This window comes from Aethalodelphis obliquidens, unplaced genomic scaffold (genome assembly GCF_003676395.1).
Source record: "Aethalodelphis obliquidens isolate GAN/ISIS:26980383/991018 unplaced genomic scaffold, ASM367639v1 scaffold30, whole genome shotgun sequence".
NCBI classification, from domain to species: domain Eukaryota; kingdom Metazoa; phylum Chordata; class Mammalia; order Artiodactyla; family Delphinidae; genus Aethalodelphis; species Aethalodelphis obliquidens.
Window position 1 is genome coordinate 20,771,751 of NW_020837974.1, and position 118,453 is coordinate 20,890,203.

At 44.6% G+C, this 118,453-nt stretch overlaps 1 protein-coding gene across 1 annotated transcript; it reads right to left on the reverse strand.

Moving 5' to 3' along the window:
* Nucleotides 1–6,988: 6,988 nt before the first annotated feature.
* HS3ST2 (heparan sulfate-glucosamine 3-sulfotransferase 2) lies at nucleotides 6,989–99,980 on the reverse strand. Its single transcript, XM_027125493.1, has 2 exons — nucleotides 99,091–99,980; nucleotides 6,989–8,367 (listed from the first exon to the last, which is right to left on the reverse strand). The coding sequence occupies exons 1-2, from the start codon at nucleotides 99,573–99,575 to the stop codon at nucleotides 7,749–7,751; spliced, it is 1,104 nt and encodes a 367-aa protein (XP_026981294.1). The 5' UTR covers nucleotides 99,576–99,980; the 3' UTR covers nucleotides 6,989–7,748.
* Between the last annotated feature and the right edge of the window lie 18,473 nt (nucleotides 99,981–118,453).

A 118,453-nucleotide genomic window follows, 5' to 3' on the forward strand; every position in this document is an offset into this window, starting at 1 on the left:
TTTCTTTCTTTCTTTCTTTCTTTCTTTCTTTCTTTCTTTCTTTCTTTTCTTTTCTTTTCTTTTCTTTCTTTTTCTCCAAAATGATAAAAGCAACATGTTCTCCTTATTTATTTATCAGGAAGCCAATTTTATCAAGAGCCAAGTTCATTGTTGAAGTGCGAGGGGCCCCTTGGGGCATCTGTTTATCCACCTGAATTCGTTCTTCAGCTCTCCAGTGCTGGGCAATGGGAGGTGGGGGAGATGAAGAGATTACGTATGTCTCCCATAGAAGGCATCCAAGCTGACTAGTGGCCCATCTTATCCTGGAAAAAGAGCGGACATCCATTTCTGCCCTTAGTATTGGGTAGGCAGGTGTGGGGTACACCCTGAATTTGTGGAAAGACTGAGAGTAGCCCTGGAACTGGGATGTGGTGTAGATGGGCCCAGGGTCCAATCCAGTGAACAGAATTTAGCCCAGTGCCCTTAATCCTTGTTCCCAGTTGCCCCAACCTAGAAAAACACACTCCTGGGCATTTTGGGCTGGCATGTAACACTCTTCTCCAAAGGATGAATTCCTCCTCATCCTTTAGGACACGGCCCCACTGTCACTTCTGCCAGGAAAGTTCCCATTCTCTTCCCTGTAGCCCTCATCACCAAGTTTCAGTTTATTACATTATAGAGTAATTGTTTGTTTATGTGACTCTCATTCTCATTAGTCTGAGAGCTTTGTGAGGGGAACAGGAACAAAGGTTCACACAATTGTGTATCCTCCGTGTCCGGCTAGTCAGCCTAAATTGTTCAGGAAATATATGCAGAACGAATGAAATCCCATTGATTCCTATATTTTTTGTATTTCATCTAGTAGTTTCTTCACCAAATTTGAGGACCAGACCTCCTAACTTCCTTCTCATTCCTGGGAGATGTAATGTCATTGCACCTGCAGTGTCTGATAAACAAGCTGAGCTTTATGCAATAGGTGGTGAGATTTGTAATAAGGGGAAGGAACTCCCCGTCCTTTTTCATGAAGTCCTCACTGACTGTGTTATGTTTCCTCCTTTATATCACACTCCCCCCTGCATTTGCTCCAATTATTGCCCTGGACTTATTTGCTCACATCTCTCTTGTGTGAGTTACTCCAGGGCAGTGTCCATACTGCAGCAATTAAGGGTGTGGCCTTGACACATATATACAATGGAATATTACTCAGCCAGAAAAAGAAATAAAATTGAGTTATTTGTAGTGAGGTGGATGGACCTAGAGTCTGTCATGCAGAGTTAAGTAAGTTAGAAAGAGAAAAACAAATACCGTATGCTCACACATATACATAGAGTCTAAAAAAATGGTACTGATGAACCTAGGGGCAGAGCAGGAATAAAGACGCAGACGTAGAGAATGGACTTGAGGACATAGGGAGGGGGAAGGGAAAGCTGGGACTAATTGAGAGAGTGGCATGGACATATATACACTACCAGATGTAAAATAGCTAGCTAGTGGGAAGCAGCTGCATCGCATGGGGAGATCAACTTGGTGTTTTGTGACCACCTAGAGGGGTGGGATAGGGAGGGTGGGAGGGAGACGCAAGAGGGAGGGGATATGGGGATATATGTATACGTATAGTTGATTCACCTTGTTATACAGCAGAAACTAACACACCATTGTAAAGCAATTATACTCCAATAAAGAGGTTAAAAAAGGGGGAGGGGGTGTGACCTTGAGAGGAACGCCTGGTCTGGATCCTGGCTCTGCTACTTGTGTGAACTTGATTTCTCCACTTGTTTCAGCCTCTGTTTCCTCACCTCAAAAATAGGGGTAATATCAATGACCACTTTTGAATGTGATTCTCAACTCCACACGGATTAACTTGTCTAATCCTCATAAAGCCACTATGATGTTGGCACTGTTACTAGCACCGCTGTTTTACAGATGAGGAAACTGAGGCACAGAGAGCATAAAATAACTGGCCCAAGATCCCAGAGTCAGAACTCAGGCAGCCCATGTTCGTAGCCACCACACCCATCTGCCCTGTGTTCACTGGACTTTGAAATAGGACTTGCTTTGTAGGGTTGATAAGATATGGAAAGCCCAGCAGCCGACACAGAAAAAGCATTCAACAAAGGTTGTCTGTTGTGACCTCCATACTCTCCTTTTGCAAACACTCAGTAAACGTTGACTAGTTTTGAGTGTTAATAAGTGTGTATGAGGATATAGGAAAGAGACAGACACACACATACGAGAAGACACAAACCCACACGTAAGCATGCATCCTCAGACACGTGTGCACAGACCAGAGGGACTGAATGTGGAGTGTGGGGAGCCACTACTCATCACGACACCAGTGGGGATGGAGGAGCGCCTCAAAGACAGGGCAGGAAGCTGGGAGGACAGAAAGCATCCTGGATGTCTCAGTGCTACTTTCAGGTGCATTCAGGGCCAGGGAATCTCAGTGAATGGGAGGAATGGCCGTCAGGACTGCCACGCGTGATGGTGCCGTCTGTGCCCTACACAAAGATGTCAGCTGGGAGTGGCAGGGGGCGTGGAGGCTGATGTCCAACCTGCACTCTGTTTGCTATAGTGTGTCCCCCAAAGGCTGTGTGCGTACCAAAGGGGCACCCTTTCTATTTATCCGCCAAGAGGGAGTGCCTTTTCCTAACCCTCACAATGGTGCTGTATAGGCTAATAATGGCAGTAAAGACCCCAAGAGACCTAAGAGATCCCAGGCAGAAGGTAGAGCTATGGACAGCATCCTTTCTTGGGGTAAGCAGTGGGGTTATGCGTTCAGGGTACAGAGCCCCAGTAGTTCATTCATTTACTCACATAATAATTAAGTACCTACTGTACCCTGGGCACTGTGCTGAGGAAGATGGACATGGTCTCTTCTTTCCTGGAGCTTCCAGACCCAGGGGGGAGAAAGGTATCAACCAGTAAACTCACATATAATGCCAGATAGCAGTAAGTCCATAATGGAAGGAAAACAGAATCACAAGACTGAGAATGACAGGGGGAAGGGAGGACAACTCTAGGTAGATATTTGAGCTGAGAACTGGACGATGAGAAGGAGCCAGCCATACTATCTCGAGGATCAGCTCTTTAGGAAGAATAAACTGCTTTTGGAGTTCAGGGTAAGATCAGAGTAGTAGGTATGGCAAACGGTCAGAACCAAAGAAAACCTAGAAGAAGACTGGACCCAGGGTCTAGGCCAGCAGGAGCAGAACACTGGGACAATTTTGGCCTGGGGGCAATAAGGACACCAGGGAATTCACCACCCAAACTGGGGCCCTGCTGAGTGTGGAAGGGGCAGTGTCAATAATTTCTCCAGGACATCAGCTATACACTGGATCTGTCCTGGGAAAACCAGGGTGAATGATCACGCTACGCTGGGCGTAATGGGTATTGAGTTTATTGGGCCGAAATCTTTGCAGCTCATCAGTTTAGAGTCAGCCACTTGCTCCTGGGTTGTGAGAGTAACTTAATTCCTAGGCACATTGGAAGAGATAGGATGGAGGAAACTGCTACGAGCTTGGTTCTATTAGAGCTGCGGTGTATCTAAGCTGACAGGAGTGGTAGATTCCACTGCCAGGAACCAAATAAGTGAAAATAAAGGGAATACAAGTGAGCACCTACTATGTGTCAGGCGCATACTTTCTCACCTAAGACTCACAACAAACCCCTTATCATAGGTACAATTTCTGTCCCAGTTTACTAAGGATAAAACTAGCTCTAAGAAGTTGACAGTCTGACCAAGATCATATAGGTAGGAAAGAGCAGAGGTAGGATTCAAACTCAGACCTACTGGGCTCCCCATGATATATTGTCTTTAGACAGAGGCAGGGAAAGCAAGGCTGACACAGGTGTAGGCACCTTCGGATAGGCTCAGAGAAACACACTTACAGAGCGACACTCAGACGCAAGAGATCCAGACGCAGCTGGAAGCTTTGATGCGTGGATAGGGTTCTGTGCCCCGTACAGCTAGGTGTCCCCCAATATCTGCTCTCCCCTGCTTCTATAGAAGACCCCAGTTTTAGCCGAGCCCTGTGCCACCAAAATGACAGATTATATTTCCCTACTCCCCTCGCATCTAAGAGTTCTACCCAAGGTGATGAGAGCGAAAATAGTACCACTATCCTCGCACAAGCTTAGGGGGCACTGTTCACAACACGAGGAACATGTGAGTAAAAAGGATGTTGCAGCCTTGACTGGCAGAGGTTTGTTCTGCCCATGCTCCCTTTTGCTCTCAGGACACTGAATATTTGAAAGGAAAGCGGCCAGACCATATATGACAACAGAGCTCTGACCCATACCCCTGGAGAAACTGGCCTGGAATGGTCAGGACCTGCTCGATGACTGCCAGCTGTCCTACTTTTATGTCCCTGCTTCTAACTGAGGACCCACCAGAGAAAGTCAAGTATGCCCATAAAACACTCACATAGGATGCCCGCTTCTAGTTAGCCCTCCTCCAGCTTCGCGGAGCCAATAACCACCTTCAGGGCACACCTGAAGGGTCAGGAGGCTCTGCGTGTTCTCTTTCGGGCGATCACTGATTTCTACACTCCCTGCTGGTGAGTGTGGAATGAGCCATCGTGAACTGTGAGCTCCAGGATGGAAGGAACCTGATTCTCCGGTAGTTTGGAATCACCGTGCACCCTGGACTGTGAGTGAGAGAGGAAAACGATTCACACACACACACACACACACACACACACACTCAGGCCCGGAGGAGGCTTTTTTGTCTCGGATTGAATAGTCAGACCTCATCTATTTAAACCACACTAATTTGGAACTTGTGCAAGTTTGCCCTTGGGCAGGCTGGGAGAAAGGGTACTTTTGCACTGGATTAAAAATCAGAGGTTGCTGAGCAGACTCACGTATACACCTGATTTCACTCGTTTAGGATTTTTAAGGTACTTTAGCGTCTTTCATTTGCATACGATGATTGATATGCTAATTACAATAGACTCAGACCTATTTATTAATACTTAGAGGCTACTTAGTCTGGGAGGTCTGTGAATACTGATAATGCAAGGGAATAAAGCTGCATTAATTCTAACCGGATTCTCCCTCATCAGGATAAACAACCGAATTTCACTGACTCTTTCTTGGGTTTTTCCTTTGTGTCCCAATGTAATGCCATCACCCTCTGGATACAGCCTCGGCCACGGTGTGGCCCAGGATCACAGGACACCAAATACTTCTGGATGGGGAATTTATAAGGGCAATTCATTAATGTCCACATACAACTCATCCTTCTTCTGATCACCAGAGATTCAGGGCTCAGCTTCTGGGTGGTAGCAGCTCCCATTGGCCTCTGTGTCCATTCTCCATGCCCATGGGGGATGCCCAGAGGGGGCAGGCTCCCAGAACTGGATTCTTGGTACCATGTTCTCAGTCATTGGATCTCCTAAGATGCTTGGGGTGGAAAGATGGGCTAAGACCCAGAGCTAATATCTTATGTTTATAAGTCTTGTAATTCAGACTCTTATTTTCAGGAAGCTTCCATGATGCCTGACAAAGGCAAAGTGGCCCCTGGAGGTTCAGCAATCCTTCCCAGCTGCCTGTGTGTCCTATGGAGCTACGTGGGAAGTGTCCCAGAAGTGCAGTTCCATGGGACATTCCTGTCCATGCCACCAGACCTCCAACATCCATCCACACACTCATTCATCCATCAAACACTTGCTGTGTGCCTACGACATGCCAGCAAGATACAACCTTGACTCTTAGGGAGTTCACAGTCTATGGTCAAGACAGGCATTTACACAAATGATACTCTAGTGAGATAAAAGCTGGAACTGAGATGCATACAAACTACCAAGTGCAGAAGAGTGAGCGGATAACTCAGCTTGGTTGGGGAAGGTTTCACAAATATCAAGGCAGCGACAGCTGAGTGAAGTCTTACAGGAGCAGGGGTTTCCATTAGCTGGAGACACATGGGGGAAAGCATTCCAAGCAAGGCATGGAGACAGAAAAGGATCAAGAAAAGACACGTAGTTCTGTAAGGCTGGGTGAGGGAGGAGACGTGGCTAATCCCCAAACCGACATTGGGGTTGTCTTGGGCACCACGCTGGAGGATTCGGACTTCATTCTGAGGCCATGGTACACACTCAAAGCAGGGCTGTGAACGCAAATGCCTACAGGGTCAGGCAGATGGTGAGGGGGGCCAGGTGGGAACTGAAAAACCGAGGAGGGCAGGTCCCATCCAAAGGTGACAGCCATTGTCGCCATGCTGGAGCACAGGCTCAGTGTGGCCAAGTCTCTATGTCATACTGACTGAAGTAAGTCAGACAGAGAAAGACATATCATATGATATCGCTTATATGTGGAATCTAAAAAACTAGCACAAATGAACGTTTTTACAAAACAGGAATAGAGTCACAGATGTAGAAAACAAATTTATGGTGAGCAGGGGGGAGGGGAGGAGGGATAAATTGGGAGATTGGGATTGACATATACACACTACTATGTATAAAATAAATTAACTAATAAGGACCTACTGTATAGCCCAGGGAACTCTACTCAATCCTCTGTAATGACCTATACGGGAAAAGAATGTAAACAGAGTGGCTATATGTATACGTATAACTGATTCACTTTACTGTACAGCAGAAACTCACACAACAATGTAAATCAACTATACTCTAATAAAAATTTTAAAAATAGAAGCTGGAAATCCATATTTTTATATGAACACTCCCAAGTTTCAAATGTTGGAAATTATTTCAAAACATCATGCTGGCCAAGCAGAAACTTGTCTGATGTCCTATCAGCCTCTGGTTTGGCTTCACTTCAGATGTAAAGCTTAAACAGAGAGCTGACACCGTCAGACTATGTTTCAGAAAGAGGATGTCCCACTGACCTCCCCAGGCTTTGCCAGCAAGAACCTCTTCTTCTCCCTCCTCCACCCCCTTGCTTCTTCCCTCGCTGCCCTCCCAGACCATCCCCAGCACAGCCCCATCTTGCTTGGAGGAGCTGGGTGAATGCGCCGTGCTCCAGGCCTGACAGAGAAAGCCCAGCCACGAGGACACGAGAGAGCCGTATTTATTTCACATGGACAAGCGTGATTCTGTCGCATGCTGAACATGAAAGCTCGCGTGAGGAAAGTACCCGTAACAGCAGAATTATGTGCCTTTGCCCACAGGGAGCAGGGAGAGTCACAGAGCGGTTTTCAAAGACGGTTCAAGCAGAGTTGAGACCACAGGCTTTGAACTCACTGGTTTATTTCATCAGCAAAGGGTCTGTCTCCTAGGAGTGGCCAGGGGGACACTTCCAGCTCTGTAATCTCGCCACGAGCTGCTAAGGTCAGGAGGACGAGGCTGGTCCCCCATCCATCACCCAGGGTGGCTCGGAGACTTAAGCTGAGAGGGGAGGTACATGCCGCTCGAAATTAACAAACCCACTCCGGGGTGGACGGTGACAGGGACAGATTGCTGTGTTCATAGCAACAGACCATCATCCCTTATAATATGTATCATAATTGGAAGACGCACTCCCACTCTTCCTAAAGCAATTTCCCAAGGCCTCTTAAGGGCTGAAGGAAAACCATTCAGAATTGACCGGACACATCAGAAGCAGATCAGCTTTGCATGGACAGACTGGAGGGCTAGTGTCAGGGACCCCCCTGGTCTCTTGGCCTTAGCTGGGCTCCTGGGTTCCAGGATGATGAAATCCGAGATGGGAACAGGGGTTGGAGCCTGGGTTCCCTGGGGGAAGAGGGTCAAGGGCTCTCAGGGCAAACCTCGCGGAAGAGACAAGTGGAAGAGCCCTGGCATCTCGATGGCTCACTCCCACCTGAAGTCCTGCCCAACAGTTTCATAAAATTTAATATTATAAGGTCTATAAAATTCCCGGAGCTGGTCTATCACTTCCGGATCGATCTGTACATGAGTTCTGCCTTTCGATTTGCCCAGGCATCGAGGCAGGAGGCTCGATTCTGTTTTTTTCAAGCAAGGGAATCCTTTGGTCTTGTTGAAGTAGAAGTGCTTGTCCGTGATGAGCCTCTTAATGCCCAGGAAGTCCTGGACCCGCCCCATCTCGCCGGCTGGGTCAGTGATGAGCCGCTCGCCGCTGACGAAGTGGATCTGGGCCAGCGGGAAGTAGCGCAGCCAGCTCTCCAGGTGCAGCGCGTACATGCCTATGCGGATGGCGTTCCAGGACACATCCACCAGGCCCAGGGTGCGGTTGCGGAAGGAGAGGCCCTCGAAGGTGGGGATGTCCGGCTTCTTGGAGAGCGTCTGCGTGTAATCGGAGATGGCGCGGGTCACGGGGTTCCGCACGACCACTATCAGCTTGGTGTCTCGGGACATGTTGAATATCCGGCGAGGGGCCTCTTGAGTGACGAAATAGCTGGGGGTCTTCTCCAGCGTGATCTGGCTCTCGAGGGTCCGGGGCATCAGGCTCCTGCGGGGCAGAAACGCACATTATCAGCCGGGGCTCTGTTGGGGGCCTGGAGATCACTTCCTTCCGCCCAGCTCCCTAGTGAAGCACCCGCCCCCTCACCAACGGGACATTTCAGGCTCACCTGCTCTCATCTGATGAAGAACCCACTTTAACTCTTGTTGACTTTGTTTTTTAGGTCTTTAACAGTTTGCTTTAAGACAAGAACCAACCTAAATGTCCATCAGTGTGAAATAAATAAATTGATGGAATAGCCGATTAATAGAGTTCGGTAGAGCTGCGTGTACTCTTATGGAATGATTTCCAAGATTTAGTGCTTAAATGAAAAAAAGCAAGATACAACTTGTTTATCTCAGGAAAGATACCAAGAAACCAATCAAAGTAATTGCTTCTGGGGAGGGGACTTGAATGGGAGCAGAGCCAGGAGGTCGGGGATAAATGAGAATTAGTTTTTATTGCGTAATGTTTTACGCTGCTTGAAATTTTTATTGTGTTTATTACACATTAAAAAAATACAAAGGAAGCCACCGAATATTGTCTGGCAAAAGATACTTCTCTAAATATATTAAGAAAATCTTTTGGGGGGAGGAAAGGCATGCTTTGTAGGAATAACATGTGTTTTAGAAATGAGTTCTGATGTCTTTCCCTCCTTGGTATAAGACTGAAGAAGCTCAGAACTGCAGGCTGGTTGGGACCTCAGTCGGAAGCCCTAATTGCAACCTCTTGCTCCCTTACTTTTTAATTTCCTGGTTTGCTTAAGGTTTAAGGGAGGATGGTGGGACACGCTGATGTCTCCTTCTCAGGTGTGTCTCTTTCAGGCCCTTGTGAAGGAGAACACCTCTGGCTCCCAGTCGCTACAGTTTTCTTAAATAAAATAAAAATTTTGTTTTTATTTTTGGCTGCATTGGGTCTTCGTTGCTGGGCGCGGGCTTTGTCTAGTTGCGGTGCGCGGGCTTCTGATTGCGGTGGCTTCTCTTGTTGCAGAGCACGGGCTCTAGGTGCACGGACTTCAGTAGTTGTGGCTCGCAGGCTCTAGAGCACAGGCTTAGAGCACAGGCTCAGTAGTTGCGGTGCGCGGGCTTAGTTGCTCTGCGACATGTGGGATCTTCCCGAACCAGGGATCAAACCCGCGTCCCCTGCATTGGCAGGTGGATTCTTAACCACTGCGCCACCAGGGAAGTCTGCTACTTCTTTCTGAAGGTTGTGTTTTACCCTTAACCAGTTTTTCTTAATCCTGGCTGTTCATTAGATCACCCAAGAAAGTTAAAAAAAAAACCCACAAATGTCGAGCCGCATCCTAGACCAACTGATTAAAAATATTTGGGGGTGGGTTCCTTTCTGAAGCTCCTCAGATGATTCTAATGTGAAGGTACGGGTGAGAACCACCAACACAGCATCCTTCCCCCACTCTTAACACTACAGCTTCCCAACGCCCACAGAATGCATCTTCACAGTCCTCTGGAATAGAGGCGCCTGGTACCTGGTCTTCTTCATCCCAGCCCCTATCGTCATCTCTCTTCAGTAATCTGGTCTTACAGTTCTTTGACCAAATATCTCCTTTTTCTCTTCCTTTTAGCAACTCTTTCTCATGGCCATACCATAGGTCTTGTCCTCGGAATTGCCCTAATTCTGAAAAGATTCACACTGAAGTTCCACTCTAGGACGATGTTGTGGGTTGAATGGTGATCCTCCACCCAGAACCTATGAATGTGACCTTATTTGGAAAAAGAGTCTTTGCAGATGGAAGTACGTTAAGGATCTCAAGATGAGGTCATCCTGGATTCGGGTTCCTTGTAAGGAATATCCTTAGAAAAGAAGAGAAGGAGAGAAGAGATACACAGAGAGGGAGGCAATGTGATGATGAAGACAGAGCATGTAGTGATATGTCTACAAGCGAAGAAATGACAAGCACAGTCGGCAGCCACCAGAAGCCAGGAGAGGAGCACGGAGCAGATTCTTCCTCAGAGCCTCCGGGAGGAACCAACCCTGCTGACAGTTTGGTTTCAGAATTCTGGCCTCTAAAACTGTGAAGGAATAAATCTCCATTGTTTTAAGACATCCATTTTGTGGTCATTTGTTATGGCGGCCACAGGATACACACACAAACTACAACCTTCTTTCTTTCTACCTTTACCACGGTTTCGGATTCATTGTATTGATACCCGATCTTCAGATTCATCTGTGATATTCTTGATTTCACTTTCTTCTAAACCTTCTCTGGACCCAGTGAACAATCATTTCAATAGCATCATCTTCACATCTAACCCTAACCCTAACCCTAACCACCATCGCCATCATCATCAACATTAATTTCTTTGTAATGCTTGCTCTTCCAATCTCTAATAATGCGTCTTGCCAGCTTTTCATCCTTTCTAATTCCGTCTTTGTGTCGTCAAACAGCAGTAGAGAAAATTGCTGATCCGGACAGAGGATTGCTTCTCCTTTATATATTTATTAATTCTAGCTTAAGTTGAGCCCTCAACACTGCTCAATAATCTTTTATGTTTGTCTTTACAGAGCCCCCATCATTCCTCATAGTAAGTGTTCCAAATTCTCACCATAAACTCTCAACCATACTCCACCACCCTAACACACAACTAGTCTCCCACTACTCTAGAAAAGGATAAGCTGCCACCCCTCCACTCCTTCAGTCTTCCTCTCCTTCACCTTGAAAGTGACTATTATCCATCCTGAACCCCTCCCACTAATCTCAGAAGACAAGGTAGGCAAGGGCTCACCTGCCCACCTGTGCTGTCAGATCCCTTCCCCTACTGCCTTCCCTGCAAATCTACCCATTATCCCCTTGAATCTTCAAATTCTCTTTGCAGCTGATAAGCTGATACGACTGATAATTTGCTTCTAGGCCCAGAGTCTATAATGCACCCTCATGGCTTGAAACTTTGAGAGTATTTATTAATACTGAGAAGGCCATTTTCTAAGTTGGATATCATTCTTGGCAAATAATCACAGGTGTACTTGAATAGAATTCTTTGGTTGGATTTTCTTAGACATCTGCCTGTAATATTTTACGACCTTGGCATACATTGTAATGAGGGTTTGGCCTTTATGACAAGAGTAGATGAAATAACATATATGTGACAGTGCATTTAAACTTAAGGACTTTCCAAACTTCATGGGGGTTATTGATATCAGCACACAAAAAGTTGACCTGATAAGCCATGAAACAGATTTCTTCACAATATCCTTTTTTAAAAAAGAGTTATTTATTATTTAATTATTTATTTAATTTATTTTTGGCCGCGTCAGGTCTTAGTTGCAGCATGCAGGATCTTCACTGAGGCATGCGGGATCTTTTGTTGCGGTGCGCAGGCTTCTCTCTAGTTGTGGCACGCGGGCTTCTCTCTAGTTGTGGTGCACAGGGCACATGGGCTCTGTAGTTGTGGCACACAGGCTTAGTTGCCCCATGGCATGTGGGATCTTAGTTCCCTGACCAGGGGTCGAACCCAAGTGCCCTGAATTGTAAGGCAGGTTCTTTACCACTGGACCATTAAGGAAGTCCCTCTTTGCAACATCCTTTAATACGTTAAAGAACATCCAAGAGAGGAATTGAAGGTGCAGCATTTCCAAAGCTTATGTGACCAAGGAGCTGTGAACTTTTGCCAGGAGCACCAATTGACACACCTTTTTGTTACCAGTTTGGGAAATTCTGACCAATTCCAGTGATCTTCATTCCCCCAGCTGTGCACTGAAGTGAAGTTCCACCCTTCTAATTCCTAATTGGCATATCAGCTACAAAACCAAATTACAGATACTAAGGAAGATACAAACACCAGACTGTAAATAACATGACACCAAGGTCATCACATCGTGAGTCAAACGTGTACTCCAATCTATCCCACCAGAGTACACCCCTATATATTTATTTCTCATTCGGTCACTGGAATAGAGCACAGGAGGCCTGTGGGATGATAATGTACAAGGAGACCATCTGGACACACACCTCCCTGCTCTGTGGTGGGAAGGGGCCATTAGGCTTTTCCATAAGGCTCATTTTTCCTCCTCATGTCATTGTTCAAATTTTGCTGATTTGTTTCCAGCTGCTAACAAACAGCTGAACTTTTCTCTCACCCTGTAACCCTTTTAAGCTTCGGCGTCCTTTTCTGTGTAGCTCTGCAAAAATTACTGAAAGAATGGTCTAGCACTCGTCATTTGGACTTACCTCCCATCTGTTATTTTAACCTGCTAAGCAACAATTTCTACCACATCTGGTAGCAGCTCCCAGATTTTTTTAAGGAACCACCACTCCTGCTTTAGATAAAATCTTAGCAGCCCAAGAGGAGGGTGCAGGACTGAAGTTAGGCTAATTAGTGCCAACTGTGTCATAAAGACAAAAATGTATCATAAAGACTGAAAGTGGACTGAATCTTCCAACCAGACACAGGAGCAGGGAAGAGCCTCCCTATCGGTTTCTTTTACCAAATCCCTTCAGCTCTCTGGGTTCTTGCCCTTTCTGAGACCTGCTTTTCCCACTCTCCTCTGTATTCTGTGAGTTACTGCACATCCTTCTAATTTGTTTGTTTCTGGACTACTTTAAGTTAGAGTCCGTTTCTGTAGTTTGCAACCCAAGAACTCCAACGTGTCATACACAACTTGGCTTCCTCTCTGTGGAAGCTACGCTCACCCCTACTTGATTATAAACTCCATGAGGGAGGGCAGGTGCACCTTATTTGCATCTACATCTGCAAAGTCTTCCACAGCCATGGCACAAGTAAAGTCTCCAGCAATATGTCTGAGGTTACACGAAGCCAAGAACCTAATCCAGTTATGCAATGAAGCCCTCATCCTTTTTCACATTCTCAACTCTCTCCAAACCACCGGGAACCTTCCCAGGAGTCTATCTCCCACTTTTCTTACTCTATATCATCTTCCTGGATGACCTCATGCCTTCCCCAGCCATTAGCACTGCCCAGGAGCTGTCGACTCCTCACAAGCCTGTAACTGCAGCTCCAACTTTCCCACACTAGGGACTGGAACGTCCAACTGTCTGTGGAGTGGACACCTCATCTCAACAACTGAACTCCCCATTTTCCTTCCAAGCTTACTTCTCTCTTTTGCCTGTTTGTGTAGGTGATATCACTGTGAATCCAGTCACAAGGCAGAAAAACGTCAGAGTCATTTTTGACCCCTTCTCACATCTAATGTCTGTCGTTCTTGTAAGTTCTCAAGTTTCCCCCTCCCCCTCCCCCAGCACTCACACACCACAGATTTTTCTCTGACCTCCATGCTTCTACTCTCGTCTCCCTTTCAATTTATTCTGCAGTCTGTGTCCACCAGGGAACTCCTTCTCAAGCAAATCCAATCTTGTCAACCATCAGTTATTCTTTTGAAGAAAGCCCACATTCCTTGACCTGGTACTCAAGGCTGCTGCCTACCTTTCCAGAATTTATCTCCTGCCACCTCCTGGCAATCTGATGCTCATACTATGCTGGACACAAAATCCACTCCCCAAACACATCCTGCTCTTTCATATGTTTTGCACTTGCTGAGTTTTTTTTTTTTTTTTTTTTTTTTAAGACTCTTGATCATCTCTCTTGTCTCTTTCACCCTGGTAAATGTCTACTCATCTTTCCAAGTCCAAAGGAAAGTCATATCCTCTGTGAACCCTTTCTTGTAATTTCTTGGCACTTCCTGCATCCAACTACTAAGACCTCACCCCATTGTGTAGAATTTACTAGGTATCCATCCATTTATTTCCACAGGTCATCAGCATCTTGGGTGTGTTTCTCGTTCGTTTTTGCCTTCCTAGCACAATACCTGGCATGGCATAGGTGCTCAATAAATTGATCAAAGATCCAGTATCAAAGGTAGGTGCCTATTCAGAGGTTACCTCGAGTCCTCAGAAGTTACCGGTGTTTACCTTATGAAGCTTGGCCTTTTCTTGGCATTCTGTCCTTGGGCAGAGGAAGGTTCCAGCAGATAGTCCTGGGGCGAGGGGATCGCTGTGCCATTTTAAAAACTTCATCATGGCCACATGTGCTCAGGCTCACAGGCTGAGGGGAATCCAAGCTCTGCTTCAATCAAAACCTCCCAATAGGGCTTCCCTGGAGGCGCAGCGGTTGAGAGTCCGCCTGCCGATGCAGGGGACGCGGGTTCGTGCCCCGGTCCGGGAGGATCCCACATGCCGCGGAGCGGCTGGGCCCGTGAGCCATGGCCGCTGAGCCTGCGCGTCCGGAGCCTGTGCTCCACAACGGGAGAGGCCACAACAGTGAGAGGCCCGTGTACCGCCAAAAAAAAAACACCTCCCGATATATGAAGGTAAAATGAGATTGAAAGGAACACATCTTGTGCCATTTCTGTTTTGCCATCTGCACTCTGTCCTTTGCCCAAGGCCCCCTCTAATGTTGAAAGAGGACAGGGCTGTGGTCATCTGTAGTGTGGCTGGGAGAGGAGGAGTCGGGGAAGTCAAGCTGGACTCTGGGACCACCTGGAGGGCTTTGGAAATATGTAAATAACCCCACACCAGACTAATTAAATAAGAATCTCTGGGTGGGCACGGAGACCTCGGTACCTGCAACTTTAAAGCTCCTCAGATGATCCCAGTGGGCCCCCCCAGGGCTAAGAACCATGGCTGGGGGCTGCGTGTTCCTTTAGCCGCATAGCCTTCAATATGGTAGCCCAGGAGTATCACCTGGGGGTGCGCCTTAAAGAGTCCCAGGACATTCAGCTTCAGTGGGTTTGGGGTACAGCCCAGGAGCCTACATTTTTAACAAGCCCCCTGCCCCAGGACTCACGATCAGAGAAGCTTGGGAAGCACAGCCTTAATAAAAGGCACCCTCATAAGTAACACGATGGCGCTCATTACTACCTGAGATGTTATATATTTATCTGACGGATGTCTCTGCCCACCCCTGCCCCGAGCCATGGACTGGAAGTTCCAGAAGGAGAGTGTTGGTGTGTGTCTTGTTCATGGCTGTGCTCTCAGCACCTAGGAGATGGCTGGCACTTAGTAGGGGCGCAGTCAATATTTGCTGAAGAGAAAAAATAGAAAGGCAAGGTTTTGGTTCCCAAGTCTGGGAACAACGAGGAAGAAGCATATTTGTGTATGCCGGTGGAGATGTGTGCACGAAAGTCCGTATTTTATCTTCTCCCTAATCACAGACTTCTGCGGCCCTTACCGAAAAAGACACACACACACAAAATCCAAACACTCACTTGTCAGCTTGAGGCTCTCTGGAAATGGCATTTTCTGACCCACCCAGTGGGACAGAGACAGCTTCTGTGTCTCCACTGTCCACAGAGGGATGTGCTGTGCGGGGCCTCTGAGCAGGGCCGGTACACCCCTGATTATCACTGATAGGGTTCTCTGGAAGATTTCATTTCCTGCTCAATCTGTACACTCTGTGTATGTGTTCTGAAAGGCCTGGCTGCCTGGGGGACTTCAGTGATGTATTAGCTCCTAGCTGGGCAAGCAGGCTCCTTGAAAAAAAATAATTGCAGTCTCCAGAGGGATAATTAGGAGGGAAAGAGGAGGGGAAAGGCTTTCTTGCAAGAAACTCGTTCTTAACACTAAACCTAGAGGGGTGGGATAGGGAGGGTGGGAGGGAGACGCAAGAGGTAGGAGATACGGGGATATATGTATACTTATAGCTGATTCACTTTGTTATACAGCAGAAACTAACACACCATTGTAAAGCAATTACACTCCAATAAAGATGTTAAAACAAAACAAAACTAAACTAAACTAAACCTGCTAAACCTGCTCACCCGCTACGTGCTGGCTGAGCGCAGGCACAGCCTGTGTAGCGTAGCTCACAGCCACTGTGAGCGTAGAAATGAGGCCCCTCTAGCATCGTGGCAACTCCTCCTTCCAAGTCCACAGCCCCACATCCTTACGTTGATGTGACACAGGAGGAAACTGCTGAGTCCCAGCCTGAAACCCATCAATAATTCTTCACTGCTCACAGGATAAAGGCTTAAACAGGATTCATGTGGCTCATCTTGATCCGGCCCACAGCCACCCTGGGCTCTGGCCAGACTGGACTATTCAGGGTTCTCCCCCGAAACTGCATTTTTCATGCTAAGGGACCTCTGACATGTTTTGCCCTCTGGGGGAAGGCTCTGTAGCCTATCAGGCAGAATTTCTTCATCTCTCAGCTCTTAGCTCATCATCACCTCCACCAGGGAGCCTTCCCTGATTGTGCCCTTATTATTTCCCCCTTCCCAGGAGTTAGGCAATTTGTTACCCTTGTGATTCCATGGTAGTCACTACAGACACATCCCATTTTTTACACATTATCTGCATCTGTCATCACCCTAGAGTGTTAGGGGATCACCACTGTCACATCTCTATCAACAGGGCCTGTCCTGTGCTTGGTATGCATTCATGTATTCATTGGACAAGGATTTATCGAGCACCTGCTGTATGCCAGGATACAAAGACAGGCATGGTGTAGTCTCTGTCCTCAAGGAGTTAACAGTCTTGTAAACCCCAGGGGTAAGGGGGTTCCCTTTTCTCAGTGTAAGGGGCTGCACTGAACTTGGCTTCCCACTAGGGCTGGTGGCTTCCTCCTCTGCCAGGAGGGGCCATGCCCGAACCCAGTCTCTGACAGTCATCAAGGCCCCCAGGGGCAGGAGAGCTGGCTTTCCCAGATAACTTCTGTACACAGCTGGCCCCTCAGCCCAGCCTGCCTGGTGTCCTAGTAGTTTGATTGTCCCCCCAGCTGACAAGGCTGTTCTCACCCCTGCCCTATAAGAAGGGAAGTTGATGTAGGTGTCGGGGCAGAGTCCCTTCGCTGGAGCATAAACCCACAGCTGGTCCAGGCTCTGGTATGTCCCTCAGGGTGATGGTGAGAAGACAGAGTAACCCCTTGCCTGCCTCTTCTAGTGCAAGTTTCCCCAGTGACGCTTACTCATTTTCTGTTTCTGAGTTTTATTATTTATTTGTTTATCTTATTGTTGGCTGTGTCGGGTCTTAGTTGCGGCATGCAGGATCTTTTGTTGTGGCATGCGGGCTCTTCGTTGCACGGCTCGAGTTTCTCTCTAGTTGTGGCATGCAGGCTCTGTAGTTTGTGGCACGCAGGCTCTGTAGTTGAAGGGCGCGAGTTCAGTAGTTGTGGTGCGTGGGCTTAGTTGCCCTACAGCATATGGGATTGTAGTTCCCTGACCAGGGGTCGAACCCGCGTCCCCTGTATTGTAAGGCGGATTCTTTATCACTGGACCACCAGGGAAGTCCCCCCAGTGACACTTATTCTTTCACCCATACTTTGTGCATTATGGAATTTGTCTTGAGTCCTGCCATGTGACCAATGGAGACAAGAAAGGGATCCTCCTGGGCTTCCCTGGTGGCGCAGTGGTTGAGAGTCTGCCTGCCGATGCAGGGGACACGGGTTCGTGCCCTGGTCCGGGAAGATCCCACATGCCGTGGAGTGGTTGGGCCCGTGAGCCATGGCCACTGAGCCTGCGTGTCCAGAGCCTGTGCTCCGCAACCAGAGAGGCCACAACAGTGAGAGGCCCGCGTACCGCCAAAAAAAAAAGAAAAGAAAGAAAGAAATGGATCCTCCTTGCCTGATATATCCTAGAGATGTTCGGAGGGCAGTGGGCTACTTTAGCAGCTGGTTGTGAGTATAGGATTTGGAATCAAAGAGACCTGAGTTAGAGTTCTGCCACTTGCTAATCAGAAGAAATGGGCACATGGCTTATTTCACTTCGCATGATGTCCTGTGGGTTCATCCACATTGTCACAAATGGCAGGCGTTCCTTCCTTTTTTATGGCTGGGTGAAATAAGCCAAGCACAGAAAGACAGATATCAATACTACATGATTTCACTTAGAGGTGGAATCTGTATGTCGAACTCATAGAACCAGAGAGTAGAATGGTGGTTGCCAGGGGCTGGGGTGTGGGGTGGGGAAATGGGGAGACGTTGGAAAAAGGGTACAAACTTTCAGTTATAAGATGATTAAGTTCTGGGGATCTAATGCATAGCCTGGTCACTACAGTTAACAATACTGTGTTGTATACTTGAAATCTGTTACAAGGGTGGGTCTAAAGTGTTCTCACCACACACATACAAAAATGGTAACTATGTGAGGTGATAGATACGTTAATTAACCTGACTGTGAACATCATTTCACAATGTAAACGTATATTAAATCATTATGGTGCATACACACAGCATACATCAGCCATCACATAGTCTGCTACAGACTGAATGTTTGTGTTCCCCCCATCCCCAGCCCAAATTCATACGCTGATGCCCTAACTCCCAGTGTGATGGTATTTGGAGGTGGGGCCTGTGGGAGTAATTAGGACCTGAGCGTGGAGGCCTTAGTGCCCTTATAAGAAGAGACATGGGAGAGATGATCTCTCCCTCTCTGCCACGTGAGGACACAGTAAGAAGGCATCCGTCCATAAACCAGGAAGTGAGTCCTCACTGGGAACCAAATCGGCTGGCACCTTGATCTTGGACTTCCAACCTCCAGGCTGTGAGAAATAGCTTTCTGTCATTGAAGCTCCGTGGTCTATGGCATTTTTGTTATAGCAGCCGGAGCTGATCGAGCCGGGGTCATTGATGCCTTCGATGTGACCGAGGGCCAGATGCGGTTCTCAGCTCTGTGTATGAACCACCGCCCTCAGCCTTCACATTAACTTCCGGCACTCTCACTATTCCTGTTTATGGGCTGAGGAATCTGGGACACAGGGAACTAAAGTCAGTCACCAAAGCGATGCAGCAAGTTGCAAAATCTGGATTCAAGCAAGTGTGACTCTAACACTAGAAGAAAACATGAGAATATAAAATTAATCTTGGCACAAGGACAGCCTTTCTAAGCATGAGACAAAACTCATGGAGGAAAAGACTGAAAAGTTAGATACATAAAAAATGGAAGTCTTTGGGATGGAAAAATACCATAAATAAAATAAAGGGAAAATGACTCCCTGGAAAAATATTTGCAGATATAAGATAGGGAAACAAAGGATGATTTCATATATTTTTAATATCTATATACGTGTTTATATGTTTTATATATTTTTTCAAAGTTCTTGCAAATTAATAAGAAAAAGAGCCAGTTGGTAGAATAAAGGAACACAGGCTGTGAAAAGTTAATAGCAAAAGAGCTACCGATGGGAAATAAATACATGAAGAGACACTCCATCTCTCTTAAAATTAAAGAAATGCAAATTAAAACTAAGATGAGATCATATTGTTCACCTATAAGACTGGAAAATATACTTTAAAAAATTATAACCGTTATTGCTGGCAAGAGCGTGTAGCACTAAGTACTTGCCAATATTGGAGGGAGTGTAAATCAATGCATCTTTAGGAAGACAATTAGATATTATCTACCCAAATGAAAAATACACATAACCTTTAACCCAGCAATTCCACTTCTGGAAATTTAGTTGTGCAAGTGTGTAAAGACCTGTGTGCAAGAATGTTTGTTGCAGTATTTGTGGCAGAGATGGGGAGGTATCCACCAAAGATCCCTGCCCCTCACTCCATAGTGTAGCTCTGTCTCTAGAGGGCGGTGGCCCAGCCAGGGACTACATTTCCCAGCACCCCCTGCATCCAGGTGGGGCCCTGTGACTGGTTCTGTGTGTTACCTCCAGACCCAGGTGCTTACAAAGTAGGTGTGTCCTTTTCATTTTCTTTTCCATCTACTAGCTAAATGCAGAGAACTCTGAGGCCCTAGAAGGTCCAAAATGTAGAAGGGGCATGAAGACCCCTTATAACTGGGAAAACAACCCCCTTGGACTACCATGAGCAAGACATACACTTTTCTCTTGGCGTTTGTTACAGCAGCTGGCATTGACCTAATGACTGAAACACTGTAGCGGAAAGAGACCAGAACAACCTACATGTCTTTTGGTAAGAAGCTGGTTAAATAAAGACAGACAATAGCTTATTTTGTGGCTGTTAAAAAAATAAGCTGGTTCTATAGATATTGACACAAAAAGGAGTCCAAGATGTATTCTTAAGTGAAAAAAAAAGCAAGATGCAGAACAGCGAGTTCAATATGCACCTATTTACATACAAAATATACGCACAGATGCCAGTGTGGATATGCATATACCATCTCTAGAAAGATACACAGTAAATTGTTAGCAGTGATCACCTTGGGGGACCTGGATGGCCCGTGGTATAGGATGGGCTTTTTTTCCACCTTTATCTTTCTGCACTCATTGGATTTCTTTTCCTTTGCCATGAGCATGCATTGTTTGTAGTTTAAAAAAAACCTAGCTAATAAAAAGCTATGTTAAAAAATCTCCATTGATATTGTTTAGGGAGAAGATAGCCTGCATGGAAACAGTTTTGAGGAGTGAGGGGGAGGAAATGTGTCTGGAGGAGCTGGGGTGTGGGTGAGAAGCAAAGATATGGAAGGCTGGGAATTCACAGCTCTGCTCTCCAGAATCTTGGCTCGGAAAGGAGGAAGGGTGACCGTGGGCGTTGAATGAATGGATTTTGCTGCTGCACGTAGAGTTCTGATAAGTTTCCGGGCAACTGGACCTCAGTTTCTCAGGTGCCATCAGGCTAGTCTGGCCTGACCATGGTCACACTAGCAGGGCACCTTCTGTGGGTAACTCTGGGTCTCTCACCTTCTCTCACTGTCTGGGCTTAGCTCCTTCCCCACACCAAGCCTACCCTCCCTTTTCCCCGGGAGTGGGTCCCTTAAGTCAGCCCTTCTCACACTTGGAGGCACATTTGTATCACCTGGGGGTCTTGTGGAACGGCAGATTCTGATTCTATAAGTCTAGGGAGGGGGCCGAGATTCTGCATTTCTAACAGGCTCTGCAGTGAGGCTGACAGGCTGGTCCATGGCCCACAGGTTGAGTAGCCAGGTCCTGGCCAGCCTGGCATGAATTGCACAGTCAGTGAAATGTTTATGCACTAAATGGAATTGGCTAATGGATATTGGATGACGAACTGCAGATGATGTGAATTCAGAAAACCCAGATTGGAGGCCCAGCTTTTCCATTTCCTGGCCTTGTGACTTTCATAGTAGTTTCCTCAGCGCAACAGGTGGATGATGAGAAGGTGGGCTTCCCCTGGCTGCTGTGAGGTCTAAGCTGTATGAACACATGAGGGGCCTATGTAAGCCATAAAGCACTGTACCCAGCCATGAATGGATTCCTCTTTCTCTACTTAATTTTCCCGCTTTCGTTTAAGTCTTTTCTTTTTTTTTGTTCTTTCATTTATTCAGTTATTTTTAAAAATTGAGATATAAAAGACATATAACATTATATTAGTTTCAGGTGTACAATGTAATGATTCAACATACATATATATTGTGAAATCATCACCATTATAAGTCTAGTGGACCTCCATCACCACACAGACTTACACACAGAGTTACCTTTTTTCCTCGCGATGAGAACTTGTTAGAGCTACTGTCTTAGCAGCTTCCGCATATGCTATAGAGTATTACTAACTATAGTTACTGTGCCGTAGTGCTTGTCTTTCTCATTTTCAAAAAGCCAATCATCTGTCCCTTCATGCTCTCCTGCTACAGCCCTATCTAAGCTCCATTTCTTCCCAAAGTTCATGAAATAAAGCTCAATGGTTCTGGGCTTCCCTGGTGGCGCAGTGGTTGGAAGTCTGCCTGCCGATGCAGGGGCCACGGGTTCGTGCCCCGGTCCGGGAAGATCCCACATGCCGCGGAGCAGCTGGGCCCGTGAGCCATGGCCGCTAAGCCTGCGCCTCCAGAGCCTGTGCTCCGCGGCGGGAGAGGTCACGGCAGGGAGAGCCCCCCGCCCAAAAAAAAAAAAAAAAAAAAAAAAAGCTCAATGGTTCTACTTTCTCACCTCACATTCATCCTCAACTTGTCACATCTGCCTCCTTCCTCCTCACCCCCTTAAAGCAGCTCTCTCTGAGCACATCCATAAATGCCGGTGCCATTCTGTCCTGGCGTTGTTTTAACTTTCTGTGGCATCTGAGGCATTAGCCCACTCCCTGCTTCTAGAGGAATATGCTCTTTCTTGGCTTTGAGAACACAAGGTCTTGGTTTCCTTTTTACCCCTCTTACCAGTCCTTCTCCATACGTATTTCAGTTATTTTTCCCGCACTTACCACTTATCTCTTTATGTCTCACTTAATGGCCCCACCATCCACCAGTTGCCCCAGCAACACTCACATCTAATCTATAACCAAATCCAACTGGTAACCTCTCACCCAGTCTCTTCTGACATTGGTCCCTGCCAGCTTAGGACCCATCACAGCATCCTCGTTCATGGTCGGAGCTCGAGGAGCAGCTCAGCATCTTTCTCTAGGTAGACTCTGCTTGCCAGCCTCCATTCGGAGCCAGCTTGCTCCACCAAGTGGCCCCAACCAAGGCTACCAGGGGTGGTACCAAGGGGTGGCTTAGGGGACCTTCATCCTCCTTGCAGTCTCCTGAAATCAATCTAAGTGAAAACAGATGGAGGGGAAGAAGCGAAAGTGCTGCTGGAGAACGTCTGAAACTGGCAGGATGGCTGCATTACAAATACCTTATTCTTGACACAAAGGGGGCCTCAGCACAGCCAGCAAATTCCACCACGTTCCTCTGGCCAACTCACTCTCCCATTCTGCGCAATGACTATCTCAGACCTTTTCCATTCTCTGCAAATGATCAGAGCCAGCCCTTTTCTGTCCCTCTCAGCAGATGAGCTCGCACCGTGGAGAATAGAGAAACTGTTAGCATGAAACATCTTCATGAGCCTGCTGCCAAACACATAAATTTTTCCACACTGACCAGCCGAGGACGGAGATGGTCAACCCGGTGGCCTTCGGATGCTAGTCCCCCAGGCCTGTGCATCTCCACCTCCCTTCACCTCCCAGTGTTCCCTGCCTGCAGTGTCCACGGAGGCCCACCTTCCACCTGTGCCTGGATCCATGCTAAGGACCTGTCAGTCCCCACCAAATCTGAATGCATCCCAGGTATCTGCAAGTACCCCAGCCAAAGACTGGATGAATCAGTGCGTTCATCTTATTTTTTAATACCAAGCTTTACAATGTCACACTCCAGAGTCCCTATGGCTACTAAATTTTGCAGGGTTGAGCTCCACAAGCCTGCCCCCACTTCCTGCAGCATAACAGTGCCCCCTAGTGGGAGGTGATCCAACTGCAGCTGGTGGCGGCAACACCTCCTGCCTGGTCCTCCACAATTCCGTCGCTTCCCTGGGAGACGTTAGCCACCATCAGGAGTTCTTTCCATTTTGTCTCCCGAAGAGGCAGGTGTATCAGAATACACGAAGCCCAGTGGTTGCAAAGGTGAGCAGGGCTTGGCTTTCTGATCATGCTGGGAGTAAGGAGAGCAGTGCTGTTGAGCAAAACACTGGGGAGTCAGCTGCTCAGATATCATCCAGGCCAAAGCTGCATGTATGGTTACTGAGTCAACAGCACTTCTACAGGGTCCAAGTCTCACCCAAACTGTGCAAATCTGGATTCTTGTCCAGGCTGTGGTGTGGAATTGTCCAGCTCTGCATTTCAGTTCTGGAAGGCATTCAGGACACCTTGCAAGATGAGATAGCAGACACTCTCAGATCCTTCAGTCCTACCCTTTCCTGCCTCCAGGGCTTTTCTGCTCTTTCTGCCTAGAACACTCTCCCCTGACTCTTCCATGGCTCAGTCCTTCTCATCCTCAGGTCTCCGTTCAAATGTCACCACTCTCAAATGTCACTCTCTAAACCCCATGGTTTATTTCCCTCCTCGCACTGAGCACAACCTGTAAATCTCTTGCATATCTGTTTGTTTATCTATTGCCTTTCCCCCAGTTAGTCTGCAAACCCCATCAGGAAAGGATGCTGTCTTCCTTGCTGAGTGTGGAGTCTCAGTCCTTGTCACTGGGCCACACCACCACAGGCAGTCAAAAAAGCATATGACTCATGCTGGTCAAATGAATAACAGGGGAAGAATCAAAGGCAAGAAGATCTGGGCACCTTGAGAAAATGCAGCAGCCTGAGCTCTTTAGAAAGGGTTTCCCAAAGTGCAGTCACATATAATCTCTGGTGTGCAAGTGATTCATGGATGAAAGTTACATTTTTTTTAAAACAGTTTTGTGTTTATTTTAATGCGTTTTAGAAAATTAGAACTAGAAGATCGTCTATATTTAACAGATTTTACTGCTTAGGATGAGGCTTAAATATTCAGTGAGCATAGGAAATGTGACTTGATCTAAAGACAAATACTAAGTAAATAGTACAAATGGTACGTGAATATGGAGAAAAGGTGATCCTTATAATGACGCAAACTTGGGAACCTCTGGCTCAAAACAATGTTAGTTTGGCCAAAGGAAATCCAAGCCAGAGTAATGTAGACATAGACTCATTCAACAGATAATTATTGAGTACCTACTGTTTACCAGCCATTGCTGGTGCCGAGGCCATGGCTCTAAGTAAAACAGACGTAGCAATTGCCCTCATGGAGCTTCTGGTCTGGTGGAGGACGTAATGAACAAAAAATAAGCAAATATATAATTACAATTTGGGGTGGAAGAAAAGAAGAGCAGGTGTAACGAGGGAATTGAGGGGTCGAAGAAACCCCAGAGGGGACATTTGAGCAGAAGTTCAGGAGATGAGTACCGGCTTGGATGAAAAGACCATACGGTGAAATGAGAAAAACAATAGGGTAAGACAAAACAGGTATGGATGAGGTAAGACGGTACTGTAGAGAATCTAAAAATGCACTAGCAAACTACACTGACAGAAATCGAGAGTGGAACTAGCAACGTAGAAAATAAAAATCAGAGCAAACTTGGGCCTGATCTTGGGCTTCTCAAGTAAAGAGCCACAAGATTGAACTGTTGGGAGAAAAGATGACATGGAAGACAGAGTAGTCGTAGGCAACGAATAGTTTGCGATGTTACTGAAGAGGAAACCTGAAACAAATTGGACAGAGCTATTGGCAAAGATTTCATTAAATAGACACTTCCAGAGATAAAAGATGGCAATGTGGGCAGATCAAAAGGCCAGAGTAGTCCAAACAAAATAAAACTTACATCAGTGAACCCATCCATCCATCCATCATCTATCTATACAAACATGCGTCAGGTCAAACATTTAACCTTATACGTAAAATGCAAACATTTTGTAAGTATTATATATACCCAGGATGGATAAAGCAAACAAAACAGTTTTTCTACAAATTCAAGCCAGACAAGGACTTTGTAGCAGCAGTAAATGCTAGAAAACACAAATCATCATTCATAGAGTTTTGCAGAAAAAAGAATTGTTACTTCCAATACTTAGTAGTTAGACAATTTGCCTGTGAAGCCAAAAGAAAAGCACTATAAGATAAGCTTGAAAAGCATTCCACCTCATTCTTCGAAAAGTTTTCTGAAGATAAAAGCAGTGACCTGAGTGATGGTGTGAAGGAACTGGGGAAAGGGAAGTTGAATATAAAAAGATAGTGACTGGGATTGAACTCAGCACAGAGTCTAAAGAATTAATACATTTAGCTCTTAATATCAATAGTTTTCTTTAAAAATTAGATGTAAAAAGTAATAATTTATACCCCAATACAGGTGAAAACATTAATAATTTCATCAATCAAATTCAAGATCCCAGGGTAAATTAACACACACTGAGAAATTGGCAATAGAGGACGAGGGGGAGGGAAGGGGCAGAGGGAAAGCACAGGAGATCCTTTACCAGAAGGTCCCTCCTACTCATTTGCTCTATTAGAGAAAAATACAGTGAAGAATTAAAAACAGGACATGCATCCTTCAAAACACTGGAAAATAGAAAAGCAAAGTAAATGCAGCTCCTATAACAAAAGAGACAGGAAAGGAAAGCAAGGAAAAAAGAGCCAAAATTGTAGAGCAAGATGACAGAAGTGCAGAAGTAGGATTGACTGTGTTAATATTCAAAATCGCTGGAAATAGGCTAAACCCCATAATTAAAAAAAATGACAACAATAAAAGTTTCTCATTCTCACATAAAACCTAGTCAGTCATATTTGTGTTCATAAAACCACCCAGAACACAGGGGTGGAAACATTTTATATGAAGATGGAGGGGTTCAGATGCAGCAGGAAAATGCCAGTCTAAAGAAAGCTAGAGTCACATTCTTAACACCAGAAAAAGTAGAATCCAACGCAAAAGACATTAAATGAGACAAAGGGCATCATTTAATATTGATAAAGGGCCCAATTCATGGTAGTGCGTTCATATAACGTGGGGGAATCACGGTGTTCATCTCTCTTCCTTCTCTGGTCACCACTAAGTTGATAATGAATGGATAAAAGGTATAAAGTCAAAATATCAAGAGAATGGGTGAAGAGTTGGTGGCAGACAAGGAAGAGAGACTTACTTTTGGAAGAAGGGAGGCTGACTTATGAGGGGTATTGGTCTTGGAAAAGAAAGCTGAAACTTAAGTGGCTGCAGAGAGGAGGGGGTGTCACTATTGAGAAGAAAGTGGAATCTTCCAATAGCTCTGGAATCGGAGGCACCAGGGACCCTGGTGGGGTGAGAGGACAGAAGCACAGTCAGTGTTACAGGTCTCTAGCACGAGCAGCTGGACCTACAGAGCTTCCCCCAGCCCTACAGCCGGGCTGGAGCCACTTTTCCTAGTAGGGCAGTGATGGGGAGATTATCTTGTGGCGCTATTAAAACAGGCAGCCCCCAGACACTGGCCAAGGTGAAGAGGGGGGCGAGACACCTGCCAGAATGCTGGCAGGCAGCTTATCTACCTCAAGCTGACAAGTGAAAGATCCCTCTTGAGAGAAACTGACCAGTCAAGATTTCAAGTAATATCTACCAAAGCACAATTTATTAAGAGAAAAGCTGCCACATCCCATTGAGATCCATATCATTGCATGTAATACAGAATCATAACTCAGTGCAGAAATAGGTCAAAAGGAAAAATGATCCTCTCAACTGATTCTGAAAAGGCACTTAGTAAATTCAACATCCATCACTAATAAAGAAAAAAATTACCTTAAGAAACCAGGAAGGCTGCATCTTTAACGTGAAAAAGAATATCCATCTCAAACCCACAGGGACTTGTATATTGAAGGATGAAATAGTGCCAGTAGCTAACTTAAAAAAAAAGTTCTTATTGAAGTATAGTTGATTTACAATGTTGTGTTAATTTCTGCAAAGTGACTCAGTTATACACACATACATATATGTATTCTTTTTCATATTCTTTTCCATTATGGCTTATCACAGGATATTGAATATAGCTCCCTGTGCTATACAATAGGACCTTGCTGCTTATCCATCCTATATATAATAGTTTGCATCTGCTAATCCCAAACTCCCAATCCTTCCCTCCCCCATCCTCTTCCCCCTTGGCAACCACAAGTCTGTTCTCTTCAGTAGCTTACTTTTATTGAGAGCCGCGTGGCAGGCATGGTTCTAAGTATTTTCATATCTATTATCTCATTTAAATCTCACCACAATATCACTAGGTAGGTATTTGTATTCACATAAGGAAATTTGGTGCAGAGGAATAATCTGCCAAAGACCCAATGTACTAATTGGTGAAGCCAGGATGTAAACCCAAGGGTTTTGATTCTAGTTGTATGTGCTGTAACCTCCAGGCTATGAGCCTCGTTAAAGTCAGGCAAGACAAAGATGCCTGCTAACACAATTGATATTTAAGATTGTTCCATATTGTATAGACAGTTCAATTAAAACTTTAATAAATGGAGAGATGGGAAATCATAATATTAGAAAGACATCTATACTTCTCAAATTAATCTATAAATCAAATATAATACCAATCCAAATCCCAAGAGGATTTTAAAAATTGAATTTGACATTACATTTATAAAGTTTCTTTTGGATGAATAAATTAAAAATAAGAGCCAATGCATTGTGTTAGAAGGAAGAATCATGGGAAGGAAGCTACAGTGTCACACAATATATATTATAAAGCTGTAGTAATTAAAACAGTGTGGTTCTGGCTCAGAAACAGGCAAATGGATTTATAGAAAAGAATACAAAATCAGAAATAAGCACAGCTACATAAAAAACACATGATAAAGGTAGTATTTCAAGTCAGTTGGGAAATTACACATTATTGGGACTTTTTTGGGACAGTTAGGTGATTAAGCTGGGGAAAATGTAGTCAGATTTCCTCATTTACATCTATACCAATATTAATTCAAATTGAATGAAACATTTCAATGTTAAAAAGAAAACAATGGGGTAAGAGATTAAAATATCAGTAAATATGTATATATTCTTGAGAATTGGGAAGGCTTTATAACCATGATATCAAAGAAGAAAGAAAGAAAGAAGTTAAAAGCTAAAGTTTTGGGGAATTCCTTGGTGGTCCAGTGGTTAGGACTCAGGGATCTCACTGCTGGGACCCCGGGTTCGATCCCTGGTTGGGGAACTAATATCCCACAAGCCGCGAGGTGAGGCCAAAAAAAAAAAGTTAAAGTTTTGGAAGACAAAAAAAGTAACCATAAGGGAAAATACAATGCAAAAAAGTAAATGGTGTTCCAGATATGGTAGACAAATATTTAGTATCTTTACTAAAGTTTTTATAAATCAATAAGAAAGACACCCCAACAGAAAACTGAGGAAAAGACATAAACGATTCCTGAAAGAAGATATAAAACTGGCAAAATATTAAAATTCATTAGATATCAAAGAAATACAAATTCAATCCAAATAAGATAGCATTTTGACCTATCACAAAGTTATTATTTGGTGTTATCCATGGTGCATAGAAATATGCACTCTCATACAATGCTAGGTTTGCAAATAAGTTGAAAGTAGTAGATGCAAACTATTACATATAGAATGGATAACCAACAAGGTCCTACTGTATAGCACAGGGAGCTGTATTCAATATCCTGGGATAAACCATAATGGAAAAGAATATAAAAAAGAATGTATATATGTGTATAACGGAGTCACTTTGCTGTACAGCAGAAATTAACACAACATTGTAAATAAACTACACTTCAAAAAACAATTTAAAGGAAGGTTCTTGTTAGAATTTAGCCTGTTGAAATGTTAAGATATTTGTATAAAGATGTGTTATAAGGGTGCTCAACACAGTATTCTTTATTAAAAGTGGTGAACTAACAGAAACAACCTAAATACACACAATACTATAATGATTAAATGATGGTATGTATATGCATTTTGAGAAATGCTAAGCTGTGATTATAAATAACTTTTCAGAAAATGTTTAAGATACGGGAAAATGCTGGTATTAAACTGGTAGTTTGAAAAAAAGAAGTTAGAAAATACCATATTACGCATGATAACTGGTCTTCTGTGTGTGTGTGTGTGTGTGTGTGTGTGTGTGTGTTTGGATATCAAAAGCAAGGACACAGTTACCCCTGGATATTCTGGTCTCCTCTACTTCTCCCAACTATGTATAAAAATATACGACCTGCTGTTCTTGATGACTTTTCCTGAAAGATGTGTAGATAGAACAGACTGTTCTTCATTTGATATTTATACAAAATCCTTCCCAGTTTTGCTCCCAAAGCATTTATAAATTCTAAATAGGAAACTTCAGTACAGAGATATGGTCCATTTCAGCCAAACAACTTATAACCACAACTTCAAAGAAAAGAATGAAGTGTACATGCATAGTTATATTGGATGCTACGTAAGAGCACGGTAGAGTGGGCCTCTGGGAAGGGAAACCAGGAGACTAATGGCTGGGAGGAAACTCCATTTTCATTACACATCCTTTGTGTATCCTTTGGCTTTTTTGTCAAGTGCATTTTTTCTTCAAATGAAGAATGCAGAAGGGGAAAAAATACAGGCATTGGAGCCAGACATGTCTAAGTTTGAGTCTCTGTTTTGCCACTTATTTGTGTACAGCCTTGGGCAAGTAACTGTCCTCTCTCTGAGCCTCAGTATCCCCAATAAAGGGTAGAAAATAAACCTTACTCTGCAGGATTGTGGAAAGGATTGGAGGTGATGCATGGAAATCTCCCCATGTGTTGGCTGGTGCATAGTAGGCGCTTGTTAGCTGTGGCTATTATGATTAATCTTGTACCTGCCTGAGACTGTAGGCAGAGCTGAAGCAGAATGTAATTATCCATGTTGGAACAAAGCCAGGATACCTGAACCTTGCAAAACATGCTGTTGAATGTTCAATCAAGATATGTAAGTACACACAGCCACAGAACATACCCAGTGCTTTCCCCCAGGGTTCAAGAAGTAAAATGCATTTCACCATGGTACATCTGCTCGTTTTTTAAAATTCCACAACTAATTAACCAGAATCCTCATCAGCCATCTCCATGTGGATTAACTAAACATGTCAACAAACCCTGGCCCTTTTCTGTTAAACACAGGCAATTTCTTCTCCCCACCAGTGGTTCCAGCAAGATGCTGACTGCAGGGGGAGTTGAACTGCAAAGTCTAACCTTCATTTAACCCACTGTAAGGCATTTCTCATGCAGTAGGTCAGTTTGATAGCTCCTCAACATTAGGAAGGCACAATATCTTAGTGGTTAAACCTACAGTCCCTGGAGTTGGTCTGACATGGCTTTTAATTCTGCTTGATCACCTCTTAACTGACAAATCATGGGTAAGTTATTTAACCTCTGTAAACCTCAGTTTTTTCCATCTGTTAAATGGGGCCAATTATGGTGCCTACCTCATAGGATTCTTGTAATAATTAAGGGTGAAGATGGATGAGCATTAAAGGTATTTTGCACAATGTCTGGTGCTAGGCAAGTCCTCAAAAAATGATAACAAAACAAAGATATATGTGCTTTTGCATTAGAAGATTCCAGGGAAGGATCATGTCCTCATGCAGGCAATGGGGAAGTCACCTACTGCAGAAAGATGTATGTAGCTGAGCTCTCTTTAAGGAGCCCTGGAATGACCAGAAAAAGCAGTCACAGAGAACATGCACATTGTCCTCTGTGTTAAGTTTATAAATAATTTGCTTATCAAATATCCTAAAAAGGAAAATGCGAGGAAAACAGTTTAAAAGTATGATTGCATCATGGTCAAAAACATTTCATTGGTTTTCAAAGAAAAAAAAAAAAAAGCAATGCTCCTTTAAGAAGAAAATCCTTTTAGAAAAACCCAAAGTCTGGTTATTACTGTGATTATCTAATTGTATCTCTCATATGTCAACATTTTTCAAGGGGTGGGATGTCATGTAAATGTAACTAATTATTATTTAATTCCAACCACTTATGTGAAAAGTACTTTTCTGATTAGCAAGGCGGTCAAAGGAGAGATGTCAGAATTTTTTTTTCTCTTTCTGATTGTACAAGATTGTTGTGGAGGAGACGTGGATTTGTCCTTATTATATCAAGAACCTTGACATGGAAGAAGGTAGTCACCATTTAAATGCTATATCTTGAATCAAACCTAAGAATAGCTATTGTGGCGGTCCCACCCCCTGCGCCCAGAATGGAGCCTGCGTTTCCACAGAGCTGGAACTCCTGGCTCAGGGTCTCTTCCCTCCACTGTCACTGAACTGCCCCAGAGCCCAAGGGGAGGGCGGCCTCACTGAGGCTGCCGGCTCTGGATGGGCCTCAGCAGCTGAAGCTGCAACAGTCCTGGGGACCGTGGGACAGCCGTGTGGATGACAGGCTCTTGGTGCTCCAGCCAGGCATCAGGGTTATGCCTCTGAGGTGGGAGAGCCAAGTTCAGGACACTGGTCCACAAGAAACCTCCCCGCTCCACGTAATATCAAATGGCGAAAATCTCCCAGAGATCTCCATCTCAACGCCAAGACCCAGCTCCATTCAACGACCAGCAAGCTACAGTGCTGGACACCCTATGCCAAACAACTAGTAAGACAGGAACACAACCCCACCCATTAACAGAGAGGCTGCCTAAAATCATAAACAGGCCACAGACACCCCAAAACACACCACCAGACGTGGACCTGGCCATCAGAAAGACAAGATCCAGCCTCATCCACCAGAACACAGGCACTAGTGCCCTCCACCAGGAAGCCTACACATCCCACTGAACCAACCTTAGCCACTGGGGACAAACACCAAAAACAATGGGAACTACAAACATGCAGCCTGCAAAAAGGAGACCACAAACACAGAAAGTTAAGCAAAATGAGAAGACAGAGAAACACACAGCAGATGAAGGAGCAAGATAAAAACCCACCAGACCTAACAAATGCAGAAGAAATAGACACTCTACCTGAAAAAGAATTCAGAATAATGATAGTAAAGATGATCCAAAATCTTGGAAACAGAATGGAGAAAATACAAGAAACGTTTAACAAGGACCGAGAAGAACTAAAGGGCAAACAAACAGTGATGAACAACACAATAAATGAAATTAAAAATTCTCTAGAAGGGATCAATAGCAGAATAACTGAGGCAGAAGAACGGGTAAGTGACCTGGAAGATAAGATAGTGGAAAAAACTACTGCAGAGCAGAATAAAGAAAAAAGAATGAAAAGAATTGAGGACAGTCTCAGAGACCTCGGGGACAACATTAAATACACCAACATTCGAATTATAGGGGTCCCAGAAAAAGAAGAGAAAAAGAAAGGGACTGAGAAAATATTTGAAGAGATTATAGTTGAAAACTTCCCTAATATGGGAAAGGAAATAGTTAATCAAGTCCAGGAAGCACAGAGAGTCCCATACAGGATAAATCCAAGGAGAAACACACCAAGACACATATTAATCAAACTATCAAAAATTAAATACAAAGAAAAAAAAAAAAAACAAAAGCAGCAAGGGAAGAACAACAAATAACACACAAGGGAATCCCCATAAGGTTAACAGCTGATCTTTCAGCAGAAACTCTGCAAGCCAGGAGGGAGTGGCAGGACATATTTAAAGTGATGAAGGAGAAAAACCTACAAGCAAGATTACTCTACCCAGCAAGGATCTCATTCAGATTTCACGGAGAAATTAAAACCTTTACAGACAAGCAAAAGCTAAGAGAATTCAGCACCACCAAACCAGCTTTACAACAAATGCTAAAGGAACTTCTCTAGTCAGGAAACACAAGAGAGGGAAAAGACCTACAATAACAAACCCAAATTAGTTAAGAAAATGGTAATAGGAGCATGCATATCAATGACTACCTTAAATGTAAATGGATTAAATGCTCCAAACAAAAAATATAGACTGGCTGAATGGATACAAAAACAAGACCCATATGTATGCTGTCTACAAGAGACCCACTTCAGACCTAGAGACACAACAGACTGAAAGTAAGGGGATGGAAAAGGATATTCCATGCAAATGGAAATCAAAAGAAAGCTGGAGTAGCAATTCTTTTTTCAGACAAAATAGACTTTTAAACAAAGACTATTACAAGAGACAAAGAAGGACACTACATAATGATCAAGGGATCAATCCAAGAAGAAGATATAACAATTGTAAATATTTATGCACCCAACATAGGAGCACCTCAATACATAAGGCAAATGCTAAGAGCCATAAATGGGGAAATCGACAGTAACACAATCATAGTAGGGGACATTAACACCCCACTTTCACCAATGGACAGATCATCCAAAATGATAATATATAAGGAAACACAAGCTTTAAATGATACATTAAACAAGATGGACTTAATTGATATTTCTAGGATATTCCATCCAAAAACAACACAAAACAGTTTCTTCTCAAGTGCTCATGGAACATTCTCCAGGATAGATCATATCTTGGGTCACAAATCAAGCCTTGGTAAATTTAAGAAAATTGAAATCATATCAAATATCTTTTCTGACCACAACGCTATGAGACTAGATATCAATTACAGGGGAAAAAATCTGTAAAAAATAAAAACACATGGAGGCTAAATAATACACTACTTAATAACCAAGAGATCACTGAAGGAATTAAAGTGGAAATCAAAAAATACCTAGAAACAAATGACAATGAAAACACGACGACCCAAAACCTATGGGATGCAGCAGAAGCAGTTCTAAGAGGGAAGTTTATAGCAATACAATCGTACCTCAAGAAACAAGAAACATCTCAAATAAACAACCTAACCTTACACCTAAAGAAATTAGAGAAAGAAGAAAAAAAAAACTCCAAAGTTAGCAGAAGGAAAGAAATCATAAAGATCAGATCAGAAATAAATGGAAAAAAATGAAGGAAACAATAGCAAAGATTGATAAAACTAAAAGCTTGTCCTTTGAGAAGATAAACGAAATTGATAAGCCATTAGCCAGAGTCATCAAGAAACAAAGAGAGAAAACTCAAATCAATAGAATTAGAAATGAAAAAGGAGAAGTAACAACTGACACTGCAGAAATACAAAGGATCATGAGAGATTACTACAAGCAAGTATATGCCAATAAAATGGACAATTTGGAAGAAATGGACAAATTCTTAGAAAAGCACAACCTTCCAAGACTGAACCAGGAAGAAATAGAAAATATAAACAGACCAATCACAAGCACTGAAATTGAGACTGTGATTTAAAATCTTACAACAAACAAAAGCCCAGGACCAGATGGCTTCATAGGCAAATTTTATCAAACATTTAGAGAAGAGCTAACACCAATCCTTCTCAAACTCTTCCAAAATATAGCAGAGGGAGGAACAGTCCCAAACTCATTCTATGAGGCCACCAACACCCTGATACCAAAACCAGACAAAGATGTCACAAAGAAAGAAAACTACAGGCCAATATCACTGATGAACATAGATGCAAAAATCCTCAACAAAATACTAGCAAACAGAATCCAACAGCACATTAAAAGGATCATACACCATGATCAAGTCGGCTTTATCCCAGGAATGAAAGCATTCTTCAATATACGCAAATCAATCAATGTGATATACCATATTAACAAATTGAAGGAGAAAAACCATATGATCATCTCAATAGATGCAGAGAAAGCTTTTGACAAAATTCAACACCCATTTATGATAAAAACCCTCCAGAAAGTAGTAGGCATAGAGGGAACTTTCATCAACGTAATAAAGGCCATATAGGACAAACGCACAGCCAACATCGTTCTCAATGGTGAAAAACTGAAATCATTTCCACTAAGATCAGGAACAAGACAAGGTTGCCCACTCTCACCACTATTATTCAGCACAGTTTTGGAAGTTTTAGCCACAGCCATCAGAGAAGAAAAAGAAATAAATGGAATCCAAATCGGAAAAGAAGTAGTAAAGCTGCCACTGTTTGCAGATGACATGATACTATACATAGAGAATCCTAAGGATGCTACCAGAAAACTACTAGAGCTAATCAATGAATTTGGTAAAGTATCAGGATACAAAAGTAATGCACAGAAATCTCTTGCATTCCTATACACTAATGATGAAAAATCTGAAAGTGAAATTAAGAAAACACTCCCATTTACCATTGCAACAAAAAGAATAAAATATCTAGGAATAAACCTGCCTAAGGAGACAAAAGACCTGTATGCAGAAAACTATAAGACACTGATGAAAAAAATTAAAGATGATACAAACAGATGGAGAGATATACCATGTTCTTGGATTGGAAGAATCAACATTGTGAAAATGACTCTACTACTCAAAGCAATCGACAGATTCAATGCAATCCCTATCAAACTACCACTGGCATTTTTCACAGAACTAGAACAAAAAATTTCACAATTTGTATGGAAATGCAAAAGGCCCTGAATATCCAAAGCAATCTTGAGAAAGAAAAATGGAGCTGGAGGAATCAGGCTCCCTGACATCAGACTATACTACAAAGCTACAGTAATAAAACCGTATGGTACTGGCACGAAAACAGAAATATAGATCACTGGAACAGGATAAAAAGCCCAGAGATAAACCCACACACATAGGGTCACCTTATCTTTGATAAAGGAGGCAAGAATATACAATGGAGAAAAGACAGCCTCTTCAGTAAGTGGTGCTGGGAAAACTGGACAGCTACATGTAAAAGAATGAAATTAGAACACTCCCTAACACCATACACAAAAGTAAACTCAAAATGGATTAAAGACCTAAATGTAAGGCCAGACACCATCAAACTCTTAGAGGAAAACAGAGGCAGAACACTCTATGACAGAAATCTCAGCAAGATCCTTTTTAACCCACCTCCTAGAGAAATGGAAAAAAAAACAAAAATAAACAAATGGGACCTAATGAAACTTAAAAGCTTTTGCACACCAAAGGAAACCATAAACAAGACTAAAAGAGAACCCTCAGAATGGGAGAAAATATTTGCAAATGAAGCAACTGACAGAGGATCAATCTCCAAAATTTACAAGCAGCTCATGCAGCTTAATAACAAAAAACAAACAACTCAATCCAAAAATGGGCAGAAGACCTAAATAGACATTTCTCCAAAGAAGATACACAGATTGCCAAGAAACACATGAAAGAATGCTTAACAGCATTAATCATTAGAGAAATGCAAATCAAAGCTACAATGACATATCATCTCACACCTGTCAGAATGGCCATCATCAAAAAATCTACAAACAATAAATGCTGGAGAGGGTGTGGAGAAAAGGGAACCCTCTTGCACTGTTGGTGGGAATGTAAATTGATACAGCCATTATGGAGAACAGTGTGGAGGTTCCTTAAAAATCTAAAATTAGAACTACCATACGACCCAGCAATGCCACTACTGGGCATATACCCTGAGAAAACCATAATTCAAAGAGTCATGTACCAAGATGTCCATTGCAGCTCTATGTACAATAGCCAGGACATAGAAGCAACCTAAGTGTCCATCGACAGATGAATGGATACAGAAGATGTGGCACATATATACAATGGAATATTACTCAGCCATAAAAAGAAACGAAATTGAGTTATTTGTAGTGAGGTGGATGGACCTAGAGACTGTCATACAGAGTGAAGTAAGTCAGAAAGAGAAAAACAAATACCATACGCTAACACATATATATGGAATCTAAAAAAAAAAAAAAGAGGTCATGAAGAACCTAGGGGCAGGACAGGAATAAAGACACAGACCTACTAGAGAATGGACTTGAGGATATGGGGATGGGGAAGGGTAAGCTGGGACAAAGTGAGAGAGTGGCATGGACATATATACACTACCAAATGTAAAATAGATAGCTAGTGGGAAGCAGCCGCATAGCACAGGGAGATCAGCTCGGTGCTTTGTGAACACCTAGAGGGGTGGGATAGGGAGGGTAGGAGGGAGGGAGACGCAAGAGGAAAGAGATATGGGAACATATGTATATGTATAACTGATTCACTTTGTTATAAAGCAGAAACCAACACACCATTGTAAAGCAATTATACGCCAATAAAGATGTTAAAATAAAAATAATAGCCATTGCTCCAAAGGCAGTTCTTTAGTCTGTTTTATTTTTAAAGAAATATTTTTGTCAAAAGTCCATTATATCCCAGAACAATATTATAGGTAATACCCCAAATCTCAGGTCTTATCCCACCTCCTAGTTGTGGTGAAAACCTGCTGAATGTGTCAAACATGACTCCACAAGGAAATGATTTCAGTGCAGTGAAAGCTCTGGCCTGAGTTCTGATCCAGTCTCCACCACTTACACTGAACAAGTCACTTCAACTCTGAGTCACTTTCTACACATATGAAAGGGAGAAAGTGATACATTTCTACAATGGAGAATTTCAACTATAACACTAATGTTAACTGTCAACTTGACTGGGCTAAGAGATGCCCAGAGAGCTCGTAAAACATGATTTCTTGATGTGTCTGGGAGCTTGTTTCTGGAGGAGATTAGCGTTTGAATCAATAGACTCAGCTGAGAGAGTGGCCCTCTCTTTACTCCCAGCGTACGAGGGCATCATCCCATCCACTGAGGGCCCGGCTGGAACGAAAAGGCGAGGAAGGGCGAATTCAGTCTCTTCTGGAGCTGGACGCCCATCTTTTCCTGACTTTGGATTCGGGGCTTCTGGTTCTCAGACCTTCGGTCTCAGGCTGGGATTTACACCATCGGCCCCCCTGGTTCTTAGGCCTTCAGACTCGGACTGAATTCCACCACCTTCTCTGTCCTCCGGCTTGCAGACAGCAGATGGTGGGACTTCTCAGACTCTGTAACCACGTGAGACAATTCCTATAATAAATCTCCTTTTATATATAATCTATATATGTCTTATTGGTTCTGTTTCTCTGGAGAACCCTGGCTGATACAGTCTCTCACAGAGTTCCTGTGAGGGCTAAAGAAAGCGTACATAACGTGGTAGCACAGTTCCCCGCACGTGATCCGTGGAAGGATTTGAGGGAGCAAGGTCACCGGCTGCAGGGCTGGGAAGAGCGAGCAGAAGACTGAACACAGAATGAAAGGTCTGAGGTGGCCACGGAAGGATGGAGAGAGGGGGCCTCAAGGCTCACACACAAATCACTCAGAAGTGCTCGGAGCTCTGATGAAGTGTAGGATCCATAATTCAACAGTAGCATCAAGGCCACAGTAACATCTTTCAAATGTGAGGTGTAATCCAGCGAAGGAGAGTGGAGCAAATGTCTCCTTGGCTTCTCGAATTTGTTTTTTTGATTTTGCTTTTTAAAAAAAAATCTATGGGGCTTCCCTGGTGGCGCAGTCGTTGAGAGTCCGCCTGCCGATGAAGGGGACGTGGGTTCGTGCCCCGGTCCGGGAAGATCCCACATGCCGCGGAGCGGCTAGGCCCGTGAGCCATGGCTGCTGAGCCTGTGCGTCTGGAGCCTGTGCTCCGCAACGGGAGAGGCCACAGCAGTGAGAGGCCCGCGTACTGTAAAAAAAAACCACAAAAAACTATGAAGCAGAGGTCACTTTCTGGGCAGCATAAAAGTACCTGCATCAGGCCCACGACCTAAAGTTGTACAAACAGTCTCCTGCCGCAAGGTGTTCCAGCCGAGGGAGAAATGGGGTAGAATCCAGTCACCCTCAGGTTTACTAAGTTTCTCCCATGCATCTGGTTTACTGGTAGTGATGACTTCGTCTACTTTTCAGGAGGCTGGTGGTGACCCTGGGCTTCATACAAGGAGTCCTCTTTACCAAGGTTTGGGGCCAATGTGGCTCCTCAAAGGCAGGCCATCCAGGCCCCATGTCCAAGGGAGTGATGTGAACCTACCCTTAACTTACAGCTCCCCTCCCCAAGTTGTATTTTCCCGGAAAGGTTTTCCCATCAGTATCAGAGAGAGGGAGAGAGAAGAGCTATATTTCAGTTTGTTTATTGCTCTAAAGCATCTGTTACTTTGCTATGTTTTGCAGGGAAACTTGGCATCTCATATTCATAAACTGGGCTGCTTTGGGTTTAATTGTGTAAATAACTCAAGCTATAAACTGGGATCTGTGGTGGTCTGGAAAGATTTTCGACAGAGAAGCAAGTGAACCTCCAGGGTTACTTTCCTGAGAATATAATCACGTGTTAACTGCACCCCTGTAATTGATGCAAATGTAGCTCTCGGTCTTGGGTGTGAGGGAGCCTGGAGCCCCACATGAGAGAACAGCTGACTTCTGATGACCCGACCCTGGGAGAGAGCCAGGCTGGGCCAGAGGTAGTCTATTGAAATCTCTGAGTCCCCTGCTTTTGGCAACCAGACGGTATTGACCCCAAGACTGTGGACCAGACCTTCCACTTGGTGTTGTACCCAAGACCTCATCTCTTCCAGATACACCATGGTTAGGTCAGTGCTGTTCTTCTAGGGAAGGGTCCCCACTGTATCCCCAGTAGAGCAGCATCTCCGGTAAAAATCTAGAACAAAATGGAATCTACAGGGACATACAATGAGGCCACTCTGGTAGGAAGTGACATTGGAGGGCAAGAGCCCCAAGTTCAAATGTTCTGTTCTTTCTGGGGTTTTCTTGGCTTCTCTCAATTCCCTCTTCAGAGACTGTGGACTGGGTTGGCCTCTGGATTCTCCTGTATTTGAGGTTTAGGAAAACAAGGGTGGGAAGGCTTTCTTCCTCCAAGCTACCTCTCACAGATCCTTAAGTTAAAGAGGCAAAACTGGGGGAAGGGGGTTGGTACTGTGGTTGTGTGTTTTCATATAAGAGTGAAGAACACCACAGTCTAGGTCTGAAGATGTATCTGGCAAAAAGGAATAACAATCAACGTAGATGTCTAGATGGAATCAGATCCTGCCTAATTGTTCACAGGGGATAAAGCTGACAGTAGATATTTTTCCCCCCTCCATTTTACAGATGGAAAAACTGAGGTTAGGGAAGTTACCCAAGGTCATCCAGCTAGAAAGTGGTGGAGGTTTGAACTCAGCTCTGTCTGACCCAGCGCCTGCCCTGGAGGGTGACACTGCAGGACCTGGCATCCAGGGAGGAGATACAAGATATGAAGCCCCTTCTATTACAGAGTCCTGGGCCAATGGGCCAGGGAGACTCCTGCCAACACTTGTATCCTCTCCGAGAAGCATCATGAATGAAGCTTCTTCATTTCCTTCTATCTTGGCAGGAGCTCCAATTTGGAGTCAGATTAACCTGGATTTGAAGCTCAGCTCAACCTTTTCCTAGTATGTTCTCAGGCAAGGAAACCCCTCTGTTCCTCAGGTTTGTTATCTATAGAATGGAGACAATAATAGTAATACTTCAGAGGATTGTTGCTGCAAGGATTAAATGAGATAATACGAGATAGATCACGTGAAGTCCTTAGAATGGTCCCTGACATGTAATAAGCACTTTGTAAGTGTTAGATGTCAGAATTAATTAATTACATGGTGATATTTGGGCCAAGCAAGGCTCAGCTTCTTTCCTGACCCTGTGTTTCTCCCTCTTCCTCTGTTTCTGTGACTTGCCTAGAAATGGAGCCCTTATCCCACCTGGGGCAGGTCCTACCTGTTCTGGTTTCAGGAGACAGGTCTGGAAACCACCCTCTGGCTTTTCTCAAAAGAGGGTGAGGCAGATCCAGAACCTCTCTGTGGCTGGCTGGTGGGGTGCCCCAACTTTTCCTGCAGGCTGGCCCAAAGTCAGGTTCAGGGGGTGGTGGGAACTTGTGGAATGCCTACTTTTGGTCTTGTGTTCAAGATGCATTCTCCAATCTAGCTTCATTTCCACCTACAACTATTTCTTAAATTTCGTTTAGAATCAGGAAGTGAAGAGGGGTGTGATTAATTGCTAACCTCAAACCTCAACAGAAGGGAAGTATACAGTTCAACTACCATCTAATATTTTATCCTTAAGCCAAAAAAAAGGAAAAACCCAGTTAAATGGTTATTCCAGCCATTCTAGTGAGTTCTCAAGATAGCTCACTTCATTTTTTTTTTTGATTGTGCTAATGATGACACCATGAACTTCCCCTCCATCATCCACAGCACAGGCAGGCCTCCCGTCAACGACTCTTCTGTGGAGCAGCTCTGCAAACACTTCTATCTTAGAACTCTCTGGTCCTGGCAAAAGTGCTCCTTTTCCTTCAACTCTTGCCCATCGGACCAGGTTTCTTTGGTTTCCTCTGGCCTCTCCGATGTATCTGGCTCCCTCTTAAAGGGTATGAAGACCCCTCTGCATTGCTGGGCTGATGATCTGGGCAACACTTGCCTGACACAGGGAGCCTGGAGAGCATTCCCTGGGCTGCTTCTGTCACTTTCTCTCATCCCGTGACTCTCAGAGAAGGAAGCACAAACGGTCAACATATTTGGAAACTGGCGTCTGTTTGCAGTTTATAATGTTCTGCAAGTGCTATAAAGTGACCTGAATTTGCCCCAAATGGAGCATATGGTTGGCGGGATTGTTGCTACGGTCTGGGAATCTTAATGGAGCTGAGTTCACCTCCCTTACTGATCCCCAAGACTCTTCTTGGAAATCCCACATATGCTATTTTTTAAGTGAAATGAGAAATAAAGATTTTCATATGAAAGTTCTCAATTATAAAATTTTGGCGTGTGTTTTTAAACAACATCAACAGCCACTAAAAACATGATTAGGTCCAAATCAAATACGTTCCGTGACACTACAGCCTACTGGCTGCCAGTTTGCAAGCTCTGTGACTTAGGCCACTGGCATGTTCTTGCTTTTACCAGATGTTTATTAAGGACCAAGTAAATGCCAAGAACTTGAGATGATGTGGGGAGAAGAGAAGCAAGCAAAGGACCCACAGTTCTTGCTATTGCAGGTCTTGCAAATAAGTAAATTAAGGCAAGAACCTAAGGCATCACTTTCTGAGATGCTATGACGTGTCTTCTCCAGCTTCCCAAGGTCACTGGAACCTTCCTGTCCTCATTTTGGTGAGCAGTGAGGATTCTGCCATGGAAGTCAGCTGCCCCTATGGTAACCTTTGTTTCTACTCCTGTGGGCTTCCTGCAAGCTCTGCTTTCTTTCAACTTGGTTTGATTTGATACTTTCCATTCTGACATGGCTGGACATGCATTCTGGTACCCTCTTTAGAACATGGAGGGGGCTGGTAACTGAGGGACACAGAGGAAAGGGGTAGAGATAGTGCAAGAGCAGTGCCTGAGAGCAGCCCTTAGAGCCTGCAGTGTTCATGTGGATCCCGCCGTATATCCCCTCCTGACAGCACTGATGTCTGTACTGCCCACCAAGAGGTAGAGCATCAGGGAAGGAAGGGAACCAGAACTGCACTGAGCACCTGTTGATGCGACGAGATAATCAGGAGCGCTCACGTTTGCCCCTCCCAACAGCCCTAAGGGAAACTCACGTTGCCCCTCCCAACATGTCCCCCAGGGACATGCTTTATTATTCCTACCTTGCAGATAAGTAAAGTGAATGTAGATGAGGTAAATTCTTTCCCAAGATCACAGAATTAGTAGATGGCAGAGCTAGGATTTGACAGAGGTGTATCCCTTGGTTGCAAGTGCCAGAAACTCAGCTCAAACAATGAGAGAATTTATTGCTGCACACACTTTGGAACCCCAGTGATTCATCTAGTCTCAGGGGTATCCAGATCTAGGGGCTCAAATGTGTCACTGGGGCTCTCTGTCTCCATCACTTGGCTCTGCTGTCCTTGGTATGCTGGCTTCATGTTGCAGACCGTTCCTTCCATGTGACTGGCAAAGATGTCCATTGGCACAGCTTGAGGTCCCAGAGAAAGAGAGACTTACTTCTACCGGAGTCCATATATCATATCTTAGGGAAGTTCTGACTGGCTCAGTTTGAGTCACATGCCATCCCTGAACAAATCACAATGGCCAAGGGATAGAGTTCCCTGATTGGCCAGCCTAGGTCATGTGCCCACCTCCGTGAACAGGGTGCAGTCTATATACTCCTCATCCAGGACCACATGGCACAAAGGAGGTTCCCCAAAGTGAAATCAAGGTCTACTACCAGCCAAAGAGGGGAATGGACGCTGGGGGAGCAAAACCAATAGATGTTGTCTACACTTTCTGATATCAAAACTTTTCCCACACCTTTATTGGAAAGAAGACAGATCGAGATAGGATAGGAGACAGTAAATTTGAGCCTTTCTGCATTCATTTGATTACTCTTTAATATCTAGGTTGGCAGAATGTCCTTAAATAATTTGGGGCTCTATGCCGTCTGGAGCTTTGTGGGGCTAGGGTGTTCTTTGTTCTCTCTCACCCTGACCCACCCAGTCCGCGGCTGGCAATCAGGGGCTCTCTCCCGGACCAACGCCCCCTGACTCCTGCCTGGGAACCTTGGCCATGGGAGATCCCCAGGCGTTTGTGGTAGAAGAAGGAAGTGGCTGCCTTACCCACTCTGGGAGCCCAGGGACAGATTTCAGACTCAAACATATTTGCAGAAAGGATTCGGCGGTGGAGTTGCTACCTCCAGATTAATTTACACTCCAGTGGCCCCCAGAGAGGCTGACAGACTGATGGATGGTGATGCCTGCTGGGTGTGCAACCACATTAATGCTGCCACAAGCTCAGATCATTAGCTCCAAGGTCCTCGCCACACCTTGGACACAGCTAATCTCATGTAAAATGGAGCCAGCTCCTAGGGCCATGTGCACTCAATGGCAGATCCCTGGGGTGGAAACCCAGCTGGGCTACCAACACTGCAGAGGGTGCTCCAACCGCCCCTACCCCCCACCTCCATCCATCATCTGCTTTCATCCTTCCAAGGACATGGTGCGGGACGCGTAGGACGCCTGTTAAGAACATCCTCCGCGCGAGGAGCTCAATTACCTGCCCGTGGGGAGCTCAGTAACAGTTCCGAGGATAGAACCCTCCAAGTCACAGTCTCACCCTGCAGGGGATTAAGCAGAGGAAGGCTCCTAAGTCTATGAGACGCTGAACCTCTTGGTGGATTCTGTTGGAATCCAAAGAAATAATCAGTCAAACTGGTTATTTGCTCAGAAAGCAGAATCCGAGTGTGTAGCCAGAGCCCAGGTACCCTGCATAGGTGGTCCTGGCACTGGCTGATGAAGGCTGGTGCTCAGCTCGTGAGAACAGAGCACACAATGGCTGACCGAATTTTTCACATATTCCCCCCAAAGACTGTGGCAGGAATATATAGATAGGGCTTTGGGTAAGCGCCAGGAGACCTTCTGCAACCTCCCCCTTCCTTCTGTGACTCCATCACCCACCACTTCCCCCCTCCTCACTCCAGTCCAGCTTCACTGGCCATTTTGCAGTTGAACACGCAAAATGAACACTCCCACCTCAGGGCCTTTGCACGTGCCGTTCTCTGCATGGAAAGCTCTTCCCTCAGAGCTCTACGCCTCCCTCACCTTTTTCAAGTCTGTACTCAATGCGCCTTCTGGAGGACGACATCCCTGACCACCCTACTTAAAGTTGCAACACCCCTCCCCCAGCACTCCTTGCCCTCATGTCTTGATTTATTTTTCTCTGCCTCACTTACCACTTCCTAATATACTCTATAATCTACTTATTTCTGTTGTTTGGATCATGTTATGCCCCTGCTTAATATCTTTCAGCGGTTCTCCATGTCTTACGGGTCTCCCATAAGGGTGGGTGATTTGGTTGGTCCTGGGGCTCAGCATTTATTAACATTGAATCATAGACCAAAAAGTTTAACCTTTCCACTCTCTCCTGCTTAGTCAAGGACAAAGTCTCAGTCGGTGTTAGCGTGTCTCTAACATGTTATTCTCCATTTTTAACGAAGAGAGATCAGTTCTCATGCTCTGAGCTTTCAGCAGGCGACAGTGTCTAATCAGAATTGAAGAATATCATTTTGTGTTTGTTGTATTTACTTCTTTGACAAAAGATACCAGTTTTTCATTTACCAGTGATAAAAAGTTTACTTTCTAAATAATTTAAGTAGAAAGCCCAAGTACCTGATATGAAGAAAATCATGAAGGGGCTACACGAATGACACAAGTTTAAGAAATCGTTATGTATACAACAGATTCAAAATATCCTTCAATGGTGCACTCAGCCTTTCACGACCTGGCACGTGGTGCAGTCTCTTAGGTACTCTCCTCATGCACCTTGACTCTGGAAATACAGGAGGATTTACGATTCCCCTGGCATTTTTTGCAGTTTCACACATCTGTGCCCAGAATGGGCATCCCAGCATTACCTTCTGGGTGAAACCCTGCTCATGCATCAGAAGTCAGCATCACCATCACCACCTCTGAGAAGCCCCTTGCAATCTCTCTATGCAAGACAGAATTCATCCTTTGCTTCTCTCTGCTGCCTGTCTACCGTGTTTATACCTGTATTGTTGCATGAATTACACGGCACTTGTTTAGACAACGGTTCCTTGAGAGCAGAGACTGCCCTATGCCTCTTGTATCTACTGTGTGGAGTGGCTCGCACACATCAGATGCTCAATAACTGTTGAGTGAAGCACTGTATCTCATGGACACTGCAGGACAATCTGATTGCCTGGCACTTTGGGGTCAGGGATGAGTCTAGAATGAAATCCAAACTGAACCTGGCCTGCACCATCCTCAGGGTAAGTCAGGACCTTGGGGTTCCCTCAGATTCCTCTCCTCTATCCGAGTGAGACTCTCCCAGCCCAGCACAAAAGGACATGCATCCTCCCCTGTACACCGAGTCACCTGGCCAACTGGGTATGTCAGAAGGACCTCCATTTCCCTGCCCACTTAGAACCATGTGGAAAGTCTTCAGCTAGAATAACACTCCTGGTCTCTCTCGCTACCCTGCAGTCACTTCTCACATTGCCCTGATTAGCTGGTGAGTTTGGAAGAAGTAACAAACCATGCTGTGGTCAGCAACCCTCCCAGAGCCCTGCCAGAAGCAGCTATCCCCCCAAAAGGCAGTGCCCACTCCTCTGGTCCATCGACGCTGAGGGACAGCGCTGGGGGATGCCCAAAGTCCCAGCTCTGCTGTGACCAGGTGTGAGTCTAACTCAGCAGGGCCATCGGCAGGCACTTTGGACCACATTCTCAGCCACCTTCATCAGTGACAGAGCTGACCTTTTTTTTTTTTTTTTTTGCAGTATGCGGGCCTCTCACCGTTGTGGCCTCTCCTGTTGCAGAGCACAGGCTCCAGACGCGCAGGCTCAGCGGCCATGGCTCACGGGCCCAGCCGCTCCACGGCATGTGGGATCCTCCCGGACCGGGTTATGAACCCGCATCCCCTGCATCGGCAGCAGACTCCCAACCACTGTGCCACCAGGGAAGCCCAGAGCTGACCATTTGATCGCCATTTGTCTGACTCTTGACAACTGGTCCTGAACTTGGGAAGGGAAGAGAGGAATGCAATCTCACGTGTTGCCCTCCTCTCCGCCCCAACTTTCAACAGGGTATAAAGTCTTGGAAGTCTATAGAGGCTAGAAGTCACAGGTTCAGGCAGAGGACCTGGGCTTGAGTTGTCAGGGAATCTATAGTCAAGACCCAACTGGGGGTGCTCTTGGAAGACTGCCCCACAGAGGCTGTATTTTACCCCCAACATACACCTACACTCATGCCAAGGCCCCAGGGTCCAAGTCCCTTCAGAGGGATCTGATTTGTGTGAGAACCCCACCACGGCAAGAGCCCATCCTTCTGGGTTCACTCATCCCCCTTTTCTGCTTTCATCCTCTGAGCCCACAATTCCAACCACTCCTCCCCGTCTTTGGCATCCAGGTGTAGCCAGTTAAGGGCATGGGCCCCAGGGTCAGACAGACAGGCTAGGGCTTGATCATCATCCTTTCCACTTACCACTGGCTGGGCCAGTACAGTGATGGCATCTCCTGGGGTCTCAGTTTGCCCTTATTTAAATAGTGATAACAATAATAGCACCTGCAGGGTACATGCCCAGTATGGTACCTGGCACACAGCAAATGTTCTGTCAATGTTGGCTGCCGTTATGATGGTCCCACTAGGGCCTGTTTCTGCAGCCTTGGCCCCCGACACCCTTTCCTGTTCGTGTCTGGTATTGACCTTCCTACTTTAGCCACAGGTAAGAGTCCTGCCCACTGCATCCATCCAGCCCTAGGGGAGCCGCACAGGGGGATGTAGCCCATGTTGCCTCCCCACAGGGTACAAGGATCAGGCAGGTCCCAGATTGTCCAGATACAGGCAAAGTTCTGGGGTGTAAACCCTGCTGAGTATCTTCTGAGTGCCTGAGGGGCTCAGAACACTAGTCCCCTTTAGTTCTAGTGGCCTAAGGATGTAGGACCCAGGGATCTCAGGAGAACCAGGAGAGCTTTCATTAGTCCAGCTGCTTCAGCTTCCTGGGGCCTGTGGGTACAGCAGGTCTCAGTGCTCTTCCCGACTGTGACAGGTTCCAGCCCCAGCAGCTGCCTCTGCCAGTTCTCAGCAGTGACGTTCACAGTGAATAATGCCTTTTCCCAGACAGCATATGGCTTTGGTAGAGTTTGGTATTCAAAAGGCACAAACTCACGGTCGCATGGGTCCGCCGCCCAAGCTACTCTGGCCAAGTCAGGCCACGCAGGGCAGCAGGGGTTGGGGGACTTGAATGAGTATCACCGTGAACCAGGCTTGAGGGGAGCAGAGTACCGGCCCCGCTGGAAGGCTGGCTGGTGCGTCCGCCAAGGAACAAATTCCCCGCAAGTCCAAGAATGTGGAAACTGGAAGTAAGGGAGGAATACTCCCTTTCTAGATTTTCCACTTGTTAGAAGTCAAGGGAGTAGTTTTCCAAGGAGGCTCACAGTCATGGTTTGCAAAAATGGTAACAATTCCCCTTCCTGTACGAACCCCCTTCGGTAGAGCCCTCCCACAATGACTTTAAACTTGGCCACGTGACTTCCTTTGGCCAATAGGATAGCAGCAAATGTGAAACATGCAGAAACGTGAAAATTGCTGTTGCATCGAGGCTTGCCCTCCTGCTGCTCCTGGAACCCCATGGCCACCACTGAGAGCTCCCAGGCTCACCTGCTGGGGGATGGGAGACTGTGTGGAGGTGGGGCTCCCATCATCTCAGGCATCCTGGACCAAGACACTGTCTACCAGGCAGCCCGGCCACTAGCTGGCCACAGATGCACGAGGGAGTCCAGTCAAGTTCAGGTGAGCCTGGCCCAGACCGGAAGAACTGTTCAGGTGAGCCCAGGCCAAATTGCCAAACTGCAGAGTTGTTGAGCTTAATAAATGGCTGTTAAGTCACGAGTACTTTGTTACGCAACAAAAGCAAACGGAAACACATGGATTTTGTGTTGTCAGAGATCACCAGAGTAGACACAGCTTAATCCAGCTAGACTCTGACATACCTGTTTAGAACATCCCAGGGTGGCAATTTATAGAGATTTAAAGAAAAAGGGAGTGATTATGAATTCAAAGTGACCTGTATCAGAAAGAAAAAGCCATCTCCCAGTGCTTCCTCCCTTCCCAGTCTAGTTTATCTGTCCCCCAAAAGTTTTAGGCGGATGTAAGTTGAAATAAGGGAAAATGGTCCAAGAAACTTGCCGTTAAAGTAAGATAAGACTTAATGGACATTTAAATGCCTACCATGTGCCAGGCTTTGAACTTGATGTCTTAAACATTCTCGGTTTCATTCGCCCCCGCTTAACCTACGAGATAGATTCTGCTTCCGCAGGTTCTGAAGCCCAGGCTCAGAAAAGAGGCGTTGTTTTCCCCGGGAGTGGAGGAGCCAGGGTTTGAAATCTGCTCTGCTAATTCAAACTTCAGGTATTTTCATGTTACCACAGGATTCCTATTCCAGCGAACTCCTGTTGACCGCTGCTTATGTGCCAGGTCCTTTTCTGAGTGCTTTCCATAAAGAATTTAATCCTCAACTCTAAACCAATGGGGTAGGAACTGTTGTTACCATCACGGAACAGATGAGGAAACTGAGGCATGGACAGCTTAAGAAACGTGTGCATGGTCACACATCTGATGAGTGGTCGATTTGACACCAGGCCTTCTGCCTCACGGGCTTATTTTAGCCAGATTGTTCCATATTCGTGGCTGAAAGCCTGGAAGTCATTATACAACCACCTCCTTCTCATTTTGCTGTTTAGAAACCAATACTAGCGCCCCAGGCAGGGAAGCAGATTGCCTGACAAGCCCATGTTTTGGATTCTCTGGGATGAAGTTTGGGAGAATCTTATATTCTGGGGTCCAGAGCTGCCCCCTTCTCTGTCCTCAACGGAGCAGCCCACCACCTAGTGGACGGTGCTAGAGTTGCCAGTTTAGGCACTTCATGGATCAGGCTGGTAACTGGTGAATGCAACGGGCTGGGTGGGGCTGGTGCGGCATCCTTGGCTACACACTTCATCGAAAGAGGAAATTATTTCTTTCCAGATGATTGTTAGCAGGCAGGAATATGGGTGCACTGTTGCCCAATTTTCCCATTTTTCAAGGCAAGCCAAAAATTTAATTTTTTCATGTGTTTTTATTTTTAAGTTGGCATCCAATAAATTTTTTTTTTCTCAAAATACCACGTGAGCCAAACAAAACTCCTTTAAGCCAAATATTGCCCAAGAGCAGCATTTGCTCTATTTGGCAGAGGAGATCAAACTCGGGGTAAATGACAATAAAAATCAGAATGAATTTAAGGGGGAATTTATCTCCTAGAAAATAAGTCTGGAATAATCATCTTTAGGGTCGATAAGAGAAGTGAAGGGTGGATTATTAAATAGTCTTTCACTTGGGTTTACCTCCAGGGCTGCCATTTGACATCCTAATACTCAGCTGACAAATCCCAAGACTGTCCCATTTCTGTGTAGAGAGAAGATTTACAAGCCAAATTCTGAAATCTTCATCTCAGAGAGTCTGCTGTGCTACTGGCTCTTTGGGTATCTACAACAGCATACAGATCTTATTTCCATCAACGATAAACACACAGTCTGGAGAAGAATAGGCACCATCTGTAATCGTTCTACTGGCACCCAGCAAAATGTTTATATGCCTGGTCAGTTCCCACAGGCCTATTCCAGGATCGTTTGTACCTCCCAGGTGAGCCTACCCTGGCTCTGAAAATGAATCCTTTTCCCTGCCAACATCGGAGTCTGAGCCACACAGGTGTCTAGCCCATGAGGTGTTGCTGACAGCGGCTGCTCTCAATGTAGGAGACTTGCTGGCTTCCTTGGGAGACTTTGCCTCTAAATCCCAGGCCCCTGTGGGTGGAAGGATATTGGACCAGGTTCATTCATTCATCAAATGTTTATTGAGCACCTACTGTGTGTGAGGCACTGTTCCAGAGCCCAAAGGTAGACTGAACGAAAGAGACAAAAACCCCTGCCTTCATGGAGATTGTGTTGTGGGAGATGGACAATAAACAAGATGAATAAGCAAAATAGATAGCATATTAGAGAACATAAGTGCTAAGGAGAAGAAAACAAAGCAGGGACGGGGATGATGAAAAGTAAGGGGATTAAAGTTTTACAAAGAGTGTCTGGGGAAGGCTTTACTCAGAAGAGGTGTCTGGGCAGAATTTTATAGCAAGTAAGGGAGGGGGCACGAGGCTCTTGGAGGAGAAAGCATTCCAGGTGGTATAAACACAGGTGCACGATCCCTGAGGTGACACTGTGCCTGGTGTATGCCAGGGACAGTGAGGAAGCCGTGCTGCTGGAACAGAATAGCTGGAGAGGAGGTCAGAGGGACAAAGCAGAAAAGGCTGGGGTGTGGGACATGGGAGGTCATAGAAGGACTTCGATGTTTATTCTGAATGAAATGAGAAGCAGAGGAGTAATCTAATCCATCTATGTTTTAGCAGATCCCACAGGCTGCAGTGCTGGAGACGGACAGAAGAAAGCAAAGGGCAGAAGCAAGAATCAGTTAGGAGGCTATTGACAGTCATTCACAAAAGAGATGATGCTGGCTTGGCGAGAGAGGGTAAGAAGTGGGCAGACTGGTCAAATCCCCAAATTCTTGATTATTACTGCCACCACAAGCTTATTGGGCATTGCTGGTGGGCTTCGCTGGGGCCCATGGGTCCCCTGAAATTGTCTGCAAAATGCTGTTTTGTGTATTGTATATATATGGGAGGGTCAGTACATGACAGTACATCCCAGGGATTATAAACTGCCCTGTGCAGTCACATGGCCTGAGCTCAAATTCCACGTGAGCACCTTACTCTCTCTGTAACCCTACACAAGCTTTTAAACCTTAGTATACTCACCTGTAAACTCAAGGATATTAATAACTGTGCCTACCTTATGTGTTTTAAGGAAGACTACATTTGTAAAACACTTCATAGTAAATATTCAATATACGTTAGCTATTTTTATCCCATTTTTTCAAAGTGTCAGTAACCCAAATAAGGTTGAGACTCTAAGGCTTTGCCTTCACCCTGAGCTGGACCACATCTGGTATAAAAGGGCTTCTTTTGTTCCCCTGACTTAAATTTTAAAAAGGTTGAAGATCTTGAGGTTTTAGCTTAGGCCTGCTCTGTAATCTTGAATCAGGAAACCGAGTCTTGGTTAGGCTGAGTAGACTGCAGAGCTAGAAAATGGCAGGGTGGAACCCCCAGCTGTCTGATGCTAACCCATGTCTTTACAATACCATGCTGCTTCCCGAATGTGATGGAAGACTTTCTCCTCAAAGATTTGTCCAGCAAGGCTGACGAGGGAGGTCTCTAACAGAAGGCAAAGTCAGAATCAGCCCTGCCTCGGAGGGCTAGTTTTACAGAGAACCCCTTCGCCAGCTTCACTGGGCTTCCCTCTGCTCTTCCAACAACATACATCGCAGTGGCAGGTCTCGCTGTTGAATACCTGTCAGGAAAATGCTAATTTCATTGTAGGTCCCACCGCTGTTCAGATGATCACAAACAGGTCCATCAGAAGTCCTCAGGGCACAGCATTTATAAGCGATTCCCCCTGTAGACTGTACCAGTGGAGGCTCCTAAAACTGCTGCTTCATTAATGGGCCATCTTCATATTTGTTAATGTCTAATTACTGACACTAATGGACTCATGTATTTTAAAAATGAAATGATGGGTTTTATTCAATTAGGAAAAGCACCAGATAAACTGCTGAATAAATCTAGCAAGGGACACAAAGGACTGCTAGCTAAACAGGCACCCCCAGCTCAGGAGACCTCAGGATGCTGCAGCAGCAAAATTAACTCCAAAGAGAAACAAATCAATGCCGGGATTATAAAATGGAGCACAGTTGTGGATGAATCCATCTTTAGATTAACAACAGTCCTGGGGACGGCCCACCCTCAGAAATGGATCTGAAACTTAACTGCTGCTGACTTTCAAATATTTCCTGACTTTGCATTCTCTGGCTGATTTACATGGAAATAACATATCGGATAAGTAAAAAGGAAAAAAAAAAAAGATGCTGTGTAATCCCACCATATACAAATAAACATTATTAACAGTGTGTTGTATATTCTTCAGACTTTTTATGTTTCTATTTATATGATTTTGTGCGTGTATTTTCAAAAGCTAAACAGAATCACACTAAATGAACGTGATGTTCTGTAACTTTCTAAAACTTGTTAATATACAATGAATAATATTCCATGTTAATAGTTTACACTATGGACTTCATCGCTTTAAATAGTTGTATAGTATTCCATACCAATCTCTTATATTGGACATTTGTTTGTTTGCATTTTAAAATATTCAAACAAAACTATATTAAACATCCTTGAAGCTAAATATACATCTACTCTTTATTTTCTTGAACTTGTTTTCTAAAAAGCAGAGTGTCTGAATGTGACTGAGTCTAAGGCTTTCCAACAAACAGTCAAATTTCCTTCCAGAACAGTTATACCAATTGACATTCATAATAGCACTACAAGAGGGTATTTTCACATTTTCCAATTTCATAAGTGAAAAAATGCTGCCATTATTTTACTTCATTTTTTTCATGACTACTGAGTTGAGCACTTTTCTTTCATTTGTAGATTGTCCATTTGAATTTCTGCTTCACACATTTGCTTTTTCACGCTCATTGCCCCATTTGTTATTAGGGTGTCTGTCTCTTTCTTATTTGTATGTTATAAATCTTTACAAGTTAAGGATAGTTAATGCTTGACTGTCTGTGTTGCATATACCATTATCCATTTTTAACTTCTGCTTCACCTTTATAATTTTTTTGGTGTAAAAATGCTTTCACAATTTTATGTAGTCCGATTTCTTAGTCTTTTCCTATATGTTTTCTGTCTTGGTGTCATGCTTAGAAAATTTTGACGACTCCATAGCTATAAAGTGGTTTTATTTTTAACAAGCATGTTGAGACATTTTGATATATGTGAGGGAAGAATTATTTTCCAAATGGCTACCCAGTTGTCCCAATACCATTTCTTAAATAAGTCTTTCCCACTGATCCAAGTGCCACATTATCATATAACAAACTCAAATATTTTATGAATTTTCTATTCTACTCCACTGAACTTTCTTATAGAAGTACTATACTTTTAATTATTATAAACTTACATTATGTTTTAATATGATCATATTCTCCAAATTCAAAATCTTCTCCAGTGTTCTCGCTGATCTCCAGATGAACCTTAAAAGTCAAGATTTTTCTTTTCATTGGTGTTTCCATTTAAGTGAATGAAAGGAATAGATTAATTTGAGGAGAGTTGACATCCAGGTACATGCCATGCCCTCCACTCATTCAGGTCTTTGTTTACATTATCTAGTAAAGTTTTATAGTTCATACACATTCTTTCTAGGCATTTATTTAAGTATTTAGCATTTTATTTCTGTCATAAACAGCCCTCCTCCCTGTATATTGTGTGTAACAATACACAATATTCTTAACTGATTATTGTGTGTGTGTGTGTGTGTGTGTGTGTGTGTGTGTGTGTGTGTAGGTATTATTCCCTCTGCCAAGCTCTGCTAAACTCTTTTATTAGTTCCTAAACTGTCAGTTGATTCTCTGGTTTTGTGGGCAGACAATATCATCATCTGCTAATCAAGAAAAAGGGTGACTTCTTTTCAGAATCTGTGTCTAGTTTCACCTTTTTCTTGTCTTGTTGCATTGGCTATACCTTCCAGAACAATACTAAATAACTGCAGTCATAATGGTGTTGTTCTGGGCTTTAAATGCCACTTAAACACAATGTAGGAAGTTAGTCAGATAAATAAAAAGACTATCCACTAGTCCTAATTTAGTATTTTGTTTTCAGAAATGACCGCTGACTTCTAGCAATGCCTAATTTAAAAGCCATCCAACTGATTGTGAATTTTTCCTTCCTTTTACCCACTATATGCTTTACTCATATTATTAAGCACCCTAATAACAAGCCATTCCTAGCATTCTTGGAAGAAATTCTATTGGCTACAGTAAATACCCCCTCACCAATTCTCTAGATATATATTTCTTTGTGTTAATTTAACTGAATATTATTTGCTCCTTTATCATTAGGGTTTCTGCATTAGTGTTCAGAATTTGGTATCAGGGAAATACAGTTTCTTACTAGTAAAATAAACAGGGAAGTATGTTTTTTTTATGTCTGGAATAGCATAAATTATCAAGCTCCTTGAAGATTTGATTGAATTCATACATGGACTAGCATGCATGGTCTAGCAGCTTTTGGGGGAACATTATTTTCAAATACGTTCATGGTTGTTACTATGTTTTCGGTTTTTCTACATCTTCTTGAGTCAATTTTTTTCCCGTAGAAAACCATCTGCTTAAATGAGGTTTTCCCTTTTAATAAGTGAAATACATATATTTTTAAATCTGCTGTTTCGTCTTTCTAATATTGTGCATTCAAGTTTTCTTCCCGCCCCCCCTCCTTGAGTTACCTATCCAGAGATCTAGTTTGCATTTTTAAAAAAGCAGCACTTGGGTTTATTTATCAATTAAAGTGTCTTGAGGGCCATGCTCCTAGCAGAAGTTGTAAATGTGTGATTTGTGGGTATTCAGTCATATGTATCCAGGGCTGTCTGCTCAGTCTACATCTCCCTTTCTGCAAGCGACCCCTTCACTCGCAGGAGTGGCCCCTGCATTCTGTTTGTACTGAGTAGCCTGACCTCCTAATCTGGACCGGAGCAGCTGTAGACACTTGGTTCAAGCTACAGCAGTCAAGCAATCTTGTGAACTTGGAACTGAGAATCAGATACACTAGTTAATATTTGCCATTTGCTCAAATAGGTAATTACTGCCTTGGCTCCTGGCTACAGTTCTTCATGAGGTCCTGCCATATTTCCTATACTTGGCTCCATGAAATATCCCTGTAACTTTATAATAAACCCCCCTTTTCTGCTTTCCCTAATTTGAATAAGTTTCTGCTATTTTCAACCAGATGATACTTGATTCAGACGGTCGCTGAGGGTCAGACATCCATCACAACACCTCCTCCAGAAACAGAGAAACTGCATGTTGGTCATGTTGGTGTGGCCTTGACTGAAGGGACAGTGTGGATCAGATGACTTTCAGTCTCTCTATATTCTTACTTTTTAAGTTTATATGTTACCTTGAGACTTCAATTTCTACCCAACTTACCAAAGGAATGTTTGTCCAATACATTTGCAGTTGCTGTGGTGTTGAGAGTTTATCTAAGCTACTCCATGGCACTGCTGCCTTGGCATCCATTCTGTTTGGTCAAGTGGCCTGTGGAGGCATTAAGCTGACACTAGCCCCCGAATGTCAGCACATGCCCTAGGTAACAGCCCCCAGAGTCACAAGCAAATGCAACTTCCTGATATGACTTTTCCAGCAGCCCCACACTCCTCCCAAGGTCTTCCCCTTGTGTGCCCCTTAGATAAGACCCCATGGAGCTTTCCAAAACCCTGCTCTTTCTGGTTCAAATTGACCAATCTGGCCTTAGCCCGGGAACCCCAAAGCACTCCACACACAGACCCTAATAAAGGCATATTTCCCAGGTTCTCTCTCTCTTTCGGCCTGCCCCCTGCCTTGACTTCCCTGTGTGGCCCTGCGAGATATGCCATGTACTTGCGAGATATGCCATGTATTGCGAGATACGCCATGTACTTGCGAGATATGCCATGTACTTCCTCCAGGACGGGTGAGTAATTAACTTCTCTACTTCAGTTTCTCTTGTGGTCTTTCATGAAACCTCCTCACCATCCAACACCCTGTTGTTCCACTTAGCAAATGTTAATTTAACAAAGTCTTAAAACCTGGTCACATGAGCGCCATGATTAGGGACTTTCAGATGGAGTGAGGAACCCTGCCAAACTCAACAGAGGAAGGAACGGTGGAGTGCTGTCATGGGTGCTGGGAGCTACAGAGGATGAGAGGAAAGGGTGGTGGGTATTTGCCACTGAGCATCTTGGATGGCCTGGAGAACTATGGATTGTACTAAAACAGCCAGAATCTTTGCCTCACTGATGGGACACACTCCCCTGTGTGTAAGCCTTGTGAGTAAAGGACACTTGCTGGATCAGAGGTGTTGTAGCAGGAGTTGATGGTCTTAAGGACGTGGGTCCTTCAGAAGGGCCCTGGCCTGGAAGGTCGGAACATTTTGAGTGCTTCTCAGAGGAAGAGGGCCATTGAGTCAGGGGACCTGTGTGTGGAATGACACCAGTGAGTGAGATGGCTGTTTTCATAAGCACCATGAGAATAAGAACAACTTTATGGCCCTAAGGTGGAGACAAACTAGCAATCACATCTACTGATGTAACATCCCAGAAGGCAGGATTCAGGAGGCACATCATTCTCAAACACATACCGTGAATCTGCTCATCTGGGGGCACTAGTGGGGTTACCAGGAATCCCAGGAGAACTTATGTAAGGTCCTGGGCAACTTGTAGTGCTTCACTTGCAGCACAGCACAACTGGGAAGACTTTGTGTAGTTGGTGGAATAATGGCCCCAGAGATACAAGGGCCTAACCCCTGGCACCTGTAAATGTGACCTCATTTAGAAAAGCAGTCTTTGCAAATGCGATAAAGTTAAGGACCTTAAGTTGGGGAGATTTTCGTGAATTATCAGGGTGGGCCCTAAATTAAATCACAGGTATTCTTTGTAAGAGGGAAGCAGAGGAAGATCTGACACGCACAGAGGAGCAAGTGGTGTGAAGACAGATCAGAGAGAGATTTAAAGATTGGAGTGATGTGGCCACTAGCCAAGGAATGCTGGCAGCCACCAGAAGCTGGAAGAGGCCAGGACCAGATCCTCCCCAGGAGCTTCTAGAAGGAGCACGGTCCTGCCAACACCTCGATTTTGGCCCTGATTTTTGGACCCTGGCCTCCACTATGTGAGAGAATATACTCTCATTGTTTTAAGTCAAGGACTTTGTGGTAATTTGTTACGGCAGCCTTAAGAAACTAATACACTGTACTTGTGGCTTCCCTGAGAGCACCCATGGCCAGTGTGTCTATTCACAGAATGTCCACGAGAGAGGACACTCACAAGAATGTTCTAGGTCAGGAGGCAGAGAGCCACTCGTGAGTGCCAAGCAGAGCTCCGGTGTCAAGCTGGCAAGATCTCAGGGCAGAAAAAACCATTTGCAGGAGCTGGTGGACCCATGACTGTTAAGAGGTTGGAAGGAGTCTTTGAGTTGCAAACAGAAACCAAAACAAAAAGGGTTTGAATGGAGAGAGAATTTTTGCCACAAAATGGAAGCATGCAGACCCCACCGGATCCGGGGGTTCAGAGGGTGTCCCCAGAGCTCAGCCTCTCTCTGCCTCTCCCAGTCCCAACGCCCTCACTGCTTTATCCACATGCCAGGGACAGGCATCCTATCAGCCCGGTAACTTCAGTAGAAAAAGGAAGTTGCCCTGATGACTCTGGCAGGAAAGTCCTGCCGCAGACACTATGGTTCAGCTCGTACCGTGAACCAATCCCCACAGCCAAGGGGGCTGGGCATTCAAGGAGGTGTGAGACTTGGAAGTGGACGTAGGGGCAGAGATGCAAACAGTGCACCTGTGGTTGACAAAGCTGAATGGCAGTGCAGAGATCTTGGGATTCCAGTGGTGGGCATGGGTGGTTAATACATTGCAGAAGGCTTGACAACACACCTTCATCTTGAGGACCAAAGGGCCTTCTGCTCCAAGTGAGTTGTTACCCATCAAGTTCAAGTTGATGGCAGTGGGAAGCTTGTGCCAGGGAATTCTCAGGATATGCTGGCCTTGGCAGGCATGCTGCACTTTTTATTGGGCTACCCACACACGCTATTACTTTTGCCCCACTGCATCTTTAAAGGCATCCCAGGACACCAAAATCACCACTATCTGCTTTCTCTGCTCTTCCTACTAGGCTGATGGGGAAAGTAATAAAACCTATAAATGGGGATGCTGTAAGTTCAAAAGCAAGCACGGTCATCTTAGCCAGGGCCATTTAAAAAATTGTACTCAAGTATTTCCTCAGCATCCACTATTTTCCAAGCTGTGCGGGGGCAGAGGACATTAGCATTGAACAAAACAAACCTGTTTTCCTGCTCTCATGGGCTGCCTCCTTCATCCCCGTAGGGGATGTTCCAAACCTTTACTCTTTTCCTCTCGGCTGTCAACCTTGCTCAGCTCCTTTGGAAAGATGAAAGCCAGCAGGCATAGCTTGCTACCCACCCCGAGCCTGGGAACATCAGAGACACGTGAGATGACTGGTTCCCCAGCCAGCTTCCTGAGAACGGACTCTGATCCACGCCGGGAGCCAGTAGAAACCACAGAAGGTGTCTGAACAATCTGAGTCCGAAAGATCCAACGGTCTAGGGTAGGTAAGCTCACATGCTGCCAGAGCCAGGCAGGGAACAGAGACGTGTGAGATGGGAAGGGTGTAAGACAAGTGATGCTAAACAGCTGGGACTGCAAGAATAACAGGTGCCTGGTTAGTTTGCCTTTAAAACACTGTGGGAGGCCAATGAAACCACTTCAGCAAATCCACAGGCTGCATCTCGCTCCACATTCCACCAGTTTGCAACTGGTGCTGCTGACTCTCTTCAAAGAAACTGAGGAGAATCCTGCCTCACAAATGAGATACACAGCCACACCAGTTGCCTTTAGATCCTAAAACAAGCATGCCTAGTAGGCCTTTTGTTGCATTCACTCACGTATTCATTCGACAAGTGTTTATTGAGCATTTATTAAGTGCAGGATGCTGTGCTAGGCATTGGTAAATGAACCCCCCGATCCCCACCATCCCACAGAGCTCACATTCCCAAGGTGGGCTGGAGAGACAAGCAGTGGACATTAAACAAGTGAAATACGTCATGAAGAAAATACACAGGATGGGAGACGCTACTTTAGATAAGAAAGGTCTCTACAGTGGATATACTGGGCTCACGTTTGAAGGATGGGAGGCAGCCAGGACTGGGGAGCAGAGTGCTCTCTCTAGGAATCAAGTGCAAAGGCCCTGAGGCAGGAAAGTAGCTCAGTGGGTTCAGGAAACGGACAGGACCCCTTTGACTCTAGTGAGGGCAGTGAGCCAGGGGCCACAGAGGTCGGCAATAGCCAAGATCTTGGAGGCCGTGGTAGGAGGTTTGTATTTTATTATTTTAAGTTCCATTGACCCATGACTCCTGGAAGGAGGCCCCCCTCCACAGCTCTGGACTAAAAATTAATTCGTATTCAGATAATGGTACGGGTGCCTGCCTAAGAAAGAGGACAAGGCTGGTCTGAGGATCTCATCTCCTCCAGCTCCCCTGTGACATTCCAGAGCACAACCCAATGTCCAGGCCCCTCTGAAATAAGAACCACCTTCCGCCAACTCTGACAGGAGAGGACCACTCTGGCCCAACAAGGAAGTCTTTGAGACAGGAGGGTAGGCACAGCTCAGAAAGGCTCTCAGGAGACCTGACAGTTGGAATACCGACCATGAGACTGAGCAGCAAATTACTGACTCAATTACATTATCGGCAAAGAATCACAGACTAGGTACTAAATTCAGTTATCCAGCCTTCTTCAAATTGTGAGTTCCCACTACCTTTCCCCAAATATCCCCTTTGTGCCAAGAATTATTAGAGGCCGTTTGCATTGTTTGCAAACACGAACAAGAATGTGTACCGTGAGTGTGGCAAAACACTTCGTGCTGTTCTCGAGAGTGGAGGCGTGGGTCTTTCCTGAGTGTGGGCACCATTTGACTGGGATCATTGGGTGGGGAGGCAAGATCAAAAAACGAGGACAGAGCGGTTTTATCATATTTCTGGTCAGCAAGACTTGGTGTTTTCTTTATTATATATATAATATGTATATATTATATTATATAGCACTTTGCAATATATCCAATGAATTCATGTACATCATCACAGAGACACCCAGCAAGGGAGGCATTTCCCTCATTTTGCAATGCAGAAACAGGTTCAAAGAGGGGAAGGGACTTGTCTAAGGTCATACAGTACAAAGCAGGGACTTGAACCCAGGCTGTCTGACTGGATCTTTAAAGCTCTTACCACTCTAGCCTCCTTACTCAATTGACTACCTCCCCAGAATAGCTCACTCCCCCTCAATCAGAAGAAATTGATTCTAAAATAGGTCTTCCTGGAATTATATTTGTAATAATATAGTAATCTACTTATGCTATACTTCATAATTTGAGAACATAGAGAATTCTGTTGTCTCAGCGGGTGAGTTTTCTGGTTTAAAAACAAGTACCGTCCACACCACAAATGCATGTGCTTACACATCCTCCTTGACAGCCCATGTGCTGCTCAAGAGGGCCTCAGCACATGTTCCTCTTTTACCTTTTGTGTCTAGCACTGCACCCGGCACGCTGGAGATGTCAGGAAAGGTTTGTAAAATGAATGAATGAACAACAACGGAAAAAGCTATCCTACTTAAGAACCCCTCACATCTCTCCTTCAGCTCCCCTCCGATGCACTGAGTGGCTTATTAATTATGGATGGAAATGGAAGCTCTGAAACAGAAGCTGATGTGGGTATAAGCACACCCTGTGTTTGCATAATCATAAGTAGATTATTAAAAATGGATAAGGCAGCCATAATTGAGCTCCAGCCCACCAGAAATCTTAGAGGAAGCAGATGGAACATTTGGGCATTTTCTGTGCTTTAATCTAAACCAGCAGGAAAAAAAAAATTGATTAGAAGATTGTCTTTCACATTCCATTATTGATTTCCAGGCTCTCATTAGCAAATGGGTCACTGTAAGAGCTTTCCCCAGCGCAGAGTCAGCGACATGGGGATTTTATTTAGAGGGAGTTAAACTTTTCTCTGTTTGTCAAGCTCTTTTGAGAGTTTGGGCTTCTGGCCAAAGTTGTAAGTGAATTTTTCCCCAAACACACTTTCCTTTCGTTTTGAAGTGGGGCTGGAAAGGAAATGATATTAATGCATTTTCCACTGTTTATGCTTTAAAATCATCTCAAATACTCATCAAGAGGCTCCAGTGGAAATAACAAGAAGGCTTTCTTAAAGGGAAATCACGCAAAGGCTTGAAGAAAGAAAATGATCGTTGGATAACACACGTGAGGAAAGACGCAAGAAGTGTCTTGTGAAAGAGTACATGTTGGCTCACGTGAAAAATTACAACTGTGGAAACCCAAGTTAACAAGTAAATAAATGTAAATAATCAAGGAGGAGCATTTCTTGAGGGCTTATATCATTGCCAAGTGGTCATATCGACTCGTTTCATCCTCCTGACCACGAGGCAAATGTTATCATCTCCACTTTACAGAAGAGAAAATACGTGCTCGAGGTCAAAGAGGTATTAAAGAACAAAGGTCAAATCTGAACGCAGCCCTGTCTGATCCATGTCACAGGCCATCCACCTTTGTTGTACAGATCTGAGTCATTAAAATTAATGTTATTTTTGTCACTATATTCAGGAAATCTCACATAAAGTCATGCGTATGAGAGCTAACTGAATTTTTATTATACAAACAGGTGTCATTCAGCCTCCCGGAGCCTCACTTTCTTTCCTCACTTACAAAATGGGGGTGACAGTAATATATACCTGTGGAGTTGTTGAAAGGGTTAAATGATGCAGTGTGTATAAAACGCCTAGGTCAGGGCCTCATACATATTAGCGTTGAATAAAGTGTTGTTATTGAGACTACATAGCATCAGTTGAAATGTTTCTATTCTTACATTTGAATGACACCCCTAGGCATCAGCTGAGAGTTGGAAAAACCTTCAGAAATGACCCAGCACTGCTCCCTCATGTAAAGGCCCAGAGGAGAGACATGACATGCCCAAGGCAGAGAAAAATCAGGATTGCTGCTTCCTGGGACACTTTAAGGTCACTACCAACTGATGACACATCAGTTACCAAATGGAAGCAGACATGGAGCTCTCCTTCTCTCCCAGAGCTTAATCCACCTGCCCCAGAGTGGACTTCCTACCACTCTTTACCACCAGAAGCGCTCAAAACCTAAGAGGTAAGAGATGGGGAAAGCTTTGGTTTCTTAGTGAAGGTATATGTTTTGGGGCTATAGGCATGGAGGCAGGAAAGAAGAATAATCCTACATTAGCAATAGGATTTCTATTTCTGGGGAATGACACAGGATTGAGGATTTACATACTTAAACATGCAAAAATAAGTTGAAGAAACTGCATCAGGACTAGCAGTTTAGGGAAAGCAATTACAGATTGCAGAAGGAACCACTGAGCAAAATACACCTCGAGAAGCCTGCCATTTGATATCAGCCTCTAAGCCACCTTTATGCAATTAGTAAAAGATGCCCCATCTGATACTTCCATCTGTTGGGAAACTGTAAAGTTTACACAAATCTATAATGTCTATGATGTGACTTGGGCCCCTTTAAATGTGGCATGGCTGTGTAGTGCATGACCTGCCCAACTGTACATTGCATCCCTGCTGGGCCAATTCACTACTTACCACTCTGAGGAAGGAGAGTGGTTTCACAGAATTAAGTGGAGAAGGTTTCTACAGTGGACATCTATTTTTTGTGTCACTACCATCCATTCATCCTTTTTATAGTAATAGTACCCTAATATTTCTTTTTTAGGATTTGGATGGGGTAGATTCCAAACCCTGCTTGAGAAGTAGGACTATGACCCATGCCAAAACTGGGCAGAATATCCCATCTCCTAGATGTGATGAGTGGTTCAAAGATGGGCATGTGATCCAATTGGAGCCAACGAGTCTACGACCAGACTTTTCCTGGGAATGCTGGGAAAGAAGAAAATATTCTTTCTGGTGTATTTGGAATTGTGAGGATATGAGGGCTGAAGCTGTGGTGGGCATCAAGCCACTGTAGGGAGCCTGAGAATGAAGTCAACACACAGAACAGAGAAAAGAGAGAGACTTGATGCGTTGTTTCTGATACCCCTGTACCCAGCCGGACCTAATGACCCCCGAACTTTTCAGTTGTATCAGATAAAAAGTTCTCTTTTGCTCAAGGCAGCCTACGTTTGTTTTAATGTCACCTGCACACAAGAGCCCTGAGCCTCATGACCCCTACTGATTTTGAGAAGTCTGGACATCTGGAATGTTCAAAACCTGTGATGTTGGCCTGGTCAATTGTGGAGAAGGCATAGCCCAGGGCTGGGACTGTCTGTGGCCTCACCTTCCTTCTCTGCCTCCCAGGATGCTCAATCCAGGAACTTGCAAAATCTTCCAGCTCAGGATCCATGTGAGGGAAAATTATTAGGAGAATCCACTGCCCTCTACTTGGAAGGAAATGCCAGAGCTGGATGCAACTCTCATCAATTAAAAATGATAAAAAGGCAAAGTATGAAGCCTCAAAACTGCATCATAAAATGGACAGAGCACAATTATACCTTTGAAAATGGTTTACTGAAGGAAATAGAAGTAAATTCCAATAGCATTTGCTTCGGGCTTTCAATAAAATTAAAGAAAATGCAGACATCATGAAACAAAAACATAGATGAGATGAAAAGAAAAAGAGATGAAAATGATTCTGGTTTAGAGGCAGAAAGAAATTAAACCATTTAAAAATGCATTTGATGAATGTCTATCGACAGATGAATGGATAAAGAAGATGTGGTACATATATACAATGGAATATTACTCAGCCATAAAAAAGAATGAAATAATGCCATTTGCAGCAACATGGATGGACCTACAGGTTATCATACTAAGTGAAGTAAGTCAGACAGAGAAAGACAAATATCATATGATATCACTCATATGTGGAAACTAAAAAAATGATGAAGGTGAACTTGTTTACAGAACAGAAACAAACTCACAGACTTAGAGGGTGGGCATGTGGTTGCCAAAGGGGGAAGGTGGGGCTGGGGAGGGATGAACTGGGAGGTTGAGATTGGCATGTGCACACTACTATATGTAAAATAGGTAATCAACAAGGACCTACTGTATAGACAGGGAACTATACTCAATACTCTTTAATAACCTATATGGGAAAAGAATCTGAAAAAGAATAGGTATATGAATAGGTATACCTAAATCACTTTGCTATACACCTGAAACTAACGCCACATTGTGAATCAACTATACTCCAATATAAAATTTAAAAAGTTTTTAAATGCGTTTGATACAGTAACAGCTAAATGAATAATGCAGAAAAGCGACTTAGTGACAACATGGCAAGGGTGAAAAAGTTCCCCAGGATTCAGAGGAAGAGAACAGAGGTGAAAATTGTGGAAGATGGGAGATATTAAAGGCAGGCAGTGTGATGCAGCACCGGGAAAACTTGTATCTGTGAACAAGACGCCAAAACAAATGTAACAGAAGCAATGTGCGATATGAGAAAAAAAGTTTCTTGAATGAAAGAAAACCCAAATCTGTGTTTCAAAAGAATGCAAAAATCACATCAGGAAAAAAAATTCATAAAAGACACCAAAACCTAGATGTGTATTCTGGTAAAGTTCTAACTTCAAGGAAAAGAGCTACAGATATTCAGGGGAAAAGCTAACCTGTAAAGGATGAGTCAGCCTTGCCACAGACTTCACCTCTGCAGCGTCAAACAGAAGACAATGTCGAGTCTGGGCGGTTCTGGAAGCCTGCAACCCCAGGTCTCTAAACACACAGCCAAGCTGCTGTCCTCATGTGCCACAAAAAGGAAGCTATTCTCAGCTGTTGAAGGCTCAGAGGTTCAATGGCCATATTCTATTGCAATAATATTCCAGCCAACCACTGGCTGATTCAAAATACAATTGTGAGACCATGCGTGTCTGCGTTTATAAACTGAGAAGTTGGATGAAATGGATGTTTTTCTAGGAAAAGATAAATTACCAAATTGACTCAAGAAGAGTCAAGCTGCTTAGACCAATAAAGGTGCTAGGCTTCTTGTTCGACCAGACAGGTAGCCTTGGAGAATGCTAGCCCCAGGGAGATGCTAGCCCCAGAGAGATGCCTTCCATAGAGCTTTGCGGCACACGGCAGCCTTCCAGTATGGAGGGAACCCAGCCAGCACATGGGCTTCCGCTTTAGGGATCTCCACCCGCCCGAGGCCCTCTTCCTTTCTCTAAGGATGGGAAAAGTGAGGCTGCCTTCCAAGGTACCTTCAGACCAGACTTATCTGTAACCGATCTAGTAGAAAATCCTTGAAGTTTCTACCAAACAGGTGAAGCTATTCTTAATATCTAAAACTAATGCATTGGGATTAACAGATACAGACTAGTATATATAAAACAGATAAACAAAAAGGACCTACTGTAGAGCACAGGGAACTATATTCAATATCTTGTAATAACCTATAATGGAAAAGAATTTGAAAAAGAATAGATATGTATATGTATAACTGAATCATGTTGCTGTACTCCTGAAACACTGCAAATCAACTATACTTCAATAAAAAATAAAAATTATAAAAAGATAAAACAAATGCAGATTTTCCTCCTATTGTGTTGATCCTTGTCATGGGCATGAGGGGGAAGGGGAGGAAGACTTAGATGCCCATCCTTTTCAGAAGTCTCTAATCCTGAAATACAAATCAAAACTACAATGAGATATCATCTCTCACCGGTCAGAATGGCCATCATCAAAAAATCTACAAACAATAAATGCTGGAGAGGGTGTGGAGAAAAGAGAACACTCTTGCACTGTTGGTGGGAATGTAAATTGATACAGCCACTATCAAGAACAGTATGGAGGTTCCTTAAAAATCTAAAATTAGAATTACCATATGACCCAGCAGTCCCACTACTGGGCACATACCCTGAGAAAACCATAATTCAAAAAGAGTCATGTACCAAAATGTTCATTGCAGCTCTATTTACAATAGCCAGGACATGGAAACAACCTGTGTCCATCAACAGATGAATGGATAAAGAAGATGTGGCACATACATACAATGGAATATCACTCAGCCATAAAAAGAAACGAAATTGAGTTATTTGTAGTGAGGTGGATGGACCTAGAGTCTGTCATACAGAGTGAAGTAAGTCAGAAAGAGAAAAACAAATACCATACGCTAACACATATATATGGAATCTAAGAAAAAAAAAAGAGGTCATGAAGAACCTAGGGGCAAGATGGGAATAAAGACACAGATCTGCTAGAGAATGGACTTGAGGATATGGGGAGAGGGAAGGGTAAGCTGGGACAAATTGAGAGAGTGGCATGGACATATATACACTACCAAATGTAAAATAGATAGCTAGTGGGAAGCAGCTGCATAGCACAGGGAGATCAGCTCGGTGCTTTGTGACCACCTAGAGGGGTTGGATAGGGAGGGTGGGAGGGAGGGAGACGCAAGAGGGAAGAGATATGGGAACATATGTATACGTATAACTGATTCACTTCGTTATAAAGCAGAAACTAACACACCATTGTAAAGCAATTATACTCCAATAAAGATGTTTAAAAAAAAAAAGTCTCTGATCCTCTCTTTTACCCATTCATGGACTCCTGGAATAGCAGTGGTAGAAATGTTACCAAATCTCTCCTCTTCCCTGTGGAAGAAGCCATTTAGCATCCTCTAAATAATACACTCAACCACATGGATGAGTTTCAAAACATTACGTGGATGGAAAGAAGCCAGACACACATGAATAAATACTGCATGACACACTGTATAATTTCACCTCTACGAAGTTCAAGAACAGGCAAAATTAACGTTTGATGATAGAAGACAGAAGAGCGGATGACCTCTGTGGGGGTAGTGATTGCCTGGAAAGGGGCACAAGGGGACTTTCTGAGGTGATGGAATGTTCTAGATCTTGATCTGGGTAGTGGTTACACGGGTGTATACAGATGTAAAATTTGATCAAGCTGTACCCTTCAGATTTGTGCATTTCACTGTATGTAAATTTTACAGCAATCAAAAAAAAAAAAATCCTTCCAAGTGGATGAGGAAAGGTGAGCTGGTATGAAACGGGACTGCATATTCAGTAGGTAAAAATGTTTCTATACTTTTTTTAACTTTTAATTTTACACTGGAGCATAATTGGTTAACAATGCTGTGTTAGTTTCAGGCGTACAGCAAAGTGATTCAGTTATAATACACATTTCTTTTGTGCAGATTAGTCAGAACCTGATTCTTTTCTCAGTTTGAGAACCAAGACTACATTAAAACATCCTCAGGGAGGTGGAGATTTTATAAAGGACCAAAAGGAACACTTTTCATCTTTTCTGAAAAAGTGCAGAATGAATTAAGATCCTTGGGGATACGAGTCACCATTGAATGCACGTAGCCGTCGGGACTGGAGAGTCTAGCCTGGAATGATGAGAGGAAAGGCGAGCTTTTCTGCAGGAGAAAACAAGCATTAATAACCAGCTGGAGAAAATTCTTCCAAATTGAATGTGACAGACAGGGGAAGGGGCAGACCTTGTGAGGCAGAGAGACATTAAGGGCTTCGGGAGGCAAGAAAGAGGACGACATGAAGCTTGAGGGAGGAATCTTTGGGGCTTAAGGTGGTGTCCCCCTTCCCCAGGAAGTAAGAATCCAAGCTGATCTGCTGGACTGCCCTTTGCCAGAGGAAATGCCTGGAGGACAGAGCCAGCAGGGAGATTACAAAGCTTAGCTGGGAGGAACCAATCATGAGCTTGCCCCATAAAACATGCTTCTCTCATTTGCCATCATATCTGCCATTTATTACCTCTAATTCTGCATTAAAAACCTCCCTCCAAACTCAGAGGTTTCAAAGAACAATCACTTATTTCTGTTCGTGTGTCTACAGGTAGGCTGGAGTCCAAGGTTTCTCAACCTCAGCACTGCTAACATTTTGGGTCAGATAATTCTTTGTCATGAGGGCTGTCCTGTACATTTGTAGGATGTGTAGCAGTATCCCTGGCTTCTACCCACTAGATGCCCATCGCGCCTTCCCCTTAGTCATGACAACCAAAAATGTGTCCAGGCATTGCCACATGTTACCTGGTGGGCAAAATCACTTTCCGCTGAGAACCACTGGTCCAGGCTGAGCTTGGGCTGGGCTCACCTGGGCTTGGGCCTAAGCTTCTGGTTGAGGCCAGGCCTGTTCCACGTGTCTTCCATCCTTCTAGGACCAGGTGGTGGTTACAGGAGCACAAGGGAGCAAGCCCAATGACACAAGCACATTCAAACCTTTGGTCATGTTACATCAGCTAACATCCCTTTGAGCAAAGCATGTCACATGGCCAAGCCCAACACTGCTGGAGGGGAGACAAGAGTGATTATTTATGGAATAATAACCCAAACTATCCCAGCCATCAACACCACCATTGGCTGAACATTATATTAGTCTAATAAGTTCTTTACCTTTTATCTTAAGTTATCCTAGGAGAGACCCAGGAATGAAATACAACAAGTGGGGAGTGGAAAATTCCCACGAATCAGGGGAATATGGATTATACCCTCCTTCAGGAGGATGGGTTTTCATCTTTATTCTAAAATACATGTATAATAATGGTCCCACTCCAAAGAATAGACAGCTGGGCTGCAGTGGAGAAAAAAAATAACTTTGACTTGGAATTGGAAGACCTGAGTTCTAGTCCTTGTTTTGCCACTTAGTAGCTGTTTGATTTGGGGCAAGTCTTTTGACTCCACCGAGACTTTGGTTTCCTCGTCTGTAAGATGGGGCTACAACAGTTTCTACCCAGTAGGGTCGATGTAAGGCTTAAATTACATAACATACATGAAATGCATGGGGTTGACAGTCTCCAAGATGACTCCATCAATCCCTTCCCTCCCTTTACACACATGGCGTCTCCTCTCACAAGTGATGGGGTCTAATTCCTTTCCGCCCTTGAATCTAGACCAGCTTCAGGGACTTGCTTGACTACCAGAAGCCAGCAAAAGTGAAATTCTGGAACTCCTGAAGCTAAGTCATAAGAAGTCCCGCAGCTTCTGCCTGGACCTCTTGGAACACTTGTCCTTGAGATGCTTCTTCTCAGAACCCAGCTGCCATGCTTCTAGAAGCCCAAGCCAGGTGGAGAGGCCACACATCATCACTCTGGTTGACAACACCAGCTGAGCTCACAGCCAACAGCCAGCATCAACTACCAGCCGTGTAAGTGAGCCACCTGGGACATTCATTCCAGTAGAACCTTCAGATGGTAACAGGCCCAGCTGACGTTTGACCGCAACCGCATGAGAGATGCTGTGTAAGAGCTGCTCCGACGAGCCCAGTCGTTGCATGGAACCATGAGAGACAGTAACAAATTATTGGTTTAAGTGACTAAGTTGTGGGGTTGTTTGTTACACATGCCATTGTAAGGTATTATTTCAGAGCTATATCACACATATACATCTAAGAGAAGCACCACGACCGTTCAGCCCTAGCACAGTTATTATGGTGAACAACTTGTGGTTGATGACACCAAGTAGTCTCTTATTCTGATAATACAGCATCCACTCTTTGCTTTGAAGGAACCACTGGCTTGGGAAGGGGGTTCCCATATGGTGTTGCCAGTTTTAGCAAATAACATAACAGGATATCCAGTTAAATTTGAATTTCAGATAAACAATGAATAATTTTTTAGTTTAAGTATGTCTCCTGAAATAGTTGGGATTTATACTAAAAAAAAATTCTGTGTTTACCTGAAATCTAAATTTAACTGGGTATCCTGTATTTTATTTTATGGGAACAACGTTACTCCCATACCCAGCCCTAAAAGTGGAGATGTCTACACTAAGCTGATAACGCATTGTATTGCCCTAGCCTTGGTTATCACTTCAGGATGGCTATATTACTCACTCCAGGACGAAGAGAGAGGGACTTCAGGGTTTGTGTGGGAACTATTTGAGGGAACCCTGTCTTTTTTGCTGAAATGGGTGCTGTGATGATGGGAAGCCTAGAACTGCCAGAACCTGAGGATAGAAATAACCCAGAAGAAGCAGGTCCAAAGGATAGAGCATAACGGCCTTGTTGGTGCCCTGGATCAAGCCTTTCCTGAAGCTACTTCCAGGCAGAAATGTTAAGAGCCAGTGCATATTATTTGCCACATTCCCTTTCCACTACCGTGGTGAACTTGGAAGCTCATGTTGAGATGAGGTCTCCATGAGCTGGGTCCCTCAGTGACCACAAGGAGAAGAGGTCCCCTGCTGACACTTGAAGGACATGTAGCATAAGCAAGAAACAAACCTTTGCTCTGCTAATCTTTTTTTTTTTTTAAATTATTATTATTTTTTAATTTATTTTGACTGTGCTGGGTCTTCGTTTCTGTGCGAGGGCTTTCTCTAGTTGTGGCAAGTGGGGGCCACTCTTCATCATGGTGCGCGGGCCTCTCACTATCGCGGCCTCTCTTGTTGCAGAGCACAGGCTGCAGACACGCAGGCTCAGTAGTTGTGGCTCACGGGCTTAGTTGCTCCGCGGCATGTGGGATCCTCCCAGACCAGGGCTCGAACCCGTGTCCCCTGCATTAGCAGGCAGATTCTCAACCACTGCGCCACCAGGGAAGCCCCGTGCTCTGCTAATCTTAATGATGTGTTGGGGTTGTTTGTTATGCAGCATGACCTAGCCTATTCAGCCTGTCTAAATCGAGTTAGAATGAGAGCTAGACAATAAAATGGATGCTATTCCCACATACTGAAGTTGAGCTGTAACATGTCCATACAGCAAACATTTCAGTAAAAGGTTTTTTCCGCCTCTTGATTTATGGTCTTAGTATCTGAGTGGGCTGGCTTATCTTAAAGAGACAGAGGACCCAATTATTTCAAAGAGGTAAATGCATATGTCTGTGAGCTCCTGCTGGCTGGCAGTGGTGAAATAACATGAGTGGGGGAGTGATAACTACCAGCAAGTGAGAGTGTCTCTGTTAAACCTGCTATTTAGGGCTCGTTGCTTGCTTCACGACACTCTGGGTGTTTAAATACACCCTGCTGAAGATCATTCCCGTTTCCTAGATGAGAAAAACAAGGCCTAGAGGGGTAAGAAAAACCCACACAAATCACAGTGAGTCAGCTGCAATGTCCCAAACCTGCTGGATTTAAAATGTTCAAAATGGGAACGCTTTTAAAGACTTTCAGGTTGAATACAAGATTTTAGAAAGCAGCTGGCTAATTTTATAGCGTGTATAACCTGCTGCTAAGATGAATGCAATCAATCTAAAGCCCTCGGAAAATCATCACAGTCCGCGGTAGAGTGTCAGGGTTTCTCGACTCTGTGGCAGGCGTGGGGATAATCATCTAGCTTCGCGTTAAGTTATGGTCTCTCTAACAGACAGCGGAGAACAAAAGGGAGAGAGAAATCAGCTTGAACACACAAGAGTCCTTCTCCCCAGGACCAGTGGGGAGGAAGGTGAGTGAGAAGTCACAGAGTCCTCGAGCCTGAAACAGGGCCGGGAAGTGGGACGGCAGAGGCATGTGTGAAAGCAGAGACTTCCTTTCTAAAGGTGCTCCAAGGAGAATATTTCACAACCACACTCAGAAGCAATCTGGATGCTTTAAAACAATGCTGTGCAGAAGCTCTGTTTTAGCTACACCTAAAGCCACCATCTTCTGCTCCAGTCTATGTAAACATCAGTCCATTTCTGTTCAAAAAATCTTGCTGGAACACCTAGGATATGTTGGAGACTATAGAAAATATAATCAAGGAGAGGAGGCTAGGATTTACTGAATATCTACTACAGGTACTGTACTGGGGACAATGGTTCATATTTCCTCATTTCGTCTTGGTAAAAATCCTCAAAGTTCTTTGCGCCCCTGTTTTCCAAATGAGGAAACTGAGGCCCAGAAAGATAACATGACCTTGCCCAAGGTCACACAGTCAGTGGAAGAGGCTCATCTGGCCCGCAAATCCATCCTCTTTCAACTACATCTTGCTGCAGCCATGTAACAACAAATAAGACATAACTCTTGCAATTAAAGAGCTTATCAGTGAGCTGGAAGGAAAGGACACATATTAAAATAATAATTACAGGGTTCTAGAAAACACACAAGGCTGGCCTGATCAGGCAAGAATTCAAGGAGAAAATGAGACTCCCAACTGAACAAATGTTTCTTTCTTATTTATTCTTCTGAACACCATGTGTTGAGAGTTAATCATACTCCTTGCTCTCTGGCTTGTCATCATCATTGGTCTGTGACAGCCCCTTTCTTACGTATTTATTAATTAATGTACACACTTTTCTCTTCATTCCCCTCTCCCACAGGCAATCCATTCTCATATATTTATTGGATACCTTTTTGCTTGAGTATGTTCTTGTAAAATGTATATTGTTTGGCATGTAGGTTTAAAAAAATTTACGTAAATGGTATTACGCTGAATATCTCATTCCTTTTCCTGCATTGTTCACTCCACGCTCTACGTTGTTTTTTGTTTTGTTTTTTTTTTTTTGCTGTATGTGGGCCTCTCACTGTTGTGGCCTCTCCCGTTGCGGAGCACAGGCTCCGGACGCACAGGCTCAGCGGCCGTGGCTCACGGGCCCAGCCGCTCCGTGGCATGTGGGATCTTCCCAGACCGGGGCACGAACCCGCGTCCCCTGCATCGGCAGGCGGACTCTCAACCACTGCGCCACCAGGGAAGCCCGGCACTCTACCTTTAAGGTCTATCTGTGTTGCTTCGTGTTCATCTATCTGCTGATGCTGAGGGCTGCAGGAGACTCCACCTGTGCATCCCCACCCCTGTCCACCGACTTTCCTGGGGATGGAGACTGGGTCCAGCTCCCCACCTCTATAACTACACTGCAGTATCTTTCCCTGTACGTGTCTTTTTACGGAAATTTGTGAGGCTGTCTTTGGGTTATCTGCCCAGGAGTGGAACTCTGGAGTTTTTGATATGTTTAATTTGACAGTCATGTCAGATCGCTGTACAGAATTACACCAGTCTGCCTTCCCACCAGCAGTGCCCGAGAGCTCTCATACCCTCTTACCTACTCTGACACATAGCATTTTTCTAATTTTTGCTAGTTTAATAGGTGTGAAATGATATCTCAGATTGTTTTAATCTTAATATCTCCAATTACAAATGAGTTCATATAAAGCATACAGGTTTTTTTTAAACTGCCTACTATGTGCTTGGCACTGTGGGTGATATGGAACAAGTAGGTGACTTGGTCCAAGATCTTACTAAGATTACATGAGGGTACAAAGTAAGACCAAGCATATAACAAGGGAGGCATTAAAGGTGGGAAGACAAAAGGGTTTGCAATGAGATTGGGAACATCACTGTCCAACGCCAGTAATACGTTAACAAGGGCTGACTGGACCTCCTGGCTCAACGCAGCAACCAAGCTGAAGGACCAGTTTATACCTGACCGCCCTGAATGAAATCAGACAATAAAAATCTTTTGTTAAAGAAAAGAAAACTCAATTTGAGAAGACTGGAGAGGGCTTCCCTGGCGGTCCAGTGGTTAAGACTTCGCCTTCTAGTTCAGGGGGTGCAGGTTTGATCCCTAGTCAGAGAGCTAAGATACCACATGCCTCGGGGCCAAAAACCCAAAACATAAAACAGAAGCAATATTGTAACAAATTCAATACAGACTTTAAAAATGGTCCACATCAAAAAAAACAAAAAAAGACTGGAACTTTACCAAAAGTTGAATTTGCTTTATCAAAAAGCCTTAGGGGGCTTCCCTGGTGGCGCAGTGGTTGAGAATCCGCCTGCCGATGCAGGGGACATGGGTTTGTGCCCCGGTCTGGGAGGATCCCACATACCACGGAGCGGCTGGGCCTGTGAGCCATGACCCCTGAGCCTGCGCATCCGGAGCCTGTGCTCCGCAAAGGGAGAGGCCACAACAGTGAGAGGCCCGCGTACCACAAAAACAAACAAACAAACAAAAAACAACAGAAAAAAGCCTTATCTTCAACATCCTACTAAGTTGCTGATCGTATTGCTAAGCAAATACAGCCATAATTAAAGAGACATCATATGGCCCTGTAGCAAAGTAGCCTGAGTTAACATGGACTCTCCTATCAATAGAAATTCTAGATAAAATATTACAGTAAAAATACATAGTTGAGTTCACAAAAAAGAAAGGGAAATCCCTGAATGGCAGACATGAAGAGAACTTTGATAGTTAGAATGATGCCACAGTGGCCCATAGAGATAACAGACCATATATAGGCCTGAGTCGATGGAGTTGTTATGCCCTCAGAAGGGCTGAAGGTGTGACCCTAAGCTCATGGGAGGTGGTTACCTGGAATCAAGACCCCTGTATAGAGCTGTGAAACTTGCAAGGGTTGTCATCTTTGGGAAGGAAGACTAGAGAAATTTGTCCCACTGGCCCAGGGGAACTGTAAGGAACTTTGTCTTTATTCAGGGTTCTGGGAGGAAAAACTAAGTCTTGTAAAACTGAAACCTTGAGCTTGCGTTGAGCATGGTGCAGGAGTCCCAAAGCAAGAAATTAACACAAAAGTCTGTCCCAGTGCAGCAGAAGCAAATGCAAAGCCACTCAGTAGAAACACTTCCAACCCAGGACACATAGAACTCACATGGCAGAAACAATCCCCACTAGGATGAACTTGAAACTTAAAAATTAAAAACACTCCAGGAAATAATCCATCATAATGGAGAATAAGATGATATGACAAAAAGGGAATGGGTGTTCCCAAGAACTTGAGATAATAAAGCCATTTAAAAGAAACTATGAAATAAATATGTTGAACATAATTAAAGAGATTTAAAAAAACCCCAGAAACATGAATAAAAGAATAGCCCATTAGGGGGGAAAAACCAGGCAAATCCTAGTTTTGGTAAAAGTTCTAACCTTTCCAAAGTGAGCCTTTCTCTTGTTAAAAACAAATACTCTCCAACAAATGAAAAAATACAAAGGAAATTTTCTATAGTTTGACACTGAGAGATTAAAGAAGGCAAACAGGGGAGAATATTAAGAGATGAGAGAAATGCATTAGAAGGTACAACATATGTCTAACAGGAGGACCTAGGAGGAAGAAGGGAGAATAGACAATGGGAAAGAAAATACTCAGAGATGATGGCTGAGAATTTCCCAGAATTGATAGAAAGCATTAATCTTCAGATTTAGGAAACAAAGTATGTTCGGATCAAAATAAAACAAATCCATACTTTAGATACATTGTAGTGAAATTACAGAACATCAAAGAGATAGTGAAAAACAACCAGAGATAAAAGACATATTTGCCTATAAAGGAATCACAATTTGATTCAGAGCAGATTCATCAACAATGATACAAAAGTTCAGAAGATGCTGGAATTATATCTTGCAGGATCTGAGGGAGAATAACTGCCAACCTAGAATTCTGTACTGAGTTACCTATTAATCAAGAGTGAAGGCAAATAGAGACATTTTCAGACAAAGAAGATATTGACAGAATTTAGTAAAAACTAGCGAAGGGCATACTTGAGTAGAGAGCAAGTGAACGTAGAAGGAGGAAGTGGATGAAAGATGCAATGGTGACCAAAGGAATTAGGAAACCTCTGGATAGATCTACAGAGAAGTTTCCTGTTTTTAGAAAAGGAGGTAATAATGATAATAGGATGTGGGCTGGTAAAAACAAGGTGTAACTAAAATCCTAGACAAAAACACGGTAGATGGGGGCTGGTGATAGGGATTTGTATGCTGAGGTTCTTGTATTTTGGGGGAAGAAGGTAAAGTATTGACAGGTTGTAGACTATGAAGTTAAAATTATAAGGATAGCCCCTGAAAGCATCTGAGTATTACAGATAACGTCCAAAATAGTTGAAGGAGAGGAGTCAGTGTGGCTTATGGTGTGGGGCAGTGGAAGAAATGTAAGACGTGCCTCGGTAGGACATTGTCACCCACTCCAGAACCACCGATGTCTTTCCTAATAGCATGAGGCAGGTCATGAGGGGAATGATAACCGCGCCATTCTCTCTGGACTTGCAGGTGGACAAAATCGCTGCTCCCTCCCAGGGCAGCCAGAAGCTCGTTTTCACCTCTTATATGCACTCTGACACCATCAGAGAATTCCTATTTTGTGAGCTCCTTTGGGTAATTGCAAAAGCAGGCGACATCTCTGAAAGAATAAAGTTTCTTTGCCAAGCAAAGAATATGCAGACTGAGAGAGAGGTGACCTCCCCGACATGAGTACAAAGGAAATGATGTGGTATGAATGCAACTTAAGGAGTCTTGGGGAAATGTGCTCCTTGACACCAGGCCACTCTCACTGGGCAAAGCAACCCACTGAATCTCTGATTTCACTTGCTTCTACTTACCTTTGTAAGTCAGGTGCCCATCGCCATGAAAACCAAAAGTCATAATTGATTTGATGTCAAAGATGACATGCACACTGCACCACAATCTCAGCTTCTTGTACCAGCTAAACGCTGGTGGCAGCATCATTGAAACTTCCTTCTGAGTAAAGTTAAAGGCTACTTTTTGTCTTATTCTGTACAACTTTGAGCATTTTTTTTCTAGAAAATGACCATTTATTTTACATTAAAAAGCTGAGGTAAAAAGATGCTTTTTGCAAGCATCACATTCATAGTGCATGGACTTGAAGGCAGCCAATTTCCATTGCAATAAGATGAATTCTGCAAAATGTTGCAGGTACATATTTATAAATTTGAGGGGAATGGGAATATAGTTTTCATCATGTTCTTGGAGACATTTATGAGCAAAATGAAGTTAGAAGCACCTAAGACATTAATTCTAACTAGCAGGAGGGATAGGTATGGAGCATATTGGAACCTTTGGGTGAAAGGGGACAAAACTGTGTGTCATCTAAAAAAAAAAAAGCATATAATATGCTACCTTGAGTTGGAAAAAAAAGAGTGGAGTGGCTTCTACCCTGGAAAGAAGATTTCACATAACTTATAGAAGTTACCCATGCAAAAGCTTTTGTGTCAAGAAGTAAACAACATTGAGAAACACTGCTCTAAAGTATGATTTAACTTATCAAATGTGATTGACAGGCCATTCACAATTACAATTACTCTAAAGCTATAGGCAGAAAGGAACATTGTACCTCTCCTCCTTCGCTACTTACAATTTTGTTGTTTTCAAGAGCTCTTTCCAGATTTCCTGAGAAGCTTTTCATTCTCTTGGGAGTCAGCAGTGCAATGTGGTTTCAGTGGGTGCCTGTGAGTGAGGCTGAGTCCTGCCCTGCTCAGGTGCTACAAACCCTCGTTGATTCATTCAACAAACAGGTAGCAATGTTATTAGGTGCCAGGCACAGAGGAGATGGCCAGGGACAAGGTTGGGCTTCATTTTGCAGTAATGCACAGATGTTTGAGGACATTCAGTGTAGTGAGGGAGTGTGTTACACAGGGTTGCTAAGGGCCATGTAGGGATGCACTGTGATCATCACAGTTTAGTGCAGTTCACAGATGGGGTGACAGTGCCAGCTGGCGTTGCGCAGGGAAGTGTGGGCTGGGCGTTCATGGTTGGGCAGTAAAGGGCAGCATCGGGTGGGGCTGGGCAGCGCTGGGACCCTGTGGTAAAAACAGTAGATCAGCATTACTATACCTGAGTCCCAGGGTAATGAGACCAAGGCAGGATCTTATAGGAAGAAAAAGCATCCCCCAGACTCTTTCCGAGGCTGCAAATGGCAGTTGGGCACACACCCTAGCACAGGGGTCCCCAAACCCCCGGGCTGCGGACCAGTCCTGGTCTGCAGCCTGTTAGGAACCCGTGCCACACAGCAGGAGGTGAGTGTCAGGCAGGCGAGCGAAGCTTCATCTGCCGCTCCCCATCGCTCGCGTTACCACCTGAACCATCCCCAGCCCCCCAGTCTGTGGAAGAACTGTCTTCCATGAAACTGGTCCCTGGTGCCAAAAAGGTAGGGGACCGCTGCCCTAGCAGACCCTGTACCACCCACCCTGCCACCTGGAGCGAGGAAGAACTGGATTTGCAGTGGTCGCCTGCCTGCATACGCTGTGGTCCTTTCAACAAATTGTCTCTTCTCTCAATCCCATTCTTGCACTTCTCAATGACCCCTGCCCTTTCATAAATGCAGCTCCAGGAGCCTCCACTGCTGGGTTTCAGCAGCTGTGGACACCTAATCGATAGCTTTTCATAACAATTTTCTCCCCAGCAAGGACTCTGGCCCAAACTACTCAGCTACGACACACCTGGATTGACCTAAACAAAGATGTCAAAGCAACCAAAGAGGCAATTTGTTATTTATGCTTTTTAAGGACTCATTCTGCAGCTGCTGTAAGAGTTAGGAGCCTCCACCAACTGTCAAAAAAGCCTCTTTGATCCAACGTTGCAGAGGATATTGAATCTGAAGGGTGGTGCTTGGTGGGTCTGCTGGGAAACACCTTCCAAAGGAATCCAACATGGACCATTCAAAATCCCAGGCCATGGAATGTTTCATCCTGAGTCCCAACTGCATGATGGATTTTTGCTCAAAGAGATTCTAGAGTGAGACAAAGGAGCTTTAAGTCCATTTTCTCCAAATTCAGTCATTCAGATACAGCCTACACAATCCTGGCCATATTCTTGCGCTATTGTTTACTTTCTATTTCTCCTTAAAATCCACTCACTTTTTTTTGCTTACGTAAACGTATTTTTTTTAGTTTTAAATAAACTTTGTTAGAACCATAAACGGAAAACCATATCTCTTGCCACAAATGGTAGGTAACCGTAAAAATAAGTAGAGAGAGGAAAAAAAGATTAAACTCTAACTAGGTAGCATTCCAGTGTTAGCTATGAACACCAAGCAGATCTTCTCCTTGACTCAACTGGAATGAGGAATGGGTATTGAAAAGGGCATGTTTTCACCATGAACTTTGATGTGTGTAACATGAGTATACATCATCCCAAATCACCTCAAGGATCACCCCAAACCACCTAGTTATGACACATTCTCCACTCAGGTTACACAAACCTAGTCTAACTCCCTGATTCAACAAATGAAAACACTGACACTAAGGGTACACAAGTCATCCACCCAAGAGCAAAGGCAAGTTGATGAACTTGTGGGAACTGGAACATGGGTTTCCTAACCCAAGACCAGAGCTCTTCTGACACCACTGTTGGACTAAGCTTTCCTTCCTTCAAGACTCAGGACCTCTGAGCATCACATACTTCCCCTGGGAGACCCATGCTGGAGACATTAGTCTAGGAAGGCTCAGCTATCTCCCAGCCACCCGAGGTCAGCACTGACTGGACACAGTGGAGCACAGAGCCCTGGGAATGGCTGGCTGCCCTGGCGCTGCACCTCAGGGACCCTCCTGGAGGAGATGGCCTGGTCTGAAGGATTCCGAGCAAACAAAGGCCTGATAGGCACCTTTTAGCAAGAGACTAAGATGGGACTGAGAGACTAAGATGGGACCCTCTGTCTAGACCAAGCTCAATCTAAAAAACTGGAGGACTTGCAAGTCACGGCTGAGCTATCACTACTGAGCAGCAAAGTAGATCCCTGGTCCTTGGGAGATCTCTGCGTCTGCTTCCAGAGAAAGTAGTTTGGAAGAGTAAGCAGCTGGTTAGTAACCCTAACCTACCCTTGACTTCTTTTTGAGCTCATGGGCAAGAAAGAGTGCACGATATGTTATGTGACAGATACATTCTGTGCCCTGTTTCACTCCCCTTAGCCCACCTTGGACTTCAGCGGCAGCTATGATGGACAGTTCCTGTGAACGCTGACAGCACCCCTGCTCACTTTCCCCTCACCCAGGGCAGTCCAGAAAGAAGCACAGGGAGGGAAACACCCCTTGGAGAAACTCCTATGTCTCTATTGGCTCTCCTATGAGAGCCAATGGCTCTCATCTGGAGATACAATTCTGAGGCACTTTCTAGATGATTCCTTAGAATTCCTTGGATTCCCCAGCACAATTGAGTCCAAGTCACCACCGTGCCAACCAGCTATTCGTAATTGACTTTCCCCCCTTCCCCTTGTCCCTCTATCCACTATCCTTCCTACTTCCAGGAATCATCTACAAAATAGGTCAACTGTCTACTCTTGTAGAGAAAAGAGAAAAGATCACCAGATGTATGGAAGAATAAAGTACTGTAGCTCATAAATCAGTGCGAGAAATAAGAGTAAACATTCAAGCACGATAGTCGCTACAAGGAACAAAAGTAATATTAGAAACAGCTGCATTCTCAACAAGACTCAGAAAACACTACATCCATTCAACTGTAGAGAGGGAATAATCTGAAGTCAATAAGGGTTGCATGGAAAAGAAGAACTGATTGATAACGTAAAAGCCACAAATGGAGATGGGACTCCACATTTCAAACTACTATCAGTGAATAAAACAACTCAGGAGACACTTATAGAATTCCGAGGCAAAAGAAAAAAGTGATAGAAGAGAAAAGAATTTTAGAGGACAAATCTGTAAAGTTTATTAAGAATTCAATGGACAATCCAGATGAATGCTATTGATCAGAGTAGAAGTGCTAGTAAGTAGCGAGGTAAATTCATGAACCACATCTAAACATATCCTGATTCAATGTTTTAACTTAAACAGTAGAGAAAAATCACAAAGCATCCAGGCAGGGAAAAAAACAACCACACAAAATGAAACAGTTTGTCTGCAGAGGAAAAAGATGAATCCAGCTGACATCAAACTTCTCTTCTGTCACACACACACACACACACACACACGTGTGCGTGCGCACACACGCCACAGGACAGTAGAACGCTGTTTTCAGAAGGGTTTTTGTTTTCTTTTTTCAAGGTTTTGCCCTAAAAATTTTAATTCAGCCAAATTGTTGTTCATGTGTGAGAAAAACAGAAAGATATGCTTAAACCTACCAAAGGGCTCAAATTAAAACAGTAACTTAAAAAAAAAGTTATCGATAAAAGTTCTCCAACTGGTTGAGAGAGAAATAAAAACAAACAACTAAAGAAAGGTATAAATTAATGGAGGAAGGAAGGTGAATACCGGCACCAGTGAACACAGACTTATGCTGTGAATACAGTAATGAAGCTTACGGACAATAGCAAATGTAATATTTGAACTGAGATACATTATATGAGATGATTTAATAATAATTACTTAGAAATAAAGCCCTCAGCAACAGCAGCTGTCACTTACCATTCCGTTCTCACCCTCCTTGGCCCCTGGCAATGTCTCTTTCTACAGTTCGCAGGTAAGCTTTTTGTTTTTAGCTGTTACACTTGAACTCTTTTATCAATTATCTACGCTTTACCTAGCACTTCTGTGATTCATCAGCAGATAGAGTTTGGGGGAAATGATACCCAGGTGAGTTCAGGATGTCATGTTAAAAATTATTTTTCAAATCATGAGAAAAAGTATCTTTAAGATGCACTAAGTGTTTTATGAGGATTAAATACGAATTCGATTTTATCTAGTTCTTTATCAGCATTATAAAGATGCTTGAGCCCTCCGCAGATTTTTTTTAAACCTTCTGGCTCTACTCTTTTTCTCATTCCTCCTAATTTTGCCTGTTTGTGCTCTTTTTTGTTCTTGATTAAATACCACAGCTGTTTGTCTATTTTATTGATTTTTTCAGAGAATCAGTTCTTGGGTTTTTTGTTTAAACCAATATTACTGTTTTCCTAGATTATTTCCTGTTTTTATCTTTCCCAATGATTTCTTCCTTGTTTCCTTACATTTGTTTTATCATTCTTCCAACTTTGGGGGTGGAGTCCTTAGTCAATTCATCTTCTTCACTTAATAAAGAAGCTTGTCTGCTGTGGAGTAGAGCTCTGACTACATCTGACTAGTTTCTAAGTATTGTACACATTATCATTATTTTCCACATATTGCACAATTACAATCTTGAAATTCTTCACTTACCTGAGTAATTAAGAGGTGCAGTTTTTTTTTGCTTGTTTGTTTTTGCGGTACGCGGGCCTCTCACCACTGTGGCCTCTCCCGTCGCGGAGCACAGGCTCCGGACGCGCAGGCCCAGCGGCCATGGCTCACGGGCCCAGCCGCTCCGCGGCAGGTGGGATCTTCCCGGACTGGGGCACGAACCCGTGTCCCCTGCATCGGCAGGCGGACTCTCAACCACTGCGCCACCAGGGAAGCCCGACCATGATCATATTTTAAATAGGTTAGTAGGAACAACGAGAGCTGACCATGGAAAAGTCCGAATAGACCAATAATCATGGGAAAAAGGTAATGCTAGGAAATACAAACCATCTTTTCCTCAGGCGCCAGCACAGAGTAAGAGATGTCGGAGGGATGGACACCTCAGACACATCTGGTGCACCTACCCCTGGCTTCACTGTGGTTTATGTGCGGACCGCCCGTCTCTATCCCTCCCCATCACTGTGTCCATTTACTTCCTGGTCACGCCACACCTTGTGACCTCCCTCTCCAGCGGTACAGGAGCCTGAGTTACTGCAGCTCCTTCCGTGAATTCAATTAAAACCCACAAGGCTGGCAACACTCACATTTTTGCCTCCAGCCCAGGTGACTTCAGCATAACCACCCAAGTTGTGTCTTCATCACCTAATGAAGAGAAATCCGTTCAAACTAACCCAAGGGAAAACTGGGGTTTGTGAAAGGATGCTGGGGTGGGTGCCTTGCGGACATAAAGTGCAGGCAGTACAGTCAGACTTTAATGGCCTCTCTCTATTGTACACACAGTCTCTGTGTCTAATTTAAGATGGCACGGAAAGAAAGAACACGATTGCTGGCCCTTCTATAGTGGTGGCTGAGGAGTGAAGTCTTGTGGGGCTCTGGGAAGCACGGGTTCTTCACCAAGTACTGAGAGGAGGGAGCTGTGGGCATCTCCAGTCCAGCTCTGGGGGTGCTCTGGCAGGAGAAGGTGCCTAGGGAAGCTTTTTGTCCCTGCTGAGTTGGCTCGGGACGGAGGGAGTGGGGAGCGGGGGAGGCTTCTGTCTCTGTCCTTAGGCTGTCTGCTGCTCAGGTGGTCAGACCTGCTGTTGGTAGAGTGTGAATTGGTTTGTTCTGAGGGGGAAATCCTTGGATACCTCTTCCTCTGTGGTTTGTGATCCATTTTTCCCCATCGCACATGCCCCGCCAACTCTCCCCAGGACCTCAGCCAAACCTTCTCATCCAGCAACAGGCACTCTGATTATGAGATGCATTTTGCCCTGCTGCCTCCTCCATGTCCTGACCTCAGACCTTTAGGTGGAGGCCTGGCTGGACATCTGCACTGGCCACCAAGGCCCCAGACCACAATGGAAACCCAACCTTTGCATCAGACCCCAGCATCGTTCGGAAAGGTGGGTGTGGGGTGGGGAAGATTTAAAGGCTACCCACATTCTTGATTCTGATTCATAACAAAGACGGAAGGTAGGCTTGTGAACTCCAAAAACATGGGAGCTAGTTTGCTTTGATAATTAAGAATTAGGGGGCTTCCCTGGTGGCGCAGTGGTTGAGAGTCCGCCTGCCAATGCAGGGGACGTGGGTTCGTGCCCTGATCCGGGAGGATCCCACATGCCACGGAGTGGCTGGGCCCGTGAGCCATGGTCGCTGAGCCTGCACGTCCGGAGCCTGTGCTCTGCAATGGGAGAGGCCACAACAGTGCGCGTACCGCAAAAAAAAAAAAAAGAATTAGGGATATAAGATGGCCCTTCAGTAGCCGAGTTCTACAATCATGGATATTTTAAAAATAAAGCTTTATTTTTTAATTTTATCTTTAAAAGTATTACACAGGAAAATAGACTTTTATTAGTGTTAAGCACTATGAATTTTAACACATGTACAGACTCATGTGATCACCACGACAATCACGACACAGAAGGGTTTCACTCCCCACCGCGCACCTGCCGCACATTCCCTCGTCTGCCTCTTTATATTCACACCCTCCCCCTGCCTTAAACCCTGGCAAGCACTGATTTCTTCTCCACCATTTTAGTTTTGCCGGTTTGAGAGTGTCATGTAAACGGAACCATACAGTACGTAACCTTTCTCTCACTCAGCATAATGCCTTAGAGCTTCATCCAAGTCACAGTTTTTGTTGTTTGTTTGTTTGCTTTAAGGAACAGTAAATAAAGATTTTACATAGGCCATTTAGGTTGGAATTGTCAAGAAACTTTGGGTAGCCCTCAGGTAATTGGTCTTATCAAACCCAGAGTCCAGAAAAAAATTATACAAAATCGGTCCAGAGAAAAAGATCTAAAAATACTACATAGCTGGATCTTTTCCTTCAGTTCTTCACGTCTGTATTTGCTTTTCCCATGATGCCCCATCAATTTGCAATTTAAATTGAAATCACAGTTTTTTTAACCAGCCAGACTTTGTAATGTCAGCCAGTCCCTCCCAAGCTGCTGATGGACCATGACAACCAAGTATGATAAAATAATACAGTGACATCAAAGCGAGAGGGATCCAGGTGGGTAGGTCAGCGTTTCCCAAAGTGTGAGATATGTACCATTACTGGTTAAAAAAATATTTGGGGGGCACGTAGACATGCCTTTAAATGCTACCTAATCACATCATTACAAAATAATCATCTTTCCTTTTTCATTCTATTCAAATCTTCTGATTACATCATGGAGAAAGTCTTAGGTGCTATGATGTTAACACCTCCCTAACAGATTTTTTTTTTTTTGCAGTATGCAGGCCTCTCACTGTTGTGGCCTCTCCTGCTGCGGAGCACAGCCTCCGGACGCGCAGGCTCAGCGGCCATGGCTCATGGGCCTAGCTGCTCCGCGGCACGTGGGATCTTCCCGGACCGGGGCACGAACCTGCGTCCCCTGCAGGGGCAGGCGGACTCTCAACCACTGCGCCACCAGGGAAGCGGGAAGCCCCTCCCTAACACAGTTTGGTCTCTCTCTTTAACAGAAAAAAGAGGCTGCCTCAGGCAGAATGTGGCACAGGCAACAGTATCCGGCTGGAGTCTAATTGCATTGTTTGGTTTTTACTGCCTTGGTTTCTATGACCTGTTTCTGGCAAGTGATGATTCTCATTTAAGATAGTGATATAAAGTTTCATGCTTAAGTAAATAGGTTAAAGCAAAAATTATGAGTGGACTTTAACACCATGTAAAGGTTATAAAAGTATTTGTAGATGGCATCCGAACGACTGAAGATTGGGAAACAATGTGTCAGATTTTAGACAGAACTTTGCTGACTGTGTGATCGGAGAAGCTTGTTGACAGATTACCCCAGAGGCAAGACAAACCTGGATGATTGCCTAGCTCTTCCACCAATGGTTCACACACACAGACTCTCAATACTCATCATTCAACCAACCCAGTGGAGCTCTCTCCACATCAAAGCTCTGCTTGGCTTTAAAGGGAGTTGTGTCAGAAATGACACAGTTCATCCTCCTGAGGGGTGGCTGCCTTCTCTTCTCCATCACACCCTTCTCCCTCCAGTTTCCTCTGCACCATCGTCCCAATGTTCTCCTGTTGTTCTGCAGGTGCCAACTAGGCTGGAGAGAAGTCTTTCCAGAATGATCTTTATGGTCCACCCCTGCCCATCCCTTAGCCTCTCCTTGCAACCAAGACCTCACTCTCCAGGTTGGACTTCTATCTGCACCAAACCACCCAATCAGAGAGGCTCTCACATCCTGTGCAGGCTAGGTCTTCTCTAAAACATGAATCTCTGAGCATCTCCGCACAAGCCAAAGGAAATGTGTAGAAGAATGGAGAGCTCTGAGCTGCTCTGGATATGGTACCATGAGCTGGGGACAGTGACCAAGCTGCAGAGGATTTCTATCCCCTGGAGAAGCAGTTTAGAGCAGTGGTGGCATCACAAACTCAAAATCCTCAGGGACTCTGTGAGCAAGTACAAGAACGACAATAAGAAGCAGTGGGGATTGCTGGCTGCCTCCCTGGGGGTTGGTTCTACAACCAAATGGGTTTCTCCAACCTCGGGTCATCCTGGCTCCAGATTCTTCTCCTCCCCATCGGCCCAACAGATAAGGTCCCAGCTTTCCTCACCTTGACAAAGATCCACATTATGCCTTTTGTCTTCCAGGCATTCCCATCAGCTTAGTGATGGTCATATCTCGTCCAAGCACAATCCAGGAAGGGGGACCCTCAACAGTAATAAGATCTAACACGTACTTATGACATTGAATCACTACAACAACCTAGCAGGTAGGGATGCTTGATATCCTCATCTTATAGAGGAGAAACCAAAGCTTAAGAAGGTAGCAGCTAACCCCACAACTATTATGTGGCAGAGGCAGGATTAGAAAGCCGTCCAGCCTGCATCTAAGGCCCACCCTCTCAGGGTGATGAGAGGACAGCTTATGGGTAGCATCCAGCCCACAAACATGTTCTGTTCGGTCCACAAGGGTTCTATAAAAGGTGTGAATCAGTAAAACACATTTACAAATCGAGAGTTCACATTTTTTAAAAATGCCATATTTCAAGCTTTCTTCTAAAATAAAAAACAAAATACCTAGAAGATCTGGCAATATAGGATGGCAAGAAAAGTCTGTTAGGGACTGACTACTGGGACAAGTGTCCCCCCACCCCTTAATGCCCCACAGCCAATTTCATTTCTTCACATACATGTCCACAGAGTCCCTATAGGATGTTGAGTCTGCGATGCCATCACTGCTCCAAACTGCTTCTCCAGGGGATGGGAGCTCTCTGCAGCTGGGTCACCACCCCCAGCTCCCAGTGCCATCATCAGAGCAGCTCAGAGCTCTCCATCCTTCTACACACTTCCCTGGGCACCAGCCACCTGGACTGGGTAGAGGTGCTCAGAGGTTCATGTTTTCGAGATGACCTTGCTCGCAGAGTTGACATTTGAATCATGTCCAAGTTTGAGTACCTATAAAAAATAGCTTTGAAATAAGTACCTCTCAGAGTCTTTGTGCCTACCTCCTCCTTGTCATCCTTGGTAGGAAAGAACAATCGAATTAAGTCAAATCCTTTCCCTCCTGACAAAATGACGGTCAGACAGAGATTTGGCCAAGTTGCCCAAGAATTTCTGGTTAACGGAGATGTTCATGCTAGAGAAAACAGGAGAAAGAGGCCTCAAAGTAGTAGGAATTTTGCCACCACAGAGCTTTGCAGTGACTTAACTCATTTCTCACAGAATTAATAATACAGATCCCACACTGTTTCAGCCAGAAGTGGCCATAAACTGTAGAGAGTTTAACCAGCCACTTCTAAAAATGGGGCTCGATCCTGGGAAATGCTACCTCCACTTTAAGCCATCTCACTTGAGCAAAATGAAAGCTGTCGGATGATTTCATACCTTCATTAAAACCATCAAAGCAGAAATGCACTGCAAAGAGGCTGTCGAGGCAGAGGACATTTCCTCATGCTCCAGCAGCTCTGGCGAAGGTGGGGAGATTCAGATCCCGATTACCTTGGGGGAAGGCATCATGGTGTTCGATTCTGTTTGAAAGAAACCACACGTCAGCCCCCTAAATCTAGCACGCCATCAAGGCAGCTCCCTTGCCAGGCATGTTTATGAGGCTGGGACAAGAATGAGAAGCTGGGTGATACACACACTGAGTGACACGTGCCTTTTCTGGGTTGGAGCAAAGCTAATTCAATCTTCAAAAATCTCAAGAGGTTACCTAAGAACACTGCATTTATAAAAAGGGCCTCAAAGACCTCCAGAAAGAGGGACTCTGCCATCTCTCACCAATTTGCGGGGGGGCCCTGCTGCCTCCAAGCTACAGTAGAACGTGACATTCCTTTCTTTGGCTAGTTCAAGGATATCTACACGTAGAGGCTTGGCCCGTCAAGCCAGGGGCTGTATTGGGAAGTATGTTAGGTTCAGACCCCAGCCTGCTGTCACTTGGAAGGGTCTGAAAGACAGCAAGCCCTTAAGAGATGTCATCATCACACCAGCATCTTCCCTGACTCCCCTCTTGTACCTGGTCCCTATGAATCCATCCGCAAAACCTGCAACTGTACCTTCAGAAGGTACCCAGCACCTGCCCACCTCTCACACCTCCACCGTTACCACTGCAAAAGCCTCCTAATCAGTTTCCCTGCTTCTGTCAAGCAGCCCAAGAGATCCTTTCAAAATATAAGTCAGATCGTATGACTGCTTAGCTCCAAACCATCCAATATATCTCCCCACTCGCTCAGAGGAGAAGCCAAAATGCTTGCAGTGTTTTGGAGACCATTTTGGCAGTATGTATCTCGAGCCTTTAAAAAAGTTCTTCACTGTGACCTAGTAATTTCACTTCTAGGACTCTATGCTAAAGAAAGAATTAGAGATCTAGGCAATGGAGAGTTACTTAAATAGAAAAAAAAAAAAAATTGGGGATCAGCAACTAAGTGTCCAAGAAGAGGGGAATGGGTAAGTGCTCCACGGGACCACATGATAGAATGAGACCCAGACACTGAAATCAAGGTTTGGAAATATTTAATGGTGTGGGAACATCTTAACGATGGAATATTAGGCAGAGAATGCAGGATTGAAAATCGTGCTTTATGTATCTATACTACGGGTCTTCATTTTGTTTGAAACAAACAAAAGTCCCAGTTCTGCTGCTTCCCAGCCAGATGGCTTTGGTCAAATCTTTGAGTCTCTGGGAAGACCAGTTTCTTCAACTCTAAAAGTGAGAGGGGAGCATTTTGGATCTCTCAGTTTTCACTGGTACATGACACAGCATAGACTTTTTTAAAAAGTAATAAATCATAAAAAAAAATTCTTGCAATGCCCTTCATGGATCTGAATGGGGGCCTGGCCACCTCTCTGAATTGACTTCCCATAACTCACCTCCTCGCTGTGGCCACTCCAGCCATTTTGCCCCTAGATTTCCCTCAGTCACACCAGAGACCCTGCTGTCCTCAGAGCCTCTGCATTTCTTTTCCCTCTGCCTACAGTGCTCTTCGCTCAGATCACACATGCTTTGCTCCTTCACCTCCTTCAGGTCTTTACTCCAACATCACCTTCTCTGTAAGGCCTTCCCGAAAACACTGCGTCTAGAATCGCGGTGCCCCCCTCCCTGCCCACCGAGCTCTCTCCATCCTCCTTCCCTATGCTTTCCCACAGCACCTGTCACCATCGGACATAGATGTAATTTACTTACTTCTTTATTGACCATCTCCTTCCCACCCCATAGAAAGTAAGCACCACAGGAGCAGGGATTTTTGTCTGCTTTTTTTTTTAACTGCTCTCTCCCCGGGGACTATAACAGTACCTGGCATGGAGCAGATGCTCACTAAATATCTGTTGAAGTGGTGGCTGAGTCACCAGCGCCGCACCCTGCACTCTCTAGCCCAGCCTCCTGAGACCCACGTGTGAAAAGCCTAATGAAAGGCTGGGGCCAGCCTGTAGCCTTGGGACAGACTCACCAATTCCTAGTCATCCTGTACACCTAAGCATAGTCACTCAACGACTATTTATTGAGCACCTATTGTGTGCCAGGCACTCTGAGCTCAGGGGACACAACCATGCACAAGACAGACAAGATCCCTCCTGTCCCGGAGTTTTCGGTCTGGTGGGGGAGACGGTGAGTAAAAAGAAAACTGAACAAGATCATTTCAAATTGCAATAAGAAGTAAAAAGTAAATAAACCAAGGGGGAGACAAGAGATAGAGGGTAATGAGGAAGGTGAGTCAGCTTAGGCTGGGTAGCTAAGGAAGGCGTCTTCAAGGTGACATGTGAGCTGGAACCTGCACGATGAGAAGCAGCCAGATCTAGGGATGCTCTGGGGGAAGAGTGATTCAGGCGGAGGAAACAGCCACTGCAAATGTCCTAAAGCTTAGGCATCAGCTCCCTGGAAAGTCTCTCTGACCCACCCTGAGTGGGGGCCCCTCCTGTGACCCCAAATGCCAGGAGTATTTTCTCTCTCAGCATATCTTGTTATTGGATTTGTCTGCCCCTTCAATTCTTTAAAGGAGAGTCCTTTTGTATCTTAATTTTTCTAGGACTTAACACAGTGCCTGGCATACAGTAGGTAGTCAATAAATGCATGCAGAACTAAAGTGATTTGAAAAAACTTTATTTTTTGATTTGACTGTAATCACAAGTGAAATTGTGCAATGAATGTATTTAGAAACAGAATCCCTATAGGGCCACCCCTTTCACCCGCCTCCTGCAAAAATCCCATCTGCCCATTGAGACCCAAATAACATACTATCTCCTCCAGAAAGCCTTCCCAAATTCCCCCAATCGGATTTTGTCTCCCCGCCATGCTACAATAGCTCTGCTTGCATCTCTGTTATGGTTCCTATCATCAGCTCTGACTTGCGTAAAAACGTCCCATGAACATTTCATAACCCATCAAACTGGGAGGAACCCAGGAGCAGGACCTGTGTCTTATTCACCTTCAGGTTCTTAGCACTTAGCTCAATAAAGGAATGACGAGAAAATCAACGACCGATAATGACAGCCAACACTTGTTGGACACCTTCCACATGCTAGAAATTTTCTGAGCACTTTTACATGATATCACTCATTCAGTCCTACATGTAGGCAAGAGGGTTGGTCCCCATGTGCAGATAGAACTGGGGTACTTGTTGGTGGACTGACACTCTGGTAGAACCAAGATTCCAACTTGTTCATTCTGATTCAAGAGCCCGAGCTTTTAATCACTGTGCTGAAACTGTCTTCTGATCTCTATGTTGAGTTCATCTCATCCATGAACTCAGGGCTGCCCTCCTTCCCTCTTTCCGGTGTTCCCTGAGGCACTGCTTGAATGCCAGCTCTTTTTTCCACCAGGCCTAGGGTGGGTCTGGGATTCCATTACCTGCAGTGAGCACCAAGACCCGGGGGCCCTGAGTGAGCAGGAAGCCACCACCTCATCAGGGTTGATGACTACTTACCCATCTGAAGGCAAGCTTGGGGAGCCCTGCTATCACAGACACCCTCTAAATGGGTTCTGTTGACAACATTTGGTAAGTCCCAAGGACAATTTTTCCCATCGGAGCTCCTTTTATGCAGCTAAAAACTATTTACAAAGATATGACATTGTCTTCCCCTCTTTATACAGTGAGATCGAACTGTCTGAGAAAGCAAGAGTGACACCCTGCCCTGCCGTTATGTTTAAGCCTCATATCATGCATCGCAGTGGGGAAAAAAAAAGGACTTTGCATCCTGAGATTTCAAAAAGACATCCTCTCTCACATGAGCCTCAAAATTTTAAAAACAAAAAACAGAAAAAAGCTCTGAGCCCCTTTCACATAAGTTGCCAAGTCCCTAGTGGAAACAACTTTACTTTTGACTTTTGTAACACTGATGCCTGCAGGTATGTAACGACCTATGGAGATGCGATATCCATGGGGGAGACCGCTGATTTTCCACCAGCAAAAGCGGTGATGAAACCAACAGTAAACTTGTGGGATTTTTTTTTCTTTTAATACCTGCTATACCCTTTATTCAGGGAATCCTGTTCTTCTGAAGGCTAGACTACTTTGTAAATATTGCAAGCACCAATACTTTCTGAATGCTCATACTTGTGCTGAGTTTTCCTTTGGCTTGTCTCTTCCAATCATTAACACATCAAAGGAATCTGAACGCTAGACACATCACTGGATTTACTTACACTGGATTTTCTGCAGACTAGTAGTGTTTCCTATGATGTTGTCACATAGCTCATCTCAGTAATTTTAGATACTACATTAGACCTACTGGGGAGAAAATTTATTATCTTTTCCACTTCACTTTCATTCCTTCTGATTACATTAAGGAGAAATGTTTCACATTGATATTAGTATTTCTTTAACTGCTCTTCTTAGTATCCCCTGACGTCCTCTTTTAAACAAAGATAGAGCAGGCTACAGGCTTGGAACATTCTAGCCACTTTCAGTAGCAAAAATTCAATAGCACTGTTTGTTTTCAGTCTACTTATTTTTACAATTACTTTCTAATTATGGCAAGTGATGCTGGTTTTCCATTTAAGGCGGTTTTCAAATAAAGTTGTTTTCTAAAAATATGTTTTTGTTTTTGGTTTTTTTTTGCGGTACGCAGGCCTCTCACTGTTGCGGCCTCTCCCGTTGCGGAGCACAGGTTCCGGACGCACAGGCTCAGCGGCCATGGCTCACGGGCCCGGCCGCTCCACGGCATGTGGGATCTTCCCGGACCGGGGCACGAACCCATGTCCCCTGCATCGGCAGGCGGACTCTCAACCACTGCGCCACCAGGGAAGCCCCTATTTTGACTACATTTGCATAATGGGTGTTAGGTTTACAAAGACACAGCACATCTCTAGAAGGACACACAAAAACGGATCCCGTGACTGCTGGGAAGAGGAACTGCGTGGTGGAGACAGAGTGGGAAGGAGCAGAATGGTTTTCATTGAATATCCTTTGTCACTTTTGAAGTCTGCACTATGGGAACATATTATCTATTCTAAAATGTACACACTGCAGAAAAATCAACCCAGTGCTTTATAAAAAATATAATTTTAAAATGTTAACATAAACATACAAATTATTAAGAAAATAATAGTAGAGGTCATGCCAGGTTTTGGCAAATATGAGGCGGTCCAAAATTGACTGAAGCCTGGAAAATGCTACCCTCCGAAGATGTGGGCGTGATGCTGCCTCTCTGAGAACAGCAGGGAGAGGTCCTTGGGCCTCCACCCAGAGCAGACACCTGGGTTTCTCACTCATGGGAGCCGGCGGCCACAAGCACTGAGATGGAACCACAATGAACGCCGCTGATTTCTGAGCGTGGGAAGCCACGCCCAGTGGACTTGTGTCCGGGAAATCATGTGATGCTCAAGCCCCAGGTAACCCAACCAGTCCATCTGGCCCAAGTTCCTTGGAAGCACACACTCAGTAGTAACCCCTTGCCCCCCTCTCTCTCTATGCCGTTATCCTCTGAGGAAGCCCCGTGAGAGAAGCATCGGACCAACAGCCCAGCTGTGGAGCTCGACAGGCAGCAATTACCTCTGAAATGCTAAGTTATTTCCATCACTGTGGCTTTCACCCACCTCATCCAGCTGCCCATGGACTACAAAACCCTCCAGCCCATCCGTGCAGCCCACTAGGAGAACACAGTGGCAGCAGAGCCGGTCTACAGCAGCTCGGCACTGGTTCCGGCAAATGGTAGGCGTTTGACAAATAAATGGACTAACCCGCCCTGGGGTTAGTTCTGGAGGGGAGAGAGAGTCCCACAGGTTTAGGTAGACTGCGTGACCTTGCAAACGCCCTCCAGCCTGACTCAACAGCCAGCGAGCTTACCTATACCCGCCCCAGACCCGCGGCCGAGCCCTCGCTCACAGAGAGGGCGTGCCCTCCAAGGGCACTCATTTCAGGCGATCTGAATTCGAAGCTGTGTGCTTCCGCCCTCGCCCCGCCCACTCGGCCTCTCAATCATTCAGGAATGATGCGGGGAGGTCTAACCAACGAGAAGAAAACTATTCTACAGTCCTGCACGCCAGATGCATGGAACAGAAGCAAGCCCTGCAGGTAACAGCACCTGTTGGGCATCAAGCATGCCCTGAACCTGTTAGGGACTCTTGGGATATGACTCCAAATATCTGGGCAGAACAGCAGCCCGTGAAGAACATGACCTCCAGAGCATCTTGTTGTCTCGTGGTGGCTGTCAACCCACACTTCCCCTCATTTCAGGATAGGAAATGGCATGGGTAGCAATCAAAAATCTAAAATGGGTACAGCTCCTTCACCAATCAGAAGAGACCCTGCTGGCTGCAGAGACAAGCAGGGTCTTAGGGGCTCCCTGCTGGGCCGGGCATCTGCCACCTAGTTGCTGGCCCTTTGTAAGGTCCAGTGACTTTCCAGAGCAGAGGGCATCTCTGGGGGAGAGAGAGTTTCCATCCAATATGGAAACATCGTATCTCAAGGACTTAAGACCCCATCAATCATTAGACACATCCTAATTTCAGAGATATTAAAAGGTGAAAGAGAAAATGTGCTTCTTAGAATCTATGTAATAGTTTAACATCCAAAACAGATGTAACAATGTGTGCCGGTTGAATAGCACTGGGGCTGGTCCGGGTCTTTCCCCCCTAAATAACCACATACCAAAGGCCATGGGGAAAGCCCAGTCTTCATTCCAAGCTCTTCCACTGTCCCACCCAGCTCTAGGGGGAAGCCAAGCCAGGCTTCAAAAAGCCTCCTTGAGCGATGACAGTCCTCCTTGCCCATCCTGAATGTTCCTCGGTGCCTGACAAGAACTGTACACGTGCTGGAACTAACTACTATATCTCCAGCTGCTGCGAGGCTGACAGAGACCTACAAGGCGGACAGAGGATTTATGGACTCAGCGGATCCATTTAATCAGCCTGTGTGACATCCTCCTGGACAGAAGCAGGAAAACTCCTTATGAAGACATGTCTGCACAGACACTGGAATTGTGTGTGCGGGTGCCCACGTGTGAGCTGTGCGTGCACACACATCTGTGCACACGGCAAGCACGGGTCCATCTGTGCCATGTGTCCATCAGTTTGTTAAAGGTGGTAAAGCCTTCCACATTCATCACTTCCCCTGCCTCCTGCCTTTGGTTTTATTTCTTCTTAAAGTTTGCCTTTCTAGCGTTTGGCTTTGTTCTTGAAATTTGATTTCTTGATTGAAATGAGCTGGATAGGGTGATAGACCTTATTCTGTGCTTTTAATTCTCTTTCTCACTTAGACTATTGCCTCTAGGGCAAATGCTATGTCTTCTTTGCCTTACGCCATCCGCAGAACACCACTGCCACTGAACAAATAAATAACCAGACTTGTGGAGTCTAAAATTTACAGAACAGGCTCATCTATCACAATTTTGACACCAGAGCACAGAGTCAATTATCACATATTAACTTGCTCTTGTTGGCATTTCAATGCATTTAGAGAAGATTCACTTCGTCTTCACACTGGCACCCCCCAACCCCAGTCGCTGAAAACTAGCAAAACGGAGGACACTTTACACAAAATTCAGGTTCCCCTAAGACTTTAAAAAGTACCGGACAATGCACAACTTATGTCTCTTTATGAAAGATGAAGGCCCTGAATACTCTGTCCATACTCAACCTTTGATGCATCCCGAACATAATCTTAGATTGGGAGAAGCATTTTCACATACATTGTCAGATATCATTCTCATTTTAAAGGTGAGCAAACTGACACCCAGAAATGAGAAGTGACTTTTTACCAATGCAGGAGGAAGGAGAGAAGAAAGGGAGGGAGGGGAAAAAGGACAATTAAAGCAGAGCTGAAAGCAGAACTTAAGGCCAGGACCCCTCCCAGGCGTTCATGAAACTACTTTTCCAGCAATTAATTAATTCCTCAGCCCCATGTAGTAACAGCAGTGGGGAAAGAAACTGATAGTTTTAATACTAATAGTACTGATGGTGGTAAAAGGAGTGTTAGTGAAGTAGTAGTAGTAATAGCGATAACAGTGATAACATTACTGTCTTATCTTTATACACCAGGGAATTTTCCAGGGTACTTTCGTATACAGGGTTTCATTCATTCTTCAAAACAACCTTCTGTGATAGTTACCACAGGCGCCATCCTATGACGAGGAAGCCAGGACTCTGTTTCCAATTACCCAGCATAGGGGACTATCTCCTGCCTTCTGACAGCAGGTCCTATCCTGGGTCCCTTGGTAGCATGGTCTCACCCTGCCTCCCTGTCCAAGCAGCTAGCCGACCCCACCCTGCACACCCAGCTGCTGAAAGTAGAACTCAAGGCCAGGACCCTTCTGTGTGTGGAGCAAGTTGGGAGAGGGGAAGCTAGCCAGGTACAGAGGTGAGGTAAGCTTCAGTGATGGGCCTTCCTAGGGTGGCCTGAACTGGGCTAGTTCCAAGAGAGGATTCAGGCTGGGGGTAAGGAAGGTGCAGATTCTGTCTCCTGGTCTCTGGCCAATGGTGCCTCTCTGGATGTTTCATTTTGCCTTCAGGCACCGTTTGTCCCCTCCTGGTTTATCTCCACTTACTCACAGAAAGAAGTCTCTCCTTTTGATTTTTCCATTGTCTACCTGACTGGGGCCTCCAGACCTGGGAGGTTATCCCCAGGGGCTTCAAGGTGGGCAGATCATAATGAGATCCACTGCCTGCAACTCTGCAACTCTACCTTTGGAAAACACAGTCCCCTACAATAGGTGCAAGGGCTCTTTGGCCATGTCTACCCAGTGGACACTGGCTTTATGGTGGCAAGCTGTGTAGAACACTGGTTAGAGTACTTGGCTGGAAATGCACACACGCATGAGCTCACACACACACACACACAGCGTGTATGTGTAAATCTTGGTGGGACAGTGCATGCCAATGACTTTTGGGCCTAAATTTCATCAGCTTGCTTTGGGTCTCATTCCAGATGCTCTCTTTTTGGGTTGCAGTTTTCACATCTGTGAAATGATAAGGGCAACAGGCAGAGAGAGAAGCATCTTACCACCTGCCGTCCTAAGTCATGGAATTCAGGAATAAAGTGAGAGCATGGGTTTTAAAGAAAACCATCTATCCCCATCACTTCTGCAACTAATGCATATTACTTGAGTGATAATAAAGAGTAAAACACATACAGAGAAATGTTCTGGAAACAGCATCCAAATGGGGCAGTATTACCTTAGGCAGAAATGACCATCCACACCCGAAACCCTGGGCTCCGGGGGTGTGGATTTGCAACCCAAATAAGCACAGATCACACAGCCCCTCCTGATGCTAGAGGCTCCTAGCCTTCCTGGGGAAGTGACGGGGATGGGGCTGTTACTACCAGACCTACAGGCCAAATGTTCTTTCGGAAATATAAAGGGAGAAAGGGACGGTAAGACAGACCCTGGGAAGTGGGGGGTAGTAGAGAGAGAAGTGGAGCTGTCAGCATGCTTGATGTTAAATAAAACCTACCAAGACTCAGTTGAGAATTTTAGCAGAATCCAAATGTGCTATATAAAAAAAAAAAAAAAAAAAAAAAAAAAGGCACGGCTCCCATCTCTAAGGTTCACAGCTAAGCTGGCTTAGAATCACACATGCCAAGGTTAAAAATAAAAAGCAGCCATCCCTGAATGACACAGGCTCCGAGAAGGAAGCCTGAGGTATGGTGTTTGGTGGCAGAGCATAGAAGAGGGAATGCAGGGGCTGGGTGCGGGGAATAGGTGTTTAGTGGAGGGCGCAATAAAAGCCAATGCTCACAATTCTGCAAGTTGGCACTTAAAAGGCACTGCACTTTGGCAAAGGGGTTCATAATGATCTTTAGATTTTCCTTCGAGGAAACCCTGCCGTGCATTAGAGTATGGCCAGGGCTGACCCATGTCGTGCTCTGCTGTTAGATGTGTTCGCCTCTCTCACCCCACGGTCTGGCTCAGACGCTGTCCTCAAATACTTCGTACACCCAGATGGGATGCCTGGGGGGGGTCACAGCTTGGAAAGCACCAGACCTGCCATTCTGTGCCACCCTCCCTATTCCATAGAGCCAGCATAAAGGTGCTGGGGCCACCCCCAGACCAGCTGTGCCCTTGCTGCACTCCACTGGAGATGGACTGTGTGTCTGCTTCCTGAGGAAGGGGCATGTCCCATCCCTGGTCCCATAAGCCATGACCACTGCAGGCCAGGGCTCCCTGGCAAAGGGGATACGTTGGCCCTGTTGCCCCGATCCTTACAAATCCAGGGTCCTTATTATGAGCCCAGCGGGGTCCTCCTTCTAATGAAGTTGTCGTTTATCCAATATGCTTATGACTTTCTACTCCCTAGAGGGTTTACTTTAATAAAATTTTTAAAGAATAGCCTCAGCTACTGTGTCAGCTACCATGTTACCCCTCCCCAGTTCCATTACTAGGCAGACATTTCTAGCAAGTCTTCAAGGGGTCAGGCAAATGGTGAGAAATTTGTGACCCGGGTTTTATGGGGACCACATACATTACACCACCCCCAGGGATGCCCTGCTCAGCCCACACGTGGGCCAGTCCTACACTTCAGCACCATCCAGGGCTTGGGAGGGAAATGGGCATTGAACAGTGGAGGCTACTACCTTCCAGAAGTTTCAGGCTATTCCCAGACACCACCAGCTTGGGTGACTGTCATCCCTGGCAGTGCAGTGGGAGTCTGCCTATGACTGGTTGCCCCTATGACCCTAGCCAGCCTTCATCTGAGGCGCCTACAAGTATTCCAAATTCCACACCCTGGCTGCTGGTTTAGAAGCGTTGACCAGTGCGAAGTGTCTCTTTGACACTTTTAGAGCGCTTAGAAAGGCCTTGAGAGGCACACAGCGCAGGGACTTTTCCTGATCCTTGTGATGGACCAGAAAATCAAGGCTCAATGAATTTTAGGAATTTGCTCAAGCCAAGAGCAGAGCCAAGACTCACATCCAGGGTCCTTTCCACTATTCAAAAACACTAATTCAGGGTCAGAGTGACTGGGAGTCTCAGGCCAGATACAGCAGCAAATACCTGGAGCTCAGACTGAGACTGCGGAAGGGACCTTTGTCATGCCCACACCTCAGGGGATGCCCTGTCCTTCGGCCTGAACTCCGGGGACCTCGCCCAAGCGCAGAGCCCTGCCGCGAGGGGGCCCTCCTCGGACTTTCCCTTCTCTGGGTCCGTCAAATGCCAGGAAAGATCTGGCGAGACTCAGGACAGGGCTGTGTTCAGGCAGCACCTGTCCCGGCTGACCCTTCCCTGGGCACTCGGCTTTACCCCAGACGCTGGACACGGAGCCAGCCCTCCAACTCGCCCCGAGGTCAGGCCAGAGATCTCCCTTCCCTTCCGGCGATTCCAGAGCCAACTGTCCTTCGCCGTTCAAGAAACCGGGGCCCGTCTGCACAATCACTGGGAAGTTCTGGATAAATCCTTCTGCTAGAGTTCCCCCACCCCCTCACGTGTCAGCCGGAGCCCACTCAGCGAGCCGGGTTAAGGGGAAGCGAAAGCGCAGGAGATGGCTCAGAGGACGGAGCCGATTGGAGCCGGGGCGCGCTGAGTGGGGCTCCCCTCCTTACCTGTACCAGTCCAGCCCGCGGCCGTAGTTCCTGTCGAAGAAGTGGGGCTCGGTGCCCAAGGCCCGCACATCCGGGTGCACGCGGATAAACTCCAGCACGGCGCGGGTGCCCCCCTTCTTCACGCCCACAATGAGGGCTTGGGGCAGCCGCTTGGTACCCAGCTTTGGCGAGCCGGAGTGGTTGGAACCGGAGAGGCGAAGGGCGGGCGCGGCAGCGGCGGGCGCGCTGGGAGCGCTGGGCTCGCTGGGCGTCGGGCCCGGCAGATCGCAGGGCCGGGACTTCTGGAGAAGTTTCTGGCCGCCCGCGCTGGGGCCGCGGAGGCAGCGAGGCGCGCCGAGGAGGCGGCTCTGGCCGAGGTCGTCGCAGCAGCACAGGAGGCTGTAACACAGGTAAGTGCAGGAGAGCGAGAGCGTGAAGGCGAAGAGCAGCCTGCGCGCCCTCCGCGGCTGAGGTGGCCCCGCACGGCCCAGGACCCTATAGGCCATGGCTCCATGGGCCCGCTCCGGGGGTCATGGTTTCCGAGGGGGCGCCGGCGGCGGAGCGGCTGGGGCCCTGCGGCCGCCTAGAGGACTCGAGCCGCGCGGCCCGGGCCACGGGGATCGGGCATAGGGGGCGCCGTCTTCTCTGGGAGCTGCCGGCCCGGGCGCGCACCATGCCCGGGGATCCCGGAGGCGGCGTCTCCTCGGGGAACGGGCGGCGGCGCCTCCGACATCCCCGCGTCCTGGGCTCTGGGGCTCCGGGCAGCGGGGCGGCGCCCGGCGCTCCTCGGCTCTCACGTGCGCCGGGTTAGAAGCGCGCCCAGCGCCCGAAGCCCCATCCCGGATCCTCGCGCCGCGGCGCCCCGAACGCTCGGCGGCGGCGCGGCGGTGCGGGCGGGCGGGCCGGACGGTGGCGCTGGCCGCCGGCCGCGTTCCGGCTCCTCGAGAAATGCGGGGCCGAGCGCGCTGCCGGCTCTATTTAAGGAGTCGCCTGACGTCAGCCGCGCGGGTCCCCCGAGCCCGCGCCCCGCCCGGGGACCCGGCCAGCCCCTTGGCCCCCCCTCTCTATCCCTCCCAGGGACACACCACCCCGGGCCCTGCCCACGTAGGCAGCTCCCAGCTTGGGGTGGTGAGGGGAAGGTGTCGAGGCATTTGCTCCTCCGGGAGGCTGGATACCCCGGCCACCAGGGCCTCCCGACACCCAGGGGTTCGAGATTGCGCCAACATCCAGACCCAGACAGAGACCCGGGCACAGACGCAAGCACCCTGCACTGATAACAGGTCCCACCACACTGCCACACGCACGCACGCACAAACACAGGTACACGCGTACCTGAGCGGGATACACCCCCAGACCCCACATGGGGAGGGGAGAGAGAAATCTAACCTGGGCGCAGAAACACCCACAGGGACACTCCCTCTTCCGCCCACCCCCGTTTCACCCAAAGGACACCCAGAGCCCGGAATCGGACATCGTGCGGTGTGCGCACGCAGGCGCAGGACCGGGACACAGGCTCTAGACGGGATGGGCGGAGGAGCCGAGCGTGAGTGAGATTCCGTGACTATCCGTGGAGCTCCTTAGACCCCCGCGCGCTGACTCACACCCAGGCGGCTCGCTCTCACACCCATGAAGCGTGCATCTCCACCCACTGTCACCCCACCTCTCCTTGGGCTTGGCGGAAGAGCGAGCCCCAAAGGAGCGGACTCCCCGAGGGCGGGTCCCTCTCAGCCACCGCCCTCTAGCGGTGGGCTGCTCCCCGGGGAGCTGACCAGGGTCCCACAGCGTCCATAAGGTCCAGAACTTCTGCACGCAGTGGCACTGGGAGGAGGAAACAGAGGGCGCGGAGGACTTATCCAGGAGCAGTTCCTCCTCGAATGGCTCCTAAGAGACTGCCCACAGGACAATTATCAGTGACCGTGCCCAGAACAGGCTTGAGTGACCAACCCCAGTACTGCCCTGCGTGACTACACTAGCGGATCAGAACTGTTCAACAGTGCCTAAGTGACCATGGCCAAGAATGCAGCTGGGCTGTCACTCCACAGTGCCATGTCATCCTGTCCAGGTGTTCACCAAGTGAGTACCCCCATGAAATGTCTGAGTGACCACCACCCTCACTGCACCCCTGTCTCTCCCCAAACTGAACATCCTTTTTCAGGGTCCTTCTTCGGGGAATAATCTGGTCAGCCTCTGTGGACTTTAGCCCAAGCTAAGGGAATATTCTGTCCCCAAACCAGACCCATCCCTAGAAACCTTAGGCCAATCCCTCTCCTACAGATGATAACAACTAGGAAGTTTGTTTCAAGCGCTGGGCATGTGTTAGCTCATTTAATATTCACCACAACCTATGGGATCGTTACCATTATCCTCACATCACGTTGCTTCCTTAATCCTAACACTTATTGAGTGCTTGTTTTGTGCCAGTAACATGCAGATCACTTGGCATTCACTACCTCATTTATCTTCAGCGACAGGTACTATTATAATTCTTAATTTACAGACAATGAGATTAAGGCTTAATGAACACATACTCAGTAATTGGATGAGCTGGGATGAAACCCAGGCAGTCGGACTCCAAGATTCAAGCTCTTAGTTAGAGTGCTTTGCAGTTTCCTAAGTTCCTTTGACCATTCCTCACATAATTCCATCCTAGATCTGAACTAATTTGTTTATGTCACTCCTGAAGTCTGACACCTGGGACTGAATGAGGAATTCCCCACTGTAGACTGAAAAACTCAACAGACTGAAAATTTCAACAGGACTCTCCCCTCCCTTCCGTAAACTCTGTTTCTAGTAATGCCTCCCATGACTCCATCATCTTTTTCTTGTAGCTACATCACACTGCTGACAGCTCAAGCTTCAGCCAAGTAATGTCTCTAAGTGTTTCTTACAAGTGCTGCTGATTAAGGCACATCTACCCCATACTGTGCTTGTACAGTGGGCTTTTTTGGACCCAACATGTAGGTCCTTACACATTTGACCTGATGAAATTGTATCTTATCTCATCATCTCACTCCATTAAAAAAAAAATGTCTACTTGAATCTTGAATCATGACATAGCTTTCATTTATTCAAAAAGAAAAAGTAGACAGAAGGAATGTCAACAATTTTACCCTAGATTCCAGGTATACCTTGGGCAATGGATTGACAGCTCTGAGCCTCAGTTTTCTCCTCTGTACAATGGGGAGTTATGACAAACTTAAACCTCTTGGGGTTCTGACATTGCATAATTCTGATTCCATTATTCAAGGCATGAACCCATCATCCCATCTCTGTGTTTGATTACAATTTAATTAATTCCTCACTCAAATTCTTAATAAAAATGTCAAAACAAATTTATTGAAAGAAGTTCTAATATGTATTCTCAACAGTTTTCCACATTGTAAGCCTGCTATTTCTACATTTCACTGTTAAAGTTACAAGGTTAAATGTGGATTAATCCACTCTGACAAGTGCTTTTTTCTTTAGGGAAAATAAAACATGGATATGGTTATTTCTCATAATTCTGTGCTTGGCTCAACTTTAAAATTAGTTTTGTCTTTGAATTCATAAGCTCTGAAATTTCTGGATATTCAGATACATCAGAGCCAGGCAGATTTACCTCTTCAAATTTCCAAGCAAAGTAATGACCGTGACTGAGACAAAATTTTTCAGGGAGTGAGACAGTGGACATGCCTGCACATCATCCCTGCCCCTATTTTTTCCAGGAATGCCAGGATTTTCCTTTGGGGGGTTCTGGTAGGATTACGTTGGGTTGTGTGGTTTGTCAAATAACACTCAGTTAAACAAGACATATGTTTACTTTTCTAGTTAAACAAGACATATGTTTACTTTTCTATCACATAAAAGAAGATAAAGATGACTCAGTGCTGATGTGGCTCCACAGTGTTAAGGACCCAGGCTCTACCATGTGTTTCCTCCATCCCCAAATCACCATGTAAGTCCAAGATGACTTATTCAGCTCCAGCCATCCTGTCCACATTCTGGACACAGGTAAGGAAGAAAGGACAGAAAATCATGACATATTCCTTTGAGGATGTTTCCAGGAAGTGACCTGCATCACTTCCACTTGTATTCAGTTGGTCTGAACATTGTCACCTGGCTTTCTAGCTTCAAGAGCTCCTTTGAAATGTAGTCTTGATTCTGGGTGGCTATATTCCTGGCTAATATGTGGGTGTTCTGTTACCCAGAAAGAATTTGACAAAAACTTATGGAGGGCAATTCATAATCTCTACCGTTCTTAGAGCATTTCCCCTCATTCTTTTCCTATGTGGTGTGTGTTCACCTAGTTCAAGGGCAGGCATATGACCAAGCCCAGTCAATCACAATTGTCCAATCACGTTTCAGTGACTGAAAGCTACTCAGCACTTTCCAGTGAGCAGCAACCACAGAACTTTTGTTGAAACTACTGGAAAGAGAAACTTTTTCTTCTGAGATGATAAACTAGTACAAAATAAGCCTGAAGCTTCCAATGGCCATCTCCGCCATCAAGAGGGGAAACGCTGGAGAATGAAACAGACACAAAGGAGAGCGGACTGAATGATGGAGAATCAGATTCCTGATGGTATGTGAATCTAGCCGTGCCAGAAGCATGGTCCCTGGACTTTTTGCTCCAACCGATTAGTTACCTTTCTGTTACTTGCAGTAGAAAGAGTCTTGATTAATACAAAAAACAGGTGCCACCTCAATTACAGGGAACAGGGACCATTTTAATTTTAAAAAATGGTGAAGGTGGGGTGGGGGCTTATTTTTAAGGAAATACACAGACTACGACTGGAATCCTTCAAAATCTGGGCAGTCATAGGATCCAACTACTGTCTCCATCTTCTCTAGTCCTCTTTGTGTCCTGTTTTCTTCTGACTCTTAATTGCCTTTTTTTTTTAACATCTTTATTGGAATATAATTGCTTTACAATGGTGTGTTCGTTTCTGCTTTATAACAAAGTGAATCAGATCTACATATACATATATCCCCATATCTCCTCCTTCTTGCATCTCCCTCCCACCCTCCCTATCCCACCCCGCTATGTGGTCACAAAGCACCGAGCAGATCTCCCTGTGCTATGCGGCTGCTTCACTAGCTACCTATTTTACATTTGGTAGTGTATATAAGACCATGCCCCTCTCTCACTTCGTCCCAGCTTACCCTTCCCCCTCGCTGTGTCCTCAAGTCCATTCTCTACGTCTGCATCTTTATTCTTGTTCTGCCCCTAGGTTCCACTGGTAGTTTGATAGGGATTGCATTGAATCTGTAGATTGCTTTGGGTAGTAGAGTCATTTTCACAATGTTGATTCTTCCAATCCAAGAACATGGTATATCTCTCCATCTGTTTTTATCATCTTTAATTTCTTTCATCAGTGTCTTATAGTTTTCTGCATATAGGTCTTTTGTCTCCTTAGGTAGGTTTATTCCTAGATATTTTATTCTTTTTGTTGCAATGGTAAATGGGAGTGTTTTCTTAATTTCACTTTCAGATTTTTCATCATTAGTGTATAGGAATGCAAGAGATTTCTGTGCATTAATTTTGTATCCTGCTACTTTACCAAATTCATTGATTAGCTCTAGTAGTTTTCTGGTAGCATCTTTAGGATTCTCTATGTATAGTACCAAACAGTGACAGCTTTACTTCTTCTTTTCCGATTTGGATTCCTTCTATTTCTTTTTATTGACTGATGGCTGTAGCTAAAATTTCCAAAATTATGTTGAATAATAGTGGTGAGAGTGGACAACCTTGTCTTGTTCCTGATCTTAGAGGAAATGGTTTCAATTTTTCACCATTGAGAACAATGTTGGCTGTGGGTTTGTCATAAATGGCCTTTATTATGTTGAGGTAAGTTCCCTCTATGCCTACTTTCTGGAGGGTTTTTATCATAAATGGGTGTTGAATTTTGTCAAAGGCTTTTTCTGCATCTATTGAGATGATCATATGGTTTTTCTTCTTCAGTTTGTTAATATGGTGTGTCACACTGATTGATTTGCGTATATTGAAGAATCCTTGCATCCCTGGGATAAACCACACTTGATCATGGTATATGATCCTTTTAATGTGTTGTTGGATTCTGTTTGCTAGTATTTTGTTGAGGATTTTTGCATCTGTGTTCATCAGTGATATTGATCTGTAGTTTTCTTTTTTGGTGACATCTTTGTCTGGTTTTGGTATCAAGGTGATGGTGGCCTTGTAGAATGAGTTTGGGAGTGTTCCTCCCTCTGCTATATTTTGGAAGAGTTTGAGAAGGATTGGTGTTAGCTCTTCTCTAAATGTTTGATAGAATTCGCCTGTGAAGCCATCTGGTCCTGGGCTTTTGTTTGTTGTAAGATTTTTAATCACAGTCTCAATTTCAGTGCTTGTGATTGGTCTGTTTATATTTTCTATTTCTTCCTGGTTCAGTTTCAGGAGGTTGTGCTTTTCTAAGAATTTGTCCATTTCTTCCAAATTGTCCATTTTATTGGCATATAGTTGCTTGTAGTAATCTCTCATGATCCTTTATATTTCTGCAGTGTCAGTTGTTACTTCTCCTTTTTCATTTCTAATTCTATTGATTTGAGTCTTCTCTCTTTTTTCTTGATGAGTCTGGCTAATGGTTTATCAATTTTGTTTATCTTCTCAAAGGACAAGCTTTTAGTTTTATCAATCTTTGCTATTGTTTCCTTCTTTTTTTTTTCATTTATTTCTGATCCGATCTTTATGATTTCTTTCCTTCTGCTAACTTTGGAGTTTTTTTGTTCTTCTTTCTCTAATTTCTTTAAGTGTAAAGTTAGGTTGTTTATTTGAGATGTTTCTTGTTTCTTGAGGTAGGATTATATTGCTATAAACGTCCCTCTTAGAACTGCTTCTGCTGCATCCCATAGGTTTTGGGTCGTCGTGTTTTTATTGTCATTTGTTTCTAGGTATTTTTTGATTTCCTCTTTGATTCCTTCAGTGATCTCTTGGTTAAGTAGTGTATTGTTTAGCCTCCGTGTGTTTTTATTTTTTACAGATTTTTTTCCTGTAATCGATATCTAGTCTCATAGCGTTGTGGTCGGAAAAGATACTTGATATGATTTCAATTTTCTTAAATTTACCAAGGCTTGATTTGTGACCCAAGATATGATCTATCCTGGAGAATGTTCCATGAGCACTTGAGAAGAAACTGTTTTGTGTTGTTTTTGGATGGAATGTCCTATAAATATCAATTAAGTCCATCTTGTTTAATGTATCATTTAGAGCTTGTGTTTCCTTATTTATTTTCATTTTGGATGATCTGTCCATTGGTGAAAGTGGGGTGTTAAAGTCCCCTACTATGATTGTGTTACTGTCGATTTCCCCATTTATGGCTCTTAGCATTTGCCTATGTATTGAGGTGCTCCTATGTTGGGTGCATAAATATTTACAATTGTTATATCTTCTTCTTGGATTGATCCCTTGATCATTATGTAGTGTCCTTCTTTGTCTCTTGTAATAGTCTTTGTTTTAAAGTCTATTTTGTCTGAAAAAAGAATTGCTACTCCAGCTTTCTTTTGATTTCCATTTGCATGGAATATCTTTTTCCATACCCTTACTTTCAGTCTGTTGTGTCTCTAGGTCTTAAGTGGGTCTCTGTAGACAGCATATATATGGGTCTTTTTTTGTATCCATTCAGCCAGTCTATGTCTTTTGTTTGGAGCATTTAATCCATTTACATTTAAGGTAGTCATTGATATGTATGTTCCTATTACCATTTTCTTAACTGATTTGGGTTTGTTATTGTAGGTCTTTTCCCTCTCTTGTGTTTCCTGACTAGAGAAGTTCCTTTAGCATTTGTTGTAAGCTGGTTTGGTGGTGCTTTATTTTCTTAGCTTTTGCTTGTCTGTAAAGGTTTTAATTTCTCCGTCAACTCTGAATGAGGTCCTTGCTGGGTAGAGTAATCTTGCTTGCAGGTTTTTCTCCTTCATCACTTTAAATATGTCCTGCCACTCCCTCCTGGCTTGCAGAGTTTCTGCTGAAAGATCAGCTGTTAACCTTATGGGGATTCCCTTGTATGTTATTTGTTGTTTTTCCCTTGCTGCTTTTGATATTGTTTCCTTGTATTTAATTTTTGATAGTTTGATTAATATGTGTCTTGGCGTGTTTCTCCTTGGATTTATCCTGTACGGGACTCTGTGCGCTTCCTGGACTTGATTGACTATTTCCTTTCCCATATTAGGGAAGTTTTCAACTACAATCTCTTCAAATATTTTCTAAGTCCCTTTTTTTTTTTCTCTTCTTTTTCTGGGACCCCTATAATTTGAATGTTGGTGCATCTAATGTTGTCCCAGAGGTCTCTGAGACTGTCCTCTATTCTTTTCATTCTTTTTCCTTTATTCTTCTCTGGGGTAGTTATTTCCACTATTTTATCTTCCAGGTCACTTATCCGTTCTTCTGCCTCAGTTATTCTGCTATTGATTCCTTCTAGAGAATTTTTAATTTCATTTATTGTGTTTGTTCATCACTGTTTCTTTGCTCTTTACTAAGTCCTTGTTAAACATTTCTTGCATTTTGTCCATTCTGTTTCCAAGATTTTGGATCATCTTTACTATCATTACTCTGTATTCTTTTTCAGGTAGACTGCCTGTTTCCTCTTCATTTGTTTGGTCTGGTGGGTTTTTACCTTGCTCCTTTATCTGCTGCGTATTTCTGTGTCTTCTCATTTTGCTTATCTTACTGTGTTTGGGGTCTCCTTTTTGCAGGCTGCAGGTTCGTAGTTCCCCTTGTTTTTGGTGTCTGCCCCCAGTGGCTAAGGTTGGTTCAGTGGGTTATGTAGGCTTCCTGGTGGAGGAGACTTGTGCCTGTGTTCTGGTGGATGAGGCTGGATCTTGTCTTTCTGGTGGGCAGGACCGCGTCCAGTGGTGTGTTTTGGGGTGTCTGTGACTTTATTATGATTTTAGGCAGCCTCTCTGCTAATGGGTGGGGTTGTGTTCCTGTCTTGCTAGTTGTTTGGCATAGGGTTTCCAGCACTGTAGCTTGTTGGTCGTTGAGTGGAGCTGGGTCTTAGCGTTGAGATGGAGATCTCTGGGAGAGCTTTTGCCGTTTGATATAACATGGAGCTGGGAGGTCTCTGGTGGACCAATGTCCTGAACTTGACTCTCCCACCTCAGAGGCACAGGCCTGACACCCGGCCGGAGCACCAAGACCCTGTCAGCCACATGGCTCAGCCAACAGCTGCGGCAATTCCCCTTTTTTTCTTTATTTGTAAATCAATAAGGGTCACTGAGTTGCGGGCAACAGAAACTGACTCTGGCTAACATAAGCAAAAAGCAGAATTTGGAATAATTCACACAGAAGAAGAACTTCCAGGTAATACCTGAATTTAATGAGAAGAATGGAGAATTGGGTTTGTAAACAGAATAGCAGCCACAGAACGCATTTCTTTCTCATCCTTTTCCTTCTGAGTCTTTGTTTTCTCTTTTGCATCCGCAGTATCTTGAATCTTCCTTCCCACTCTAATACTTTGCGTGTAAGACCTCCTTGAATTTGAAATTATAAAATGACATTTTCTTTCCCTTAAGTCTTTGGACCCAATCAAGTCTTATTATTCAGTTTTATTTCAGTGTCATTTTCAAAAATTTCCCTAGTGCCGAGTTTTATAAAATGTGAGAAAAATGTTCCAAAGAGGGTGGTTCTTATGAGGCAAAAGGCTGGGAAATGAAGTCTCATGGTCTGCAGGTTGTGTGAGATGCAACATTCACATCTGAGCCGAGAGGATGTGAATGAATATTCCACATTTAAGAAAGAAGTTAGGAGTGAGGGTGAGAGAAGACTTTACACATGCTCTCTTCTCTGGATAAAATCAGAGGGCAAAAGTTCAAGGGACCAGGTACTTCCTATAGAAGGGAACCAAATCTAGAAGACCAGGAACCATGGTTGATTTTAAGTACTTCGTTAGATTCCAGGCCTTTTGTCACTCTCCATGACGGTTTACTTTTGCCATGGGCAACAACAATCATAACAATAATAGGCACTCCTTACTGCGCCATTTACTCAGTAGCAGGCACTGGGCAAAGCATTTAGATGCATTAACTAATCTAATCCTATCAATAAACATGACACAGATTGTTACTATCCCTATTTTAAACATGAGGAAACAGTGTCAAGTAGGTCGATTTGTCCATGTTCTCACTCAGATACTTCAGGGTGAAGAAGGGGGAAACTAGTGCAAAAAAGCATGAATGGGGTGATTGACGATCAGTTTTACCGTAATGTTCCTTTGGGTCAGAGCTGTTACACGGCCCCACCTCCCATCCTGCATTATTTAACCCACATTGTCTTATATCCACCCTATCTTACCATCTTGCCTTCGTAATAAGACTGTAAACTCCCTGGTGGTGGGGATTAAACAGCTAGTTCCAGCTCAGCCTGGAACTTGGAATTTGGGCTGCATATTCACTTTGGGACTCCCTTGGTTTCTTTATCTCCTTTCTTCTTCTTCTTTTTTTCACTATCGCAAGTTAACTTTTTTTTTTAACATCTTTATTGGAGTATAATTGCTTTACAATGTTGTGTTAGTTTCTGCTGTATAACAAAGTGAATCAGCTATACGTATACATATATCTCCATCTCCTTTCTTCTTCTTAATGGACCACTAAATAATATCACCCCATCAGGGCTTCCAAAAAAGAACTAATATTTCATTTCAGAATTTTTCCAAAGTGAATTATTTGTAATGTCAGGGAAGATACTAAGCCTGTTCACCTGTACAATAATATGGTAGAGCTGACCTGATACTCCCTCTTTAACCACAAGGAAGCGGATAAGAATGTCACTGCTGGTGTCGTCACCCTGAATTTATCAATTTCCTGTGATATAGATTTTAGTAGTATAGGAGTGGAAGATCTACCTAGGTACAGAGAACAATTTAGGGAGATACATTTGTCAGCTTATATTGAGTTTTTTGTTTCTTTTCAACATTTTTATTCTACAGATAATACATTCTCCAATGGAGAAACAAATGAAAATATTGAGAAGCAAAAAGTCTCCCAAATCATAACATTCAGAAACAACTGTCATTAATTTTTTAAAAACCCTTCCAATTATAAATGCATTTGTTTGTTTATTTATGGGCCAGCCCATAGCTACTGTTTTGTAAGCTGGTTTTTTTTTTTAACTTAACGATATTGTGAATCTATTGTCATATCACTAAGTATAGACCCGTGTAGGTCTAGTGCTTTCAGAAAGAGAAAATAACTTTCTTCTGGAAATGCTGGATGTAAGGATGGTGTAAGCCTGCAGCTACCATGAGTGGAGAGAACCTAGCAGGCATGTGAATTAATTCACCACAGAAGTGAGCAGAGTGGGAGGAAAAGACTGAGTCCTGGTGATAATGTTTGAATCCCTGGATCCAGCTTTGCCTGAAGCTATCTCTTCAAGAGACAGTAAAGTACACTGGTTAGGAGTGCAGTGTCTGGAAGCATACTGCCTGAGTTCAAATCCTGGCTCTGCTAATAAGATTAAATGCAGTGCACTTAGAACAGATCCTCATTAACGATAAGCCCTCAGTAAACATTAGCCATTATTATGCTGCAAACTTTTCAATTACATCCATGAATAAATTCTTTTTGACTTAAGCTATTTTGATTGATACAGGTATGTACTTTTCAATTAAGTATGTATCTTTCAATCTATTTAAAAGTTTTATTGACAATAAAGTAAATCTCTGTTCTCATTAATCACCTAAGACACCTCCTGCTTTGGATCTAACTTATATCCTTGATATTTTAAATGTTTCTAGGGAAGTAACCAGATATCCTCTCTGGACAGTTCATGGCAGGTGTTCAATAAATGCTTATTATACAAATAGATAGGTAATACCTTCAAAGACCCCTTTGCTTGGAGGACAATAATTTTAGCCCTGAGGATATGGGACAACTTAACTTAAAGGACTGAATTCTCTGTTTATTGATCACCTCCTTCATACCCACTCTTCCCTCTTTATTCAGTGTAAATTCTGTGGATAAACACAATAATCACTTTTTTGCTTATGTCATCAACTCCCTTGACCTTCTCTCACAGTGCTGTATTTCCTAGTTAGAATCAATTCTCTGCCCACTCAGTGCCCAATGCCTGCACCCAGACAGTTGAACACAGAAAATGCACAAGCACGATGACTAATCTCACTTAAAATTTACCATTTCTAATCTCAAGTGGATCCTTAACACTTCCTAGCAATCATACTACCTTTCCCTAATCCATTTTCCCATTCCCCTATGTAACCATTTAGTTCCAAAACTGGCCTCATTCAAAAATGAGACGTTAACAGAAGAATCTGTCAGGGGACCAATGAATAAATGCCACATAGGAGGATGACTTTAACCTAATTCCCCTTGGTTTATACCCACACTCCTCCCCTTCTCACCACTCTGCCTGAGGTCTCCCTGCTTGAGGTCATCTTAGTCAATTTTTCTGTAGAATAAGTGACTGAAGAACGGGCAGCATAATTTCCCAGTTGTGTGCATGGCCTGTAGCTCAGGGTGCAGCTGCTCAGACTTGTACCTCTTTCCTGCTTTCTGCAACACCCAGTGACTCCAAAGCTCAGCCTTTTGAAGATTCTCTCCAGCAGTATTTCCTACTCTAGGCGTTCAGTGCAATTTTCTCAGCTCTGCTGTGCTGGGTGCTGTGTCCAATTTTTTATTGTAATTTCTCATTTGCTGTTGTGTCCTCTCACTTTCTTTGTCCCTGTAGATTAATACTTTTATTTCATGCCTTTAGACTTAGTGGTCTTGTAAGTAATACAGTCTGTGTGACAGAGGGGTTCTGAAAGAACCTTGAACTGCTCCAACAGAAAGCGCTCAGGTGGTGACTTTCAAGCTAATCTCTGTGTGCCAAAGAGGCTGCTCCTCCAGGTCTGAGCCTTAAGCTCTGACAGTTCTCAAATGTGGACCCTGCAGGTGGCAAGCAGCGGGCAAGTAAACAGTTTAAGAAGGTCCGCTGGTGGGTATGTGGGAAACCTAATTAATTTGTACCATACAAGTAGTACATGAATCATTCCTTTTGTAAAAATGTCGAATACTGCAGCCAAAGATATGGTGCCCTTTGACCATGCCCCGGCAATTTTTGTCCTCTCCCCAAAAGTTACTAACATGATCACAGTTTAGGTAGTATACTTTCAGTCTTTCTTCTACGCTTTCGTGTATAGAAAAATCGGGCGAAAAAAACAGCATTCTTTATTGGGGGTTTAGGGAGTAGTACTCATATACAATTATGATATTCTGCAACATGCTTTTTTCACTCAACATGTTAATGCCCGTAGACTTAACTCAGTCTCTGCAAAGTGCTTCATCATATATATGCTGCCTCAAGTTGTTTCCAATTTACATTTTTTATAGATCAGGGTTGATTTAGCCATGTCCCTGTAGATAGGCTTTTAGCTTTGTATCCATTGTGATTTAATTTGGCTGCATTTAACTGAGAAACCCAAAGCAACAACAGTTTGAATAGGATATCAATTCATCTCATTTAAAGGAAGTCCAGAAGTAGGCAGTCTGTGTCTACACGGAGGTTCCGAGAAGTTACTAGGCACCCAAGCTTCCAGCTCTCTATAACCTTGGGTGTGTCTCACCTCCTTGTAGTTGAAGATGGGTGCTGCAGTCCCCACCATCACATCCTCAATAGAGGTGACTGCATGGAGGAAGGAAAGAAGGGTGCCCATCCTAACTTTTAAGATTTCCCAGACGTCCCACACAACTGTCAGCTCACAGTTCACTGGCTGGAATTTAATCACATGGCCACCTGGCTGCAAGGAAACCTGGGACATGTATTCTTTTGACAGGCAGTAATGTTATTAGGTTCAGTTGTTTTGAAAGAGACAAGGATATTTGGCAGGCTGTTAGCAGTTTCTGCCTCAAGTTATTTCCATCTGTAGTTCTTACAACAATGCTTCAATGAACATCTTTTAACACAAGAATCACAGTTAAATATCCCCAGCCAGCTACAGCCGTCCCTGGGCCAGGGCTGGAGGGCAGTCCAAGCTCCCTCTGTGCCAGTCAGTTAACTCACTATAACTATTTAGTTGCTGGATCACGGGACAGTAGGGACAGTTTGAGGCTGAGGGGAAAAGGTTCAAGTGCCCTGGGCAGTGGGGATTTAGAGCACTTGTAGGACGTGAGGTGGGGCTGTCTACCAACCCAAAGAGAAGTATATCAGTATTTTAGCAACTGGTAGAGGCCGGCTTTTCCTTGCCCTTACTGCGTACACATGCTAGTATCTCTCTAGATGGATTCACTGGGTTATAAGGTGTGAATGTTTTAAATTTTAATAGATCCTCCCCAATTTCCCTCCAATGTGACTTTGCCAATCCATACTCCCGCAGCAATTCCTCCCAACCTCAGCAACTCTACTATTAAGAAAGTATATTTTAAAAATAATGTTGCCTGTCATATGGAAGAAAAAAATGGTAACTAATTGTTTTTATTTGCATTTCCCCGATTATCACTGAGGGTAAAAATCTTTTTATATATTTCTTGGCCATTTGGGATCCCGTGTATGTAAACTGACTGTTTGTGGACTTCGCCTATTTTCCTGGAATCTCTTTGTATATAGTCTAAGGTAGCATTCTAATGTTTTCCAATTGAATAAGCATTTGTCCCAAATCAATCACTGAATAGTCCTCTCTTTTCTCACAGATATAAAATACTACATTTCTCATTCTTGGACTCTCTCTTTGGATCCATAGACCTAGCTGTCAAAATTTTCAGACCATATTGCCTTAACATGCATTAATTTTGTAACAAGTTTATAAGACTTTTCCAAAAACATATTCAAATGAGGATCATGAAGAATAGACAGAAGCTTTTGAAAATAAAAATAATGTACTTGGTGAGATCTTAAATGATAAAATTGTAGTAATTCAAACAGTGTGTTAATAGATCAAGACAGAACAGACATTGATGAATGAGACAAAAAAGAAAACTCCCAAATAGACTTTTGTGTTCGGTACGTGAGGGAGCTGGCATTTGGGTATTGGAGTTAAGGCCATTTGTTAGCCAAAACAAATTCCAGATGAAGCAAAGCATTCAATATTAGAAATTAGGTCATAAAATATTTATAAGAACATTTTGAGATAAAAAGAGAACTTTTTAAACCTAAAAGCAGTGGAAGATACCATAAAGGATAAGACTGGTACATTCGGCTACACAAGCAACTTACAGTTATATATCTAAAACGTCTCAAATAAAATTGAGAGCAAATGACACCAAGAAAAATATTCGTAATGTAAATGACACAAATTTTAATACCCTTAATACAGAGGTATATAGAGAGAAGTATATTAAGAGTTTTATACCTCTTATATAAAGAGTATATAAAAAAAAAAAAAAAAAAAGGGCTTACCTGGTGGCGCAGTGGTTGAGAGTCTGCCTGCCGATGCAGGGGACATGGGTTCGTGCCCCGGTCCGGGAAGATCCCACATGCTGTGGAGCGGCTAGGCCCATGGCTGAGCCTGCGCGTCCGGAGCCTGTGCTCCGCAACGGGAGAGGCCACAACAGTGAGAGGCCCGCGTACTGCAAAAAAAAAAAGAGTATATGCCTTTTATAAAAGTATAATAAGGAGCATTTAAAAATCAGTAAGAAAAGATGAACACCACAATGGAAAAATGGTCAACTTATATGAATGGCTATTTCAGAAAAAAAGAAATACAAATGACTAATATACAAATGGAAAAATCGAACATTAAAGAAGTACAAAGTAAAATCATGTTAAGTAGAATTTATTACCAATCAAGTTGGCCAGTAATTTTAAATGATAAACTCCAGGCCATCAAATATATTGAGAAAGGGCTCCCTCATGCATCCTTGAGTATATCAATTGGAACAATTGTTCTGGAAGACAATTTGACAATCTACATTACAAACTTTAGAAAGTATTCATACCTTTTTACTCAGGGTAGAAATTTATCCCAAGAAAATAAATGATGGATACATACACAGGTTTGTGCATGAGATTATTGGTTAGTTACAGCATTATTCATATAAAACTGGAAGCAATCTTAAAACTGCATCAATTGGTTTTTGCTTAAATAAATTACTGTCTCTTGCTCTCTCAATGCCAATCCCCTATATCCACCCCAATGCAGAGTGTACTAGGGAGAGGTAGGAGGTCACAGAGTAGAGAAGGAACAAGATTGCCGTTGTATATCTGTGTCTGAACTTGGCCCCTAATGATCTAGCCTAGTGGTTCTCAGCCCTGACTGCACATGAGAATCAACTGGAGTGCTTTTAAAAAATGCTGATATCTGAGGCCTCACCAATTGGTCCTGGGTGAGGTCTAGGACTGGTATTATTTTTAAAGCTCCCTAGGTGATTCCAGTGCACAGCCAGGGTCAAGAACCATTGCTAACAGCACTCCCTTTAAGTTGATTAACTACATAGGTTATTGACCAAAGCTGGAACTAACAGCCTCCAGAAGCCCCAGGGAAGCCAAACCATTGCTTGAGCTGGGCTCATCGCAAGTGGGCAGCGGCCAACCTCATGCCCCAAGAGACTGGCCTCCCTAGCCTTGCTACAGCCTGGCCAACCAAGTGTCTGTTAGATTTAATACCAAAGAGGTCATGGGTGACCTTGACAAGCACACTTACTGGCGAGGGAATCTTGACTGTTCGTGACAAACTGCCACAACAAAGCTACACACCAGTTCGTGTTTCCATTTTTAGCCTCTTTATTACCTCCATCTGTTGATGGAGATGCAGCAACAAACACATGGCGTGTGAGCTGCAGCGTTATCTGGTATTGTATAAATAAGGACAGCCAAACTCCTACGGTCTCCCACTTGCAGTGGGGGCTGATGCTTCCTAAGTGGGTCCCTCCTTCTTTCCGCACATTCCATCCCTACCCCCTCAATCTCTGTTCCCTTCTCCTCCATCTCAATAACATGTTTGCAGTTTACGCTCCATTTCACACAAACAACTTTCTAGCACTTCCTTGCTCACACAGTGATGGCTTGAGGCTTAGCTGCAGACCTTGAAAATGGTTCTTTATTTTCATCAGCGACTGCGCCTTCCCTAATCCTTCCCTCCACCCTGTCTCTGCCTCCCAGCCATCCCAGCCCCTGTGTAATGATACTGTGAGTTGCAAGGACACATTTCTGATCATTTATTAACATACTAAAAGAGGTGATGTATTCATGTCTAGAATCCCCCTTCTAAGTATAAAATGAGAGAATAAAATGGAAGGGGGAAAGATGTGGACACTATTTATTGGGGTTCTGTAATTTTCGGTGTCCTTTCCACCATGCTCAGATTCTCAAGAGAGAGAACGCAGGGAATTGGAGATATTCCAGGGCAGCGTTTCTCAAACTTCAGTCATTTACATGCCACCTTCGTGATTTCTGCCCTACCAACATTATGATTATTTCTGTAAAATTTCTTTATATCATCTCACTTTTTACAGTTAAAATGAACCTGATCATTATTAAAGTGAGCCTTATCATTACTAAAAGTAAAAAACCAGCATCGTTTCCCCAAATTGGAGGGAACTTTAAGAACTTATACAATAAAGACAAAATGGAGTTATTTCATCCTTTAGATATTGTTGTCTGTTAGACACTGAGTTTGAGACTTGTCTCCTTGTTCAAAAGGTGAATAAACAAGAGAGGTGTTAAGGACATTTTAGCACCAGACTGAGAAGTCTCCTCGATGTATTCAGAAGGATTGGAAGATGTTTGTAAAAGAATAACTTTCTTTGTGAGTTGATGGCTGTGTGACACCTGAAATTATCTTGGTGCCGTCACTAACAAACACCCCACAGTGAGAGAAGCACTGCTGTAGCCCAGTGCTGACTTTTTATTTCTGGTGGGATCCTCTCTCTGTCCAGACACCATTTTGGATCATTTTTCCGTTAAACCAGGCCAACTATCTATGCACCAGGGTGACACATGCTTACCTCCCAATCACTTTCCCTTTCTTCTCCATTGCTACTGGGACTCTTTAGCCCTATCTCTACAACTTTGACCTCTGGGAATCCTTGGTCCTAAAGAAGACTGGTGAGAGGGAAGGGTAACAGGGCAACAGTGGTAAAGTATCATTCACCTCAGCTTGATAGCCTGCTCAGGGGACACACCTACAGTGAACTCATCCCACTGGGTGTCCCTATTCAGGCTCAGACATTTGTAGGGGGTATTATTCAGGTTTTCTACAGTCAAGGCAAATAGCTATTAGCACACATTTTGATTTTTAGGTTCAAAATCGTCTCTACCAGTCTACTCTATAGAGGATACCCAATGTAGTGGTAAAGCTTGTAGACCCTGGAGCCAAGCATTCTTGAGTTCAAAGCCTGTCTTTGCTAGTAGCTGCCCGAGTGACCTTGACCAGGTTATCTAACCTCTTAGCATCACAGCTTTCTTGTCTCTGATGGAGGTGGCAATAACAAAAGGGGCTACAGCTTAGAGGATGAAATAAGATAAAGTATGTAAGGAGGTTTGCACGGCGCCTGACAGAAATGAGTACTCAATAGATATTAGCCTCCATCATCATCATCATCATCACCAAGTATGAATCTCTGAGATGGCAATGGATAACATCTAAGTGTTAAAGCATCAGAGTAAACATTTATTCTTCTTTTAGGCTGCCCAGCTCTGAGCATCTTTCCTATGTTTCTGGAATTCCCCATGCTATGAGTCTTGGTAGCTGGCAGAACCTATCCTCTACTAAGAAGCTGAAAGTGTCAGATCTCACTTTCCTGGACTCCCTTGCAGCTAGGGAGAGCCAGATTCTGCCTGTGTCCCTTCCCATGGAGTGAGGAGTCCACAGGACTAAGGAGGTGTGCTCACCCCTCCTTATAGACCACATTCCAGGTATCCTGGATCCTGGAATACCTGGTCAAACAGCCTCAACTCATTTCTAAGTCCACACAGATCTCTTCCCCACGTTTGTCCTGCTGAGGGTGGACTGCATCAGCACTCTGAAGACCAAAGGGTGGCCAAGAAATGACTCTTTACAAGAGAGGGTGTGAATGGAGCTCTGATGTTTACATGCTTGTGTGAAGGAAGAGCCAGGAGTGGAAAGAGAAGTGGGGTGGCCCACAGGCCAGGCGGGGCGGGGGTTTCCCCATACCATCACCTTCAAGTGTAGATCTCCGAGGAGTCAGAATTCTAAATCTGAACTTGGCCTTCCAGGATGCTCTGAAGGTATATCTGTCAGGATTGGATTATAGAACATACTTTATTTAATAGTTTGTAGGTTTTATTCATAACTTTTAAATGTTTAAGCATATAGTATGTGGACCTCCATTTCTGTTCTTGCTCCAGATCCTGAAAATGATGAGATTTGCTTGAGTACCTGCTCCAGGCTTTGAGTCAGGAGCAAAGGATACCAGGAAGCAGGAACCAGAGAGATCTTTCTTTCTGTCTCCAGCTCTCCGTGTGTGTGTGTGTGTGTGTGTGTGTGTGTGTGTGTGTGTGTGTGTG

Excerpts from the sequence above, each read along its gene's own strand:
- HS3ST2 (XM_027125493.1), bottom strand. The coding sequence starts at position 99,575 with ATGGCCTATAGGGTCCTGGGCCGTGCGGGGCCACCTCAGCCGCGGAGG. Across the intron at positions 8,368-99,090 it reads CGCGGGCTGGACTGGTACAG|GAGCCTGATGCCCCGGACCC; the intron begins GTAAGGAGGGGA and ends TCTGCCCCGCAG.